At 45.0% G+C, this 140,924-nt stretch overlaps 3 protein-coding genes across 3 annotated transcripts; 2 read left to right on the top strand and 1 right to left on the bottom strand.

Annotated features, from left to right (window-relative positions):
- The first annotated feature begins 688 nt into the window (after positions 1 to 688).
- OXSR1 (oxidative stress responsive kinase 1) lies at positions 689 to 105,812 on the top strand. Its single transcript, XM_069859245.1, has 18 exons — positions 689 to 977; positions 23,425 to 23,537; positions 36,112 to 36,220; positions 47,930 to 48,071; positions 67,404 to 67,459; positions 78,959 to 79,068; positions 82,919 to 83,020; positions 85,538 to 85,671; positions 88,243 to 88,291; positions 90,598 to 90,663; positions 90,911 to 91,033; positions 94,975 to 95,010; positions 97,044 to 97,199; positions 99,739 to 99,812; positions 100,718 to 100,770; positions 101,198 to 101,266; positions 102,180 to 102,244; positions 103,136 to 105,812. The coding sequence occupies exons 1-18, from the start codon at positions 908 to 910 to the stop codon at positions 103,208 to 103,210; spliced, it is 1,602 nt and encodes a 533-aa protein (XP_069715346.1). The 5' UTR covers positions 689 to 907; the 3' UTR covers positions 103,211 to 105,812.
- Positions 105,813 to 108,420: 2,608 nt separating this feature from the next.
- On the top strand, positions 108,421 to 116,394 carry LOC138722356 (solute carrier family 22 member 13-like). Its single transcript, XM_069860421.1, has 10 exons — positions 108,421 to 108,827; positions 109,883 to 109,986; positions 110,331 to 110,485; positions 111,770 to 111,938; positions 112,278 to 112,398; positions 112,899 to 112,993; positions 113,309 to 113,523; positions 114,758 to 114,866; positions 115,022 to 115,232; positions 116,169 to 116,394. Exons 1-10 carry the CDS (start codon positions 108,444 to 108,446, stop codon positions 116,262 to 116,264), a joined length of 1,659 nt encoding a protein of 552 aa, XP_069716522.1. The 5' UTR covers positions 108,421 to 108,443; the 3' UTR covers positions 116,265 to 116,394.
- Positions 116,395 to 119,936: 3,542 nt separating this feature from the next.
- Positions 119,937 to 126,915, bottom strand: LOC138722358 (solute carrier family 22 member 13-like). Its single transcript, XM_069860422.1, has 10 exons — positions 126,529 to 126,915; positions 125,230 to 125,333; positions 124,348 to 124,502; positions 124,085 to 124,253; positions 123,619 to 123,739; positions 122,904 to 122,998; positions 122,192 to 122,406; positions 121,208 to 121,316; positions 120,842 to 121,051; positions 119,937 to 120,714 (listed from the first exon to the last, which is right to left on the bottom strand). The coding sequence occupies exons 1-10, from the start codon at positions 126,898 to 126,900 to the stop codon at positions 120,621 to 120,623; spliced, it is 1,644 nt and encodes a 547-aa protein (XP_069716523.1). The 5' UTR covers positions 126,901 to 126,915; the 3' UTR covers positions 119,937 to 120,620.
- Positions 126,916 to 140,924: the final 14,009 nt, after the last annotated feature.

Below are 140,924 nucleotides of genomic sequence, written 5' to 3' on the forward strand. Positions count from 1 at the left end.
GAGGCTTTGAGCCCTTGATCCAGCGGGAGGCGTCTCTGCCCATGGCAGCAGGATTGGAACTGTTTCAAACTCCCTTCAAACATCATTGCAGGATTCTATGAAACAGAGGCTTGGTCTTCCTTCCCTCGGGTCCCTTCTGGACCAAATGCGAGCAACAATTCTGTGATTCTCTGGCTGTAAGGCTGCCCCTTCCCATCGCGCTATCTCCACACGCCCAGCGTAGCAAGGACTCCCCCGCCGCTCCCAGTCCGGCGGGCGGTAGGACCCTGTAGCTGGACATGGAGTGATTGGCAGCCCTTCCCGCCAATGGGCATGCGGCCGGCAGCCAATCGCAGCCCGCGGTTCGCCCCGAGCCGGCGGCGCCTCCCGCCTCCTCCTTAGCGCAGAGGGCGACGCGTCCCGCCGCCATCTTGTGCGTGGCATCCGCGCCCTTCCTACCTCTTAATTAACCCTCCCCTCTGCCGCTGACTTTCGAAAACCACCCTAACTGCCGTCCCCTGAGCGCGATGGCGGCATCCGAGTGCTGCGTGGCGAGCGGCGGTGAGGTGTTTGGGGGTGGTTTTTTTTTTTTTTTTTTGTGTGCCACTCTCAAGATGGCGGCGGGACGCGCCCGCCCACCCTTTCCCTTCCCGCCGCGGGTGGGCGTGGCGCGCGCGCGGGCGACGTCGCCGCCGCCGCCGCGCGCGTGACGTCACCGCGCTCCGGGCATGGGCAGGTGGAGGGCGCAGGCAAAGTTTGCCCGGCGGTAGCGGCGGCGGCAGCGGCGGCAGCGGGGCGGCCTCTCCGCTCCTTCTCTCTCGCTCCCTGCGTGCCTGCTCCCCCTCGCGGCGCGGAGGGAGGACAGGGCAGGGCAGGACGGGTGGTGCGTGGTGGTGGCGGCGGTGGCGGCGGAGGCGGCGGCGCGGCCATGGCCGAGGAGCCCAGCGCGCTGCCCTGGTCCATCAACAAGGATGACTACGAGCTGCAGGAGGTCATCGGTGAGCCGGGCCCGCCTGGCGGCCGAGCAGGCGCGGGGGGACCCCTCGGCTGTGAATGGGAGGGTGTATGGCTGTCTGTCGTCCCCTTCCGCACTGATGGAGGGGGTGTCTGTCCCACTTCAGATTGGAGCTGTGAGTGTGTCCACTGAGGATTTCGGGGGTGTCTGCCCGTCCCTCAGCTTGAGGAGGGGGTTTCTGTGTCCCCCGAGCTTGGTGTGTGCGTGTAGTGTCTGTCTATCTGTCTCCCCTGAGCTTGGGGGGGGTCTCTGTTCCTCCTCAGATTTGAGGTGTGTCCCCGTTGAGGAATTTGGGGGTGTCCGTCCCTCGGCTTGGGGACGGGGGTGTCTGTCCGTCCCTCGGCTTGGGGACGGGGGTGTCTGTCCGTCCCTCGGCTCGGGGCGGGGGGTGTCTGTGTCCACTGAGCTTGGGGAGAGGTGTCTGTGTTCCCTCAGCTGTCGGGGTGGGTGTGTGTGTAGCGTGTGTCTGTCTGTCTCCCCTCAGACCGGGGTCTGTGTGTGGTGTCTGCTCACCCTCATCTGAGAGATCTGAGGGTTTCTGTGTCCCCCATGGTTGAAGGAGGGGATGTCTGTCAAACGCTCAGCTTAAGGGAAGGGATGTCTGTCTGTCCGGTGGGAGAGATTGTCTGTCCGTCCCTTCCTCGGTTTGGGTATGGGGGTGTCTTTGTCCCCTGGGTTTAGGTGGAGGGGAGTCTGTCTCCCCTCAGGATCGGAGGTGTGTGTGTGGTGTCTGTATTCCCTCAGATAAAGAGATGTGGGTGTCTCCACTGAGGGGTTTGGGGATGTCTGTCTGTCCCTCAGCTGAGGGATTTGGGAGTGTCTGTGCCCCTCGCAGTTTTGTATGTATGTCTTTTCTGTCTCCCCTTCATCTTTTCTCATGGGGTGTGTGTAGTTTCTGTTCCATCCCCTCAGTTTTATGTGTGTGGTGTTTGTCCCCCCAGCTTTGAAGGGGGGGTGTGTGTGGTGTCTATCCCCTCCTAAGCTCTGAGGTGCATGTATGTGCTGTCTGTCACACTCTCAGCTTTAGGGGGCATGTGGGGTGTCTCCACTGAGTGAATTGGGGTTTCTTTCCCCCCTCAGCTGATGAGTGGGGGTGTCTATTTCTCCACGTCAAGGAGTGCCCCCCCCAGCAATGTCTTTGAGGGGAGGGTCTGTGTGGGCTCCTTCCCCCTGCCCAGAGGGATGTGGGGGTCTAGGAGCCCCATTAGTGAGGGAATTGCATGGTGTGGGGGTCCCCCCCTAACTTCAAGGGCTGTATGTCTGTGGATCTGCTCCCCTGTGCTGTGGGGTGTGTCTGTTCAGGGAGGGCTTGGGGGTCCCCTTGTGGCTTCTCTGTAGGGGCTGCTGCCCCCCAACATACGTGTGGGACCTATGGGGGGGCGTGGGCTGCTCCCCCTGCCCCAGCAGAGACTTGGGGTGGTCTTTGGGGGCTCCCTCCTAGTGAGGGAGGTGCTCCCCTCTGCCTCAGCTTTGCGCTTGGCGCTGGGTTGCGTGTCCCTCTGGCAGACCGAGCGGATATAGAGCAGAACTAGGTTTTCTCCCCCATCACCATGCTAGTTTGCCTGTGGGAGCAAACTCCACCACTCACGTGGGGTCTCTTGTTCCAGGGCACCCCTGATAGTTTTGGGGGGATGATTTCTGGATCCCTGCTTTGCCTCAGTCCATGCAGGGGATAGACGGTTAGTAGTGCCTCCGAACAAGCCTTTTATCCTGTTTTTTTTTTGCCGCTGCTATGAATTTTCATTCATTGTCGTCAGAGCTTGAGGCCCCAGCCCTTGCTCTCTCCATTAAATGATTTCCCACTCCCCCCTCACTCTCTTGGCTTTAAACTGCACAGCTACACAGGCCTCCTGCTGTACTGATTTATTGGCTGTCTCAACCGTTTTGTTGGGGTGTGTGTTCCAGGGATATATCTCTAGGGCGAGTATGTGACACATCTGAGGTGGTGCCACAGGTGACTCTAAGGTCAGTGCCTCCAGTCTCGCTCTCTGGAGGCATGGAATAATGCGGGAAGTGGCAGGACAGGCTCCTGGCCAAAGGCTTTTAGGAAGGAGGTTGATTTTTAAAGTCATCTTTGTGGAGTGCTTTTATTTGAAGTTTATAAATGATGTAGTACTGTCGTATCCGGGCCTTCCATCTCTGCCTCATGGGGAGACTTGGTTTCTGTTAAGGAGGGTGGGAGAGTTTGTGAAAATACTGTTTTAAGAGATTAAATTCTTGGCATTGTTTAAAAGTAGGAAGGAACTAAAGCTGTGGAATGGGGGGAAATCCTTCTGGAAATCCCTCTTGCTCTTGTGGGATCAGGCTTTGTCCTCTCCCTTTGCTCAGTGGGAGCAGCAGTGCTTTAGGAAAGAGGCGAACTCCCTGTGTATGTGAGGAAGATGTCATTTTACAGATCAACCCTTTAAACCTTTGGAAAACGTGCTTTGGGGAGGATGACGTTTAGCCTTTTTGAGGAGCAGGAGGTAAAGTTGCAGGGAGGAAGGGGGATAACATACCATCCATTTTCCAGGGAAAGGGATCCATGTCTGTGTGTAGGGAATGTTTTTTTTTTTTTCTCTTGGGAGCCAGCAAAGGGTAGCACAAAGCAAGGATTTAAGCTTGAGTATCAAACAACAGGAGCGAAGGGACAATCTGCCTCTTTGTAGCTGTGGAGCAGAGTGGGATGGGAACAAAAGGGAATGTAAATGCACTCCAGCTCTTAGGAGAACTTGCTGCTGGAGACACAGATCCTACAGTCTCAAAGTATTAGAAGGAGCACAGAGATGTGTCGTGTCTCACATTAACTGACAGATTTTGGGCAGAAATCATGAAAGAAGTGTTTGATTTCTTCCATATCTTTTCCCTGTCCCTCTGTAAACTGAATTTCTTGATGTCACCCGCTCACTGAAAGATTGTGTTTGCATTCCAGCACATGATGGAGCGTACACTGAAACGTGTATATTGCAAACATATGATTCCTCTTTTTAGCTTTTCCATCCCCCACGCCCCCCCGCCTCATTTCAAACATCGGTTCTCCTGCCAGCGCCCTGGATGGAGATGTGACGCAAGTTTCCCCGCACGTGTATGACTTGTGGGACAAAATGTCACTGTGTTAACTGAGCTGGACTGCATTGCCTGTTCTGTGTGTTCTGTAAACCTCAATGGTGGGGTGTTTGTTTGTTTTTTTTAATTTATTTAAGCTCTCTTTACTTCTCTAGAGCTGTAAAAGTCTTTCAGTGGGGAACAAAGAGATATCCTGGTGTGGGAAGAGATGAACCTGGCACCGGTGCTTTTAAAGGATTTAACTTGTTTCCTGATGAAAAAACCTTCCTCTTTACATTTGCCTCACATTCAGTAGATTAACAGCTCAGCTGTTTTTCCACATCAGAATAAGGGAAATCCTTGTGTAGTCTAATTCCTTCATTTGCTACGTGTGGCTTTCATTTGAGGTGAATGGAATCTGTTTCAGTGCAGGAATCAAAGAGCAAGTTTTTTTACCTGCAAAGAGAACTTCTGTAAAACTGCCCTACTGATTCTGACTAGCACTAAAAAAAAGATTACTCAGCACTGGGGATGACTCATGCCATTATAAAGGTATGGATTAATGCCAGAGTTGATTATGCTAGGTTAATGTTAGTAGCTGCTGAGTAGCCTCCCTAGGCTTAAATAACTTCTCTTCCGCTGCATCAAGAACCTTGCTGATAATCAGAACCCAACTTCCATTTAAAAAAATGGATAAAGCGGAGGTGGGGGTAGAGGAGGCAATTTATAAAGCATTTCTATGGAATGTACCCCCAGAGTTGTGATAAGCTTTGCAGGTGAATGCTGCCTCTGGAGACATCTAGATGTTCATCCAAAAAGAAAAATGCAGTCTGTGCTGGTGGTTGTGAAGGTGGTTTTCTCAGCACGGATTGCATATAAATCACGGCGGATGCCTTTTTGAAGTCTGAAAAAAAAAAAGAAAAATTGACCTCATGCTGCTTGTGCTGATCAGATACTCACACATGTGGGCCCCCTTGGATCTCACAGCTCCTGCTGGAAATGCTGGTAGCGGTAGTGGAGTTGCTTGGAACTGGGTCATTCTCATTTTGCTACTTTTTTGGAAAGATGAGAGCTGCGCTGGCTGTGGCTGTTTGATTTAGGAGCATCCTCTTTGCTGTGAACAGTCTGTGCCAGAAAAGGAAGATAAATTAGTGGTGGGAGTGCTCCGTTGCTCGATTCCTGTGCCCTTTCCCCTCTGATGGATTCCTTCGTAGCGATGAAGACAGTGCAGGCTGCATGAACAGATGTGGTGGGAGTTGCTTTTCCCCTCAGAAATCAAGCTTAAATTGAAAATTGAAGTCACCATTTACTGAATGATGAGTTTTTTTAATGACTGTGGTTTGTGGTGCTTTTGAATTGGGCGTTGCCTGTGAGCACGTTGATCTTTGAGTTGACTATTCAGATTTCTAGCCACGTTCTTCCCAAGCTGTACAAGTGAGTGTGCAGGAGGAATTTTCTTTTGTAGATATAGAAAGATTTCCTAAAATTAAGATTTCTGCTTCCCTATTTATCAAAATGTCTGTGGCTGCCTATCTTGTTCTTGTGTAGTTATCTCATGTGCTGAAAAAGCACTGCCACTGAGAAAGAGTGGCCTGTATGTAATCACCAGGTATGATTGAAGTCCTTGAATGGAAAAATCTGGGTGGAGTGGGAGGCTCTTGGCCAGGGCTAATTTTTTAGCTTTCTGTTTTGAAGCGTGGGGTTTTACCTGCTAGCCTTATGTGGCTAGCAGGCGGTTTCATATGCCTAACTATTTAAAACTCATTCAAGAAAAATGTTACACTTTATAAAATATAACTGCTTGTGAACTAAATTGAGTGTTTAAACTTCAGTCTTCTTGCCATATGTTTTGTTTTAACATTTCCTTACGGATTCCCACTCCTCCCCCCAAGCCTGACTAAATGAATTTGATTCCTATGCTGTATTCCCAGTATTCAGGCTGGTTAATTCATTTGAAGACTTGCTTTGTGTGCTCATTTGTAAACTTTTTCCACTTAAAGTCGGTAGGGAAGCCTTTTAGTTGTTTCATATTATATTAAAGCTTATGTAAAAATAACTTCAGTGAGGTGAGTGCTGGTCTCTTCTCCCAAGTAACAAGTGATAGGGCAAGAGGAAATGGCCTCAGTTTGCCCAGGGAAGCGATGGAGTCTCCATCCCTGGAGGTGTTCAGAAAGCATATAGATGTGGCACTTAGGGACATGGTTTAGTAGGCATGGCGGTGTTGGGCTGACAGTTGGACTGGATCATCTTAATGATCTTTTCCAACCTTAATGATTCCTTGGTTCTATCATAACTTTGGGCAAATGTAGATCTGTTAAAAAATAAGTGTTAGTCATGATTCATAGTACTTGGTCTGCCGGGACATTGAGGTGGGTGATGTTCAGTACTGTAATGTCTCAGCTGCTTGGACAGAGGAAGTGTATCTTCTTGGGTATTCCCAAGTGAGATGGAATAGCCGCGTAACTCCTGGATGCAGGCTACCTTTCCTGTGAACATTTGGCACACATCATGTCTTTACGACCTTTGATACCGTTGCTCTGCTAGAATAGGGCTAAATTGAGTCCATCTTCGCCTCTTGGGAAGGGAAAGCAAAAGGCGTTCAGATATACGTGTGCCTTTGTTTAGCGATTCTGTTTGTTTTCTGGTAGGAAGGAGGATAAAATGCACAAGGAAGCAGACTGAGGGCGTACAGAGCCAAGCAGTGGTGAAAGCTGGCTGGGAAGAATGCATCGTTGTTACCGAAGCTGTGTGGCTGCTTTTCCTTCTGGTTTGAGGGGAGGGCAGAGATAGATCCTGCTGCTTTCAGCTATTCTTGGGTATTAAGAAAAAAATACATATGGGGTGTTTCCATGTGGAAGTAGTTCATGCTTTCCTGTAGTTGGTTTCTATATGGTGTATGCATCCAGTGCCACAAGGTTCCTGGACTGATTAATGTTTAACACTTTCACTTCTTAAGGAAATACCATTTAAATAGTACAGTTGAATTCAGATATCTTGGCTCTGGCTGGGAAATTTGGATCTGCTGTGCTCCTGAGCACACCTGAGGGGTATATGTGCTGACTGTGTATGTATGCCTGGGAGTCTTGTTCCTTCTGCAGCTGACGGAATCTTGGAGAAAATCAGCTCTTCCCTAGAACATTTGCCTATTTAAACTTGGCAGTGTCTGTCTAGTTTCTGAGTGTTAGCAGCTTGCCCACTAAGTCAGTGTCTAGAGATGTAATCTTTTAATAAAAGTTGGAGCTATTTAAAGTGATAGGCAATAACACTGATTCTTACTGCTAATTGTGTTAGTGAGTTGTGGGAAAAAATGCATTTTGGTCAAATTTTCTTGGAATTTTTCCCCTAAAATGGATGATATCCACTGTAAATCTTTGTTGCAGTAAATTTAGCTGTGGACGTGCTAATGGAGCTCTTGTAAACTCCAGTGTTATTAAACATTCTTAATAGGGAGAGACAGACTTGAGAGCTTTGTGGATGTAGAAGAATAGCTGTGGAGCAGTGGAATTTGGCATTGCAAAATCTCTGGAATATCAAGATCCTGGGACTTTCCAGATGAATTTAGCCTATTACCCAGCACTCCCTTTAGAATCAAACAGCTAAGATGTAGATATGAAGAACTTGGCTCTCAAAGTTACTGCAGTTTCCTGTGACTTCACCTAAGGGAGTTTAGCCTTGACATTTCTGAAAAAACATTAAGCTCCATCTAGCTTCCGGCAGTCAAGCAGGAAAGTCTCAGGGACAGGGTTAGGTCCCTGGTTGTCCAGGCCCTTCACTAGAAGGTCATCGCTTCTGGTGTGTGAGGGAAAATGTGATACTTCTGATGTGCAAAACAGTGCATATGCTGATGAAGTGAGCTATACTAGGAACAAAATAAAACTCATCTGACTCGAGTAAGACAAGATCGCTGTAGCACATGGTGTAAATACAGCTACGTGACAGCAGGGGTACATGATACTGCTTCAGTATTTCCCATGTTCCTCTCGTGTGTGAATATGAACAAAGGGGCTCACCTTAGTTCGGGATTCTGTCAGCCCCAAGTTTGAGGCCTTAGATTGTCTGAGTACGTTGGCCTTGAAACGCTGCTTATGAGTGGGGTTCTCCTGTTAAACATCACAGCCTGCACGTTCCTTGTTTTCAACCAGATTTTGAAGGCTCCAGGGAGACCTTGTAGCAGCCTTCTAGTACTTGAAGGGGGCCTCCAGGAAAGCTGAGGAGGGGCTCTTTACCAGGGAGTGCAGGGATAGGATGAGGGGTAATGCTTTTAAGCTGGAAGAGGGGAGATTAAGCTTAGGTATTGGGAAGAAATTTTTCTGTGAGGGTGGTGAGGCACTGGCACAGGTTGTTCAGAGCAGTGTGGCTGCCCCATCCCTGTAGGTGTTCAAGGCCAGGTTGGATGAGGCTATGAACAACTTTTTCCCAATTCAAACCATTCTATGATTATGTGGTCCCGTCACATAGTACAAGCAGGCAGGGATTTGTGGTGATCCAAGTGTGCAAAGGAAAAATCCAGTATTTCTTCCCCCCAACATCCAGAAGCTTTTTTTTTTTATTATTTTTCCAGGTTCTTTCTTTCACTACTCCCTAAGGTTCTTAAACATCATTGTTTCCTGATGTGCATCACTGCACGCAGAGTTTTCATGTAACACAGATTTTCTTGCAATTAAGAGAAATCCCATCCTGGAAAAAGATATTTGGCTTTGTATCAACTTCCACTAAGCTAGTGTCTAACATGCCTTGCAAGGAACTGCTTTGGTTTTGCATGCTGGGAAGTCTGCAGGAACAGCTGTCTTTGAGCCTTAAAAGCTTCACAAGTCCCATCTGTGAATGAAGTGCAGAGTAAATTCAGAGCACTCATTCACTTTCTCAGCAAATCACCAAATTAGCTGAATCTTCCTTCTACCTCCCATACATTGAAGTTTTATACAGCTTGTACTGCATGCTTGTGAAACAACACTTTTGGACTCACTTGAATTAAAACTCATTTGTGAGGGAATAGGGAAAAGCTCTTCTGAAAGAGATTGTAGTTTCTTGCCCAATTTCAGTTTTCTGCCCTGTCGTTTTTACCTGTAGAACTACTGAGCTGGGGGCAGAGGAGAAAAGAATGTTCTTGGTTTATTTAATTCCATTGTTTTGTGCTAAAGTGACTTTGTAGCATTCTCCCAAATGGATATTTCCTTCAGGCAGGCAGTGAGCCTGTGTAAATTCATCCTGGGGAGAAAAGATGTGAACAGCTGTTAAAGGGTAGTGGGCTGAAATACTTCAGTGATCACCTCTTGCTGTAGTAAATTCTCCTTGGGTTTTGCCAAAACTTTACTGCTTTACAGTCATGAATGGTAATTTAAGCACAAACTTTACTCCTTTTTATTGCTAGCACCTTGCTGTTAGTAAAGTGGTGTGGGAGGATGCTGTTTCCTTTTCATCCCTCCACAGAATTGATAATTAGATTAAAGCTGCAGAGTGAAATTTTGGCCTCGAGCACCCCATCTCACTTCTGGTGAGAGCTGAGCAAGCACATGGCTTGCCCTGTGGTATTCTCTGCTACTTTATTGTGTGGAAGATCTTGAGTTACCTTCTGTCTTAGGGCACAGTTAATTGACAGATTTTGCAGTTTCTTAGAGGGGAGAGTTTTGTCAAGTAGGGAAATGTTCTAAAAACCTGGTTTTAAAACATGGAATTCCACTGACATGCTTGAGGTCAGGGTGTGAGATTATTGCATCTTCTGGCAATTCAACATCTGTTTTTTAAAGGTGAGGGTTTTCTAGACATTGGATGGAAGCTCCGTAGTCACTGTTGGATAGATTATGTTTTTTTCATTTTCAATTTGATCTAAATTAGGCTCTTGCTGATTTTTGGTCTTCAGAGGATTTTAAAACTATTTTCTTGGATTCCAGAGTTTGTTCCACCTCTCTGAAAATGGTGCTGAGAGTAGTGGAAAAGGATAGCATTTGGAAAGTCAGGGAGCAAAATAATGGCTGTGGGATGAGAGCACTTACAGAATATGAAGGAAATTGCCTGGCTGTGCTCGGAGCTGGTACCTGTTGGGTAAGTGGCATGGCTGAAACACTAGTCAGGCATTTTGGGCCATCTCCAGCTGCAGGCAGGCAATGCAATATTAGGTTATCTTGATGGCTTAAAAACTCATAAAGAAGATGCTTCTTGTCACAGACTAAACACCTTTCCTGCAAAATCCCCAGAGATGGATTTCATTATGTCAATTTTCAGAGCACAAATGGAAAGCTACTATGGCTGATTCTGCTGAGATGCAAAGCTAGAAAGGACTGCTGAGGTCATGGAGTCCAGTTCTCTGCTATAGCTGATGCCAAATTGTATAATCCCCGTACTGAATTAATGAATGCTTGTGTTTGAAGTGGCACAGGGGGGAATTACAGGCACACGTTCTATTAAACACTGAACCCTCCGTGTGACCCTGTTGCTGCTGTGGGAAACAGCTGCTTAATGGATTCCCTACGGTAGTGGGAAATAACAATGCCTTCTCTTTTATAGTATGTCTATAGCGTGGTGTTTTTCTTATGCTACTTGCTTTACGTCCAGGCTGTATCTGCAAGGAGTCTTCCCAGTGAAGATGTGGAAGAGCTGCAGATTGACTGTACAGTCTCCAAACCTTAAATGCGTTGGTTACAAATGTCTCTGATTTGCATTTCCTTAAGACCTACCACTGGAAATTGAGTTCTTTGGAAACTTGATGTGTTCTGAGTCCTCACCTGTAAGAACTTTACCTCCTATACCACTTTGGGAACTGCTTTCTGTTTCTCACCTTGCAAAGCAACTTGCCAAGCAGGTTGAAAGCTGAGGCTGTAAGTTCTGTCCCTTCACTAAAGTAAAAATTGTAATTGAGGATGCCGAGTGCCATCTAAAAAATAACATGGTATTAACAGCTAAGAAGCATCTGGTTATTGACTTCCCATTAAAGTGCTTGACTGGAAAAAGCGTCTTGAGCATGAACTCTTCCTGTGGAACGACTCACCCATGCAAATCTTTATTTGAGCAGCTGATGGGCTGGCAGGCTGAGCATAGTTATTTGTCCAGATCCTGAGACTCAGAATGGTTCTCGTTACTCTTGGTTAAAGAATGTAATTTTTGACCAGTGGGCTAAGCTTGTGTGCTGAACACACTAATAGACATAGAAGAGACTTATTAGATCAAGCTATTCCCTGAAAAGAAAGGATAATAGCCTTCAAGAGAGGACGTATCAGATACTTAAAAGCTTATGTACCTAAAATAACCACTGCACTATCAAACATCTGCACTTCATGCAGATAGATTGTTCCATTTAGTGGAATCTCGTCCAAATAAAATATCCTCTACAGTTGACAATTACAGTTGAGACAGAGTTCAGAGATAAAGGTTGAGAGGGAGGAAGGGAGAATGCTGGCTTGGCTGCTGTACCAGGGATGTATTTTGAGCCTTAGTAATACCTGATGACAGCCAGCATGATATTTACATTGCTGCATATACATAAAGATAACTGACAGTGATTAAAAGGGAAGGATAAACCTTCTCCAGTAATATTGCTGTGTTTGGGAATGAGATGTTTGAGCCTACTTTCCATCGGATAGACTTAACACTGCATAGCTGCAGTGCCCTTTAAATTCGCCAGAGATTCTGGCATGAAATCAAATAAATATAATTGGTTTCAAACTGAAAATCTAATTTAGGCATGCTAATAACATCTTAAGTAAACGTAGCAGGTCACGCCGGACTTGTGTAACTGGCCCTTGGAGCTTACTTACATGGGGAAAATGGTCCCCAAGGCATTCCCCAAATCACCTGGGGACCTTGTGCAACCAGTGGGTGTTTGTGTTTTCTACTGAGCTTCTGGTCAGACAGTCATTGATGTTTCTGCCTTTTGCAAGGTGGGCTTTAGGTTAAATCATACTGGCTTAAAGGTGTGATGGGGAGGTGTGCTGGTGTGACCTGATTGGGGGTGCTTTGGGGGCTGCAGGAGGTCATGCAGACAGTCAGCAGCAGCATCCTCTGGCTCCATCTCTCTGCTGCATTTGCAAGGAAGAGGCTGGGAGGAATACCAGATGAGCTGATACTCACCCCTGTTAATTCTTCTCTTGGCTGATACCATCTGTGACTGGTGGCTTTCTCTCTTGTCTGTTTTTCTTGCGTCTCTTGTTCCGTCATGGAGCCCGATGGCTGGGTGGCTGTGGCTCTTTGCTCTATTTGGCACCGCTTGGTGATGGGGAGGCAGCTGGAAGCCTGGCTCAGCCTGTGAGCTGGTGGGTGTAGATGGAGCGGGTCAGTGGTGAAACCAAACAGCGAAGGGACCTACTGACAGTTTTGTGAGAGTACTTAAAGGGGGTCTACAGCAAAGCTAGGGAGGGGTGGCTCTTCAGGGAGTGCAATGATAGAACAGAAGGGAGAGGTTTTAAGCTGAAAGTGGGGAGATTTAGGTTAGATATCGGGAAGAATTCTTTTCCTGTGAGGGTCGTCAGGCACTGGCACATGTTGCCCAGAGAAGTTGTGGATACTTCATCCCTGGAATTGTTCAAGGCTGGGTTCGATGAGGCTTTGAGGAATCTGATCCAGTGGAAGGTGTCACTGCCCATGGGAGGGGGGGTGGAACTGGATGATCTTTAAGTTCTCTTCTGACTCACCCAAACGATTCTGTGATTCTAGGATATCTTGCTGACATCCTTTGCATGACCAACCCTATTCTTTGCCCTCTGTTCCAGTCCTGGCCTGTCTTACATTGACAGGCTGACCTCTCCAAAGCTGTCACTTCTGTTCCTAGTCTGTAGGGATTCCTGACCTGAATGTTTGCTGAAGGTGGGAAAACAGATGACATTTTTCTGTGTTCAGGGCCTAAGAGATATCGAAAGAGTTTTGAAAGAACAAGGCAGCGTAGGGGTGGGGTGAAAATTTACACAACTCTCCTTCCTTTCTACAGAAACCTTGTCATTGAGTTCTGCAGTTTTCAGTAGCTAAATGTCTCTAGAACTTATAAATCATTCATTTATTTATAACATGGAGCTTGATGGAGCCTGTACCCAGACACAGCTCCTTGCCCTTCAGTTGCGACTAGCTCCAGAAAGGATATTGGACCTCTTAAAAGAAGCTGGATATGGGTTTATATTCCTCCTTTCGTGTTTAAGAACTGAACTAAAGATTTGGGCAGTAGGTCCGCAATGTTGAGTGTTTCTGTATGGCTGGAGGGGAAACGTGTTTAAAGAAGTGCTTGTGATTATTCTCTACTGTACATGGAGCATTAGGAGTCCTGAGAAGGACCTTGTCTTACATGGGCAGAAACCTCTGAGCTCTGAACACAATACGTAGTTTTCAGTGGTGGTGTCAACTGTGAGAGCTCTTGTCATGATGGTAAATATTTCACTGCCAGCAAGCTCATGTGCAGTTCAAATATTTTGGCTGTGTTTCTGATTTGATAGCTGAATTTCAAAAATCTGCTTGTTCTTATTTTCTGACATCCTTTGAACATGCTGGATTAATGTTGGAATATTGTCTGTTGGACACTGCAGGTGGTAACACAAAATGATTGGGCAAAGATTCTCAGGCTTTGGGGAAAATGTATAATTGAGTCTTAGCACCATAAATCCCTCTTGGGTGAGAACAGTTTGAAATAGACGGCCTTGCAGCTTGCACAGAATCACAAACTATTTGAGCTCTGGGGATACTGCAGTAAATGGCCAAAGGTCATTACAAAGAGATGCACCTGCAATTTAAATACCAACCATAGAATTTAACAAGTAATAGCTGTGCTTTGTCCTGTTCTTCCTTCCTGTCCTTTCATTAACAGGTCTAGGCTGTAGTCATCAGATGCGCTGGTGCGAAACAGGACTCTCTTGTATTTAAGTCTTAATTCTGTACCTGGATACATTACCTTCCAAGTATTGCCTTCTCTGTGTTGTCCAGCACATGACCTGTGTTTTAATGCACGTGCAGTCACCTTTGGCTGGGACTGAGCTACGTGTTCACAGGGCTTGGCAGTGCTCAAGGTGAGCCTGAAAGAGGAATTGTGCTGTGTTGAAGCAGGGGGTGACGCTTTGGCATTGACCGCATGGAAATGAGAAGTTTTAGAATAATTTCTTTAAACTAGGCTTGAACTATTCTTTTTAAAGCCTTTTCCTTAGCAATATGAGGGTAGCTCCTCTTGTAAATATGAGAATTCAGCTACTGCGCCTGCCTGTAGGACCACTGCTCACGTGTAGTGCGAGTGCCTTCATGTATAGGATGTGCTTATGCTATAATATACAGGCAGTGGGGATTGTGGGTTTTCTTCCTTACCCCCCCCAAAGACTTTAAAATTGGCTTCCTCACAACTATGCAGATCTGGCTTTGCTTATGCTTGTTTGTTATAATGATTTATTTCTTCCCTGTGCTGTATTAGCAAGTACTCATTTCCCTCTTCTTTACTCAAGGTTTCTCTGCCTCACTGTAGATCAAATCCTGTATGACTGGAGTTGAGAGAGGGTGCACAGAATTAAACCCAGCCTCTTACTACCTCTACCAGGGTTTGAAATAGGGTATTGCCTATTTAATAAGGTATTTTATATGGTATTGCCCTATTTAAATAAGGTATTGTCACCCTGCAGCTTGCAGGGAAATTAGTTTAATACCCCAGTTCTTCTCTCTGTGGGAACTGCTGTTCATAGTAAATCCATATCAGGAACAAGTGGTGGAAGGGTATCTGGGAGTGAGAGTGGCTGTGTTGGTGCAGCTGTGGGAGTGTTTCCACTCCCTGGGTTACTGTGGAGGGGAGATCTGCTCACTCCTGTGAGTTTGTACCTTTTTTTGTCACCTTGGCCATGGATTGCTCTGCTGCTTTGGTTTCCCACAGGTTTCCCAACCAGGTATGGAACAAAACAGACTGAATTCTCCTGGACTGGTTTTGCTGTTGCTTATGGTGTTTCTAACAGCAGCATATGGGGTTGGCTTGCTGCTTGGGTTTGCTCAGAGCAGTGCTAGAAGCACCCAGGTAATCTTCCTACTGATTCAGGGCTGTAACTTCACTTCTAACATTGTTAACATTTATGGTGCTCTTCCTACAGTATTGGGGTGAGTAGATAATGCTCTTCTGTCAAAGCTTTCTCCTCCATGAGCGAGCAGATTTTTTTGTCCCCGCTGTGGCAGTTCTAGAAATATGTCCAAGTTCCGTTGCAAATTCCCTTTGGTTTTATTGATGCCACTTGTAACTGTCAGTGTAGATTGCATCTTCCGTTTTGTAGTAGGAATTTGATGTGTGGTGGGGAGGTGCCTTAAAAAACTATGGTTGGGTTCAGTATTACTTCTCTCTTCCTGAATCTTCCACTCTTCTTACTGAATCCTACTTGGGGAAAGGAGTATTCTTACCCCATACTGTGCTGGCTATAAATTTGAGTAGGCTTTTTTGCTAGCTTGTTTTTAGAAGAGGCTCATTCTTTGCAAGAGAACCCTTCTCACCAGAAACCTCAAATGAGCCGAAGCAAGTAGAGGTGTAACTTTCCCCAAGAGACCGTGTGTGTGTGTGTGCGCGCGTGCATGTAAGATTCTATGGCTGGGTCTTCATTGCTCATTTATGGGGTGTGTAATCCCATAAAAAGATGTGGAGTGAAGCAAACTGTCTACTTCTGTTCCTAGTTCTGCAGCTGATCACCATGGGTGATTTCTGTTCTGGATGCAAGATAAACCCTTTCAGAGATTGTGCCAGAGCCCACAGGACATGGTTCTGCGGTTTTAGCTTTTTATACTGGAAACTGCCAGAAAGCAGTTGCTTGGTCCAGAGGAGCCTTGCAGGGAAGTGTTTTGTGTGCATTGTTCATAAGAGGAAAACCCAGGGGCACAATTATAAACAGAGCCTGTGTCACAAGCGGCTTTCTGGCACTGCACTCCAGATAGTGGAGATGGATTCCAGATCTTGCTTAAAAATAGAGAGCTCGTGTGTGTGTGCTGGGGGATGAGGAAAGGAGAGGGCAGGGTTGTGTTCATCTGAGCATGGTCTAATGCTGGAGGAGAATTGGTTACATGACTTATGCGGCAGGCTGGGAGAGCTGGGTTTGGTGGGGATGGTGTTGCTGTCCTCAGGTATCCAGTGGGAAGTTATAGATGAAACTGGACTCTACGGAGCTGTGTGGTGAAAGACCATACTTGTGACCAGTGTTGAGGGATCTGGTTAGATAGTGAGGTGAAAAAAAAGCTTTAGCGTGTGGGTGGTCAAACAGCCAAAAAGGCTGTAGAAAGAGGAGGTCTACGAAGGTGATCAGAAGGCTAGAGCACCTCACATATAAGGACAGGCTGAAAGAGTTTGGGTTGTTCAGGCTGGAGAAGGCTCCAGGGAGACCTTTAAGCAGCCTTGCAGTACTTAAAGGGGGCCTACAGGAAAGTTGAAGAGGTGCTCTTTACCAGGGAGTCCAGTGATAGGATGAGGGGGAACGGTTTTAAGCTGAAAGAGGGGAGATTTAGATTAGCTGTTAGGAAGAAATGCTCTCCTGGGAGGGTAGTGAGGCACTGGCACAAGTTTCTCAGAAAAGTCACAGATGCCCCATCCCTGTAGGTGTTCAAGGCCAAATTGGATGAAGCTTTGAATGACCTGATCCAGTGCAAGGTGTCGCTGTTCATGGCTGGGTGGTTGGAACCAGATGATCTTTAAGGTTCTTTCCAACCCAAACCATTCTACAAGTATCTGTTGTTAAATATATTTAAATATAGACTGATATTGATGCTGAAAAAAACAGGTCTGACTTGGGATTTGGCCCTGCTTTCAGCAGGAGAGTGGGCTGCAGCCCTCAGAAGGTTCCTTCCTCTCTAAATTGCTTGTAACATTCATTTGACCCCTAGAAAAGTGTTTTTCCTCTATGGAGAGGATTTGATACCGCATTAAGAGAACTGTCTTGGAGCACCAGTCTTTATGGAAGATGTCCCCTGTGGTTGAAACAGCTGTGTGAACAAATGGATTACCTCAAAGGAAATTTTCAGATCTCCCAGGGTACCTGAAATTTGTATTCCAGTAATGAGGTGGATTCAAAGCTTGGAGAACTCTTTTGTGAGCACTCTTCCTCTGTAGATACTTCGAATAGCTGTTGCACATGGTGGGTGAACACTGTTCTAGAGCCAGGATTTGATGTTTGTCTTGTGACCATTTGGCACAGTTGTTCCCATTGCTGAAGCAAGTATCTCTGCCAAAAGGACCTCTGGCTTCAGCTGTGTTTTCTGAGGAGGGAGGCATCAATGCAATTCACCCCACTCATACTGGGAGAGTTGCAATGTCCTTATGTGGCTGCAGAGGTTCAGTTATCTTTGGAAACAAAGTGTATTTGAATGTGCTGTGTCCTTAGGTCAGTCCCTTGTCTTTCCACTCCTCCAAATGGCCTTGAAATCATTGCTTTCCATCAACTTTTACAGAGATCCCAGAGGGTTTTTTCTTCTTTTTTTTAAAAAGCTTCATTTGAGTTATGTGAGAGCAAGTGACTGCAGAAGAGATGGTGCCCGGCCTCCCTTGAAGGCTGGTGGTGGGTTTCTATACGGAGTTTGTCTCAGCTTAAGGAGGAATTCAGGCTGGATCCCTGGCAGCTGTGAAAGTACAGGAAGCATGGATCCAGAGGAGATACCTAGGGAAATTGGGCTTCAGTAACTGAGTACCTGGGGAGTTTTTGGGTTGGATTGTTTTTATCCTTTCAGAGGTAGGTTTTATTTCATAGAATCATAGAATAACCAGGTTGGAAGAGACCCACCGGATCATCGAGTCCAACCATTCCTATCAAACACTAAACCATGCCCCTTAGCATCTCATCCACCCGTGCCTTAAACACCTCCAGGGAAGGTGAATCAACCACCTCCCGGGGCAGCCTGTTCCAGTGCCCAATGACCCTTTCTGTGAAGAATTTTTTCCTAATGTCCAGCCTAAACCTCCCCTGGTGGCGCTTGAGGCCATTCCCTCTTGTCCCGTCCCCTGTCTCTTGGGAGAAGAGGCCAGCACCCTCCTCTCTACAACCTCCTTTCAGGTAGTTGTAGAGAGCAATGAGGCCTCTCCTCAGCCTCCTCTTCTCCAGGCTAATCAACCCCAGCTCTCTCAGCCGCTCCTCATAAGACTTGTTCATAAAGAACCATTTAATCATAGGAACACAAAAGAAGCAAGGGTTAGAAAGGGTACATTTTCCTCCTTAGGCAGTGTTTCCTAAAGCAGGTCATGACCTTCTTAGGCAGGAATTTTGCAGCTGCTATCCTGAGGGTTGGAATTGTATCAGAGGCAAAAGCAGGGGGTATCAAACAGATCCTAATACTCACTCAGGGGTCTCTTTCCTCCCTGTTCAGCCCTCAACAAAACAATATCCTGCTTTTTAGGAAAAAAGCAGCAAGCATTTGGCTGTGCCCAGTTTTCATTGTTTTGCTAAGCTGTTACGCTGGAAGAGATTAACTAGGGAGCGAATTTTCTCCGAAAGCTGATCTTGAGGGAGAGAGGGAGGTGGAAGGAAGAGCCTCTGCACTGACCTTGATCAGAGTATCTTGAAGTAGGAGCAAGCATGAACTGAGGACAGGAACATTAACCCAATGCTGCCCACAGCATTGCAGCCGAGCAGTGCACGGGACTGCAGCTGCCTCCAGTCACAGCCGATATGTGTCTGCTGGGAGGGTTGGTTTGTTTGAGTTGTGCCACCCTAGCCCAAACTGCTCTTGTGGTGTTTTTTCCTACTAAAGGTTGTTCATAGCAGCCAGGGAAATCGCTTCTCTCCCCACCTATTTGGTGCTTGCTCTTAAACTTAAAAAACCCAACCAAAAACGAACAAAACCCTTCCTTGCCAGGCTTTTTATTTTTCCCTCTGTTGATGTTGTCTCTATCCGTGCTTGCTTTCACTTAACAACGCGCTTAGCATCCTTGCTGCAGCTTCTCTCCTTTCCTTCTCTTCCCACCTTGGAATTTCATAAAAAACCGGTATGGCTGCAAAGTGTGAAGTGGCCGTGTTGCTATGTTTTCTCTACTCTTCAAAGAAGCATGGAAACCTGTCTTTGTTTGGTCTCCGAAGCATGGCACGCCGCCGTTGCTACCAAAGAGCAGCTTGCTTGTGGCGCATCATGCTGCAGCTTGGCTTAATCCTTTGCTTGATACGCTTTTGAGATTTCATTGTTTCTCTATAATTAAGTGCTACAGAGGAGCTGAAAGAAATGACGAATTAGCAGGAGAAGGGGGAGCGGGGAGAGCAGGTGGTGATCGAACTGAAGAGAGCTGCCAGAGAAGTAGAACCAGCAGGGAATTGAATGGGAGGAGTCTTGAGTTTGGATGATTCCCTGCCATGTGCCCAGAAGGATTTAGTTTGGGTTTTCATTACTGTTCAAATAATGCCGTACATCCTAACAGATCAGGTCCCTGTAGGCTGGGGCATTGTCCAAACACGTAGTGAAAAGCAGTTTTTGCCCTGAAGTCCTAGTGAGCATCCATAAGGCAGGCTGGAGGAGTGGAAAGGAGCTCTAGCATGCATGCTTCTGCTTTTAATTAGTCTGCATCTTTTGTTTCTGGTAGTAACATCTTAAAATAATAAAATGCAAAGCCATTCTTTGTGTAGTCACTTCTATAAACCTCTGGACCTCAATGCTGTCTTGTGAAAGATTTGGTCTACAGTAGTGGTATCCTGTCTGGATTGTAAGACTCGGTTCTGCCAGTCATGCTTACACCAGCTAGGTTTAACTGACACAGAAATCCCGGTACATCATGTTGCAGAGGGAAACAGCATATGCAGAAGCTATGGACTGTCTCGAGGTATCCAGAGTCTTGGAGCAGAGATCCTCTTGTGTTCATGATGACTGTACAGGTAACTTTAGAGACGTAGATATGCTGTGCAAACCTAGCTGAGGAGTGAAAATGATTGTGTGACAAGCTAGTCCTCTGAGGTGCACCATCCTATATTGGAGGACTCCTGTTGGAGTCCTCAGCACAGGGACAACAAGAATCTTGTGGAACGAGTACAGAGGAGGGACACAAAGGTGGTCAGAGGGTTGGAGTGCCTCCCCTATGAGGATAGGCTGAGAGAGTTGGAGTTGTTCAGTCTGGAGAAGAGAAGGTTCCAGGGAGACCTTCTAGCAGCCTTCCAGTACTTCAAGGGAGCCTACAGGAAAGGTGGGGAGGGATTCCTTGTCAGGGAGTGCAAGGACAGGACGAGGGGTAATGGTTTTAAGATGAAAGAGGTGAGATTTAGATTAGGTATTAGGAGGAAATGTTTTCCTGTGAGGCTGCCCAGCGAAATTGTGGATGCTCCATCCCTGGAGGTGTTCAAGGCCAGGTTGGATGAAGCTTTGAGCTACCCGATCAGGTGGGATGTATCCCTGCCCATGTCAGAAGATTTGGAACTGGATGATCTTTAAGGTCCCTTCCAACCCAAACCATTCTGTGTACTGCAAACCTGACTGCAGAGTGAAAAGATTTGTGACAAGCAAGTCCTATGAGGTGCACCGTCCTATATTCTTGCAGCATCTGGCTTATGTTTTCACCCTCCAGCTATTACTATGCACCAAGACATCCAAAGAAACAAATCATAATATTGGTGCTTTGAATGTGTCAGCAGCAGTGTTTCTTCTGGGATCAGACTCTTTCCAAAGGAATGATACAGGCACACGTGTTTTGGAAGTCAGAACAAAAACCAAAGGCTATTGCTGTAGGGAGACCAGCAACACTAGGAAATGCAGACTTGCTTCTCTTGCCTTTTGTCACCACTTCTGTGTGCTCTGCTGTCTTTATCTTGAGCCACTTTGTGTGTTTTCACTTTTTTTTTTTCTAACCCTCAAAGAAGCAGCAGAAAAATTTAGAGTAGCAGGTGCTGGATGGGGAAGAATGGGGTCAGCACAACCCAGGATTCCTGGTGGGTGGGAGTACGGCTGTGCTAGGTTGCTGCTTTCCTGTTGGAGTTCTGCACCTGCTGCCTGCAAGGCAAAGCAACCACAGGGAGAGTATGTGGAGTGTCTGGTTTGCTTTTTGGATGTTTGTCCAGTACTTAATGTTGTGTATTTCAGCCCTGCTTCTGGCAGTCTGGCCAGACTCGGATGTCACAACCTCCACCCTTTGCTTTTTCTGAGTGTGTTTTGTTAAATATTGAAATGACAAAGTGGTTTGGGTTAGAAGGGACCTTAAAGATCATCCAGTTCCAACCCCTCTGCCACGAGCAGGGATACATCCCACCTGATCGGGTTGCTCAAAGCCTCATCCAACCTGGCCTTGAACACCTCCAGAGATGGGGCATCCATGACTTCTCTGGACAGCCCATTCCATGTCTGCTTAGGTTCTTCCATCATCTCCGTCCTTACTAAAGACACTGCTTATGGCACTCAAACGTCATCTTCAAAGTCCCTTGTAAATATCCTTGCCCCACGTGCTGTCATCTTCTTCCACTTAAGCTTTTCATAGCTTTGTTTTGCCCTGTGCTATGGATAGTGTCTAAAAAAGAATATGCGTCCCAGTAATAAATGGCCTCTGTCTTGAACTTCTTCAAAACCCATTTGCTTTATCAAATAGTACAGCTTTAGCAACCTTGCCATCTTGTGTTCTGTGCGTCATAATTTGTTCGGTGTAACTTCAGATGGAACACTTTCCTGTGTCTTTGAGGGCTGGATTTCATACTCCTCTCCCCGGCCTGGCACTTTATTTGAGTGTGACATCGAATGGCACAACTTGCTGTGAGAAGACTGTTGATGGGGGTCATAGGGAGCGTTGGTAGCCGTTGTTTGAAGCTGGGGTTGAAAGCTTTTCCTCTCTGTTATCTCAATGTACTAAAAAAAAAATGTTTGCAAAAATGTGCTTAACCTGTATTGCAGAATCTGGAAGTAGTTTTTTGTAGCATCAAGAGTAGGATAATGTGGTAAAAGGTGTGTCATTCCAAAATGCACAATAGCTGTTCTCATCAGTGCAAATGTACGCAAGAGTTATTCCTGGGGTAGTGAACAAGACAGCTGTGGATTTGTTTTTAATAGCATTTTTTAAGTATTTATATAGGTAATTATTTCCCCTCTGCTCTTGTGAGACCTCACCTGCAGTATTGTCCAGCTCTGAAGCCCTCAGCACAGGAAGGACGTGGATCTGTCAGAGTGAGTCCAGAGGAGGGATGCAAAGATGGTCAGAGGCCTGGAGCACCTCCCATACAAGGACAGGCTGAGAGAGTTGGGCATGTTTACCCCGGAGAAGAGAAGGCTCCAGGGAGACCTTCTAGCAGCCTTCCAGTACTTACAGGGGGCTACAGGAAAGCTGGTGAGGGGCTGTTGACCAGGGAGTGCAGGGGTAGGATAAGGGGTAAGCGTTTTAAGCTATAAAAGGGGAGATTTACACGAGAGATAAGGAACCCATTTTTTTCGTGTGAGTGTTGTGAGGCACTGGCACAGATTCCCCAGAGAACTTGCGGCTGTTCCATCCCTGTAGGTGTTCAAGGCCAGGCTGGTTGAAGTTTTGAGGCTTTGGTCAACCTGATCCAGTGGGAGGTGTCCCTGCCCGTGGCAGGGGATGTGGAACTGGCTGACCTTTAAGGTCTTTTCCAACCCAACCCATTCTATGATTCCATGATTGGCAATAAGAAGCTCTTGAGATATTTTCCACCTATCCTACCCACTTAAAAAAAAAAAATTCTTAATTTGAATGTATTACTTTCCTGTGAAGTATGTAAATGCAAGGAACCAAAATTAGAAAGGAAAGTTACAAGGTGTCCTGTTGATGTGATGTCAAGCTTGCAACTATTTCTGGAGCCCAACAAAGTATGGGCTTAACGTCAACCAGATTAGGTCTCACTGTTGCACACTCCTTTGGATATCAAAGGATATGATATTACTGAGTGGTTTAAATCCAGAACTCTTATCCCTACTTCTAGCAGTTTGAACAGTTGTACATTAAAACATGATATTTTATTCCCTGTTGGAATGTAAATGTTCTTTGGCTGTGGTTTTCAACCCAGAAGCCGAGGCGGTGTAGTACTACATGAGATCTGGAGCTGATTAGGCTAGAATGAAGCATACCTTGTGTCTTTGCATAACGTGAGGAGAGACAAGAACAGCAATTAGTGCATGAAAATATATGAAAACTCTCATTAGTGTTGTTAGTAGAGTGTGGCTTGTTTGGATACTTTGGGTGAACAAATAAGGTTAAAGGTCTTGGTGACCTTGATGGCCTTGCACAGGAGAAGAATCACTCCTCTGTTAGAAATAAGCTGGAGTCTGGGTTGGAGTTTTTTTCTGTCTGTGGAGCTATGAGGATTCCTGGGAGGGATCATAACGATCCACTTCCTTTTATTTGGCTGTCCCAGTACCGTGGTGTTGCATCTGAGCTGAAGCGGGGAATGCTGTGGGGTTGCCTCCACTTGGTTTTCACCTGGCTCTGCTGTGTTTTCCAGCTGGCACTTGTAATTTTGTTGTCTGACCTCCCTTCCTTTCTGCCGGAGTCCTGTAAGATGTTGCTAATTGTTGCTCTTTTTCACCCACAGGGAGTGGAGCGACTGCGGTGGTGCAGGCAGCTTTCTGCATCCCAAAGAAGGAGAAGGTGGCAATTAAACGGATCAATCTTGAGAAGTGTCAGACAAGCATGGATGAACTCCTGGTATGCAATCAAGATTGTCTGGGGAGTTTTATTTCAGTTACCATAATGTCTGTTTGCTGAGTGCCTTAAACAGCCCTTCTGAAGGTGATGTGAGGGTGAGGGGACCTGACTGACTTCACGAGAGGCAGTTATGATGTCCTGGTTACGGGACACAGTACTGGAGAACTCAGGCTGTTTGTTTAGAGCTAAGTACTTTGTATAATCCCTTTGTTTTGAACAGAGTTAATGTGCAAGTGTGAAGCTCAGCTGTACCCACAAAAGCAGCGGTAGTTTGAGGGGAATCCAGAGCTACCTGCTTCCAGAATCTTTAAGGGAATGGTTGTGTTTTTTCCCTTTCTTGCAGATCTTCAATTTTTTTTTTTCTTTCCCCCCCACCCCCCTCACCTCCTTCACTTGTTAGGAGAAAAACTGAATAGACTGATTTTGTTGCTAATCTCTTTCTGGTACTGATGTCAGCTAAGGGTTCATTCTGACACATTGCAGGCTGCTGTGTGGGAACCCCCACTAATTCTGAGTTCAGGACAGGAGCTGGAGCTCTCATTTTCTTCTGCTATGTCTCTTTTTCCTTGAAGTTCTCTCAGTTGAAAACAGCTTCTGGCAGGCAACAATTTCCTTTGTCTCATCTGGCTTGTATGTTGATGGGCTTTGCCTTTCCCATCCTGTGTATGTGAGCTGGTGCTTCTGTAGTGCAGCAGCTGTGACATTCACCTCTCATGTGGAAGGTCCCTGGTTTTAAGCTGGACAGAATTAGTCTTTCCTGTGCACATTGAGACGTCTTCACTAAAGGTGAGAAAGCTCTCTTGGGTAAATCTTTCCATAGTAAGTATTAGCTGGCAGGCATTGAGGACAGATGGGAAGATGCGGCTTTGTACCATCTTGCTTTTTAAAGCAGCTCTCTAACGTTATTTTAATCTTACCTGTCTGTCTTTCCACTTGTATCTTGACAGTGTCTGTAGTGTTAACTCAGGCACTTAATTTTGGTGATTGCAGTTAGAAAGTAGAACACAGTTCAGGAGTCCTGGCTAGCTCTACACTTGTATGATCTTCAATGAGTCACTTGAACCATGGTTCCAGTTTCGATCTAGTGACTAATTCTATTTTTACCATTATAGGTATCTGCAAATCTGCTCTTGTGAGGAGGAAAGGCTCCATCCAAGCTGTCACATTTTAGTGCACCTGTGAAGGGTTGCGTGTAGGACTCCTTAAGGTGACCTGCATTCAAATCCTCTTATGGCTCCTGCTGGTGTAGGAGTTTGAGAACTCTTTCCTTTTCACAGTCAGTCTTTTTGTCCTGATACCATCCCTTGGTACTCTTTCAAGTCTTTTATTGTCTCATGAAGATGATCTGAGGGATGGAGTACCTCCTGTATGAGGACAGGCTGAGAGACTTGGGCTTCTTTTAGCCTAGAGAAGAGGAGGCTCTGGGGAGACCTTATAGCAGCCTTGCAGTACTTCAGGGGGCCTGTAGGAAAGCTGGAGAGGGTCTTTTTATCAGGGAGTGCAGGGATAGGATGAGAGATAATGGTTTTAAGCCGAAAGTCAGGAGATTTAGGTGAGATATTAGGAAAACATGTTTTCCTGTGAGGGTGGTGAGGCACTGACACAAGTTGCCGAGAGAAGTCGTGGATGCCCCATCCCTGAAGTTGTTCAAGGCCAGGGTGGATAAGATTTTGAGCAATCTGATCCAGTGGAAGGTGTCACTGCCTATGGCAGATGTGTTGAATTTGGCTGATCTTTAAGATCCCTTCCAACCTAACCCATTCTGTGATTCTGTGTCTTGTCCTTGCTACTCAGCCTCAGTTGTGTTGTAACGTGATCATTGAGATGGTTCATCTTTGAGTAATTGCCCATTCCAGGGTTAGGTTCAGAAAGAATTGCTGTGGAGACTTGGCATGTAATTTTAGATAAGTACTTCTAATTGCATATTTTGAATCTCTGGCTGACCTGTTCCTCACAATGGTTTTTCTTGTCGTGGGTATGAGTGCAGTGAATTGCTTTTGTCAGCAATCCTGAGTTTCCACTTTTGTGACCAGATCTGGTGCAGATCCTTCTGTAGGCTTGTGTAGAGATCTGTTGTGAAGCTAAAGGCTTATGTCTTGATACCATGTAGCAAATACTGTTCCCTAAAGTCTGTGAGGAAGACAGGAGTTTGAAGTTTGTCAGTAAACAGGGTTTTCTTGAGTTGCTTTGTAGCATTTTATAAACAGGGTAGGCATTAAATGGCTCCAACTGGCAAATTTAGACATGTCCTATAAAAATAACTGCCTTAATAGTGAGATCTTAGACCAGGAGGCTGTGCAAAAATGGAGAGGGAACCTAATGAGAAACTGTGCTCCAGCCAATTTGATTGGCTCCTCCAGTTGATTCCTCATTTTCCTAGTTTAAGGTATTCCTTTTTAGGTATTTGGTGAGTGATTCTCCATTTCTGCATACCCTGGAAAGCAGATTCTTAGCTTGATCTTTGAAGTAAGCTTCTGTACCATGTCTTTAGTTGTGCTCCCAGAGTTTGTAGCACCTCTAGAGAACTTGCACGTGATTTAAGGAGCACGGGTAAGCGATTAGTGTCCAATATTAAGAGGAAAATGGAAGAATTGAGCTCTGAGCGATTTTGGGATAATCTCTCCCTAAACAAGTTCTTGCCTGGCCCTGTAACAGCTGAGCTTTACTTATCCAGATTTAAGCCGATCTCTTAATTATTTTTGAGAGCTCTTTAAAATTATAGGTATTCATGGACTTATAATGATGGAGAGGTGGAGGGGAGAAGAGGATAGTTCTGAGCTGCAGCAGTTTCCTTGGGCAGTGGTCACCACAGTAGATGCATTGTATGAAAAAGTGTTTTCCCTTGAGTTTCTTCTAAATTTATTGGTTTATTGGATGTCACCTTGAGAGCTGAAACAATGGAAGCTCCCTGCTCTGTGCTCTCACCTTCTCTACTTCTTATCTTGTCTTCATATTTGTTTCTTCCCCAAAATAAATATTCTCAGGCTTTTCAGTCTTTAATCTCCCATCATGGCAATTCACCCAATCAGTCTAATTCCATTTTTTGCGCAACTAATTGTCATTGTAGGATTGTTGTTTTTTTTTTTTCTTCCAACAAACATAAATGTAAGTCCTTGCGGACTGCAGTGTTTTTAAGGAGCAAGTGCAAAAGGAAATATGTCAAGTGGATTGAGACGTGATTGAGAGCAGCTCTGTGGAGAAGGGCTTGGTGGTGCTGGTTGATGAAAAGCTCAATATGAGCTGGCAGTGTGTGCTCACAGCCCAGAAAGTCAACCTGTTTGAACAGGTCCAGAGAAGGCCATGAAGGTGATCCAAGGGCTGAAGCGCCTCCCATATGTGGACAGGCTGAGAGAGTTAGGGTTGCTCAGGCTGGAGAAGAGCAGGCTTTGGGGAGACCTTATAGTAGCCTTCCAGTACCTGAAGGGGGCCTGCAGGAAAGCTGGGGAGGTTCTTTTTACAGGGGCATGTGGTAATGGGAACGGCTTTAAATTGGAAGAGGGAAGATTTAGACTAGATGTTAGGAAGAAATTCTTCATTATGAGGGGGGTGAGTCACTGGCACAGGTTGTCCAGGGAAGTTGTAGATGCCTTCTCCCTGGAGGTGTTCAAGGCCAGGTTGGATGGGGCCTTGAGCAGCCTGGTCCAATGGAAGGTGTCCCTGCCCGTGGCAGGGGCGTTGGAATTGGATGATCTTTGAGGTCCCTTCTGGCTCAAACTATTCTATGATTCTATGACTTGTTTCTTCTGCCACTTCTAACATGTGCATGCTGCTTGCTGGCTGGTGTTTCTGTTTCTTAGGATGGGTGAAGAGGAGGGTTAGTTTGGAGGGGGGTTAGGAAGTGCATGATAAGTGTCTTTCTCACTGGCTGAAAGGATGAGTGGCCTTGAGCTTCCTTTAAGCTTCTATAGCAGCAGGTGCCAGGGGATCTGGGAGCATCTCCGAGCTTGTGGAGGTGCCTTGCTTAGGGTGATTAAGTGGTGTGTCTTGGCTTGTTAAAAGTATTGGTCTTGATCCTTGCATCTTGGTGTTCACCTGAGCTGTGTGGTGGTCAGGGGTAACTTGCACACTTTGTAAATGCTGCGTGACATTCTTGGTTAATGCAGTGGATTAATTTATTGCTGCTGCAGGGTACGAGAATGGAGGGACAACCAATTTTGTCACATCATAGGCAAACCAAGTTAAGGACATTCAGCTCTTCAGCAGAAGTGTTAATTGCCATTGATTGGCAAGAGTGATGCAGTTCAGAGATGAGGCTTTTTCTAGCCCAGCCCCTGAGTCAGGTGATGTTAGTCAGGAATTTAGTTAGGTGGTGTTAGTCAGACTGCTGTTTCGTTTTGGGCTCCTCACTACCAGAAGGACATTGAGGTGCTGGAGCCTGTCCAGGGCAGGGTAGCAAAGCTGGTGGAGCGGCTGGCGAACAAGACTTATGAGAAGTGGTTCAGGGAACTGAGGTTGTTGAGCCTGGAGAAAAGTAGGCTGAGGTGGGGGGAGACCTTATTGTTGTCTACAACTACCTGAGAGGAGGTTGTAGCAAGATGGGTGTTGGTCTGTTCTCCTCAGTAACAAGTGAAATCCTTGAAATGCAGCGGTGTGACATCTACCTTGAAATAACCATGCCTCAAGCTTTGTTCTTCTATAAATGTTTCCTTGTTTTAAAGAATTATTAGTATTAATGGCCTTAAATCTTCCCTCTGTCTTCATTTTCAAGCAATTAATGCTGAGTTAGCTATCTTTCATTCAGATATTTTTTCCTCCATGCTTTGAAAGTAGTGGGTGATGGGGGTTGTTTGCTTAGCAGTTAGTAGGAATGGTGTATGGCAGAAAAGGGAACGTAAGCTGTGGGTTATTTCACATCGAGCTTTCCCAGCTGGAAGAACTGCTGCTGGTTCAGTTCCTGATTTAATAGGAGACAGGTTCAGGAAGGAGCACCGGAGATGGTGTTGCTGCTCCTGGGAAGAGATTCCAGACTCTTCCTAGTCCAGAGACGGATAGGACTGAGCCTGATGGATCTACACATAAGAGGAATGAAGTGAAGGTTCTACTCTTCCACTGTTGTGGTCAAAGGGCAGTTGAGGAAGCCAAGGGAAAAACTTGAACTGCAGTGAAAAAGAAATGTCCTTTTGAATTTCATGGAATTAACCTGGGAAACTTGCTGCCAATAATACAGAGATCAAACATTGTGTGAGATGAAATAAATCAACCTATAGTTGAGAAGGTTAAATTAGATAGGATTTGAAAAAAGGATTATGAACTCCCGTGGTTTAGAGCATGAGCCAACTGTTAACTGTCCAGGCTTAGTCAGAAGTCTTCCCTCTGGGCAGATAATTGTGTAACTGCTTGTTTATAGGGTTTTGCACCTTCTTTTGAAGACTTGCGCAGGATATTGAACTGGCTTTGATCTGACAGAGTAGTTCCTACAAGTGGATTAACCAGGCTATAAGGATGTTGGGAACAAAGCACCATAAAAACTGCTGGTGTTGAAGCAGTACAGGCATTTCATTCATGCCTGTCATCTTATGGGAATTGCCGTTATAATTCCATTTCCAGTCCTGAGGACCTTTACTCTTGCTCCAGGGGGAAAAAAGTCACCAAGTGTCAGTGCCAGAGAGTCTGATAATAGGTGGCTTCTGCGTGGTTATTGGATATACTGTGTCATGTGTTCCTTGCATGATGGGATTGCAACTTTACAGACTTCAACCTAAACTGAGTACAGCTTGTTCCATTGTTTCGCAAAGCAGCAACAACAGAAATCTTAATTACTATGGTTGAAGTTTTGTTTTTTTTTATTTGGTGAAGTTTAGTGTAAAAGTCATGATTAATGATGGGTGAAATCCTGAATGTAGAATTGGACTGGATGTGCATGAGATGGTGCATATAAATAACTTTGTAGAGTTTGCAATTGACTGTGTGGACTAATCATGAACTTAAGGCATTGTTGAGCTCCAAACACTGGGTATTGATCTGAACAACTGTAAGGGTCAGTGATGTGTTAGTTTGCAGAGTGGGTAAAGCTGGCTTCCCTTGTATCTGATGAGTCAGTCACTTGCCTGTTTGTTTTGTGGCTGAAACCAAGAAAATATGCAGATGTAGGAATTGTTCTGCTATAACAATTTCAACATTGTCATACTTTGGTATCTTGTCACTGATATTCAATATGCAACTAGCGTGACAGTTGGGATTGTTAGCCTAGAGAAGAGAAGGCTCCAGAGAGATCTTATAGCAGCCTTCCAGTACTTCAAGGGGGCCTCCAGGAAAGCTGAGGAGGGGCTCGTTATCAGGGAGTGCAGGGATAGGACTGGGGGAATGGTTTTAAGCTGAAAGACGGAAGATTTAGATTAAACATGAAGAAGAAATTTTCTGCTGAGAGGGTGGTGAGGCACTGGCATGGGTTGCCCAGAGAAGTCGTGGATGCGCCATCCCTGGAGGTGTTTGAGGCTGGGTTGGTGTCCCAGCCCATGGCAGGGGGTGTTGGGTGGAACTGGATGATCTTTAAATTCCCTTCAACCCAAAGCATTTTGTGATTCTGTGAAATATCTCCTGTAGCTACATCTTCAAGTAAGGAACTGAACTGGATAATCTGTACATGGAAGCTGGATCATAATGCCTGATTTTTGAGCTCTGTGCTCTTTCCCCATCTCCTTCAGAAAATGCTTCTCAAGCTGGTTGTGGTAGAGTGGATTTTTTTTTTTTTATGCTGAAGTTTAGAAAGGGGAATAAATATTCTCAATTTTACAGTCTTTTAGTTAAACCACTAGAATTTCACTTGGAGCAAAATGTGAGCAGTTATGGGTGCCTGTAGGACCAGAGCAATAAATCCTGCTTTTAAAGGATGAAGAGGAGCTTTAATGCTTTGTGCCTTGAGATTTCAGCAGAGCTCTTTGCCAACTGTAGTTGGAGCATTGGTATTCAAGGGGGAAGATACCATCTGACCTGCTTTGATTTCCCCCCTAAGCGTGCTTTGCCTCTCCAGTTCTCTTTTGGTCATGACTGTCTTCGAATAGGGTAGCCAGGCTGACAGCTTTCTGGATTCCTTTCAAGTTGTGGGTAGCCACATAAAAGCTGACTGCTGCTGTGTTGTATCTCTTAAGTTCATGTCAACATGTAGGAAGTAGCACTAAATAAAGCATGATTTTTCACTCCTGTATTCAAGAGCAAGAGTCTTTGAAACGTGCCTTAGGGAGAGATAAACACAGAGAGAAGAAGGTGATGATGTGAGCAGAAAATACCGGTAAAAAAGTTCAGCTAGCGGCTTAAATACATAGCAGGTAAGGCTGCATCTCTGCTCTTAACTCAAACTTCAGTTGTGTGTCAGTGGGAAATATATCCCCTTCTAAACCATTAGATCTCCAGAAGTCTGTCTGATATACAGGAGACTAAGAGGCTTCTTAGGATTCAAAATCATACTTCACAGCAGTTTTATTAGTGTTTCAGAAACCTCAAAATGCTGTTTTTGTTGGCTGCAGAAGTACTGAAAACATTCATCAGAACCCATAATAGAAGGCATGGAGGCCTTTATAGCTGATCCCAGTCTGTGCTTGTGGTGTTTGACAGAGCAGATATTGTTAATACCTAGCCCAGGGTGAGCACATAACCATCTCTAAACCATCACCTGCATCTAGGCATGTTTTTATCCGTAGTTTGTTTTCCATAGCTGTGCGGAAGGCAGTGTGGTGTAGGGATGCTGAAAAGGGGAATTGGCAGCAAGGCTGTGTCTTGTAACTTCAGCCGTATGGCATGAGGAGTGTCTGTGTAAGCAACTGGATGGAAGAGCTGTCTGCCCTCCACAGGATCTGTGAGTGGTTAGAAGGGTCTGTGTCAAGTCACCCATGACTGTTGGCAGAGGGAGAATAAAAAAACATTTCTAGCTTAAAAGTTATATATAGCAGCCTGAATAAATTCTAATGTTTAACACTAACATTATTAGAGAGGTGTAGAAATTGATCGATTTTTTTTATTGAGTCTTCTAATACAGGGCAACAGAGCTGCACAGGTGTTTTGAGGAGTGGCTGAGGGAACTGGGATTGTTCATCCTGGAGAAGAGGAAGCTGAAGGGAAACCTTATTCTGCCTGAAAGGAGAGTGTAGCAAGAGGCTGCCCTGGGTGGTGCTGATATCTCCATCCCTGGATGTGTTCAAAACTCAAGTAGAGGTGGCACTTGGAACATGGTTTAGTAGGCACAGTGGTGGTGTCTTGACGATTGGACTAGATAATCGTAGTGGTCTTCCAACTGTAATGATTCTATAGTTTTCTTGCTGGTAAAAGTGAGGAGAGCACAGTTTTAACTTGATTATTTTTCATGTGTGCAGTTTGGGGATAGCAGTCTTGTTAGGGAGGAAGTAGGGAAAGGAAATCTTTGCCTGCTGTGACTTTGTGGTATTTGAAGAGCAATGAACTCTCTGAAAAACTCTGGGAGTAGCATTAAAGCTGCACTTCCAACACACAGAAGGGCCATTGCTGCATTTTATCCCCTCCTGCCTCCCACTTTCTGTAAGTATGTCATTGATCAGAGCTCCCTGATGATCCCTGACTGGGATCCTTGCCTTAGCTACAACCTTTCAGCCCTTGCCCCTTACATTTGTGCTGCTGCAGCACAGGCTGTTGCATGTATGACAGAATTGGCTTGGTTTCAATTACGCGAGGAAGCGTTTTAACTGCAAAGCCTGCTGTGATTTGCCATGATCAGTTAAAACAATTGTATGTGTTGAGCCTCCAGGATGTTGGCACCCTCTGGGGGGGGGTGAAGAGGAGCAAAGCTTTGATGTAGCCGGTGTCAGATGAGCCTAGAAAACTATTTAAAATGGGATGAATGTCTGTGGGTAAGAGGGCAACTGCCTGACTGCTGCTCTTTCTTACTGGAACTAAGACTGGAAATTATGGGCTGTGGTGCAATTAATTATTCAGAGCTGTGCTACACTATGAGAAATGGTTTCATCTGCCCGTGTTACACATCCAGTAGCTGATGGAGGTGTTTGCATAAATCAGGTCTGTGATTATTTATTTTCCCATGGTGCACGAAAGCATATGACAGACTGTGCTTCCTGGCCCAGGGAGCAGAACTGTGATAAAGGACAGTGGAAAATAGTGAAAAAAGTTACTAAGTGTCACAAAATGCCTGCAAAATGCTGTGGTACAGAGCGGCTCAGATGGCAAAGATCTGATGCAAGTCTAGGCTCTTAAGTAAACTTGGTCCAGGCTTTGTCTCTCTGTCTCCTCAATTCCAGTGGGATACACTAATATGTCTAAAACATGCAGTGTTTGTGTGTATTTCTTGTACTACTCTCTTTATCTCTCAGGGAACTGGTTGAAAATATTTTGAGTGCACTAGCTAAGAAGATAAAGCCAGCTCCTCTAGATCATTTCTGAGAATGGTGGATTTGGGGCAGGTCTGGCTGATGGGATGATAAACCAGTCAGTCTCCTGCTTGCTTCTTTCCACCTCTGCTTCCTCTGATGCTGCTTGTGTGTGTATGGGGGTTTTAATTGTCAGAGAGAAGGTAGACAAGTGGATTTGCTTGCACGTCTGAAAGGAAAAAAGAATTGTGTAAAATGAATTTGAAATCTTAGGCTGGATGCTGATTTAAGGCTCAAGGACCAAGATAGTGTCAGGTTTTCAGTCCTTTAACCAGGGGATCAGCCCAGTGCTCTGCGGAAGTCCAGAAAGACTTTTGCTTACCCAGGATAAGCAAATGAGTTTAAGACTTGAGCTCAAGGAGCTTAGTTTTGGAAAGGTTGTGTAAATGAACCTCACGATGTTCAACAAGACCAGGTGCAAGTTCCTGCACCTGGAGTGGGGCAATCCCAAGCACAATTCCAGGCTGAGTGAAGAATGAATTGAGAGCAGCCCTGAAGAGAAGGATTTGTGGGTGCTGGTGAATGAGAAGATCAGCATGAGCCGGCAATATGCGCTTGCAGCCCAGAAAGCCAACTGCATCCTGGGCTACATCAGAAGAAGTGTGACCAGCAGGGTGAAGGAGAGGATTCTTCTCCTCTACTCAGCTTTTGTGAGACCTCATCTGCAGCCTGGAGTAGTGTTCAGTTCTGGACTCCTCAGCACAGAAGGAACATGAATCTGTCAGAGTGAGTTCAGAGAAGGCCATGAATGCGATCTGAGGACTGGAGCACCTCTCATATGAGAACAGGCTGGGAGAGTTGGTGTTGTTCAGCCTTGAGAAGAGAAGAGTCCAGGGAAACTTTCTAGCATTTTCCCATACTTAAAGGGAGCCTCCAGGAAAGCTTTTTTTAAGGGAGTGGGGTGGTAGGACTATGGATAACAATTTTATGGTGAAAGAGGGGAGGTTTGGGTTAGATATTAGGATGAAATCTTTCATGTTGTGAGTGGTGAGGCACTGGCACAGATTGCCTAGAGAAGTCATGGATGCTCCATCCCTGGAGGTGTTCAAGGGCAGGATGGGTGAGGCTTTGAGTAGCCTGATCCAGTGGAAGGTGTCCCTGCCTGTTGTGGGGGGAATGGAACTGGATGATCTTTAAGGTCCCTTAAGGCCCAAACTGTTCTACAATTCCATGATTCTATGAATCTTGTGTTGCATGTGGATTTACTGACAGCAGCCCAGAGCTTCCCAACCAGCTGGATTTTGCACAGGGAGTATGAGAGGTCGCAAAGTAGGCACTGAGTCTGACCTGTGTTATCCAGGGCTTTGGTATCCATCCATCCATCCATCCATCCATCCATCCATCCATCCATCCATCCATCCATCCATCCATCCACCCACCCCCGCCCTGGGAGAAATGTGAAGCAGGGGAGTAAAGACATTTTTTTTGTTTCCAGCTTTGTCTGTTGAGAGTGTTTCTGCATTGCAAAGAAACCTTGCTTAAAGGCATTAGGCAACTCCAAAGGTGCTGATTTATTTCCTTTTTGAAAAGTAGCTTGACACAAGCGAGTGTTTGCGAGGAAGGGAGTTGGAGCTGTCAGAGTAAGCAAGAGGATATTGTTTCAGGCTGTATTTATTTTCATGGAGTGGTTTTTAGTCAATGAGTAGGCTATACTGAGATGAATGGCCTGCTCCCCTCTCTTCAAATACCTTTTCCTGTTTAGCAGGATTGTTCTTTACTCTGCTTATTGCAGTTTCCTGGAAAGTTGGTGCCTCTTCTGGGGAAGCAGAAAGAGGAACCGGTTGTGTTTGATTCCTCAAATGCACCTTCTCCCTGAAAAGCGGTATTGAAGTGGGTAAATCAACATTAGCGTGTTTCTTTGTAGCTAGGATTGCCAGCTAAACTCTTGCCAAGGGAAAACAGTGTGCTTTTACACTGTGCTCAGTCACAAGCAGAGCTTTGTGCATGAGCAGAAGAATGTGCTGCGTCTGTGGGGTTCTCTGGACGTGGCTGAGTCTTTCTCAGAGCTTCCTTTTGAATCTTAGTACCAAGGAGGTCTTGTGCTTAGAGGGAGGAAAGGATCAGGGTGTGAAGAGCCCTTGCTCTCCTCTTCCGTTGCGTGTTTAGGCTTAGGGGCTTGGCTGAGTTAGTGTTTTGAGGAGGAGGCTGACATTGGGCAGCGATTAAACCTTTGAAAAGTAAGCAGCATCCCCATGTTCAGTGAAGGAATATCTTAGTTCAGAGCAGAAGTTCAGGATATCAGAGATGAGTGTCTGTCGTGGGTGATACTGGAGGGTACAGCTTGACAGGTTGAGGGGCTTGGCTGAGGCTACCAGCTTGGCTGAAGCACAAAGGCCCAGCTGGGTGTAGTGCTGGGTGCCAGGCTTGGCTTAATGGATGGCTTTTGTCTACAGACAATCAAGAAACTATGAGGCTTTCTGTCCAAATTGCTGATTTGTGCTTGCATAATGAAAAAAATCGGTCCATGTTTTCTGAGGTGGTGTTGGCCCCATAACCTGGAAAACCTCAACCCTTAACCCATAACCAAATCTAAGAACAAGCATGTTCAAAACTCGAACAATTTAATATCTGAATGTATTTCATGTTCTCCGTCTGTAGTAGCTGGTCACTTTCTAACCTCAAACTGGTTTCCCTCTTCTTCCAGTATGACAAAAGATGTAGCTGTCTACAAAATGACAAAAGATGTATGATTTTATCTTCTGACAAAAGATGTATGTCTTCAACCTGACTGGGCTAAGCCATCTGCTTTCCTGCTGAGAAGAAACATTAGGGATAAGTGGCCTTTCTTTTCCTAGAGGCAAATATTTCCCTTTCTCATCCAAATAATAGTCTTCTACTGATTAAGCATCTGCTGTGTAATGTCTCACCAAAAGAAATGAATCATCAGTGCTGAAAAGTCTTAAGTAACAAACTGGTGTGGATCTACAGGAATATTCTGTTGTAGCTTCATGCAGTTTTTTTGGTTTCAACCACTTTCTTGCCCTTACCGAGGTTTTTGTTTTGGCCAGCTTTTTCTTTTAGACAGACAGGAAGAGCACCCTAAAATAGTTTTTGGCCCTAGTATGATTTAGGCTGAGCATTAAGAGTGTTTCTGGATTTTCTACATTTAGCTTCTAGGTATTCTTTTTCTTTGCTCACTCTTTGTGTCTTGAGGAAAATAACTTCTGTGCCACAGGAATAAGAATCATTGGATCCAACTGCTAATGCTTTGTTTTTCTCTACAGAAAGAAATTCAAGCCATGAGTCAGTGCCATCACCCCAACATTGTATCTTACTACACATCCTTTGTGGTGAAAGATGAGCTTTGGCTGGTGATGAAGTTACTTAGTGGAGGTGAGTGGTTCAATTTCTTTACCCTAAAAGGCAACGGAAAAAGTTGTCTTCCTATAATACCCTTTCCTCCAAAGCTTCCCACTTGTCAAGTGTGACATTTGAATAACAATATTTAACTTCAACCCATTCAGCTCAGAAATAGCTTCTCGAATTATGTACATCAGTAGTAACACCAAACTACATGACTGTGCTTTTTTCCCCTCTTGTTTTGTATGCTTGACAGTATTTCATAGAACTATTTTGCATGTGTTCGCCAAGTGACTCACTTTTGAGTATTTGAAAACTGCAGCATATGACTTAAGGCATTGACAAGAGAAGCTTAAGTGCAAGTGTAATAGTGGAAACCATTCTAAATTTCCAGGAAATAAATCTCACTGTCATCTTCTCAAATGGATCTTAAAAAAGGCTTCTTAGGTCATATTAACAGAAGTTACATCTTGCTCTGCAACGCTAGGGTGAGCTTTTGAACTCAAAGTGTGCAGCAAACTCCACTGGGCTCAAGTATTTCCACCGGCTTTATCATGAGAATTGCAACACCTCTTGCAAAGTTGGTTCCTTGACCTTTTTCTCGCTTGCAGCTTGAAGGCCTGCATGGTGCTGATGACTTGCCTGTAGCCAGCCATTCTATTGCTATTTTAACTTACGTTTCGGCTGCCCTTTTGAGAAACTTCAAATCACCTCTATTCTGGGCAAAGATACTCATTTAATGTCAATGTTTGGCCTTGTAAAGGGAGGAAAATATCAATGTGGGGGCAGCTTGATTTGTATAGTGTTATTGTTCAGAGCTGGATCACTTTGTCCACTTGTTCTAGTTGACAAAATAAATGGGAATACTTGGGGAAAATTGAAATTTCCACCTGCTTAACACAGAGACAGGGCAACTTCCCCCTTTGGATTTATTCTCTCAGACACTGGAGAAACAGCCTTTTTTTTTTTTTTTTTTCCTGAGAGAGAGAGAGTTTGAAAACTTCTTATCAGTAATACATAATTCGATGTCATAAAATTTTCCAGGATTCTTGTTTCAGTTACAGTTGAGACAAGAAAGGGAATCAAGTTCTAGGTGACAGCGTGGAGAACTGTTTTCAAGTTTTAGGCATGTCTTTAGGAGGACTTGATTTTCCTGGCATCTTAGTGAAGAGCAAATGAAAGCTGAAAAAAGCCGAACTATTTTCTTGCTTTTAATATAAAATGTCTTGGCTTCTCTGTTATTGGCTTAATACTGAGGACTGTAAAATGCCAGAAGATGATGTGGAAAAATCTGGCTAAACCTGTTGGCGTTTTCCCCAAGAGCTCGAGAATAACCATAAAACGTGTGTCTTTGAAGATCTTCTTTAGAGAACTTAGCAGCTCTCTTGAGGACGATCAAATTTCACGCCAACTTAAGTCTGTCTTAAAGGGTTTTTAATGTCTCATGTGTCATTAAGCAATACCCTCCCTCTTCTTGGAGGGACACCTAACAGGTCATTAAAGACACAATTGCTGTTTGTGAGTAGAAAAAAATCTCCTGCCAGTTTAGCAAGTAGCTTTTTTGTGTATATAGAAGTGTATCTATGGGAAGGTTTCCCCAATATGAGGAAATGGCATTTCAGGGGTTCAGGAGAGGCAGCAGGAATGTTCTTGGCATTTGACAGGGGAGTACGCAACCTCTTAGAAGAAAATGTACAGCTGTATTAGCTAGTATTTTCACAGCGGTTTTCTGTCAGTACTAAATCAGGATTAGGATCCTCCTTGAATTCCAAATGTTACTTCTGTTTGTCCTCATTTTTGTGTAAAGCTGGAAGAAAATCACACTCTTTGTGGATTAGGGTTGTGGACCCTAATCCATACAAATGGGTCGAGGCAATCCCAAGCAAAATTACAGACTGGGCAGAGAATGGATTGAGAGCAGCCTTGAAGAGGAGGATTTAGGGGTGTTGGTTGATGAGAAACTCAATGTGCATGTGCTTGCTTCAGAGGTATTTTTCAGCTGTTTTCACTTTTTTTTCATGACTGTGCTTCTGAAATCTTGTTTTAGATCTTGTAGGCAAATTCTACAGGACAGTCTTGAGAATGGGTGAAGAAACTTGTGTATTGGAGCCTTCTGACTGAAGAGCTTTCTTATTCACTTCTAATGAGACTATTTCCAGTTGTTTTTAGGCTGAGTGATTTACGTAAGGAGACACTTCAAAAATTGCATCTTATTCCTTTCAGCTTACTTCTTATCAGTAACAAATTGGCTACTTTAGTAGTCATCTCTTATCCAGTGGGAAAAATAACGATCAGAGTTTCTCAACAGGAAAAACCTTTGAGCTGTTTTTATAAACCAGAAAGGAGAAAAACCCGAAACAAACAGGGTGCAGGCAAGCTCTTTTATTCCACCTAACTCTTCAGAGAGCAAGCATGGACTGACGTTTGTATATCCCAGTAAACATTTATCAAATCTGTTTTGACGTCCATTCTCTGTCTTGATCGTGGCTTTTGTACTTAAGAATTTCTTCTGGGTAGAAGTTCAGGATCTTATTGCTTCTCTTCCATCAGTGTCAGTGTTTGTGGACATGCGTTTTGAGGTTGAAACTAGTTTTAATTTCAGCCTGCCTGCCCTGACCTTATTACTTTGCTGAACAGCCCAGAAGACAGACTGATCTGTAATGCAAGCCTTTTTGTTGTTGTAAATGAAATTTAATTTTCTGGTTGTAGTCATTTTGTTGCAGTCTTAGCCCAGTCATACATGCAAGTGTTTTAGCAGTGTCTTGGAGGGAAAATCTGTAAAGCATTATTGTCTGACAACAGTGCCTTGTTCGTCTGAGCAGCCAGCCAGTGCACTCAAAGGTTGCTTCATTGTCTGACTGCCTTTATTGCTGAACCTGAGCTATTTGTCTCTGCTTTGCAAGTCCGGTGTTGGTGGAAGATACTGTTTTCCATCTTTGAAAGTTGTCAGCGGTGGGGAGAAGAGGTACTGGGGAGGTGATGGGGAGTAACAGATAAAACTGCTGATCGGCATAAAGTGAAGTCAGAGAAGCTGGATGAAGTCACTGCTGAAAAAGGTTTGAACCAGCATGTTTGACACTGCAGTAGATGTAGAGTGTAGTTGTTGCTGATGGCAGAATTGTGGCTGTGATGATACCCAGCTGGTAATGACAAGAGGTGCTGGTGTGTCCAGTTCCTCTGACACCCTCTCTCAGATCTGGACTCAGGTTTGTGAAGTATCTGCTGTTCCTTTCAGCAGGGATTTCAGACCCTTTCCTCCAATGACGAAACTGTTTTGTAGGGATCTGAGCTTAGTAACGTCAACTTGGCACCCCGGCCTTTTGATCCAATGTTACTCCAAACTAGACTCCAATGGCTATTTCTAGACAGCTGCTGACCTCTGCTTGGCCTCACTGGCATTCCCCGGTCATGAATTTTCCTCATGCCTTTTTAAAGCCATCTGAAGTCCAGGCCTGCTCTCTTAACTCCTGCAGCTTTTTAGTAGGAAGAGGAGCAGCTGTCCTTTTGTTCTTGTGCTTTTTCCAGTCGTGACCTGTTTGCTTCTCTGAGTTCTTGCTGGTTTTAACAAGAGCTCTCATTTCACAGGTGACCCAAGGCCATAGCTAACTCTTACAGAACAGTTGCTTATATGAAACAGCTGTCTGTGGTGGCTTGCTGCATCACACAGTTCTTACTGTCCTAGCCTACAGCAGCTAAAACCTCCCAAATATTTTTAAACTGTGTAAATCCTTTAAATATTGAAACATTTCCAGATGGGGCTGTCAGGTCTTCTGCCTTCTTGAAGGCTCCTAATGAAATCTGCTAAGGAGATTACAGTATTGAAATAGTTAAACCCTTTATTTTCCAGAAGTTTTTATCTACTCAACCTCTTACTTCAACCTCTTATCTTCATTATCTCATGAAGTGTTTGGCCAGCAGTTCAGTAAGCCAGACCAGAAGGGAGGTGTGGCAAGTCCTGGGTCTCCACCAGGGCTGCTGCTAATTCCAGCAGTGAGTTATGAAAACGTAAGCCACAGGTTCTTATAAGTCCTCGTGTTTATGCTGCGTTATTTTCTTAAGAGAGACCTATGCTATTTTTGAGTCCATCTGGAGGGGTTTTAGTTTTATTTGTAGAGAGAACTTAATTTCAGCCAATTAAGCAGGAGATGGAAGGGACTATACCTGACTGCAGAACGCACAGTGTGGGGATACATTGCCACTGCTAAGTGTAATAGGAAAGGACCTTTGTGCTTTTCCTACCTGAAAAGAGGTTGTAGCAAGGTGGATGTTGGTCTCTTCTCCCAGGTAACAAGTGATAGGAGGAGAGGAAATGGCCTCAAGTCTTGCCAGGAGAGGTTTAGATTGGATACTAGGAAAAATTTCTTTGTTGAAAGAGTGATGAAGCATTGGAAGAGGAAGAGAAGTGGTGGAGTCTCCATCCCTGGAGTGGTTCAGTAAGCATGTAGATGTGGCACTTGGCCATGGTTTAATAGACATGGTGAGGTTGGGCTGACAGTTGGATTTGATGATCTTGGAGGTCTTTTCCAATCTTAATGATTCTATGAAAGAAAGAAGTAGTTTGTCTTCAGGTTTTCTCTCATAAATGTCTCAGTCTTAACTGCAATGCCTGTCTTGCCCCTTTTATTGTGTTATCGTGCACTCTATCTTAATCTTGTATTTCTTACACATCCATGCAAGTGTTCTAGAGGGAAGGAAGTAAAAATGGAAGTTCTCTTAACTCTGTGCTGAGCTGGCTTATCCAGTGTTAAGAAGAAACTTCAAACCCGGGAACCTCAGCATTTTACTTGGATGTCTTTTCCTTTGTTTTGTATAACTTGTTCTTTTCTTTACTTTGGTGCTCTTCTGATTCTGTATTCCTCAGCCCCAGAAGTACCAAATGCAAGCAGCTGCTCCTTCTTTTGTGTTTTCTTCCTCTGTTTGTTGGAGACTGACAAGATGCAGATTAATTCTTGGCTCTGCTGACAGTCAGACTTACTGCAACCGTTGGCTTCTACTGACATGTCTTAAAAGAAGCACCAACGAGTCCTACCAACTTTGGTTCACAAAGATCCTGCACATTCAGCATCAGCGTCCATCAAGTTTGGGACATACCTTAATTGTCAAAAATTAAGTAGTGATCCCCTACACTGTTTACCAGCCTATTTATGCCAAGCCTTTAAGTGGCGAATCAGTGCAGGTATTATTTTCCGCTTTTTTTTTTTTTTTGTTGGTAATTAAGTTGAAGTATTGCATCCTCTTGTTCTACTTGTCCGACAGATTTGAAGGAGAAGCTTTCTTTGCGTTTAACTTACCCTTTATCTCTGTCCTGTCACTTAAGTTATAGTGTAGCATGCAAGATGTGGTTCCCACAGCAACTAACACCGCTGTATGTTCCTTTAGCCTCTGGGGGCATGTAGAATTCCAGCCATAATACTCCTGTGTTTATCTGTGATCTTGTTCTAAACAATCTTTGCTTTCTGCTCAGGTTTTACTACGCTTCTCTACTTCAACCCTATACATTGAAGCATTAAAGTAGCATGGCTGATGACTGGCACATGAATCATAAAATGATTTGAGTTGGAAGGGACCTTAAAGATCATTTAGTTCCAACCCCCCTGCCATGGGCAGGGACACCTCCCACTAGATAAGGCTGCTCAAGGCTCCAACCAACCTGGCCTTGATGCCCCTCCAGGGATGGGGCATCCACAAGTTCCCTGGGCAACCTGTGTCTCAACCACATTCCTTGTGAAGAATTTCCTCCTTATGTCTAGTCTAAATATTCCCCTCTCCAATTTAAAGCCATTCCCCCTAGTCCTATTGCCCCATGCCTTTGTAAAAAGTCCCTTCCCAGCTTTCTTGTAGACCCTCTTCAGGTACTGGAAGGCTGCTATAAGGTCTCCTTGGAGCCTTCTCTTATCCAGGCTGAACAAGCCCAAGTCTCTCAGCCTGTCCTCATATGGGAGGTTCTCCAGCCCTCTGATCATGGATGCTTTCCTTGTCTCCTGAGGAGGAATTTAGGAGGCAGGCTTCTTAAATGCCATTACGCATTGTTGTTGCTGTAGGTAGGGTCGAAGAAACATTCTCTGAATTTGGAATGGGAGATGTTTGTGGTGGTTTACTGTTGAGAGTGAAGCAGTGGAACGATTAGAACTTCTTGCCCCAGGGGTGCGATTACCCAGAAGTTTTCTCTAGCAGTGAAGCCAGTTTAAGAAGTTCCTGGCTGCTTGGTCTCTACCCTGCTTGGAAATCTGGATTGCCAGTTACTGCAGTGATCTCATGTACAGTATAGCTTTGTAAGCACATGCTCAGGCACAACAGGGAGGTGGTGAAGCATTGAACTCTTTAATCTTGTTTGGCTGCTGAAGAAAACACTGGAGTAGCACATGGTACCAGGGTGTGGAAGGTGAGAATTTTACTGGGTACGCACATGGGGTGCAAAACAGGACTGAGTTTACTGGGTTTTAAGACTGTCCATTGCAAATGGGTTGCCTGATATCAACATACAAAACCTGAATGTCCTGCTCTTACAAATCCAAGATATTGGTCTGCTCATGGGTTTCTTGTGTCTTCATTGCTCAGATACTTCTGTAATGGGTGGAAATCAACTACTTGCTTCTGGGAAGTTGGAACTGACTTCTGTGGATCGAGTCAGGCCTAGGTAGATATGGTTTAGCCATGACAAAGTGGGAAAGGTTAACTGAGGGGCTTCCTGCTCTTCACTCCTGGGGGGCAGTGGAGGGAGCACTGGGATCATAGAATGATTTGGGTTGAAAGGAACCTTAAAGATCATCCAGTTCCAACCCCCCTGCCATGGGCAGGGACGCCTCCCACTGCATCACGCTGCCCAAGTCCATATCCAAGCTGGCCTTGAACGCTTCCAGGAATGGGTCATCCATGACTTCCCTGGGCAACCTGTGCCAGTATCTCACCACTTTATTGTGAAGAATTTCTTCCTAATATCTAGCCTAAGGAAGGCTGCTCTAAGGTCTCCCTTGAGCTTTCTCTTCTCCAGGCTGAACAGCCCCAGCTATCAGCCTGTCCTCAAAAGGCAGGTGCTCCAGCCCTCGGATCATCTTTGTGGCCCTCCTCTGGACACATTCTGTTTGTGCAACTAGACAGACATTTGTCTGCTGCAGAACTGGTGTGAGCAATAGAGACTCCAGAAAGAGTTGCTCACTGCATGTTTGTCTTTGACCTGTGATAGTTAAGGGCTGGGTTTTATCATGTGAGGGTTGGTGTGTCCCCCGTGACTTCTGCTGTCAACAGAAGCTGTTGCATTAGCAATAGATGAGGAAGCTTGTGATCTTGAGCAGAAACCCACATACCTTTTCATTGCTGTACAATTTGCGTGGAGAGATTATGCTTTAGTAGTAAGGAGACATAATACAGTTTGGCATCAGAATATAGACACACTTGAACGATGAATGATGAATAACATTAACTGCTTTATCAGATTGCACAATGCCTTCTAGGCTTCCTGCTGCTGTGCTGCTCTGTCTGTATTTGATGGGCAGGAATTTTTTTATAGCCATTTTTTCCACATCAATCTCCTTTCTTTTGCTTTCTGTTGGGCTTTGAGATCAGTTGCTCATCACCAAACTTCTTTAAACATCCTTATTAAATGACAGCATTATTTATATTGATATTAGGGCTCCAGTTCTGGCTCTTTCTAATGTCTTGTTTTGTCTTTTCCTGATCTGCTTCCCCTTCTGGGCTTGGAAGAGCTTTCCAGTTAGCCTCAGCCAAACTTCATTTCTTTCTCTCTCAGCTTAAGGCTGATCCCCTTGTACTGTCAATCTGTAGCTTCTACAGGAAACCCAGGATGGAACGGTTGTAACCAAACCTAGTACTACGTGTAATACACACCAGAGCGCTTCACGGCGTTATCAGAAATAAATTTTTCCCTGCACAAACCAAGTGAGGCTGATCCAAATAATGCTTTCTGCAACGGGAAGGTGGCTCTTGAATTGGTTTTCTGATCTTGCCTGAACTAAGGGTTTTGTTGATACCCTTTCTGCTGTTCTCCTTTCTGTAGAAGACTGGCAGATCCCTTCACTTCTTCGAACATCTCAATGTGAAAGTGGATTTAAAGCAATCATAGAAAGGATTGGGTTGGAAGGGGCCTTAAAGATCATCCAGTTCCAACTGCCATGCCATGGGCAGAGACACCTCCCACTGGATCAGGTTGCTCAAGGCCCCATCAAACCTGGCTTTGAACATCTCCAGGAAGGGGGCATCCACCACTTCTCTAGGCAACCTGTGCCAGTGTCTCACTACCTTCACTGTGAAGAATTTCTTCCTAATGTCTAGTCTAAATCTTCCCTCTCCAATTTATAGCCATTCGCCCTCCTCTTATCACCACATGCCCTTGTGAAAAATCCCTCCCCAGCTTTCCTGGAGGGCCCCCTTCAGATACTGGAAGGCCGCTCTAAGGTCTCCTTGGAGCCTTCTCTTCTCCAGGCTGAACAACCCCAACTCTCTCAGCCCGTCCTGGTAGCAGAGGTGCTCCAGCCCTCAGACCATCTTCATAGCCCTCCTCTGTACTTCAAGTCTCAGGCCGGACTGGGAGTAGATATAATATGGGTGTGAATTGGGCCTTTCACAATGAAGGCTGGCTCTGTGTGTCCCCTCGTGTCTGTCTAACCCCCACCTCTTTTCTGGTTTAAATACAACCTCTAACTTGGCTAAATACAGGATTTTTTTTGACTGAAGGAATTTGAGCTCCATATGATCTGCCTCCTCGTGTTCTCTGAGCCCTTTGCAGGGGAAGGGAAATGTTTTTGAACAAAGTCTGCTAACAGAGTTGTGGGTGGAAAGAGGACAAAACGAGTACGCAAAGAACCACACTGGACTTCTAAAACAAATGACAGTTTGTTCTCCAGAAAGAAATGCATTTCAGAGCAAAAACCTGAACCGTGAACGTGGAGAGTTTTTTTTGGTTGGTTTTATCTTAGGTGTCACAAAAAGTCTTGTCCAAAATAAGGAGCATTGAAGCTTGTAAGCATGTACTTTTAAAATATGAATGTGTGGCAGGCTGAATCCCTGGTGAGTCAAACAACAGAGTATCTTTTCTTTAGACAGTAGAACCTCAAAATGAGATTTCAGGGAAGTGTACTCTTACATCTGGGGTTTTACAATTTCCTTCAGTAAAGATAATCTTAGCCCCATACAGGAAGTCCAACGCATGTCAAAACAACCTGAGTTACGGTGAAACCTTTGGCTATCTAAGACTCATGTCAAAACTCATTAAAGACGAGTGTGTTTCCATGCTCTGGCAGGGTGAAGGAAGGATGAACACTAAGAATATTCTTGCATAAAATGTTGGGGGGATGTTGTCCAACTTCTTTTCTATATTGTTTTCATTTTCCTTCATTTTTTTCCTATTTTGTTAGTGTCTGCTATGTTACGATTTTATCTTCTGCAAATACCTTGAATCAAGCAAAGGTTGAAACTCATCTGTTGTGAGGTTACCAACCAAACACAGCTCCCCCCTCAATTTAGTTCTTAGAATCATAGAATCATTAGGTGGGAAAAGATGTTAGAGATCATCAACTCTTTGGCAGATTCAGTGGGTGGCTTGGGGTACACCTTAAGCACCGGTGCTGTCAGACCGGGGACGATGGAAAGTGTGAGAGGGGTGGTGTGGGGAATAATGACTCTCCTGACTACAGCAAATTTTTAGGAGAACTCAGCACACGCAGTCACCCACAAACTAAGGGACACCGTCCACCCACGTAATTGTTTCCTGTGCAGTTTGAATTGTGCAAAACAAGCCCTTCCATGTGATGTAATGATTCAAACCTTGCAGTGTTTTTGCATTGATGTGAGAATCCAAAAGTAAAATACTTTGTGAAGCAAACATCTATCTGCATGATTGGTTTAGCAAAGAAATTCAAATAGCATTGTTAATAAAGTAAATTTTAAAGGGAGAGAAGTTTTTTGTCAACCTGAATCTTGAAAAAAAAGCCCCAAAATCTGCATTGTATTTTTATGCTTGCTTCAAGAACTATCAAGTTGGAACTGGTAATTTTGCTATTGAACAAATTCATGAGAGTCAATTTCTCAACTTCTACAGTTCTTCAGATACAAAGATGTTTCGATTATCTTACGGTGTTTTTCATTCCAACTTAGGAATAGTGAATTTTCAGCTTTTCTAAACTCACTGAATTAGTACTGCAGTGCTCTTCTCCTGGAAGCTTGCTGTCCAAAGACAAGGCTAGAAGTCATGCCTGCTTTTCTCACTTTGTAAGAATTTATAGAATTATAGAATGGTTTGGGCTGGAAGGGACCTTGAAGATCATCCAGTTCCACCCTCCCTGTTATGGGCACAGACACCTCCTACTGCATCAGGCTGCTCAAAGCCCTATCTAGCCTGGCCTTGAACACCTCTAGATGGGACACTCGTGACTTCTCTGGACAACCTGTGCCAATGCCTCACCACCCTCACAGGAAAAGTTTATGTCCTAATATGTCATGTAAAACTCCCCTCTTTCAGCTTAAAACCATTACTCCTTGTCCTATTCCTGCACTCCCTTATAAAGAGCCCCTCTCCAGCTTTCCTGTAGCCCCCTTGAAGTCCTGGAAGGCTGTTCGAAGGTCTCCTCAGAGCTTTCTCTTCTCTAGGCTAAACAAGCCCAGCTATCTCAGCCTGTCTACATGTGGGAGGTGCTCCAGCCCTCTGATCCTCTTTGTGGCCTCCATTGGACTTGCTCTAAGAGATCCACGTCCTTCCTGTGCTGAGAACTCCAGAACTGAATGCAGGACTCCAGCTTCCCAGTACTGCTGACATTAGTTTGTATCCATAGGTGTTACAACACTAGTAGCTAAATATCCTGTTATTAAAATGTCGAAACCCAAGTCTGAAGAGCTAAATAGCACAGGCCCAGAAAACAGGCTTAGGCATCCCATACTGGAGCAGTAAAAATCCAGTTTTGAGAAGACTATACTCATTCCAGATGCAAATACAAAGAGTACAGTACCCAATGTATCATGAAAACAGGACCTTGCACAAGAGGCATGTCAGTGATTCCGTTTTTTCCTGGGTGCTATTCAAAGAGGTAGTTTACTCTACAAAGTGTGGCTTGTAATGCCGAATGATGTAATTCATGCTGGGAGTGGGAGAGAGACTAAGTGTGACATTCTAGGGAAGGATTTAAGCTATTCCAGTTTTGTATGCAGTGAAGAAGTGACTTACTGTCAGAATTCAGCCTCGTTTGTTCCCTGTTAATTTGCATTTCTTTCTTTTAGGGTGGTGTTGTCCTTTAATGTATTAGATTTTTCTTGCTCTTTTTCTGCATCGAGTGTATAAGGGCTGAAAAAGAGATTCTAATTTTATCAAGCTTGTTGCTTTCAGCTTGTGAGTCCTGGCAGCTCCTTGCTTTTTCCATTTTCCCTGCTGCTTCTCTGGGACTTGGTAGTAAAACAGCTGTAGCGTTGGTATCTACATAAAAATGTTCCATGAGTCCGGTGTGTTGAACATGTTACATTTTGGGTTGTTTGAATAACTTCTCAGTTACTTGTGACCACAGGAATTTTACAGCCGCCTTGAGGAGCTGCACCCCTGTAAGGCTCGTGCATGTGAGACGTGCGTCGTTGCCTCTGCTTTCCTGAAGCAAAGGCTTCAGCTACTGACTCTCATCCTGATCATTGTTGCTTCCCCTCCCAGTAAATTCCTTAAACTTATATATTAAGTGATTCTGAAGTACACTTACCTGTGAATCAGTTCTTCTACTGTAACCTGATGTGTTTAACTCTTTTTTCTAGGCTCTGTTCTGGATATTATAAAGCATATCGTGGCCAAAGGAGAACACAAGACTGGTGTCCTGGATGAACCATGTATAGCCACAATCCTTAAGGAGGTGCTGGAGGGACTGGACTACCTCCATAAAAATGGACAAATCCACAGGTATTTTTCATTTTTCTCATCTTTGTCCCCAAAATGTGTCACTGAAACAGAGCACCTGAGCACACACAGTCTCATTCTCCAGTCAGCTGTGAGGGCATGCAAAGAGGAAAACAAAGACAGAATTTTATTCAAAACTTCAAATTCAAACGTCTGTAGGGTAGCTGCTGCTCTGGAAAATCATAGAACGGTTTGGGTTGGAAGGAAATTTAAAGATCATCTAGTTCCAACCTTTCTGCCATGGGCAGGGGCGTCTTCCACTGCATCAGGTTGCTCAAAACCTTGTCCAACCTGGCCTTGAACACCTCCAGGGACTGGGCATCTATTTCTTCTCTGGGCAACCTGTGCCAGTGCCTTACTACCCTCACAGGAAAAGAATGTGTCCTAATATGTCATGTAGAACTCCCCTCTCTCAGCTTAAACTTGTCCCCTTTCACCTTATCTCTGCGCTTCCTGATAAAGAGCCCTCCCCCAGCTTTCCTGTAGGCTCCCTTTAGGCTTCCTTTACACACTGGAAGGCTCTATAAAGTCTCCCTGGAGCCTTCTGCAGGCTAAAAAAGCCCAAGTCTCTCAGCCTGTCCTCTTACGAGAGGTGCTCCAGCCTTCTGATCATCTTTGTGGCCTCCTTTGTCCTAACAAATATTGTGACTGGGCCAAGTTTGGGTAAACTTCAGGTTATCAAAAGTTCTGATATAACACAACTTTGCAAGTGTTAACATCCATCTGCAAAGTGTAGTTGTTGGAGCTTGAAAACTTCAGCTGGTTTTGTTTCTTGCAGAGCTATGAATCACCAAGAATGCAGTGTATAAGAAGTGTTGAACAATTTAATAAGGTGCCCTTGAACCCCTCTTCCTTATTTATTTTGGTTTTAAGGCCAGCTGCAAGATCAACCTCATAAAATTTGAATTTGAGTAATTTCATTAAAAAAAAAGATGGAAGCAAAATTAGTGGAAAAACTTCTTCTGTAGGCAAAACCCGGTTAACTTATGGCCTGTGATTTGATGGATCACTGAAATGTGTGGGTTTCTGTGCTGCTGTGTCGGTCAGGATCTATTTTTAAATCATGTTTTCCTCTCCTCTGGTGTCAAGGTGTGGTGTAGCTCAGGAAGAGAGAGCACTAAGTCACTATGTGCTACTGTTAAAAAGAACGAGATTTGCAGTCCTAAATATGTGCTGAAAATAGAATATACCATTTGTGGGTAATATACATCATCCCAGCCCCAAACTGCTGCTGTGAACAACAGCCTCTTCTTTCTTGGGAATTCTTTGAGCTTGGCTGTCTTCTGGTACAATGCCATTATAAGCATTGCTGCTGCTGTGCTGGTGGAAGTTTGTGTCCTCTTATAGCTGTGTAAGAAGAGGTAACTGTTTGCCAAAATGTTATTTTAATTAGAAAATCCAAGAAGTATTATTTCATTTTTTCAGTCAAACTGACTGGCTTTTGTAGATTGTTTTGGGTTAAAAAGAAAGAAATGGTTGGAAACAACTTAGAGGGGGGTTCTTTTCCCTAAAAGAAGTCTCAAGTTTCACTTTCCAGTCTCTATTAAAATTCTGATTTAACAGGAATGGCTGTTTTTGTGGAAGATGGTTTTGATTTCACAGCTGGTTGCTTAACTTTGTTTTTTAGAGATAAGACTTCAAGCAGCTCTGGGAAGGTAAAATAGAGCAGCAGACCAATTTACTGTATACATAGAATTAGAAAACCATTCAAGTTGGAAAAAAACCCTGAGATCACCAGGTCCAACCATCAGCCCAACACCACCATACCTGTAAAATAACGTCCTGAAGTGCCATGTCTATATGCTTTTTGAACACCTCCAGGGATGGTGACTCCACCACTTCCCTGGGCAGCCTGTTCCAATGCTTTACCACTCATATGGCAATTTGTCACCCTTGCCATATCTAATTTACAAACCCATGCGCATCTGTGACTTGCAGTTCATTTGCTCGACTAATTCAGTTCATCTTCTGGTCTAATGAAATCAGAATCTACGTGTTAAAGCAGCAGTAATCTGTTAAATTTCAGTTTTTCTGATGAAGTCACATAGTGATTTCTGTATTTCAGGAGAGGTGATTCTCTGTTTTATCTGATGGAGCGAAACAGCAAAACTAGTAATTATGGTGAAGGTTCTAGAGGATGTATTGATGTGGTTTTTGTTACTGAACTCAGCAAAAAGATGATGTTCACAGAAAGTTTGAACTGTTTGGTCTGAAAAAGATGTGATTCATATTGAATTATTTCGAAGCAGACTGAAGCAAACCTGCTTCAGCCATGCTTGTCCTACTCATTTGATTTTGCCTTTGTTTTGGTAACTTCAGCAAAGAAATCAAAGCTGTGTCATTGTTGCAGCTTAAGATTGTGGTTGTGAGTCAGCTACTTTGTGTTGCATCCCTGCATTTTAGGGCTGCTCCGACAATTGTGTAATGTTTTATCACAAAAAAGAAGCATTTAATTATCCCATTGTGTTGGGGCACTGTGGTCTGGGAAGTTTGGAGAAGTGGTAACAGTCACAATACTAAAAGAAAGTTGTGTAGTTCACTACCTGTGATGCAAAGGACGGGTTTTCAGCTGTTGGCAGAAAGGAAGCTTACCTGCCTTGGAGGGATGAAGTGTGCTTCCTTAACGTAGTTAATCATGCTGCCTCGTGTTTTACCCAGATGTTTTGCACACCACTGAGAAAAACACAGTTGAAAGTTGAAGTGCAGATGGCATCTTTCCTCATACATAGGAATATCTGCAAGGTTTTTCTCATTTTACTTAACACTTTACTTAACATTATGAGGGGTCATAATGCTAGTCATGCCTGATGGGAAATGCAGGTGGAAATCTTGCAGTCATGCCAGAGATGCTCTGTGAGGAAGTGTTTAAAGTAACTAAACTTTGGTCCCCTGGGTCAGCTTAAAGGATTTGGCTCTAAAAGAAGCTGCATTGAGGGATGGCTGAGCCACTGAATATCGTGTCTGGGATGTGGGGCAGCTGCAGGTGGGGTGAGCTTCAGGCCAAAACAAGGTCTGCCTTGAAGGGTCAGCATTTCATAGAATCTCTGATGTTGGAAAAGACCTCTAAGATCATCCAGACCTACCATCAGCCCGACATCACTGTGCCTACTTGAGGACTTTGGTTAGACCTAGAACAACCAACCCACAGCAAGCAGCCATCCAGCAAAGAGATCCAGCAAGACAGGCTAAAATGTCCCGACTCCCATTTGTATGGCACCTAGGAGAAAATGACTTGATGAAGTTAAGAGACACAGTGTTGACGAGATTAATGCCATTAGCACATCTGAAGTTGGACAGTCAGGCTGGTGGCAAAGCCTGAAGGATGCCTGCCTGGACCCGAATGTAATTTTGTGGATGCTGTTGACCTGCAGCAGGGACAGCTTGTTACCGCTGTAAATCATCAGCGAGATCAGAGGATACACGTCTGACTGTGGGGCTGCTTGGTAATTTTAAATTATGCATCAGCTTAAATGGGTAAATTAAGTTAACACGTGGGAGACTGGTTTAATGAAATTCTGCTGCTGCTCTGCAAAGCCTGCCTTGAACTTAATGCCACTTTCAATTAAGGTTTGGGGAGCTGCCTTTGCAGGGAAGTGTAAATCCCCTGCCTTGGACAGGAGGGTAGCTTTACAGTATTCTCCAGAGGAGATTAGAAAGCCAAATATCTACTGAAGGCATAAATTATGATTTTTATTTTGTTTACTTCCCTTTTTGACAGCCAGAGTGAGGCTGAGAACAGGGCAGCCTGGTCTAGTGGGATGTCCCTGCCCATGGCAGGGGGATTGGAACTAGATGACCTTTAAGGTCCCTTCCAACCCAAACTATTCTATGATTCTGTGATTCTGTGAGACTTGAATAGAGGCCATTGTTCAGCAACAAATGCTTCAGTCTCCTGTATTGTCCAAAGTGGTATTTTTTTGCATCAATCTTGCAAGGGCAGTTGGGAACAGAGTCTAAGGTCTTATTGAAAAGACAAAGGAGAAGGTGGAATCAGTTTTATTTTCATGTAACACTCCATACCAAGGTAACGATTACAAACAATCCCTGCCTTCCTCCAAAATCACCTCCTGTATCTTGGACTTGGTTCTGCCTTCATTGCTGTGTGCCTGTCCCTGCCATCCCTCCCGTGCCAGCTGCTGCCCCTCCCCACTGTGGTTGTCTGTGTAGCACAGTGATCCCAATGGCAATCTGAAATCCTAGTGATCCGGCTCATGTCAAGCAAGTTAAATATCTGGGTGCCAGCCAGGGTGCTGAGGAGGGAGGGCCAGACTCGGAAACCTTCGGATGAAGCTGTCCTGAAGGAATCTGCTCGGACACATTTTGTTATGGAAGTCCAGCAAGACTGACCTGCTGCAAGGAGGTCGCTCCCAGGCTAATCTTGTCTGGGTGACACACAGGGTATGTTACACCTCTTCCCTGCTAGGACTCTGATTCCTCGATGTGTTTATGGATTAGTAGGAGTTTGATGAATGACGTGGAAATAAAACTAAGCAAAACTAACCTAAGATGTTTTATTGCTTAAAAAGACTTGTTTAGAGGGAGATTCCAGGTTTATTCAGGTGCTGCTCCATATGGCAGTCTGACAAATGAATCGTGCTGATTAACTGTTACAAGGTCTCTCTGTCTTTCTACCTATTTTTATCTCTAAGCTTATCTTCTGTTCGTGATTAGCTGTTGTGTAACTGAATATTTCATTTAGTCCATGTGAAATGATACACTGCTCAAATATAATCAGATTCTCTTATTGCGGCATAATAAATATGATACTTCTTTGTAAAAACAAAAAAGCTTAGGAAGTGGTTTAGGGTTCCGTGCACTTGAAATACTGGTATGGCAATGAACCAGCTATTAATCTGTTTGGTTCTCTGTTTCTTAGGGGCTGGGAGATGCAACAGCACATTTGCTGTGCTGAGTTAGATCGTGTGCCCCTATAGAGAATGTTTGGAGGGGGCTTGGTGTCTTTTCAAACAGTTTTCTGATTGTGGGGCATCAGGGTGCCATGACAGCTGTTTGAATGAAGCTTTGAAGAGACCATATGCTTAGAATGGTTTGGGTTGGAAAGGACCTTAAAGGTCATCCGGTTCTAACCCCTCTGCCATGGGCAGGGACACCTCCCACTTGATCAGGTTGCTCAAAACCCCACCCAACCTTGACTTGAACTCCTCCAGAGTGTTTTTATGTGTGTTTTTATGCCAAATATATTAGTTTTTTTTTTTGACCTTTAGGGTGGCATTGGCACAGGATCAAAGTTTAATTTTCTTCCTCTTCTACTGATATAAAGGGAAAATATCTTCAGGGAAAAGTGTGTCTGGGTGTGAGCACAAGCACAGCACCAGCAGTTGTGTGTGGGGTTTTCAGGAGCGCTCCTCCAGTAGCGAGTGTCAGATTTAAGATGAAAGAGGTAATGGATATATTTTGGCAGAACTCAGCTGTCCTACAGGATTCAAGCTTAATTTTCATGTAGCCGATTAATGCATTGATAGCCGTGCTGGCAGGCATTGTGGTTAAACTGGATTCTAGTATGCCTCTGATTATTTTGACGACTGAAATACTGTGCTTCTTGCTTCTGTAGCAAAACTTTAGGATCACTTCACAGCCTTCCTCTCCCTACTGCTATAGTCTTGTTTTGGGGTGTGTGTTTTGGAGCTGAAGTTTGGTAAGGGATGATTAAGAGATGGATAACAGGATGTGGAGCCTTTCACCTCTAATTGCTGGTTTGATTTCAAGTCAGGACACCAGTAATTGAAAACTGGCTGTTGCTCAGCCTTGGGAAGTGGAGTTTTATATTCAGAGAAATGTACTTTGGTCTCTTCGCCCTTCTAGTGCAGGATGGGCAGAAGTAACCTTTAAAAGTAGTTTTAATATAAATTTTAAAGCTTTAATTTGTAAACAGTTCAGCAGTGAGACCAATAGAAATGTTACTTTTGGGTGTCTTGGTGGGAAGAAAGAGAAGATGCTTCTCTGGATTGTATTGGATGATTCGTTGCCTCAAATAAATACCTTACTGTGCAGCATCAAGGGTACAAGGACCACCAAATGTCCGCGATGTGCACATGGCAGTCAGTCTTGGGCATGTTGTGGTTTGGTGAAGCAGCATGTTCTCCTGGTGGCTGTTTCTTCCACTACATCATCCAAAAATTCATTGGTTTTTTTTAAGAAAAAAAATTTTCCCTGTGGTTGCGGAGAGAAAATGAGAATCAGATGTAAATCCCAAATCTGCAGACAGCCAGAAACAATAGCTCCCGTGGAGACAGTTTTCCTCAAAGTGGATAAAGAGACTCTACTCTGAAGCCTAAAAACCTGGCAATCCAAACTCTGCTGGTGAACTCTGCTGATGAAAGCCCAGGAGGGCTGGAGCTCTGCAGTGGCTCCAGGCTAATGTCAGTGCCCCAGTCCGTGGGGGCTCTGTGCATTCTGAGGCCCCCCCCAGTGGCTCTCAGGGTGGTGCCTGATGCCAGGTGCTTCCCATGTGACTGTTGCGTTCAGATCTCTGCCCCTGTGTCATTCTCCTCAGATCCGAGTGCTGCCTCTGGACTTGTCGCTGGCTGTCCTGCAGCTACTCAGAGTAACTGCGATTTAGTCCAGGGGAACATAGAGGTTTTGGTATAACTACTCTGCATCACATTGACAGGGATGTTTTTATGCTTTTCTCCTCCCTTTGTTACATGAAGGTGAGAAGCAGGAAGAATGTTGTCAGGGATATTGGGACTTAATGTGTTCCCAGGGGGAATAATCTTCATTCACTGTCTGCAGCATTAATTTTATCAGGTGAAAATATTACAGACTTTTTTGGCTTTCAGCTTTGAAGAAACAAAGTGCTATTCACACGAATGTACAACCACTCTGTTCGCGACATCCTTCTTTCGTCACTGCTTTTATCTGGTGTATATTACTGGGGCTCCCATCAGCCCATATGGGCTCTTGCAGCACCTTCCCAGGTGTGTAGAAATGTGCAGACTTTAAAACTCACAACTCCAGCTCTGAGTAAGTATTTAACACATTGGGGTTCATCCTGTTCGTCCTTCCTACCGCGATGTATTAAGTGAAGAACCTACTTCAAAAAGATGACTTTGAATATTGTCCCCTGTTGTAATGCAGGGGTTTTCTGGCCTTCATAGATCATGAAAACTTCGTTTGTGGAGATGCCTTAAGCATTTATTCAGACCACTGCAGTCTTTTCATTCATGTCTTACACTAAAATGTGAGGAGAAAGGTCACTCACTAAATTTGTCTGGTAACATATTAAGCACACATGAAAATTTTCATAGAATCATAGAATAGTTTGGGTTGGAAGTGACCTTAAAGATCATACAGTTCCAACCCACTTGCTATGGGCAAGGACACCTCCCACTGCATCAGGTTGTTTCAATCTGGCCATGAACACCTCCAGGGAGAAGGCATTTTGCAAGGCTGCATCAGAAATTATATTTGCATGTTCACTAAATTAAATTAATATCCTGCCTTGCAGTATTTTTATAGAACCTATAGAATGTCAGAAAGTAAAGTTTAATACTTTGTTTAAACACAAGTGAGACAAAACCCACATACATTTAGGACAAGACATCAGGAACTGCCACAGAGAAGTCTGTCATTTCATGGCAGCCTGGACTGCATCACCAAGTTAGCCTGAGAGTGCCAACAGGGACATTCCTGTTGTACAGGTATCCAATTTTACAATTGCTTTCTCTGTTTCATAGGAATAGCTGAACAAAATCAGGAGATCTTTCCTTTTCCTATGTTGGCCGTGCTTAAAACTGTTCTAGATTCTAGATTTTGAAGAAGCTGGCAAGTCTCACACGAGCCCTGCTACCCTTGAATTTCTCTTCCTGTGTCACGTTGCCAGAACTGGTGAGCCAGGGCCGTGGGTGGCTTTGTAGATACAGGTGGCTCTTGGCTGCCTGTATACGCCTTGCGTGTGTATAGATATACATACTGCTTCTCCCGAGCAGGGGTGCTTATTGCCTTTTGGAAAAAAATGATCTTTTTGAGCTGACCTGCATTAAAATTGTGGTGCATTATGTGAACCAATTGGATTGTGTATTTATTGGAATGAACTTCCATCTCTTCATCATAGAATCATAGAATAACCAGGTTGGAAGAGACCCACCGGATCATCAAGTGCAACCATTCCTATCAAACACTAAACCATGCCCCTTAGCACCTCGTCCACCCATGGCAGGGTCAAGGCAGGGAGACACATGAATCACCAGCTTTCCCCTTTCTTCTGCTACCTGATTCATCTATACTCAAACTGGGGTGAGGTGCATGTGGTAGTTTTGGGGAAATTCCTGTTTCTGAGCACACTAGGAACACGTTTGAGCGTGCAGGAGATACAGAAGTGTGGTGGTGTGCATCACTAGTACAGCCACATGAAGCGTGCCCACACATTAAATATTGCCTTGCACATTGAATAGTTTGACATGAAACATTGAAATAAGGCGAGGTTATAACTTGGCTTTTTTTCTCTGTTACCATTGGTAGGGCAGGGCGTCCCAAAAATATCTGGGCCTCCAGGGGTAGGAGGCAGACCTTGTGACTCCACAACTTGCTCTGCATGTTGCTTTTCATGCAGCAGCTGTTAAAGGAGCTTTGTACCTCATCCCCACTGCAGTCCATAGGAAGCTGGATCAGGAAATGAAAGGGCTGAATAGATGAATTTGTGAAAGAAATCCTGGTACATTTTTAGCTGCTGTTCAATAGTATGAAAAGTTGATTTTCAAGCCTACTGGGCAGGGTCCTTCCCTTGTGGGAGGTACAAGAGAAAAAAATGGAGTTCTGAATGAATAGGGAAAACTTTTTAAAGTGGTGTATGAGGTTAGAGAAGTAGCTTCCCTCTTGCTTTGACTGTCGCAGGGCTGAAGCTTGTCAGAAGCCCTGGCTTCTTGGCAAACCCTCCTTGCCATAAGCTGATATTACAGCAGTGACATGTGTTGGGGTGAATATGTGAAGCCTCTTTTGTAGGAGGAAGAAGTGGGGCTGTGAGGGTTGGAATGATTAAATTGTCTCCATGTTGGGGGTCAGGGCTCGGTCTAGTGTTTGAAGCACGTTATCTGGCTGAAGGAGCTGATCTGTCTCAAGACTGTTTTTTGAGGTTTTGGTTTTAGCTGGAGCAGCTTCCCCGACACTGCTGTTCAGCTGATGCTACCTGAACAATCTCAAGCCCAATTACAGCCAGGGCAGAGAATGGATTGAGAGCAGCTCTGAAGACAAGGACTTGGGGATGCTGGTGGATGAGAAGCTCAATGTGAGCCAGCAGTATGCACTTGCAGTCCGGAAAACCAGCTGTGTCCTGGGCTACATCCAAAGAAGTGTGACCAGCAGGACAAGGGAGGTGATTTTGCCTCCCTACTCTGCTCTCATGAGATCTCATCTGGAGTCCTGCATTCAGTTCTGGAGCCCTCAGCGCAAGAAGGACATGAACCTGTTAGAGCAAGTCCAGAGGAGGCCACGAAGGTGATTAGAGGGCTGGAGCACCTCCCATATGAGGACAGCCTGTGAGAGTTGCAGTTGTTCAGCCTAGGGAAGAAAAGGCTCTGAGGAGACGTTGTAGCAGCCGTCCAGTACTTTAAGGAAGCCAACAGGAAAGCTGGAGAGGGGCTCTTTATCATGGAGTACAGGGATAGGATGAGAAGTAATGTTTTTATGCTGAAAGAGGGGAGATTTAGATGAGATATTAGGACATGATTTTTTCCTTTAAGGATGGTGATGCACTGGCGCAGGTTGTTTAGAGAAATCATGGATGCCCCGTTTCTGGAGGTGTTCAAGGCCAGGCTGGATGAGGCTTTGAGCAACCTGATGCAGTGGGAGGTGTCCCTGCCCATGGCAGGGGTTTGGAACTGGGTGACCTTTAAGGTCTCTTCTGACCCAAACCAATCTATGATTCTGTGCTGGGCTGGAGGCGTGGTGATAAATTGGAGGTAAAGCTCAAGGCAGACAGGATCTGTCCTTGAACCTCACCTCTCTTTAACCGCTGTTATGCAAACACATGGGAAGAGAAGGAATTAACGAGAGTGTGAAACCATCAAAGGCAAAGTTGGCACAGGAACAAAAAGTGTAAGCTGGACATAATTTGCTGAGATAAAGGAAAATTGCAGGCGTTGTGATAACAGTGACTATGTGACAGACAGGAACACAGTAAGTGATGTGACACACTGCTTGCTGTCAAGCTTCATGTCAGAGGCTCACACTGAGTTAGCCAACAGTCTACAACTCTTTCTTCACTGCCTCAGCATCTTACCAGCCCCTGGAGCTATTCCGATAACTAAGATGACAGAGTTAATTTTGGGAAAATCTCCTGCAGCTTCCTTTGGTGAGCCTCCACTTGTCTGAGCTGACATAGCAACTTATCCTAAAATGAAACAGATTTCTGAGTCATGGTTTCTTGGACCCCAAACCCTCTACTTAAAGCGGCAGTCAACTTCTGCAGCATTGGAGGGTGAAAATTCAGGAGGAACTGTACTTAGTAAGAAGTGCATCATGGGTCCTCCAAAAGGTGTTTTATGCTTTAGATAGAGTGCAATGGGAGATTAATTTCTCATTCAGCTCTTATTGGCATTTCTGTTTGCCTGTGCCAGGAGACTGGATGCAGTTCTTTCTCCCAAGAGATCTCTTCGCTGAGCTGTGATGTGCCTGGATGTTATGGACAGGGCCTGGAGAGAGCAAGTACTCGATGTACTTGTGTAGCTCATCTGGTTGGAAGCTGACGGTCCTTTCCAGTAGGCTTGTGCTACACCCCCCCTGCAAAGCCACAGCCTGTCAGTCACTTCTGCTTTGCTTTACACTGCTTAAAAGAACCAAAAGGAGCTTTTTAAATTTCTGATAACACTGGATTATTCATCTAACTTTTGCCAGATATTAAAGTGACAGTTAAAAAGCCTTTACATTTTCCTACCTACCCAGCTCCCATGAATCTGGGGCTTTAAAAATGCCTCTGCCATTTGAAACTTGGAGTAAATTGTGAGTTGCCATGTGCTTCTGGCATTTAGCTCCTGTGTTGCGGCCCTGATCTTTCACCACAGCCCAGCAGCCCGCAGAGCAGCTCGGAGAAGAGAGTGGAAGCAGTTGCTGTGCCTCCCTGATCCTGGGCTATAAAGCGTGTCGCTGGGCTGATCTCCTGCTGTAATTTATAGCAGCCTGGCTGCTGCCTCTGGTCCCAGTTCCCAGTGGCCACAAGGGCCTGCTGAGAGGGCTGTGGGTGAGCAGGGATGAAGCAAGCTGTGGACTTGGCCTTCTCTTCCCTGTGCTTATGCCTGCCTCAGCAGGGAGGCTGGAGAGAGGAGCATGGGAGCTGCTTTGCCAGCTCTCTACTGTTGGAAGGCCTTCAAGCTCTGGGAGATGTTCTTCAATCTAGTTCTGCAGAGTTAAGTGCAGCGCTGTAACAGGCAGTAATTGTCTCTCACCGAGAGTTTTGGACATAAGGCTCAGCTCTCTGACATGAAAATGTCCATGCATGGGGCTTTTCTGAACAGGAACAAGGAGTGTGCTAACATACAGCATTTCTAATAGAGTTGTCTTCAGTGCCTTCTCCCACGTGGTACTGAACACACCGATATTGGAGCGCGGAAAAATACTACTCTGCTTGCTTGCTTTAAGCCTAGTTTCCGTTTGGCAGCTCTACCTCTCTCAAATGGTAAACCTCTTGTGTATAGCCAGCTGTACCTGGGGGTGTTGGTCGACAGCAACTGAACATGAGCCAGTAGTCTGCTCAGGTGGCCAAGAAGGCCAACAGCATCCCGCCTTCTATCAGAAATGGTGTGGCCAGCAGGAGCAGGGAGGTGATCGTTCCCCTGTATTTGGCACTGGTGACGCCGCAACTTGAATCCTGGACCCCTCATTACAAGAAAGACATTGAGGTGCTGGAGCTGGAGAAGGGTCTGGAGCTCAGGGCTTATGGGAGTGGCTGAGGGAACTGGGGTTGTTTAGTTTGGAGAAGAGGAGGCTGAGGGGGGACTTCATTGCCCTCTACAACTACCTGAAGGTGGATATTGGTCTCTTCTCCCAAGTAACAAGTGATAGGAGGAGAGTTAATGGCCTCAAGTTTTGCCGGAAGAGGTTTAGATGGGATATTAGGAAAAATTTTTTTACTGAAAGAGTGGTGAAGCCTTGAAAGAGGCTGTGCAGGGAAGTGGTGGAGTCTTCATCCCTGGAAGTGTTAGAAGAGTACATAGACACGGCACTTCAGGGCATGGTTTAATAGACCTGGTGATGTAGGTCTGACAGTTGGACTTGAAGATCTTAGCGGTCTTTTCCAACTCCTGTGGCTGTATGATTCTATTCTACAATTCTATACACAAAACAAAAGGAAGAGGTGACATGTGTAGCAGCATATCATTGAGAGTGATGTTTGACAGGAGAGATAGAACAGTGCTCATTTGGTGCATAATATCACAGATTGCTTCCTATTTAACTGTAAGTTGAGATATTGGTCTGTGAGTATTTTGCAAATTGCTCAGAACAATGTCAGCTCCAGCAATTGGTTGCAGTCAGTGTAAATGTTTTGAGTTATTCGTTACCATTAACAGAAAATAGTAATTCTGATATCTTGCACCTTCCTTTTTTAAATGAAACTTGGCAGCACCAACCACTCGTTCCTCGTGACAAATTATGCACTGTAGAGTTCAGTCCATGAAAATTTATTGCTACAGTTGATGTAAATTGCATCTAATGGGCAGATGACTCATGGCTGTGCCGACAGCCAGCGTTGCATCCTAAAGGCACATACAAGCAGGTTGGAAGCAAAGGAATAGTAAACAAGGCTTATCTCCATTTCCCCCTTCATGAGACCGTTTTTTCCTCAATGCTACGCTGCAGAGGTCCTGGGGTGTCACTCTTTCTTCAGGTCACTAGTATTGCAGTTGTGGTGGCTTTAAATTATCTGAGCTATTGCTCCCAGTGTAGGCTTTTGAACACAAGCCAAGTGGATCCTTTTTGATTTCCAAGCAATATTAAGAAACTTATTTAAAGTGCAATAACTTACCATGCTTCCTTGCTTTTATTGCAAACACCAGTTCTTTTAAGTCTGTAATACAAAGTTTTATAGCATGTGCTGGGATTGCAGGGTTGCAGCTGGTTATTAACAATGCTGCTCTCTCCATAATAGACTTTCCATTACAGACCTTTCCATTAAGGAAAGTCTTGCTTTTTCCCTCAGTGTTGTCACTGCCATAACAACCATTATATGACGGTGTCAAGGTCTGAGGGCTATGGATGAAGGCAGATCTGATAATTTAGCAGGATTTTGGATGTAGGGGTGCTGGTTGATGAGAAGCTTAATATGAACTGGCAATGTGCGCTCACAGACCAGAAAACCAACTGTATCCTGGGCTGCATCAAAAGAAGCATGGCCAGCAGGTTGAAGGAGGGTATTCTCTCCCTCTGCTCCACTCTCATGAGACCTCACCTGGAGTTCTGTGTCCCCTTGTGGAATCCCCAACAAAAGGAGGATATGGAACTGTTGGAACAGGCCCAGTGGAGGCCACGAAGGTGATCCGAGGGCTGGAGCGCCTCCCATATGTGGACAGGCTGAGACAGTTAGGGTTGTTCAGCCTGGAGAAGAGCAGGCTTTGGGGAGACCTTATAGTGGCCTTCCAGTACCTGAAGGGTGCCTGCAAGAAAGCTGGGGAGGCTCTTTTTACAGGACATATAGTGATGGGACGAGGGGAATGGCTTTAAACTGGAAGAGAGAATATTTGCCTTAGACATTAGGAAGAAATTCTTCATTATGAGGGTGGTGAGTCACTGGCACAGGTTGCCCAGGGAAGTTGTAGATGCCTTCTCCCTGGAGGTGTTCAAGGCCAGGTTGGATGAGCAGCCTGATCTAGTGGGAGGTGTCCCTGCCCATGGCAGGGGGCTTGGAACTGGATGATCTTTGAAGTCCCTTCCAACCTAAACCACTGTACGATTCTATAATTTTAAGGACCTGTGTAGGACTTTTATAGTAGGAACAAGCCATTAGGATACAGTTCCTGTAATTACTCCCTGCTCCATTGAGAAATTAATTGTACAAGCTGGGGGAATGCTGTACTGGAATCTGTAGAGCATCATCTCATTGCCTTCCTGTGCTCCCAGGTCTCCTGTAGATGAATACTTGGTTGTAATTTTGTTGGATCAGGGATCAGTTTTGTTTATATTGCATCTAGTGTGGATGGCCCAGCCCAGGCCTGGAGGCGTTAATGTGATCTAACTGGTGCGTTAGTGTTTGGTTGCACTGGAAAGCTCAACCAGTTTGAAAGGCAGATGAGGAAGGATTTCTGCCCTGCTGCAAAACCTTTCAAAGGTGATGTGGAGAATCCAGCTTTGCACTATAGCGAGCCCAAGCCCTTCTTCCCATTCCGGTTGTGGAGTATGAGGCAGATAAAAGTATGGTTGTTATTTTGTGGAAAGGCTCTTGGAGGCTTTAGAAGAGAGGAAGATAACAGCTACAGAGCAGGAATGTCCAGGACTACAGTAGTGTTTGTTAAGCTATTGGCAAGAAAGAGTTTACTCCAGCATTCTGTAACTTCGTTTAAAATGTGATATAATTACTATTTATGCTACAGCCTAAACCTCTTCCCGTTTCCAGTGTAGTAATTAAGCCAGTAATTAAATGCATACCATTTATTCCAGGTGTATCAGCCCAGGATATGGTCATAACCACAATAATAGGAAGTGCCTTCAAATTGTTATCTTTGGCAGTAACTGTATCCTGGAGTAACAAACTTCTCACCATTCAGCTTGGGAGTTTATACTCATCTCCTGACAAGAATAAACAGGAATCACAGAATCACAGAATAACCAGGTTGGAAGAGACCCACCGGATCATCGAGTCCAACCGTTCCCATCAAACACTAAACCATATCCCTCAGCACCTCATCCACACCATTCCTCTCTCCCTTGACCCATGGCTTTAAATGCAATTAATTAATCTTAATTAATTTTGCAGTAAGTGCGAAAGAAAGGCATCCGTGTTCACATAGTGTTATTGCTGCTTGTTGTTCGCCCGGTGCTTTTGCAGTGGGTGACGTGATGCTGATGCACAGGGGTGAGGAATGGGAAAGCTGGAAGTTGTCTCTGTGGTACAGTAACTCCCAAAGGGAGCTGGTGTGCCCAAACAGTCTGCTGTCCCTGCGCTTGTGGCTCTGGGGTGGAGGGTACCACACTGGGGTGAGTAATGGCCTTGCAGAGGGTTGGTCGCTGAGAGTAAATGCCACATCAAGTGGTGATTTAATTCCAGAGCCTGGCTTGGATATTTGGCAATGACTGTCATTTGCCTACTGGATTTCTTATTGTAGCAATGACTTGTTTTAATTTCTTGAACCAGCTTGAAGCACCGTATTTACTGACTTTTAGTTTCTAGCAAGTAAATATGTAAATTTTATTTAATCCCAGCTGAAGTTAAAAAGAAATCAAGTCTCTGCTTTGGAGGGGGTTAAGGGACCGGATTCCTTTGGCTATTCTTTCCTGTAGGATTCCTTTGAGTGCTTGTTTCATGACTTGCTGCACTCCAAGCCTGTCCAGCTTGCTCTGTTACGGTAGGGTGGTCTGGTGGTATGGAATGTCTGCTGCTTTCTGGCTGGTGTTGCTACGTCACTGAAACCTGCCTGAGGTTTTGTCGACTCTGAAACATGCGATGGTTGAGTCTTCATCCTTAGTTTTGCCCAAAAACTTCCCTGGCACTTTCCTCACTGCGGTGTGTACTCTACCTCGAGGGCTTGGAGAGCTGCACATGCTGTTGTGCCGGCTGGGGAGGTTTGGAAAAGCTGTACAATACCACATGGCCCAGCCTACTGGGGAAACACTTCAGCATCCTGCGTGGCTTTGGAGTAGATGGAAGAGGAAATGACTGTTTCTTGTGTCCATCTTCAGCAAGAGGAAAAATAACTTCAGCAGGAAACCTCGGTGCATGCTATTCATTTCCCCATAACGTGGAACCGGCAAGCAGCTTTCATGTGTCTGGGCTGTCACAGGAAAACTGATTGTCTGGATAAACATTTCCAGGAGGGTTGGAGAGTTTACTGAATGCCTCGTGTTCCTTCTGAATTAGTGCTGGTGCAAGTGGGGGATTCCTGGAGATGGCTGCGCCTGTGCCAAGCACATTTTGCACCATGCGAGCCAGCTCCTTCCCTAGGATGCAGCAGACTTGGGTGCTGCACTCTCATGGCTCTGCATGCTCATGGGATGGGATGCCAAAGGCATCTTCTGCCTCAGTACTGGCAGAGAGTTTTCTCATGGACCAAGAATGCTTTGCAAGAGTGAAGGGATTAGTAGGAATCTTTCATGGCAATTAACAACTCAATTGTATTGGATTTGGCCAATGGATGGTAAGGCAGAGTAGTGTAGCTACATGCATAGTGTAGTATTTCATAGAATCATAGAATAACCAGGTTGAAAGAGACCCACCAGATCATCGAGTCCAACCATTTAATCGCTTCAGGTGCCTCAGTTTACTTAGAAGTCTCCATCTACCACAGTGCTGATGCTTTCTTGTTTGCAACAGCTGCAGTTGTTAATACAGGAAGAAAACAGAATAACACTGCCTGGAGGGAAAGCTGACTTGTCCTGAAACACGTGTTCACCTATTTGGCCAATGTAAACATGAGCCAGCGTTGTGCTCAGGTGGCCAAGAAGGCCAACGGCATCCACACCATCAGAAATGGTGTGGCCAGCAGGAGTAGGGAAGGGAACTTCCCTTATACTCAGCCCTGGTGAGGCTGCATTTCAAATCCTGTGTTCGGTTTTGGGCCCCTCATTACAAGAAAGATATTGAGTTGCTGGAGCGTGTCCAGAGAAGGGCAACGGAGCTGGAGAAGGGTCTGGAGTGCAGGGCTTATGGCAGTGGCTGAGGAAACTGGAACTGTTTAGTCTGGAGAAGAGGAGGCTGAGGGGAGACCTTATTGCCCTCTACAACTGCTTGAAAGGAGGTTTTTGGGAGGTGGATGTTGGTCTCTTTGCCCAAGGTAGGAGGAGAGGAAATGGCCTCAAGTTGTGCGAGGAGAGGTTTAGATGGGATATTAGGAAAAATTTTTTTACTGAAAGAGTGGTGGAGCATTGGAAGAGGCTGTGCAGGGAAGTGATGGAGTCTCTCTGGAGGGGTTCAGAAAGCTTGTAGACCTGGCTCTGTGGGACATGGTTTAGTAGGCACGGTGATGTTGGCCTGATGGTTGAACTTGATGATCCTAGAGGTCTTTTCCAATCTTTATGATTCTAAAAGTAGCAGGACTGGAGCTGACTGGCAGCGACTGTTTCACATTTGGCTACTTACTCCAGCATCATTGCCACAGTATCCTGTTGCTTTGAATCCCACTCTGCTTTTAAGTCGGCTTCTCAAGGCTGTCTCACCATACAACTTCAGTGTTTCCATGTGGATCTATCTAAGTGTTCTTGCTCATTAAAGCAAAGCAGTGTTTTCCTGTACTTGTCCTTACACTTCTGCTTCAAACAGGGATTAGGCTCGAAGGTGGTCACTGCTAGCAAGAGGTGTAGTTTTGGCAGGACTTGAAATGCTTGTTTGAAGGCTCAAGGCTGCAGTTGGCTGCAGTTTGCTGTGAAAATAATCTTTAGTGGGGCTGTCTTATGGACAGTCTCTGTTCACTTTTGTTCCACTGGAGGAAAGCCTTGCCATGCGGATGTCCTGGTCTGGGTATTGGGAAGAATCTAACAAATCTTAATGCCAGAGAGGATGAGTTTAAATATATCCTGGCCTGGAACTGGCAGCAGCCCAGGCTCTTCTTCAGAAGAGCAAAGCCCGGAAGAGAGAGATTTCCAGGGCTCGACTGGGGCTCTTTGGACAGGCCATCACCCCAGTTCTGTTCTCATAATGTGTGAAGGAGGAGAGAAAAAATAGCTTTTGACTTTTTGTTTGTGTGAAAGGATTTGGAATATTTGTGGAAGGCAGTGGAGAGAGAATCACAGAATCAACTTGGTTTGATGTTTTATGGGTTTTTGCCCCCCTCTTATTTCTCTTCTCCTCCATGCAGGTCGTTGCCATTAAGGTGAGGTGTGTCATGAATTGCTCACTGACATCTGTTGCCCAGGTAGTTGCCTTTCTTGAGAGAGCACCTGCATGGGCTCTGTGTCTGCAGGTTTCCCAGCCAGTGCACACTTGGCAGCCTTGCTGATCAACTATAAAGGTGCTTCTCTTGGCTTTGTGTGGGAAGCACCCTGGGAAAATAAGCTGTTGAACTTCAAAGCATATTTGGAGTGGAAGTCGTGTACCCCTTGAGGACAGAGAACTGCTGCTGTTAACCTAAAAAACTTGAGATGATTTGAGTGGAAAGGGGATAATGCAGTAACTTCCACAGCACCTGCTGGATGTTCTTACGTTTGGGCAAAAAAAATTCAGGGAGGCTTTGTCACTGATGTTTTGACTTCACAGGACAGTTTAGTGGCCCTGCCTTCCCATCCTTACCTGCTCTGTTGTACCAGCTCTGCTCACCAGAGCCCTAGTAATGTGGTTCAGCTCATTAAGCCAAGAGCAAATTTTTTTCTTCTGTCTGAATTTTTACCAGTGTACAGGGCTAAACTGCCTTCCTGAGGAAGGATGTGAGCTCCTCCAGGGCTGGAGAGCATTAGGGTTGGTCAGCCTGGAGCAGAGAAGGTTTATAGCAGCCTTCCAATACCTGAAAGGTGCCTACAAGAAAGCTGGGGAGGGACTTTTTACAAGGGCGTGTAGTGGTAGGACAAGGGAGAATGGCTTTAAATTGGAGGGGGAAGAAGTAGACCAGACATTAGGAAGAAATTCTTCATAGTGAGGGTGGTGAGGTACTGGCACAGGTTGCCCAGGGAAGCTGTGTCTGCCCCCTCCTTGGAGGTGTTCAAGGCCAGGTAGGATGGGGCTTTGAGCAGCCTGGTCTGGTGGGAGGTCTCCCTGCTCATGGCAGGGTGTGTGTGTGTGTTGGGACTGGCTGATCTTTAAAGTCCCTTCCAACCCAAACCGTTCTGTGATTCTGATTCTGTAACTTGGGGCTTGGGAAGAAAAGGATGCGTTCAGCCTTAGTGTGACTAGATCAGCTCGCCATCTCTTGAAGTTAAGACTGGTGCTCAGTTTGGTTTTCACATTTTTAGCTAACTTAACAACTTGGGAGGAATAATTTTCCTTGTGTTTTTAAGGATGTCTCAACTTTGTTTTTTTCTGTGCATAGTATTTAAAATGTGGCTGGCTATAAATCATACAAATTACCACTTTGCTGTAACTGAAGTTACAATTGGTGTTAACTTCCTACTGCTTCTGCATGATTGGAAGCAGGAGGTGCTAATGCAAGAAACAAAATACAAGAAATAATAACCTTTTGTTGTATTTTTGTTGGCTAATGGAAAGATTTAATGACTTCCACTTATTGTTGCATTATCTTTCTGCAGGGATGTGAAAGCAGGAAATATTCTTCTTGGAGAAGATGGCTCAGTGCAAATTGCAGGTAACTTTCCTGGCACCTTTGAATAAACTTTGGGCCTAACTGTATATCCAAAGAGATGGTTTAATGATCAGGAATCACAGAATAGTTTAGGTTGCCAAGGGGCTTTGAAGATCATCCAGTTCCCACCTACCACTTGGACATCTTCCACTTGGTCAGTTTTCTTAAAGCCTCATCCAACCTGGCCTTGAACACTTACATAAAATGTTAGCTTCAAAAAGCCCCACGGTTCTTAAACAAATGAACAAAACAATGCCAACAACACCAAAAAACCCAACAATAAACAAACCACAAACCAAACCAAACAAGCCCCAGCCCAGAGTTTATTGCATCTTCTTACCTTAAAATACCATTCTTTGGAATAATTACAAACAGCACAAATAAATCCTTTGCCTGTTGAGTCCTCAGAATCAATAGATTAGATAAAATTCTTGGCATAAACTCATCAGATTTGTAAAATGGCAAGTTCAAAAGCTTGGAAGTGGACTGCACAGACCTCACTGATTTTATTATATATAGCATGGTTTTCCAAAGGACTGGAGTGAACAGCAAATAGATTAATCAGAAGGAAATGGATATGTCTGATGGGAAAGGTCACTTGCAACTTTGTCTTAACCAAAGATCTGCCGGTCAAACTGCTTATGCGAATGCTCCCTAGTCTGCTTCAGTTGAACCGAGTGTCAGAGTCTGCGTTTCACTGACTGCCCTAACGCAGCCCAAACTGGGGTGAACTGGAAGTGTTGGAAGCAGTCGTGCAAGCTGAGGGACAGGGTAGGGAAGGCTGCTGAGGCAGTTGCTTTAGCTAATACAGATGTACCTGGAAGAGGTGTCTGTTGCAGTCGCTGTTGTCACCAGCTGCATCAACACAGGTATGTTGGAAATAGTCCTTAATGTGGATGGATCATAGGTCTGGTAGAAAAAGGTCCCTTCCCTACTGCTCTTCTGGTCTCATACATGTTCCTACAGACTTCACTCTTCTTCGCAGAAATAATGAATTATTATTATATTATTGTAGGCTACTAAGACAAGATTTCTGGAGATTGCATTTAGAACCTGTAAGGTTGTTTTTCCTGTTCTTCCCAGTGTGCTCTTTTCCTATCCTGAATACACAAGATGCTCTAATCAACAGGCAGGTTCCTCTCTGGCCTGCCCCTTGGGACTGTTCTCTTCCCCATAAATCTTGTGGTGTCTTTTGAGTCCTTGTGCCACTTCTACGTAGAAGGCAGAGATCACATCTGGTCCTGCTGTCTTAGCAAGCATCCTTGTCCATGTTTAACTTTTTCAGTGCTGTGTTTAATTGGAAAGCTGTTAGAGCGACTCCAGAGGAGGCCATGAAGATCATCAGAGGGCTTGAGCAACTCCCATATGAGAAAAGGTTGAGAGAGTTGGGCTTGTTCAGCTTATGGAATAGAAGGAAGAGACCTTATAGAGCCTTCTATTACTTCAAGGGGGCCTACAGAAAAGCTGGGGAGGGGCTTCTTATCAGCGAGTGCAGGGATAGGATGAGAGGGAAAGGTTTTAAGCTGCAAGAGGGGAGATGTAGATTAGATATTAGGAAGAAGTTCTTCACGATGAGTGTGGTGAGGCACTGGCACAGGTTGCCCAGAGAAGTTGTAGATGCCCTCTCCCTGGAGATGTTCAAAGCCGGGTTGGATGAGGTTTTGAGCAGCCTGGTCCAGTGGGAGGTGTCCTTGCCTGTGGCAGGAGGTTTGGAACTGGATGATCTTTAAGTCCGCTTCCAGCCCAACCCATTCTATGATTCTATGATATCTGTCTGGGATAAGGTCTCTTTTTTAGCATCCTGTCCTGTTGATGGAGGTGCAGCAGTGGGTCAAGCAGGTGTGCTGGGGTGTGGCAGGGATAGACGGGGCTTTGCAGCTGTGTGGCAGTGGCCATCCTGTCAGGCAGAAGCACATGTCACATTGTGCAGTGCTTAGGGGTATGGACTCCTTTGGTTTATTTCTGCCTGGATATGATTCTTGGAAGGAAAGGTGTAGATTTTCCTCCAAGACGCAGAATGCATTGCAATGCCCAGTTTTTTATAGGAAGCTCTTCTCCCTCTGTGCAAGGCAGCGAGCCCTTGTACAAAAGGGCATAACACCTAAAATAGGACTTTTGTTTAAAACTTGAAGTTGCTTTGTTCTCCCTTTCGTATCTCCCAGTGCTATTAATGCTGCCTGCTGTTATATTTCTAATGGATAAATAATTCATCCCAGGTGGCAGCTGATGGAAAGTAAGGTGTGGCTCCTAAAATGCTCAAAGGAGCCAACTTTACACAGCAAAAGCTTACATTTTTTTCCATAATGGTGCCAAGATGTAGCAATTTGGATTTGTAATTGTATGGAGCTTTAGATTATTTTCTGGGAGAGGCTGCAAATGGCTGTTCCATTAGAGCAATGTGCTATTACTCCAAGTCTTTTGGCCAGCCTAGCAGAAAGCTGCTTGCATTTCTCTTCCACAGGGTGCAAGGTCGTGGCTTTTTTAAATTAACACTCACTGGTAATAGATAGATGTTCGCTTATATTTTCTGCTGAATAATTTTCAGTTGGTAAGTAGTTTTAAGGTTGACTCGTCTTAGTTGTAAGAGTTTTAGATGGTTTATTTGGTCTTGTCACTTGTACACATTCCCCTGGACCGAGCTGTCTGCGAGTGGTTTCTGTGTGTAACATTTAAATGATGAAATCCATCCCTCTGCGTATCCTGTGAAAGTGACATTGCGAGATGTGCAAAGTTCCTTCTTTACAAATTCCTACTTTGAACGTGCAAAAAGACTAATGCTATAACCTTTGAGACACAGCAGGGCGACTAAACTCAACCAAGGTCAGCAAGTTCACCACAGTGGCAGGAAGCATTTTTCTTTTCTGCAAAAGCAGCTCATGACTTGAAAGAAACAAAAATAAATGAATGACCAAATGCTAGCAAAGAGTCTGACCTGATCATAACATTGGATTTTGTTTCTGTGGGAATTTCTGACACTTAAGCTTCCTTTCCTCCTGACCTGGGATGAAATAGCAAAATTTCTTGTGAATTTTTTGAGGAGGAAAAAATGCTGGAAGCAAACCAATCCAAGTAAAGTGAATTTTGTTTCAACGAGATCAAAGCATTTGCTTATATGTGACAATAACATTAATGCATATTATGGATAATCTTGTTGTTAGTTGAGTGCTGGATGACATCACTGTGTTCCCATGAAACAACCTGTTCAAGTTTCACTGGAAAGTTACACCAGGATGAAAAAAAAGATTGATTGGGTGTGGAATGAAGCCTGAGGGTTAGAGTGAATGGGGCACCTCCCTTGAAGGAGCTGGTTTGGTGTACGTAAAAATGCAAATAATGTAGCAGGAAAGAATGATTTCAATTCTTTTACAATGATTCCTTTCCCTTGTGCCATCCTTCTGTCAAGACTGCCTGTGAACACTTGTTCAGAAGGTCTTTTTCAGCGTTTGGCCTTTGCACCCTCATGTTCCTGTGTTTCCTGCTGCTTGACACAGTTTGTGTGTCTTGTCTCAGCAGAACTGTGAATCCTAAATGTAAATGGAAGGAATGTAAATCTCAAACTGGAAATCCTTTGGGAAAAAAAGAAGGCTTCTTTCAAGTTTATAAAAAACCCAAAACCTACTCAACCCTGTGGTGGAGGAAACCCCGCTGCTGGGCTATACCCCCACAGCGTGTCGGTGAGTTTAGTTACTTGGGAGATTTTCACTGTATAGAATACATGGCAGTAATTCTGCTGCAGATTACACAGCATTAACCAGAGAAAACTAAAAGCATATTTCATTATTTTGGCCTGTGCAGTTCTGTTAAGGAGGAAAAGAAAATACAACTTAGAGAATCATGGAATGGTTCGGGTCGGAAGAGAACTTAAAGATCATCCAGTTCCAAGCCCCCTGCCGTGGACAGGGACACCTTCCACTGGATCAGGTTACTCAAAGCCTCATCCAGCCTGGTCTGAGACATCCCCAGGGATAAGACATCCATGACTTCTCTGGGCAACCTTTGCCAGTGCCTCATCACCCTCGTTGTGAAGCATTTCTTCCGCATGTCTAGTCTAAATGTCCCCTGTTTCAGCTTAAAACCATTCTCCCTCATCCTATCCCTGCACTCCTTTATAAAGAGCCCCTCCCAGCTTTCCTGTTGGGACATCCAGGACTTCTCTGGACAACTGATATTTCTCAGGTTCTGTTTGTAACTCCAGATTGATGGCTGTGTGTTGGACATGAAAGCTGCTGTTAGGAGCACTGCCAGCTGAGGGGGGCACAGGTAAAGCACTGGAAGAGGAATCTGTGAGCTCAGGGGCAAATACTGGAAGTAAGAATTCTAAACATCCCTCTAATGTGCTGCACAAATGCCCAGCTTCAGACTCCTTCCCGAGTCCTGAGACTTGGTATTTTTACTTATGACTCTATTTTTAACTGTGTAACTCCTTTTGCTTTCAAAATGTGTATGCACTGAACTAAGGCATAAAATTGCCTTTAGCGGATCCATCTGACCAATGAGACCTAGACTCAAGCTCTTTGCTTCTATCGTAACATCTGTTTGGTTTTTTTTCCCTCAAGGGCACTGGTTTGGGCTTGTGGCTTGGCACCAAGTTTTTGGAGCCTGTTACAAAGAGTATCGCTTTCTCAGTTTAAAGTGTTTTCCTGCACATTGAATTAATCTGTCTTCTGGAGAGAACAGGGCTCTTTCCCAGATACCATTGTTCTGGGACGTGCTGATGGTGGTTGCAATGTAAATAGAGATAGCCACGGCCTTTTGTGTTCCAGCCTTTCCATGGCAATAGTTGTATATATATTTTTTTTTAATCAGAGGGTAAAACCTCTTTCCCCTGGTATTTACTGGTTCCCAGAGCTTAAAAGCTGCATGGGTAAAACCACTTTTTGTTAGCATAAGCTCTGTCAGCGTCAGTATTTCTATACAAACCAGGGGTCAACTTCTCACAGTAAGCATGGGTTAATGTCCTTCAGTTTATATAACTGTGCAGGCCCTATAAATTATTGTGAAATGAAGTGAGAGTCCTGTTAGACTGGGAAGGGACAGGAGAGGTTGGAATGCTGTTGTGGGCAACTTCCCCAGGGCTGGGACTTAGAGTCGTAGAGTCATAGAATGGGTTGGGTTGGAAGGGACCTTCAAGATTATCCAGTTCCAACCCTCATGCCATGGGCACGGACACCTTTCTCTGGATAAGCTTGCTCAAAGCCTCATCCAACCTGGCCTTGAACACTTTCAAGGATGGGACATACACGACTTCTCTGGGCAACCTTTGCCAGTGCCTCATCACCCTCACAGGAAAACATTTCTTCCTAATATCTCATCTAAATCTCCCCTCATCCAGAGTAAAACTATTAGCCCTCATCCTATCCCTGCACTCCCTGATAAAGAGCCCCTCTGTAGCTTTCCTGGAGGCCCCTTTAAGTACTGAAAGGCTGCTCTAGGGTCTCCCTGGAGCCTTCACTTCTCTAGGCTAAACAAGCCAACTTGCTCAATATGAACAATGCTCCAACCATGGCATGATATCCACATCCCACTGAGACTGGGTGCAGGCTAAATCTTTTTTCCCCTGATCATATCCAGTTGGATATTAAATGATGCTGTCACCTACCTCTCCGTGATTGAATGTGAAGAAGCAAGGGTCTGCTGAAGGCTGAGGCACATGTCCCTCCACGTGTGGGATTTTTCTGCTGCAGGAACAATGCCACACTATCTGCAGGTTTTAAAAGCAGTCAGGATTATTAACGCGTTCTCCAAGGGGTGCTCAGTGTGGCTGCTGTGTCCCGGGCAAACCATGGTGCCAAGTGGTTGAAGTAGATTGAGATTTCACCAAGTTGTTCAGGACTTGCTAATTGATACTGGGCAGATTGCCTAACCTCTCTCTCTTTATCTATTTATAAAACGGGGATAGTTAAGGCCAGGCAAAACTTGTGTAACTGAATTTGTGTAACTTTCCACAAATCCATGCCAGCTTGTCACTGGTTCACTGTGTTCCTGACTGCTCTTAATGCATTGCACTAAAATAGCGCTCTACATAAACACCGAGCTGTGATGCAGGCAGTGTCAGTCCCCCAATTTCCCTTAGGAAACTCTAACTTGAGGAGATTAAATAGCTTTAACAAGGGGCAAGTCATTAATTTAACTTGAGGAGAGCAGTGCCGATATCAGGGCTGACTGGAGCAGCCGGAGCTGTATCATGGACACTTCTTGAGCCTCTTCTCAAATGCAAAAATGCAAAAACATTATTCTCCATGGTTAGTGGAGAATTCTGGTGCCTCCCTGCAGCAGCATGGTGTGAAGTAACTTACTGTTTGTGTCCCCTGTGATATCTGCATTTCCTGAAGAGATGTTGCGTTATTTGGTTGTTGAAACCACCCCTAAACTTCTCCAGGGGTGGTGGTTTCACCCAGCCTGAGCTTTGTCATCCTGCCATTCTGTGTCTGAATTGATAAGAAATATATGTGACTGTGGCAATTTACCTTTCCAAATGAGAATTTGGGAGAACAAGGTATTTGTAGGTCCAATACCCCTGTATAGCCATATAGTCTTTGAAGAAAAGAAATTTTTGATTCTTCTTCACTAATCTTCCTTCTCTCTGGTGTCTTATTACCCCACTGCATTTGCAGCATAAAATTGCTGTTTAGCACTGCTGTCCTCTTTTTCTTGCCAGACCTTATTCATCTTCAGTGCTCTGAAAGCCATGAGGATGGCAGAACAACACTTAAGTACAACTGCAGATATTTTTTGATGGTGAACAACTGAAAAAGAAGGAAGGTGACCAGTGAAAAAGGCACTTAGTGCTGTCTTCTGAAATATGTTTATTTTTGCTTGTGGGGGAATAGTATCTCAGCTATGCAAGTTTAAAAAGAGCTCTGAGTAGTTTGAAGTCAAGATTGGTTTATTCTGTTGTTCTACCCCCCACTGAAGTTGGGAGCTGCTGCTTTAGGGTCTGATCCAAACCCATCAAACTCTGTAGGCGCCTTTCTGATGTCAGTAGGCTTTGATTGAGGCTTATAGAATCAATCATTAAGGCTGGAAAAGACCTCTAAGATCATCGAGTCCAACTTGTCAACCTTGCACCACTGTGCCTACTAAGCCAAGTCTCGAAGTAGTTACTGCACAGTCTTCTTTCCTTTGTGGCAGCTTCCTACAGTAGCAGGACTTTAGCTTTGTAGGGTGGAGGTAATGTTACAATATGAGATGGCCAAGAAGAGGTGATTTTTGGTGGCTGACTTCTAGATTTGGATAAACCAGTCTGACTTTGGATACCGTAGAAATCTGCCTTCTCAAGATACACAGCAGTAATGGTGTCTGTTGTGATGTGGTCCCACCACAGCATTCTTGCATTGGAGAGTTGTTTAGAGTGGGTCTTTATTTTTGCAACCCAGTACATTAAGAGGAGATTTTCCTTTCAAGTTTTGCGTTTCCTCAGAGGCCATAGTAGTTTTCAAATTTGAGAACTTGGATATCATAGCAGAAATTGTTGCCTAATACCATGCTTTTTCAAACCCTAGCCTGCAGCTTCATCACAACTGGTAGAGTGTTTTTTTATCACTGTGGTTTGTAACACATGAAGTTTCCACTGAAAAAGACTAGGTTGGCCATATTTTCCTCAGAGCTTGCATCAGCAGAATTGTCATTTCCAATTTTTTTTTGCTGTGATACAAGAGTCTGGAGGTACATATTTTAGTTTTGTTTAAGTTTTTTTTGATTTATTTCACTGAAACAGGTCCAACAAATGAATCTTTTCTAAATTGATTCAGAAAATGATTTTTAAAAAATGATCCTACCACTTGCATCCAGACATTCTGGAGACTATTATTTGCTAGCCCACAGCTGGAAGTCTGCAGGTTTTGGGCTCTTTTGGAATATCTGACAGTGATACGATTCCCAGTGGTGGTGGTTACCAGTATTGCAAGACAGGCTGAAACATTTCCAAGTCCTCCCTATTTCTGGTGATGCAGCCCTTGCCAATTATAACCATACATACCACTATAAAGTACAAGCTGCCACAGGAGAGTACAGATGGAAATACTTCAGAGTTAGTGTACCTCTCACCTTTCATGACATTCCCTATTCTGTAGAATCATAGAATGGTTTGAGTTGGAAGGGACCTTAAATATCATCCAGTTCCAACCTCCCTGCCATGGGCAGGGACACCTCCCACTGTATCAGGTTAGTCAAAGCCTCATCCAGCCTGTCCTTGAACACTTCCAGGGTTGGGGCATCCACGACTTCTCTGGGCAACCTGTGCTGGTGCCTCACCACCCTCGTAATGAAGAATTTCTTCTTAATGCCTTATCTAAATCTTCCCCCGTCCAATTTAAAGCCATTCCTCCTCCTCCTATCACCACATACCCTTGTAAAAAGTCCCTCTCTGGGTTTCTTGTAGGCACCCTTCAGGTACTGGAAAGCTGCTATAAGATCTCCTCCAAGCTTTTTCTTCTTCAGGCTGAACAACTCCAACTCTCTCAGCCTGTCCTCATATGGGAGGTGTTCTAGCCCTCGGATCATCTTTGTGGCCTCCTCTGGACCCTTTCCAACAGTTCCATATTCTTCTTATGTTGAGGATTCCAGAAGTGGACACTGTACTCCAGGTGGGGTCTTATAAGAGTGAAGCAGAGGGGGAGAATCCCCTCCCTTGACCTGCTGGCCATGCTTCTTTTGATGCAGCCCAGGATACAGTTGGTTTTCTGGTCTGTGAGCGCACATTGTTGACTCATATTGAGCTTCTCATCAATCAGCACCACAAGTCCTTCTCTGCAGGCTGCTCTCAATCACATTGTCCCCCATCCTGCATTGAAACTGCAGAATGCCCTGACCTAAGTGCAGGGCCTTGCACTTGGCCCTGTTGAACATCCAGACCCACTTCCCCAGTTTGTCCAGGTCCCTGTGGATTATATCCCGTCATTTCTTGACTTAAATTCATTTGCAAAAATCTGGTTCTGGTTTAGCCTTTCTGAGGGTTAACAGTGGCATAGAGATGTAGATTGTACCAGCTGCTCAGAAATAAGACTCAAACCTGAACTTGTGGTTAGGTTTTTATTTTATTGCTTTACAGATATTTCTTGAGAACAGGCACATTCTTAATAGCTTGGACTTGAATAAAGTTAGTAAGATGGCATTTGAGAAGGCTGTTTCAAAGTCATTCCTTACAGCAGAGCAGCACAGGCTGGTTGTGCCTGTTTCAGCTCACTGGAAATGAGGGAAATTGATTGGGAAAGCATTGAATAAATCAACCATGTAACGGAATACAATTTATTCTGTTTAAGCTTTCTGCTGACCTCAGATGGCAGATGTAGGGGCACAATCCAACTGGGATTTATAAATCCATGTTTGATGTGAAATGCGGTGGATTCTGTGTGTGCCGTGTAAAGGAATTGTGTTTTTACTGCTGGAATGCTTTTGCTTTGAATGGCATTTCCTTTACCCTCAAAATGACTGCATGGAAACTTGAGGTAAGATAATACACACAAGTTCAAATCCAGCACATCACAATACTATGCTGATGGCACTCGGACAAGTTTCTATTAGTATTATCTGATCTGAAAGAACTTCTAATTGCTCTTTTATATAGAACAATAGATCTTGCGAGACTTCCCGCAATTAGCAGTAAATTTTACTCTGAACTTTTTAGGAAGCTCATTCTGTTTTCTGGGAAAAGCGAGGATGGTGGATACACATATAGAAGATCTCAAAGCAAAATCATTGTTGTAAAAAGCGGGTTTCCAGAAAAACACAGATTGCAGTGCTGACAGGGATAGTGATCCATCTGGATGCGCTAAAGCTTCAAGGCCAGTGGGAAGACAAAATGCATCTGGCAACAGGGAAAAGAACAGGACAGTGCCTCTGGAAGAAGCTGACCCCTAATGATCAGCATTTGCTAAGTGCTTGTTTTAACCCTGTGATTTCTTTGCAACTTTGATGTCAACTTTCAGGTATCCATTTCTAGTATTTTAGTGAGCACTAAGATCTTGGCCTTGGATGCCTCTAACCTAAGCGAGCTGGAAGCTTTCAGCAGCTTATTCTTCCGAGTGATGGTTTCGATGATGCTTCTCAAATACTACGTGGTGAGAAGGAGCTCACGGCATTGCTGGTGTGATGGAGAGAGGAGCTTGGACTGTCCTCACATAGGTGCTATTGCTTGAAATTGTAAAGATGGGTCTTTGTTACAGCTGACTTCTTGATCAGGATAACATCCTTAAGCCATGGAGTGGTGATTCTATGACTCTGTGGCTCCTCTGAATAAGATCTTTGCATTTGTAGTTAAATCTGTCAGCTGAGTTTCACGAATCTTCAAATCAGCCTTGGTGAATCATGTTCTGTTTTGATGTGAAATAGCCCTTGATTTTCAGACTTATCCTCCAAGCCTGCCATCAGTCTCAAAAATGCTTTCAAGATTTCAGTTGCTAGTTCTGTGTTTAGAAAAGAGGTTGTGCTTGTATAAAATTGAGTTATGGAGAGTGACCCACCAAAGATCTATAATTCTGCAACACATAAGCAATATGGAGCAAATTGGGAAGAAATACTGACACAATTTACAGTTTTCCTGTCACCTGATTTCATTTATTATTTTTCTCCAAAGAAAGTCTGCCTTCCTCTCTTGAATGACTCGATTGCCAAATCTTTTGTAATGCACTTCTCTGAACAAACATCCTGTATCTCACTGCTGTCCCTGTACACTACTGCTGCTGTTCATGATTCTGTTTTCTGTGTCATTCTTAATTGTGTGAAACATCAATGTTATCTTTGAAAACATAGTTTTTGTGTAAAAGAATGATTTACTTTAAGTAGTACAATTATGAGAGAGTACATAGGGCATCCTTGAGCATCCTTCAGCTTAGGAAAGGTGTTTTGAGTGGGCATAGTGCTGTGCAGGGTGTCAATACCTGCCTGCAAGGCTCCCTCTGGGATGGCAGCGCTGCTTAGCAGCACATGCTGCTCGCTGCTGAACTGGTCCAAGTGCCTGTTCAAGCACTGAGCATCTCAGTGATGGAAGATTACCAATCGAAAGATGTTCTGGTGATAAAACATCCAGAATAGGGGGTTGGTACATCCAGTCTGCAGGATGCAGTTATAAAATCTACTGACTTCTGATTAATCAGACTTCATTGCTGCAGATATTAACAGGGTGCGAATTGAAGTTCAGTTATCACTTGTTACATATGAATAAAACTGTAAATAAATCTGATTGCAAGTTTGTACAGTAGCAGGGCTGCTGGAGGTGCACGGGCGGGCTGTAATGTGACCAGTGGGCTGTGATGGAAAGTGGAATTTTCCTCTCTGCCGGCCAGTGCTGAAAGCTCTGCTCTCCCCAGTAATTGAAGGGTGGACTACAGACCATTCATGTACCAGCACTCTTAGCTAACTGTTGATCATTCTTCATTCATTAGGAAACTCCTCATGCGTAACTGTTCTTAATAGATGGCTGGGAATATGAGGGGAAAGAGGGGACAACCCTTCAGTTTGCTTAGGATGCGTTCTGAATAAAATCTGGTTTTGTTTTCTTTTCAGACTTTGGTGTTAGTGCATTTCTGGCCACCGGCGGTGACATCACCAGAAATAAAGTCAGGAAAACTTTTGTGGGCACACCTTGCTGGATGGCACCAGAAGTTATGGAACAGGTGAACTGTTTTTCCTAATATCTACTTATGTGATCTGCACCCAGAATTTCCAGTTGTCAGCAATGGCCATATATATTTAAAACTAAGATGATAATTTGGCATCCCATAAAGCTTTCTTAAACCCATAGATTGTCTTTGATTTGCCAATTTCAGCTGGGCTGGAGAACATTCAAGTGTTAAGTAGGTTTTTGCCCTGTTGCTTCTCTTAAGGCTCATACCAAAGGTAAGGATGAAACAGCTCAGCTGTTGCATAAAGAAGATTAAGCTGCCTCTCACTCGTGCCTAAATGTGAGGTAGAATCTGAATAGTTTTAACATGTGGTAAATGTGCACATGTACAGCTCAGTAACATGTTCTGCATTTGCAGATACAAAAATTTGGGTGCAATGTGCCGGATCGAGGAGTTATTACAGTAAAATAATGTGTAGTTGACTTTATTCAGCTGCTTAGATTCTCTTGGCTTGTGAATATCCAGACAGTAAATACTGAGGAATGCTTGCCTGCCCTACTTCCTTCTCTGCTCTCTTGGCTGGCTGAAGGATGTCAAACTTCTTTCCACCGGGTAGAGATATGTCACTTTTTGTCCTCCGTTACTTGTAGACTAAACTACAGGCATAAGCTTTGTCTGTGTGACTGCTGCTGAAGGCCACTTGGAAGCTTTCTTTTAAGTAAAATTTATTAGCAAGATCCATAAGCAGAATTATGCTGCAGTCCGAACAAGGCATTTTGCAGTACCTGTCTGTTTCATTGATGTTCAGTGCCATAAGCCTTTTGAAAATTGACCCTTGTCACCTCAAAAGGTTTTGCAGAGGGCTAGGCTTAGGGTTTGATTCTTGACACATGCACCAAGCTGAAATACAACTGACTATAAATGTTCTTCCTTTTTCCTTCCAAAAATGAAGGAAAAAGCCCCTGCCCCTCCTATAACTTACACATATTGAAAGTGAAGTGCAGTTAAAACAGTGGTAAAACTTGAAACGCATTTTCATTTCCAATTTCTAAAACTTTTTGAGAAAATGAGATCATCTTGGAATACTTAAATATATTGATGGAAAGACTTTTCCACTAATTGATATTTTTAGTGGCTCCCCATGGTGGCATTGTGGAGCCAGTGCATCACACTGCTCCTGCAGCCTCCTCGTACAAGTCTAACACTGCAGAGTACAGGGCACGTTCCTCAAGGCAGGAGCAGTCTTTGTGAACTTGCTTCTGAACAGCTTCACAGTCATATCCACCTGTTTTTTTAATGTTGATTTAAAAATCAGTAAAAATAGAGTATTCAGTCGTTACAAAACCAGCTCAGAGATGTCCCTTGTGTTTCTGTTGTCTCTGTCCTGTCCTGTCCTGGTGCACAGGGCACAGCAAGGTGGCCAGGACCTAACAGTTCTGCTCCAGGCTCATTGTGGTTAGGGTGGCTGCAATCCAGAGGACAACAGGGGAAAAAGAGCTTAAAGGAGGGTGTTAAAAAGGGGAAACAAAGATTTTTGTGCCAAAGGGGTGGTTACTGATGATGTGTTTCCTCAAGAGGCAGATTTTCTAGGGAGTCCAACACTTTCACAAAGGTTGCACACATCTAACTTGTTGCAAATATTAGATGGTAAAGAGGTGTTTTGGATGGTGATACGAAATCCTTCCGTGCCCATTTATGTCCTCTTGCTGCCTTCCAGCAGATGTCACTCTGAGCTGCTACATCCAGCCCGGGGAGAGGAAGAAAGGGTTGCTGGAGGTTCGCTTAAGATGTAGATATTATCGACCTAGTGCCATCTGGTTTACTTAACATGCTAAAGGAACTTAATGATGCTGAATGCTTGATAGTCTGGCATCGTCTTTTAATGCACGTGCCCTTGACAGATTTATGATAGAAAAGCAAGTGGATGAGAAAAATAAATGATGTTGATGGGAAACTAACTGCAGGGTGGTGACTATTGTGTATTGGACAGATGTCAAGAGGTACTTGCTCTAGACAGTTGTGAACTTTGTAGCTTTCATTTGCAAGCAGGATAATATAATATAATATAATTATAAAAAAAACCTTCCCTAAATAGTTAAAACCATGGTGGGGAATGGGGAGCCGCACGGTTTATGGATGTACTGCCCGACCGACTGAAAGATAAAGCTCAAAAATGTCCCAAAGTTATTCTCACAACCTAAAAATATTGTGAGGGGGAGGCAAAACCCAAACCCTAACGCGTATTTCTTTGTGCACTGTATTCTTTTAAATCATACTAGGTATTTGCTCAGGGAAGTTGTGGATGCCCCATCCCTGGAAATGTTCAAGACTAGGTTGCATGGTGCCTTCAGCAGCCTGATCCAGTGGGAGCTGTCCCTGCCCATGACAGGGGGGGGTTGGACCTGGATTATCTTTAAGGTCCCTTCCAGCCCAGACCATTCTATGATTCTGTGATCTGTGCTCATTTAGGTAAATTACTTGAAATCTGTTCAGGCTCACGGCATCCATAAACTGTGGCACTCCAGAACCTTTTCACACCTTTAAGGCTTATGAAAATGCCTACAGAGCTGAAGTTAATCATAGAATCATAGGATACTGTGGGTTGGAAGGGACCTTTATGGGTCACGTAATCTAACCCTCCCTGCAGGAGAAGGGACACCTTCAACTTGATCAGGTTGCTCAGAGCCCATCCAACCTGACCTTGAATGTTTCCAGGGATGAGGCTTCCACTGCCTCCCTGGGCAACCTGTGCCAGTATTTCACCACCCTCATTGTAAAAGATTTCTTCCTTATATCCAGTCTAAATCTCCCCTCCCTTAGTTTAAAACCATTACTCCTTGTCCTGTCACGACAGGCCTTGCTAAAAGTCTGTTCCCATCTTTCCTGTAGGCATTAATGCAAAATATAAACTCCTCTTGCTATCGTAAACTCCAGTTCAGCTGTAGCATTACATGACAAATAGTGCATGAGGGTTTTTTGTTTGTTTGCCAGAACGCAAGATCATCCTAAAGGTAGTTTGGGGAACTTTTTTTTGTCTTCATCACCACCAGTGTCTTTCTAAAGCTTGTTAGGTTGGCTGAACACAATATTCCTATTAGCTTTGCTCTGATTCTATATTCATTTTTTCCCTAGTCTAGCAAGAAGAAATACAAACCAGTCTAAGCAGCGAGAACGCTTTGATTTTTGTAGCTGCTCTTGAAGTTAGTACACAATGTCTCTCCCCTGCAGCAGTGAAAGCAAGTGCCAAAATATTACCTAATGATAATGAGGAAGTAACCGCTTTGGCGTATGCAATATTTTTTCCTCTGTGTGTGGGGAAGTAAACACTATAAATATTCCTAAACAAGCCTGTGTTTAATGTCAAGTGTAGAGGCCACTGTTAATTAGTGGAGGGAAATATTAGTCTTCAGACAGGAACGAGGGGCTTTTAACTGAGCTGATGTGTGCTGATGTTTCAGGATTGAGCATGCTTGTCGTCAGATTGATTAAGCGGTTGACTAAAAGCGTAGTGAGGCATATGTCCCAAGGGGAAAACAGATCATATATTAACTATGAGGGTTTCATTTCACTGTGTAATGACTCTCTGTGTCTTTGTGTAGAAGTTGGAGCCTGGGTTAACCAGTGCCCCTTTATGTTTTATGCAGGGAGAGGTTTATTGCAGAGTTGCACAGTCCAGCACCATCATTTTCACCAGACTGTGACTTCTAAAACACCTCCTCAAAGGTATAAGGACCTGGAGGGAGAGGAGTGAGAAAGTGTTCTTTCCATCTCTTTAACACCGTAGCACTGGTCTTTCCAAAATTTGAAGGGAAGAGGAGAAAGGATATATAATAGGCTAAAGAAAGAGATTGTAGTATAGGATAGCAAGAGATACATGCTAACGTCCTCTAATATTTTTCAGGTCAGAGGATATGATTTCAAGGCAGACATCTGGAGCTTTGGGATCACTGCTATCGAACTGGCTACAGGGGCAGCTCCTTACCATAAATACCCGCCGATGAAGGTGAGCAGGTCTCCAGATACTTGTGCAAGATAAAGGATCCGTGTATTCTGTGGAGCTGTTATAAAGAATTTGGCCAGCATGCTTTGTTGAAGAGTTTGTCCTCACAGTTTGCACTTGTGGATCACAATGTTCTTGAATTTGTCTGAAGTCACCTTTTAAAAATACGCCACTTAATCAGCATTGTCTGAAACTGAACGCAGTTCCTATTTAGATCCCAAGTCTCACCAGGGTCACTGTTCTTGAGGAAAGTGCTGTCTGTTTTAATCCTAGGGCCACTGAAGGCAGCAGATGTTTTTAGGGCCGTAAGTAATGATTCAGGACATGTTGTCTGATATCCAGTGACATGGAGATGGTGAGCCATTCCTTCTCCTGCACTGATAATCCTTCTTGATACCTCTCAGAAATCCCGTTACCAGTTATCCAAAAGAGTGTCTTTGTTTAATGCCACCACATTCCTGTCAATCACTGACTTAGTGGAAAGTACCACACTGGTACAAAATGTTGTGTTATGGCAATAATGATATTTTATTGAAGCTGAGGTGGAGGAAATTTTCTTGTTTAAACGCTGACACTTCAAAACCCTTTTTTAAAAAATACTTTGTACTTTAGATTGCCGTATAATTGGGTTAAGTTTCCCTATTTCCTCACCCTTGAACGAGGAGCTGTTTCCAACAGGCTACTTCTTCAGGGAGGTTTGAAGTTAATAGTTGACACCCATCATTTGAGGTCTGAAGCATCCTGTCCTCCTACTGAACTTTGAGATCTTCTTCAGCTCCTTTGTGAGTCCTGATGGGACCCTCTCATTAAATCTTGAGCCCCTTTGGCCCATCCTCTTAAAGGCCACTTCACTTCTACTCCTGGAATGCATGGTCCCTCAAATCAAAGAGGAGGGAGTGGAGAGCCTTTCTAGTAACCCCATAGCTTATGATTAGGCTAGTTTGCTGGGATATGAGGTCTGTGGCTGCCAGGTCGCTCAATTTTAGCCATATCTTGGGGCAAGCTTTCTGTTTCTGAGTCTTTTAACTGCTGGAGTGATACAAGTTGAGTGTTACCTCTTTAGGACTTGAGTGCATCCCTTGCCACCCCACAATTACAACAGTATTTGGGAGTCCATTGGTTCCTAACTTGTTAGAATGCGCATGCCCATGTGTTCCTTTAAATGCTAGGGCTTTGCCCTGTTTAACTCTTGTGGAACAGAATTGATTTTAAGATTTGTGTCACCTCTGTGGCAGAGCAGTGAGGAGCTGGAGGAGAAGCGTTACTGGTTTAGCTGTTCTTGCTTTCACCAATACCTCCTTCTGTGCTGTGATTATTGGTAGTGTTCTGCAGTAGCTTCTTCAAGCCTTACTTCTTCTCGTTGTGTTTTGAATGCATGGGTTGCAGCTTTGAATACAAAGATCACGCATTTAGTATCGTGTGTTGTCATGTGTTCCAAATCTCCAGTTCTGTTAGGTGTGGGTTCCTCAGGTTGTGCAGCCTGTGAGAGGACTTCTGTGTTTTATTTATTGAATGTAATTCACTGCAGATTAATTAATGCAGCAAAATGGACCCATGCATTAAGTGACCCTCCAAGGAGAGGGGGGAAGAAAGCGTGGTATTTTGTCATGAGCTGTATAATTTCAGCTGGATTGATGGGCTCTTGCTGCCTTAAGCAATATAGCTGTTGAAAGGTATTTAAATGTGCTATATGCTGCTTGCTTTTCTAAAAATAGATATTCATCTGTGTGTAGGTGACAAGTGAAAATGGAAATGAGTGATTTTCTTCCTTTCCTACAGAATATCTGAGTGATGTGAAGGAAATAATCAGTTTGGCTTGATGGGTGGTTGTGTGAGAAATGTCTTCACCTGCTTGGTACATGGAAGTGAACCCTTGTATTTTTTTATTTTGCCCTTCTGCTTTTACATTAATGTCATTTCTAGCAAGAAATACTTGCAGGGAGATCTAAGCAGAGACTTTGAATCAAATGCCTTGCACAACTGCTCATCTCAAATGGGAGAAGTTCTGGTATGCTTACACCTCTAATCACAATAAACAGGCCTGAAAGCACATCCTGATCTTGTGTTTTCCCAGTGCAGGCCAGGAGATGTGATGGAAAACAGTAGCATTACTTACTGGGTATAAATTAGCCTAACTTCCCAAGTAAACAAGGTGGAGGTAACTCTCTCTGGGTCTTGTCCGAGTCTTGAATCACTCAGCTGACACAATTTGCAGAGGTATAAAGGTTTTGAAAATAATTGTTTCTACAAAGTTATTGAATATGGGAAGCAGAGGGAAGTGGAGAAACTGTAACTGCCTTGAGGAAAAGGTAGTTCCTTCTTCTGTTGAATGTGAGGAGACAACTCTGCATTGTAAGAAACCTCACTGAATTTAGGCTACCCTCAGAGAGCCATTGTAATGAAACAGTTCGTGTTGACTCAGAATGTTGGTGAAAATGCTTGATAAAAATAGTGTCCCCAAGATCTTTCTCTAACAATGGCCAAGATAAATCTCATTGCCAATAGACATAATTCTTCCAGGTTTTAATGCTGACGCTACAAAACGATCCTCCGTCTTTGGAAACTGGTGTGCAAGATAAGGAGATGCTGAAGAAATACGGGAAATCATTTAGGAAGATGATTTCATTGTGCCTACAGAAAGACCCTGAAAAAAGGTAAGAACCAGTAACAGCAAATTAAATCAAAAAACACACACACCCCCAAAACCATGAAGCTCATTGTACACCATGTTTTTGAAGTGGGTATGCACTCTTCACCTCCAGTATTTCAGTCACAGTGAACACAACAATCTTGCTATGGGGCAGCAAATTCTCTTGGCTCTCTTATTTTTAAGGATAAATGTCTGGCATTGGGCCTGGCCAGGGCACGCATCTTCTATTTGCGTTAATGAGAGTGCTTCCCAGTCCACTGCATCTGTAGTGCCATTCTCCCCTTTGCCATCTCCAGCAGGACTGCAGTTCGTGTTTTCTTCCTGGTCGAAACTGCCCTGTGTTTATAAATCACAAATTACACATTGGGCAATACCTGTTTGCTTGTGAAGCTTCATAAATAAACTTTTTAAAATTGGCCAGTGCAAAGAAAGGCTTTCAGTCTAGTTTTGACTTGCTTAGTTATAAGTGGTATTTTCTTTGGGGTGAAAGCAAAAAATCAGGAAAAACACTGGCAGATTTTACTAACATGTTTTCATCAATACAGATTGCTTAAGTGACCTGAAGACACCTTCAGTCTTCCTTGTAACAGCAGCTTGACTACTCAGTGATGTTAGAAATACTGCTGAGGGAGTGATGCGTGTGTTGTGGTTTTCGGGATAGTATTGTATCATTATGTTATGGCATCATTCAAAGCTGCACAAGGGTCTGGCTGTCTCCAGTGCTATTTAAACCCCTCTTCCTGTCACACAGGAGAGCTCAGAGGTATTTTTGTGGAGGACAGTCAGAGCATTTGCCAGTCTCTGTGAAGCTATTTAAAGGAAATTTCATCGTGCAGTAAAAATAGTGGTCCTTAAAATGTGACGGTAAAGAAGCAAGCATTCCTACAGATCAAGTTTTATACCCTTTAGTTTTCTTTTTTTTCCTCAATAAGGAAACTAATTATGGAAAGGGAAAAGTCCCTTCATAAAATAATGATAATGAGGACATTTTTCAGTTCCCGTTTGTGATGGATCCAGTAACAAAGGCTTCTCACATATCATAAGATGAAATCTCTCTCTTCTAACAAGCTGTACACTTGAATTCAATGCTTAATGAATCCAGTGGAGTGCTTGATAAATGCTGATAGCAGGTGTTTTTTCCCAGCATGATGTTTTTTCTCCTTTCTGCGGCATATCCTAGCCCTGCAGGTTAGAACGTGTGCTGATCAGAATTAAACATCATCACTGTGAATCATGGCATGCCCCTTCTTTCTTTTCAAGCACCACTAGCAGCCACTGTCATCATCCTGACTCTGGGAGCAGGAGATAGGCCCCTAAAGAGCGACTAGCACAATCAAATATGTTTATGCATATTATATGGGTTCTCAGGGAGGAGAATTTAGTGCGATTGCTTTTTAATTATTTCTGGGGCTTGCTTGCTATGAAGGGGATGCTTTTTGTTAGCATAGTCTGAGGAGAAGTAAATGCTGTGATGAATGGCCTGTGCAAGTCCTTAATTCTGCTGCTACTTAAGCACAGTTTGCATCGTGGGAAGTGCTGTGAGCTGCTACTTTCTTGTATAGGCCTGAGTCTTTAGAAAGCTTCTAAACTAAGGATTGTCTTTTACTTTCCAGTATTTATCCTGAAGTATAAGTTCAAGGGGAAAATAGTTTGTACTAGCCCTTTTTCCATTAGATGAAGGCTGATCATAGAATCATAGAATACTTTGAGGTGGAAGGGGTCTTAAAGATCATCCAGTTCCAACCCCCACTGCCACGGACAGGGACACCTCCCACTGGATCTGTTCAAGGCATCATCCAACCTGTCTTGAACACCTCCAGGGATGGGGCATCCATAACTTCTCTGGTCAACTTGTTGATGTTTTCCTAATATCTAACCAAAATCTCCCCGCTTTCAGCTTTAAACTGTTCCCCCTCATCCTGCCCCTGCACTCCCTGATAAGAAGTCCCTCCTCAGCTTTCCTGTTGGCCGCCTTTAAGTACTGGAAGGCCGTTAGAAGGCCTTCTCTTTGCCAGGCTGAAGAAGCCCAACTCTCTCAGCCTGTCCTCATATGAGAGGTGCTCCTGCCCTGTGATCATCCTCATGGTTCTTCTCTGGACTCACTCCAACAGATCCATGTCTTTTCCATGCTTAGGACTTCAGAACCTGAAGTCTTATCTATGTGTAATAGAAATGATTACACATGTAGAATCCAGTATTACTGAACTAGCTCTGTTATTTGGACATGGAAGGTACTGCAGTGCAGTAGGTGATGATCCTTTGTTTCAATTTTGAGTGAATTGTTTCTGTGATCCTGTCAAACTGGCTCAAAAAGACTCAAGGCCAGCATGAAAATGGGAGCAACTTTCCCACCCTGAATTATTTGCTGCTTTTGAACAGAATAGGCTTTGATTGGAATACATTGAGTGTTTTAAAAACTGCTGGTATAAAATTATTTGAAATACATGGAATTTTAGGGGAATCTGGCAGGAGAAACCAATGCCCTTATGAGATGCCACGTTACAACAACCTGGAAGACCATTGTGTTGAAATGAAGCATTTATAATCATTTTTGTACATCTGTTTCTATTGACAGACCGACAGCAGCAGAACTCTTAAGACACAAATTTTTCACGAAAGCAAAGGTAAGAAAACACTTCCTAAACCAATCTGTGCAGAGGCTGTGGAGAAAGCTTTTCAGAAGTATGATAGGTATGGTGACAGCTTTATTGGCATGAGTGTGGGCTGTTTCACTTGGGGCCAGCATAGCTGAGTGAGTTGAATGGGTCATTGTGAATGAACAGAATGAAACCTCTCTTCTGTACCTCCCTGTGTATGCTGCTATTAAGAGAAATTATCTAGAAATGCTTGAGCATTTAAATGTCTTTTAGTGGCTTTGGGGTTTTTTTCTTCTCTTGTAATGGTGCCATTCTGGCTGCTTCTCCAACCGTAAAGGGGTCTCTGGCAGTAAGCGTAACTTTATATTTTAGTAAACTCTATAATCAGCCTGTATGTAAAGAGTGAATGAGGCCCTCTGTGCAAAGGGCTACCTAAAACTATTTCACCCTGTGTTGTCCTGTGGAAAGTGAAGATCCTGTGATACAAAACAGTAGGAAACTCCCATTTCTAGCCTTGAAGTGAGCTGCCAGTGAGCATTTCTGTAATTACTGCCTGCAGATTAGTGCATATGCAATGTGCAAGGTCCTACTGGGGGAGACAGAAATAATATAGGGGAGAATTTATATTTCCATGGGAATAAGGAAACGTTTTCTGTTTGCTAATTTCTTCTGTGGCACATTTGTGATCAAAATACATGGGTTTCATAGCAGAACACAGATTAAACTGTCAAAAAGATATCTGATACCTGGGATAGCACAGCGGCATCACCAATCAATCAAAGTAGTTTTCAGCTCCCAAATTAAGATGCTTAAATGGAAGTGGCCACATTGAGGGACGTGTACAGGAGCTAGATATCCTACTAAAGGCGACAGAAGTCTAACAAATGCAACCAAGGAAGTTCAGAGAGTGATTCAGTTTATGAAACATAGGAGTTTGCTTTAGGACAGTTTTAACTGATGCTTGGGCTCTTGACAACGTTAACTAGGTTATGATTGTCCATAACGGAACTTCAGGCAGCTGAATAGTCTGCATCTGCACACTGGATACACACTTGGTGTCCAAAGTGTCAGGATGGTTTACACATTGCTGACCTTTCTCCATTTGGTTATGGGACTTCTGGTTCATGTGATACTTCATTATATGTAAAATCTCCTTCATGCTTTCATTAGGCTGCTGAAGAGTAACATATTAGCATATGTGGTGATAGAAAATTAACATTATTGTAAATGAGGCAATACTTAAACTGGCACCTGAAGTGAAAATGTTGCCACTTAACACTTGGCATTAAATTGCTTTCATACATCAGCCACTGCCAGGCTGACAGCTGTAATTTGAGGACAGAGGAGTCCAACTTCTGTATGTCTGTGTTGAACCATATATATATATATAAATACAGTCTATGTTATGTAAAAGTATGTTTTGATGATGCTGAGACCCACTTAGCAAGAAATGACAGCGTGTGTCTTCAGGCTTTCTGTCTTACGAGCAAGAAACCATCACAGGGGAGCTCTGGGAGCACTTCACAGGGAGAGACGTCAGGGCTCTCCGACCTCACTCGTGTGGTGTGGAATATCCAGCTAGATCCCAGCGCCAGGGCGGTTTCCTAGCCCACTTCCCCTGCAGCCAGCAGTTTGGCTCTGTAGTCGGGTGGTTGGAAAATTGTACGTGCAGGAGCCCACATGTTTGACCAGTCCGGAGTAGCTTGCTGAAGAGGAAACTTAGTATACAGTAAAACATTGCAGTAGTTTCCTAATACTTCATCTGTTGCGATCACTGAGTTTACTTCCTCTCTAAATATCACATCCTGTATGCTTTTATTCAGCCACTCTAACCCCTGTTGTCTCAATTCCTGGGTCTCGTTACTCCAGTATGTAGAGGTTCCTGCATCTCAGCCTGCCTGACATCTGAGATTTGCTTTTGACAGTTGACAGGCATAAATTTAGGGGCAAGATAAAGCAAAGTGGCTGCATCCAGGTGATGATGGAAATGGAAGAATGCCAAATGTCTCAGCAGGGTGTGAGGTGCTGTGATATAATAAGCATAAAAGCATGTTCCCTAGTAAATCAGACAGACCAGTATACAGCTCCTCAGTTGTTAATTTTCTGTCACTTTGCACAGGGGGAGAGCAACCATGGATGTAGGAGGTATTTAGGATGAAACACCTTATACTGTAGTCCAGAGGAAGAAGGGGTTAATATATTTGGGGGAATGAGGATTAAACATGTAAACCACTTTCTGCTAGAAATAGCTTAACAATTTCTTTATCAGAGACTCTGAAGAAACCAAAAGGCATTTCCAGCAATGCAAATGTTTGATATTTTCGTCTTTGCAGAATAAAGAATTTTTACAAGAGAAGATGTTGCAGAGAGCACCAACAATCACTGAAAGATCCAAAAAGGTACTGAACCTCCTGGGCTTTTGCTCTTACAGGCAGTATGGGCTTTTATTATGTTTGTGTTCACATTTTTAATGACTGTTGCTGTAGTACATAATTTCTAGATACAGCACTGGACAGTTCAATAAAATACTTCGGTGCCCTGAGAGACAGTGCAAGCTGAGGATGCTCTTGTGCTGTTTCTCCTTAGAGAGATCAACTGTAGAAACTATCTGCTTAACACATCGGTCCCTGTCTTTGTGCTGAGCAGGTCCGGAGAGTCCCAGGTTCCAGTGGACGTCTTCATAAGACTGAAGATGGTGGCTGGGAGTGGAGTGATGATGAATTAGATGAAGAAAGTGAGGAAGGCAGAGCAGCAATTTCACAGCTCAGGGTGGGTCCTCAAACTCCAATAGCTTCTCTGTCTATTGTTTCCTAACTATGGTATGTCTTAAGTATTGCCAGGAGGCGTGTGGCCTTGTTTTAAATATGGTGCACAGTAAGTTATAATCCCTCCCTTCAAATCTGTAGGTGAACCAGAGAAGGCAGACTAAGGGCTGAAGAACTGGTATCAATCTCTTTTCTGTCATCATTCTGGGGCACGGCTGGTCTCACACAGGGATATGGAGCATGATTTGGAACATGAATTCAGAGGATCTGCTCCCAGTTCAACATACTAATTCACTTGAGCTAGGATGTTCTTTTTGTTTTTAAGGGTGCTGACAGTTGGAGATGCTTTCTTCTGGAAGTGTTAGCAGAGATTTTGTCCTGCTGCCCTCTCCAGGATGGAGCTGAAATCGATTAGGGCCTGTGAATATGGCTGATACCTGAAATGCACACGACCTTATTCTGTCCCCTCAGTTACTCTGAAATGGATTAGTCAAAGTAGAAAATGAAGATGCAAGGAGTGATTGGTCTGGCACTTGAAAACCCTCCAAAAGACACCACCTCCCCCTCTCACAACTCATACACAAACCACCCCCAAACCCAGAGTAAGCCACAGAAACATGGAGGAGTAATGAATAGGGATCAGCTAGAATATTACAATAAGTCTCCAGATCATCTTCCTCCCAGCAGTCAGCCATGTGGATTTTGACTGTTGTGACTTGCCTTTTCTTTTTTCACAACAGCAGGTAGCTTGACATGGACAATGCATTTCAGTCACTTAGTAATCGAATTGTTGAGGCAGTGAAGGGTTTTTATGAAAGGAAAAAAAGAGCAGTATTGGTTTGAGGCACTTATCCCTTTACAACTTCAACTTTTCTAATTTCTCTTTCGTTACTTTTCCTTCTGCTGGTGTTCTGTATAGACACTTACATATCAAATGCAATATTTTGCGTCTTTTTAGAATCCTTTGAAATACTTCAGTTTTTAAAGGTGCTATTGACATCGTAATTCCATACTGTGTGGCAACGATTATTGTGACTTTTTTGTTTCAGCTCACTTTACAAGCTGAAATCTTCTAAATTTCTTTTGTTGATTCAAATATAAGAAAATTTTAGGAGGCATTATTATAAAATACCCAAAGTGTATTTCAAAGGTTACTTAGAACTGGTTTTATCTTGTCTCTGAGCTCAGGATACTATGACTTAGCACTGTTTACTCTGTTTTGAACAGTACTTATTTGTTTCATTCCTCATATGCAGAGAAGAGCAGATTGACATATGTGTTTACTAACTCCTTTTCAAGTCAGTTTTTTCCTCAGACCTTTGGCATATTTGCTTGTACTGCTGTCTGTTCTGATCTCTCTAATGTGGGTTGTGCTTGGCCTTTATTTCTAAGTCTCCCATCCAAGAAACCTTTAGCCCTTTAACAAAGAATGTGTATTGGAGCAGTAGTTCTCAGTTCAGTTACCTAAATGTAGATGTATATTGCCATTTTGGAGGCACCCTGTGTAGATATAATGCAGAACTTTGGGGCACCTGTATGTTCCTGAAGGACAGGAAAGGTACCATGGCATCTTGGAGCTCACTACGTGCCTGCTTAGGTACTTGACTCCTGCCCTGGGTGTCTTTCCTTTGCATGGCTTTTGAGTCATTTTCTTCAGGCTGAAGATGAAAGGGTAAGAATGCCTGTAGACCTCTGCATTTGATCCCTTTTTGAGCAGTCTTAAAGCTTGTATTTAATTGCTAATGTTTGCCACAAATATTATGGTGATGTTGAGGACTAATGTTCATCCTGTGTTTTGGCCCTATTTCAAATGTGGGGTGTAAATTCCACCTGCCTGTAATCCCTCTGCAGTTTTAACTAAGTTATAAGACAGAATAACTTATATTAACTGAGTGTCAACGTTTATTCCTGCCCAGAAGGGTTGGACAAGATGGATCTTTAAAAGTCCAACCCAGACCATTCTGCGATTCCAGCTGTACCTGCATTTTGTTGCTGTCAACCTTCAAGTGAAATAATGGCTTGCAGATTGACTTAATTTGCTAAAATACGTGCATAAAAGCTTCTACATAAATGTCAAGTGTCTGTATTTTTCACTTGTCTCCACTTTACAGAAAAAAAAGGGTGAGTTTAATATGTACAGATGTGTGTTTTACAAGTCTCTTGCTAGGATTGCACCTGAAAGCAGACAAATAGTTATTACAAACAACCAGCAATATCTGCCCAGTTCATCAAATAAGATGACTTGCTGACTCAATGTTACCTTTTGGCTATAAAGACTTATTGAACTCCTTTGCTTCTGGTATTTAAAACCTTGAATTCAAATTACAGCAATTATGCTATATGGGCTTTTAAATCATTCATCCACCGTTACTCGGTAAATCTGTGCAGTGGCACGTGGTGTGGTCACACTTTACTGGTTACTCACATCATCTCTGGTTACAGACCCAACAGCAAGTTAGAACTAATCTATTTCAGCACATCCCCAGTCATCCTATTTGTACCTTAATTAGGTAAACATGTTTCAGTGTTTGTGCTTTTGACTTTCGGTCCATCTTTTTCCTCAGTTTACTCCTGCTGGCCATTCACCTGGGTTAGTTGTTGGCTGTGGGGCAGGCTAGTGTTTCCATACTTGTCTTTATAGTGTCTAGCATATAGTGTCTCTTGGATATGAGCTTTGTGCCTAAAGAACAGCACTGCAGATGTGGAGCATGGCTGTTTATTTCTAGGAGCAGTGCCACTTTTTCATCTTGCCTGGTAACTGTCAAGTGAAGGTTCAACATACTGAGATGGATTTGAGGCTTTACCTTTCCAGCTGTCTGCCTTTTCACCTGGCACTGTCTGTGCATAGTCACCATGAAGCATCTGTTCCTTCTCCTCCTGTCCAGAAGGCTTTTTGCAATTTGCTGTTCTGAGAATAAGAACTTTTACAACTTTTACTTTCTCTCATGAGACGCCTTTGGGTCATATGTCACAAATTGCTCTGACCTGCATTGGTTAAGTTGGTGGCATTGGTTAGTGCATAAACTGGCTCAGGGTAAGGTAATGGCATGATGAGACTTACATTCCTCTGTCAAACTTGTACTGTCCTAATTGCAGCCTGTCTTTTAGACCATTGTGTGGAGGAAGAACATCTATTTTATTAATCCCAGCGTGGACCAAGTTGTCCCACCTGTCTGTCTCCACATGGTAATTGGACATGTCAGAAGACAAAGCTGCAGGCACTTTTAATTGCAGGGCTTTCCAGGAGTCCCTGCAAATTCCCTCCTGCTCATGTGAAATAGCTAGTGTGTGTTATCTTTATTTTACTGATAAGGAAAGATCGATCACATTGCTTTGACTGCACTTTCCCCTCCATTCGACTGTCAGTTTTCTGCTTTCTCTTACTGAGAGCATAGCATAATGCAGAGTCCAAGGGCAAGGGGAGCAGGCAAGAGATTTCTTTCTATGAAGCAACACATGTTAATGCTGATTTTTTTTTTCCTTTTACATTTTTCCAAGGTTTTGTGTAGTTTAAGCGAGTTGGTTTGCAAACTTACTCTCTTTGTATAAAATGGGGATTTGTTTTTTAGCAGAATTCAGCAAGGCAGATTTCTGTGACTTACCTTTTTCTGCAAGACTTGTGTGGCTTAAAATGGATTTTGCCATCCTGGTGCGCAAGTAATTTGATCCAGTCTGAGTGATCTTCAGGAGTACTGGATTTTGCTAGTGGTTAACCATGACAACAGCTTAGGTTATTGTGTGCCAGTGTAAATAGCTACTGCAAGTTCTGAAACAGGACTGTATATTTCTGGGTGATATGATGCAATTAGGTTGCCAACAGATTGTGTGGTGTCCCTTTTATTATGCATATTAAAACCTTTATGTACCTTGAAAGCAATTTCATATGTTCAGAATGATAAGTTTCACTGTTGTCCAGGCAATGACAACTTTTTCTTTGTTTTTCAGTCTCCCAGAGTGAAAGAACCTGTACAGAATTCTGAGGTAAGTTATAATTGCAAATGGCTTCACAAAATGATGACTCCTAGTTCTTGCTGTTGTTTCAAGGAACATATCTTTAGGCGAAGTAAAAGCTCGTATGTAGCTGAGCTCTGCTTGAAAACCTCCCTATAAAAGGAATCATGGTCTGTGTAATGCCAAGAGGTCTTTCTGAGGTAAATTCAGCGTATATCTTTTCAAGTTTACTTTACTTTCAAAAGTCTTTGTGGTAAGATAATGAATTGGTCATAAGAATACTCTAAGCAAAACAAGTGTTCCAATTTTATCTTTGAATAAAACAAAAACCCCCACACCTTTAATATGAATGTTTTGCATGGTTTCATTAATTGGTTTGGAACATTTGCTCGGAACTGTGAAATAAATTAGTATTGTATAGCAAACAAAGCTTAATTGCAATTTATAATCTACCTTCAGTTCTGTCCTGTGTTTCTTATATTAGGAGTATTAGTGTTCCTTATCTTTCAGTGATACAGACTGCCTATCTTCTAGAGACTGTGTGATGTCTTTCATTTCCCTACTTGTGTGGAAAGACAAACAGTGATGTCTCCTAGAAATCAGTCTTGGGTTAGGCTGTCCTGTTCTTCATCTGTTTCCAAGGTTTGATTATAAAGGGAGAACATAAGAAAGGCTACAGTTGTGCCACTGTAATTTGACATCAACTCTCAATTCAAAGAAAAAGCTGAAACCCAGAATCCCTTTGGGTGGAATTTTCTCATTGTGATACATGCCTTAATGCATATTGTGGTTTGGAGGTCTGCTGCCACATTTTCAGTATTCAAGGTGATTTATATTTCCTGCCATGTAGCAGAGTAAGTTGGAGGGAACACTGAAGAAATGCCATCAAGCTTACAGTTTTCTGGCTACCACGATGAGCAGAGGGCTGGAGCATGCCCTGTATGAGGACAGGCTGAGAGCGTTGGGCTTGTTCAACCTAGAGGATGGAAGGCTGTGGGGAGACCTTCTAGCACCCTTCCAGTACTTCAAGGAGTTCAGCAGGAAAGCTGGGGAAGGGCTCTTTATCAGGGAGCGCAGGGATAGGATGAGGGAGAATGATTTTAAGCTGAAAGAGAGGAGATTCAGATTAGATGTTAGGAAGAAATGCTTCCCTGTGAGGGTGGTGAGGCCCTGGGCCAGGTTGCCCAGGGAAGGCCTGGCTGCCCCATCCCTGGAGGTGTTCAAGGCCAGGCTGGATGAGGCTTTGAGCAACCTTATCCAGTGGGAGGTGTCCCTGCCCATGGCAAGGGGGTTGGAACTGGATGATCTTGAAGATCCCTTCCGATCCACAGCATTCTATGATTCTATACCACGCCAAAAGCAGTTTCTCTGTTCTGAATAACACAAGAGGTTAGAATACTAAACTTTGATTTAGCTCTTACCCCACACCCAATTAATGGCCTGTGAGGTTTTTTTCAAGGGACTTACTTCACTAAGTCCAATTCTAAACAATGGTCTTGTGTGTTTTGCAGACTTAAACTCTGAATTCATTTTTCATTGAATACCTGGATTGCTCTGACTCTGACGTTTGTTTTAAGAGTGGATAAATTGTTGATAGTTATCTTAATGCTTTGTTAGGCCGTGTTCTCTGAAAGGAACTATAGGTAAAAGCTGAGTTGCTCTCCTCTGACCGTGTGGATTCTTGGAAATATAAGTGGACTTGGATTCTGTGAAAAGGGAAACTAAAGGATAGGATGCTGTCATGCAAGGTAGTCTTGCTAACTGCAGAGTGTAATTTTTGTCCAAGATCCACAGTTGTGCTGCTATCTTGGTTTCTTATCCTTCCTTACTGATGAGTAAAAGTTGAAAATACCAGACCAGAAGGGGTCCCTGAATATAAGGAAACATCAAACCCCTTGAACGAGAACTTAGGATAGGTGTTAGTGTTCTTGAGTCCTGGGAATGTCCTTGGCATTGAACTTTTCCAAGTGACTGATGCAGCAAGCAAGCACATTTTGGAAAGCTGATGATTGAGTCAGAGTGATTGAGTTCCTTTTCTTATTAAAACACATTTTTGCTTGCAGCTATTCCCATCAGCTGAACCTCCAGGTCCTTCACTCAATGCTCCAGCACAGGCACCTACTCAACTACCTCAGGCTGCAGGACAAGTGCCTGCACAACCTCAAACTGCTGTACCTCCACCTAGTCAGGCTCCTCCAGCAGCCCCAGCAGCAGCCCAGGTAAGATCAGAAACTCTGTACCAGATTTCAACTTTATGCTTGGTCATGCTTTTCAAGACATGCTAAAATCATCTCAAGCCATGAATGTTGGTTTTATGGGGTTGCGTTAGTGCTGCTTTACACGGAAGTGACAGCTGGCCTAGTGGCTTGCAAAAGGAAGACCGTCAGTGCTGGCTCAGCAAGTCTTTGTTCTTATTCTGTGGGTGGGCAGTGACTTTTTATGGTGTTCAGGGAGTGGAGTCTGTTTGGCTTGAGGCAAGGTTAAAGGTAAGAAGAAAGTCTCATGTAAGTGGCAACTGCTTGTTCTTGATGTTTATGGTGCAGGCTTTGATTGTGTCTCTCAGTGCTGGCATCCAAGGGAGGAATAGAGAGTAAAGTGAAAGGAAAAAATTAAAATATGCAAGTTCTCTAGACTTCAGAAGACAGACAGGAGATTAAAACAGTCCTTTTAGCAATCAAAAATTGTGGAGAAACTCCATCTTTGGGAAGCTCTGGACCTTGTGATGCTTTGAAACACTACCATGTCCAGCAGGGAGGGGAGAACGCACCGTTGAGAGGAAATACAAGGAACGTGAAAGCTTGTTGGGTTTGTGTTTAATTTTGAGCTACATCACCCCAAAGTGTAGGGTATAGGTCAGATAGGTAGATGTAGTGGAGTTGGGCAAGAGCTCTGACTTGTATTAAAAAGATAAAAATGGTCAACCCTAATCATTACTGAGATGCTTGGAACATGCCTTATGGTTTGCTGGAGCAAAGCGCTACAGAGTTTGCCAGCCTTCTGAATGATGGCACCTCTTCCGTAAAAGAGGGCAATGTTCGTATTTGTTGGTGAGGAGAAGCTGTCATTGTCGGATGGGGCCAAGCTCTGCTCTTTGGCAGACCCATCAGGAAGAGACTTGTCAGTGTTGGTCAGAAAAATAACTCTTTAGACTTACTCCTTCCTAGAAATGTTTCATTATTTTTATTTTAAAGAATGTAGAAGGGTACGTGTATCTCTTCACTGCAGTCCGTTTGAGTTCCTGTTTACAAAATCATTAAAGACAGTGCATTAGTCATTAACAGAAAATAGTGGAGTTGAGATATGACATCTTCTTGGCTACATTAAAAGCAGTTTTAATGCTGAAATCAAACCCCTTCAAAACTTTTGAAAAAGGACCAGTGTTTAATCCCTGAATTTTATGCAGCAGTTAAAACACCAGCAGCAGTGAAGGCCAGGACTCTGAGTTTGGTAAATTGAAGTAGCAGTGTTGGCCTCAGTGAGCGTGTTTTGATTTGCACTAGCAGAACACCTTGCTCCCTGCCACTAGTGCCCAATAGCTTATTTGTTGGTAACTTGTCCTGAGGTGAACTTCATACCTTTGTGTCAGTATGTTCTTCTTTATTGCTCCTTTTTGTCAATATGTGCTCTTTAGAGCTCCTTTATGTCAACATGCTCTTCTTTATAGCTCTTTTTTGTCAATATGCTCTTCTTTACAGCTCTTTGTATATCAGTGTGTTATTCTTTATAGCTCTCCTCCAGTTCTTGTAGCTGGTTACTGTTTTGCAGACCTCTGGGCTTCTCTGTGGGCTCTTGTTAGTTTTCACTGACCTGGTAAAGCTTTTGGCTTCAACAGAAACAAGGTTGTGATCAGAACTCTGAGCTGCATTGCTGGCACAAGAGCACCAACAGATGGAGTAAAATACTCATCTTAAGTGCACAGGGTTTTTCTTTCTTCTCTCATGAAAAAGCAAATGATCTAGATGAAAAAACTTGATTGAGACTTATAGGCTTAATTATCAGCCTACCATTATCTGTCTGGTTACAGCATATTTAAAACCCCTGCCTTGGCCTCAGTGAATGAGTGACTGACCCTTCTCTGTTTTGTTTAGGTTTTTTTTGGTGGGGATTGATTAACAATTCACCCTTTACTGAAAGTATCCTGAATGCTATAAAAATGGACACCTCCTGGGTCTTTCCTACTGGGAATCTGGTGCTGAGCGATATAAAATGCTTTGATTACAGGTTCCAATAATTACTCAGAAGAAATTTAGATGTGAAAATAGGCAGCTATGAAATTGCTGCTAGATGCCCTTAAAGCCTTTGATTTTATAAAAAAAGTAATCAAGAATATACACCAATTTGCTGATTAAATGATTTCCTAGGCACTTTTCACAATTGTATCAAATTTTTAAACCAGCTGTTTGGGGCAGGGATTAAAACGCAGGAGGTCTTGAAGCTGTCACGCATGCTCAAAACCATTAAGTTTTGAAGCAAAGCAAGCAGTTTTTTTACCTTTAGCGCATCAGAAGTCTCTTGCCGTTTTGCCATTTCTCAAAGTTGTGTTGCTTTTAGTCTTTTTCAAGACAGTTGCAGAGAGAACCTCCTGGGTCGCTATTGAAGTTCCTTGTTTCATTAGTCTGTCTTTTTCACAGCAGTGTCATGATTCTAATGATGAGTTAAACTTTTATTTGTATTTATAGTTGATAAAGGTTATCTGTACTTTTAAAACCAAAGAAAGGAATCATTAATCTGTTTTAAAATGATGTAATCCTGTTGCAGGCCCCACCTGCCCCTGCTGCAGCTCCGGTACAGGAAGATACAAAAGTCCCTATCAGCCTTGTATTAAGGTTAAGGTAAGGACACAAAAGTGACCTGTTCTGTCAGAGCGAGCCTTGTAGAAAGGGACAGTGGGAGACTTCTGTAGTGCATCTTGCCAACTACCTTTTAATTAAAAGGGTGATGGTTATATGTCATTTGTCAGCTTGAATTTCATCTGCTTTTCCAAAACTGGGCCTCAGAACTGCGGATTGCAAGAGGTTTTGATATTTGTATAAATATTCCTAAACTCTAATGGGGTGGGAAGGAGGAATTGGCTGAGTTCCCTAAAAGGGGATCTGGGATGCAGGGGTTCTGACCTTGTGCTGGACCGTCATACTATTCAGGCATAACTTCAGACTTCAGCCAGTTCTGAGAGTGAAGAGCTTTTACCCAATGCAAGGTGTGGATTCTGGTCGTGTCCCTAGAAATAGGCAGGAAAAGGTTCGTAAGCACCTTCTGCTGTCATTACCCATAATGATGTTTCTCATTAGGGCCACCTGCCTCCCATCTCTCTAGGCATCTTGATATATTTTGATATACATTGGACTGGGACTTCTGAGCATCACCTCCCAGTCATTCCTGGACATTTTTGTAATGTGTGTGCATCTGCAATCACTGAGTCCTTTCCTCGGAAGGATGTGCTCCAAGGATATACTCACTGACAGATATGAGTTACTGAGACAGTGGAACGATGTGGCCTTACACCAGAGAGGTGGCACTCATCGTGGGCATCAGCCCACTCAAGTTCTGTCAGGCTGAGAAGCAGAGTGTACCGAGAGCTGTGCTTCCAGACACACACAAGTGTTTACTTTCTGCCTTTTAAAGGGGAAGGGTATAGTGAAATCAGTCCATGGGCTGATTATTGAGTGACAGAAGTTTCTTTTGAGCACCTGTCAGAACAATGAAATGTTCTCTTATAAAACTTCTTTTCTTTCCACAGGAATTCGAAAAAAGAGCTCAATGATATTCGATTTGAATTTACCCCAGGGAGAGGTGAGCTGGTGGAAAACTACAGTCTGTGAAGGTGGTTTGGATGACAGGGAGCTTTTGCGTTTGCTGTTGTGTTTATGGAGAATCCTGCTTGAGTGTCCACAGTGCCACCTTAAAGGGGTTTCTAGGGCTTGCCTTGTGGTCAGGCTGATCGCTAGTGCTTAGAGCACTACCCTTGAGAAGTTCTTTCTTGTAAAACTGTTCACGGATGTGAGCAAAGTGCAGCCCTTTGATGAATTCCAACTCAGAGTGTGACGACATAGCTCAGAGCTGTCTGACTGCACCCATTGTACACCCTAATACCCATCTTGCGTGAACAACACGCTTGCATTATGGTTTGTACAAGCTCCCTTAGGTTTCTATGTGATGTCTTCATCAGCTGGACAGTTTCTGTTGTGTGGTGACTGGCTCTTGGGTTTCTCCTCAACAGATACCGCTGATGGTGTGTCTCAAGAACTCATTTCAGCAGGTCTTGTTGATGGCAGAGATCTGGTAATAGGTAATTATGTGTTATTTTTTCTTCTCTATCTATTTCAGTCATTTTTTGCATGTTTAAAATGGCCAGATTAGTGGATACTAGGAGAGTTCGCTGCAGCCTTGTTTTTTTACCCCAGTGGCTCTACAAAACTGCTGTTACTTCTGGTGACAGTTCTGTACCGGTACATTTAGGCAACCCCTAGTCCACAAGAATATGATCTAGTTGGAAACATTATGAAGCGAATGTTCCTTGCAGTGCACAATGAAGGCTAATTGATGCATTAGCCAAATCATTATCATCTGACATCTGCATTGCCAAATTACTGCACAAGCCTATGCTGCTTGCAGATCCTGTGCAAGAGAGGTCTGGGACTGGAATCAGCCAGGCTTTTTTGTTTTAAGTAGGGCTGGGGGAGGAAGAAAGAAGTGCACACGTGCTAGGGCAGCTGCTCATGTTGCTTGGCATGAGCAGTGCCAAGGGAATATGAACAGATAGATGAACAGCTACCTCTAGCAACAGTTTGCTAAATAAATGCAGCAGATGAGACATCTAAACTGTGCAGGTGAGATATTTAAACTGTCAGCACTGCCTGTAGAGTTCCACTACAACAAGCAAAGCCAATCTTTGGGCTGGAACATCTGGAAAGGCTGCTAGTGTAAAACTAACTGGATTTCCAGGTGCAGTTGAGCAGTTTATTACTACAATCTCACCACTTCCAGGAAAAAAATAACTACCTCCAAAAGAGAAGTACAGTAACAAATGGCAGTGTTTTCACAGTTTAAAGCTTTAGATTTAAGTAGAATCTAATTGAAACCTAAGCTCTTTTTATCATGAGTTTGCTGAGTAATAAAAAGAGGCCTAATGAGTTTGGGATGTTTTTCTCTAGCTTGTCCTAATATTTGCCCGTTTTCTTTGTGTGTGTGTGTAATTTCAGTTGCAGCTAATTTGCAGAAAATTGTGGAAGAGCCCCAAGCAAACAGATCCGTCACTTTCAAACTGGTATTTATTCCTGTTCCCTAACTGAACAAGTTGTCACTTGCAAAGAGAAGGCTTTGCATATAGATGCCTGTGATGTCTACTGTAGGCATTTACTGTATGCACTCTAAATCCTCCATTTCCCAAAGCTTCCTGCTGGTTGTCTAACAGTAGGCAATGCAGGCTCCCTGTTTTTCTCCCCTAAGCAGCACCTGGGTTAAATAACTGTGTGGGACAATCTGCCAACACAGACATTCCCTTAGCCTGGCTGATAAGCAAATAAAAATGTTACAAAAGGGTATTTTCTGGGCTTGGAACATAGACTTGCCCAGAAAGAGCAGAAATAATTCATGGCAGGTAAGTGGGCTAAGGAATGCCATGGACTGCTTTCTTGGAGGAGCAAGATGGGGAGGGTGCAGACACATCATCACTGAGAAGGATATGAAGGAAGAAAAAGAGCAGGGGGCAAAAGAAGAGAGTTAAAAGTAAAAGAAGATAGGCTAGGAGAGGAGAAAGACATGCAGATGAATCCTTCAGAGGTAGTTATAGTGGCAAAGTGAAGATGTAATCAGTTTATTGGTAGTGAAGCAGTAAGTGCCGTTAGTTTTGACTCTTTCTGTATGGAATTTTCACCTGTTTTGCCTCAGTTAGTGCATGTAGCCCTAGTCAGAGTAGACATTGACAAAACTTCAGTCCCAGCCCTTCCTAGCTTCAAAAAAAAGGCAAAAAGCAACAAAAAAGCGCTCAATTTTAACTTTGCATAGTGTGAGCTGCTGAAATACAGTGCAAAGCTGTCCTGTGGCTGCTCTGTCCCCAGACTGTGTCTGATATACCTTGTTGTGATAGGTAGCATGGTATCTCCCGGAGGGTAGAGCTTGGGTGTTACTATTAGGATCTCTGTTTCTTGTGTTTCAGGCATCTGGCGTCGAAGGATCAGATATTCCTGATGATGGCAAACTTATAGGATTTGCACAGCTCAGCATCAGCTAAACAATGGTCCCAGGAGATGTTTCCCAACTGAGAACCCACATGTGCATATTCGTAATGCTTCTGTTAGCCTAAAAAAAACCACTACTGCCAAAGAATTGAACTACAGCCCCCTTCCTAGAAGCTTTAACATTTTCCTTAATAGGATCACAAACCTTCCTGAAATTACCGTTGGCGTTTACACCTTTTGTAAACAACTCTCATGTTTTTGTATCTGTCATCTCAGACATGCAGACCCAACACGTCATTGCCTGCATGTTCGTTTTATTATTGCCTTACTTTAAAGAAAAATACTACTGAGTACGAAGCAGGGGGTTCCACTGCTCTGATGATCTTGCCTAAATGTTTGCTTACATGTGGTTTCATTTTTTTTTTCACTTGCTATTTTTGCACAAGTTTTAATACCGAACGGATCTTTTTGGTTCTTTACCTGCTTCTCCTTCCATCTGAAGCACCAATGTACATGTTGTTTGGGTCACCTGGAGTGCTGAGAAATCTGCTTCTCTTTGGCTGTGTTTTTTAAAACTGCTTATTTGAATGCTTGCACCTGAGAAGGCAAGCCAAGTCTTAACCCACGGGAGGGAGAGCTGCCTTCCCTTGTGTTTGTGTTTTTGAGAAGTTCCTTGACTTTGAGGTGTTAGAAGTCAGCTTCCCTTTGTGAACTGCCTTAATTTTATTTTTTATTTTTATTATTTTGGTTCTCTCCACATGAGTGCCAGGTGTGGCATGAGGGCTGAACCTTTTAATTTACATTAAGCAGTCCTTCCTCAAACGTCTTTCTGCGTCATAGATGTAGTCTGTTCTTGAAGCAGACCAATGAGGCATTGCTGGCTGGAAACTGATCTTTCAGATCATCAACAAAACATTCGTGCTCAGAGGGAAAGGAGATCTGTATCACTCTGCCTTTGGCAAAGATGCACTTCGAACTCTTCCTGACACCCAGTCTGTTTATGCCTGGCTGTGCAAGTCCTCCCAGTGTGTTTTCCCAGTTCTCTGCAAACTGGTACCCGTGGAACCATCCCTCTTGTGTTTTACAGCAATAAAGAATCACCAGTAGCGTGGCAGTACTGGGCAAGCGGGCGCTGGGCTGTGTCCCTCCTGCACCAATCGCTTGGGTCGTCAGTTTTCTCCTTGGTCCAAGCCTCAGCGTTTGATTGGGATGTCACTGAAACCCTGTCACACACGTATTCAGCTTTCATTTCTATGTGGTGTGGAATTTTGAGTTTCTACATGAATAATATAAATTATACTCTGAGTTTGATAAGAGACACTTGTAATGCAATATGTGAATAATAAATGGTGTTGGTTTTTTTTTCCTACTGTTTCACAGTTGGCCTTTGTAACTGCTATTGGCTCTGGAGTGTTTTCTACACAGAAATTGCAAGTCTGTAATTTAACACGCAGATGGAAACGTGTTTGGTTTCCATCAGCCACAAACAATGCAGGAAGAGAGTGTTAAAGCGGAATGACTGAGTTCAATTAGGACTTTTTTTTCATTTTCAAGTCTTTCAATGAACAATCTGTATTTAAATATTGTTCTCTATGAGCAGCTGTGGAATCTTCCTGAATTGTGCATGTTCTTTTTCTACCACCCTTGTTGCTTTTAGCTTCTAGGTGGGTATTGGGTTGTGTCCCCATGAGCTATTTGCAGCCTTGTGGCTGATGAGTGTGAAGGGCAGAGAAATGAGAAAGAGGGTTTGGGAGTGATAGCATCCCAGGGTGCTGAGCAGATGCTCTTAGGAGCCCAGGAAGCGGGTGCCCAATACCAGGGAGTTGGTGGTGGCTGAGTTTGGCGAAGTGAGTTGCGTGCACGTCTGTGTGGCACCTCTGGCACTTTCTCCTGTTGTCTAATACAAAGCACTCCGTATGGCTTCCCCTGTTGAACTTCTTGGCCTGGGAAGAGCAGGTTGGCTTCTTGGTTTTCATGTCACCCTGTGATTGATATGGTGGTATTGAAAACCCTTAGAATACGGAGACACACTAGTCTTGGTACAGTATTATTTTTCCCTTCTGCCTGCATGCCATGGGGACTTCCCTGTTCATTTGTGTACTGGTGCTGAGAAAGGTAGGACTCGAACTGCTCAAATGGAACAATGCAATATCTATTTATTAAGTTATTCCCCACCTTCCCAAAGCCAGGGCTGAAAGAGCTTGAGCTCACGTTAATGGGAGGCTCCTTAGTTCTTTAATGGAGGAAATAAGTAAGGAAGAAACTAGAGGGTTTTTTTTGCTCTGTAGACCTCCAGATGTTTTGGGTAGGGATCCAGAATATTTACTTGGGCTATTACAGTGCTAGACAACTGTCTTCTCTCATGTTGTTCCAGTAAGTGCCAATGCTGTTCACAATTGTTCTCCAGTGTCATTAAGAATTTGGTTTTTGTGCAAATTTCTGATCTGAACCTGGAAGCAGGTGGTTATTTTAAGTCAGTTCCTACTTTTAAGGACAATGCTCTGTTAATGAGAATGGATCATCTTCACAGTTTTGGTGTATTGTAGATTACAATGAAAGATGTAAAATATTCAGGCTTTTTTTTTTTCCTTTTTTGGACTTTGTATTTTACTGCATGTCTCTAATTTTTAATCAATAAAGAACAAATTGTCCATTGCCGCGTGTTTGGTGTGTGGTTTATGTGTTGTTGGGTTGGATGGTGTATCTTGAGGAAGGGGTTTGCCCAGGTATTGTCTGCAACCCCTGAGGGATTTCTGACTGGAGCAGTGGGAGGTTTGCCATCACCTGAGAAAACTTGGTGAGGATGGGATGGGGTTGTTTGCAGCAGCTGTCTACAGAAATGGAGCCAGGAATACACTTCACAGAATCACTAGGTTGGAAAAGACCTCCAGGATGATCAAGTCCAACCATTCCTATCAACCACTCAATCATGTCCCTGAGCACCTTGTCCACCCGTGCCTTAAACACCTCCAGGGAAGGCGACTCAACCAACTCCCTGGGCAGCCTGTTCCAGTGCCCAATGACCCTTTCTGTGATATTTTTTTTTCCTGATGTCCAGCCTGAAGCTCCCCTGGTGGAGCTTGAGGCCATTCCCTCTCATCCTGTCCCCTGTCACTTGGGAGAAGAGGCCAGCTCCCTCCTCTCCACAACCTCCTTTCAGGTAATTGTAGAGAGCAATGAGGTCTCCCCTTGGCCTCTTCTTCTCCAGGCTAAACAACCCCAGTTCCCTCAGCCGCTCCTCATAAGACTTGGAGTGTACCCTGGGGCCTTGTCTCCAGCTGAAAAGTTTGCTCCGGGCTCTTTATGCTTGGCAGCTGAGGATGAACTTCCCCTGTCCAGGGACACCTCAGGGTGACACAGGCTAGTATTGAACTGGATGATCTATACCCTGAGAAGTGTTTGGAGGGTGAATTGCACTCCCTTCTCTCCACCTCCACAATTTGCACCTCAAATCCTTTGTTCAGACTTGGGCACCTCAGTACAAGAAGGACATTGAGGTGCTGGAGCCCATTCAGAGAAGGGAAACAAAGTTGGAGAAGGGTCTGGAGCACAAATGTTATGAGGAACAGCTGAGGGAACTGGAGTTGTTGAGTCTGGTGAAGAGGAGGCTGAAGGGAGACCTTATCACTCTCTACAACTACCTGAAAGGAGGTTGTAATGAGGTAAATGCTGGTCTCTTCTCCCGAGTAACGAGTGACGGGATGAGAGGAAATGGCCTCAAGTTTTGCCAGGAGAGATTTAGATTGGATATTAGGAAAAATTACTGGAAGAGTATGAAGGATTGGACCAGGCCACCTGGGGAAGTGGTAGAATCTCCATCCCTGGAGGTGTTCAAAAAGCATGTAGATGTGGCACTTTGGGACATGGATTAGTAGGCACAGTGGAGTCGGGCTGATGGTTGGACTTGAAAATCTTAGAGTTCTTGTCCAACCTTTATGATTCTATGAATACTTGTTCTTTCTGAATTTGAAGCTTCAGGGCAGATCTGATCCAGAGGTTTGCAGTAGAGCCAGGACTTCAAGAAAATGCACTGGTGGGGGGTGAGAGGTGGAGCTCAGGCATGACCCCATCTCTCATCATCCCAAGGGCGCTTAGCTCAAGCTGGGCCATTCCTCTCTGTGAGCACGAACGTCCCCCGCTGCAGCACCCCAGTGAGCTTTGGGCTGTGAGAGCAAGGAGGTGCCTGAAGTGAAAGGTCTTGTCCAAGTGTGCAGGTGACAAGACTATCAGTGAACCTCTTGCCACGAGGTCGAAAACACTTCCGTGACCTGGCACTGAGCCACTGCCATGGCTGTGGGAGTTGATTTGTGATATTGAACGCTACAATTAGGTATCAGTGAAACTGAGTGGGCATCTAGGCAGCTTTCCCCAGTCGTAGTCATCCTTTAACAGTGACCTTGGCCACAGCTTTTTAGTGTAAAGTAACGTCAGGCAGAAGAGAAGTGCCTGGTTGCAAGCAGAGACTGCCTGACTCCCTTGTGGAAAGTCAACTCTGAAGCACTGCACTGGAGAAACCCTAGAGTTTTCCTTTACATCCTTTAATATTTCTTGCCTATCTTCTGTGAAGCAAGGACATTTCTGGAAATGAAGACAAACATTACCCGAGAAGTAAAAATCCCTAATGATTCTCACTGGAGATCCTTGGAAGCTTTCCTTTATGCATGACTCCTGTTCCCAAGGTGTTCTGTTTGTTCAGACTCTGACAGCTTGTTCTGGTTTGAGCTAAAGCAGAATCAATTTTCTTGCTCGTGGTTGCACCGTGAAGCTACAAAAGATGAAAGAAACTGAGTCTCCCATTGACTGGGAACGCAGCCAACTGGTCATCCTTCCTCGTCTCTGGCTCTGCTCATCCATTAGCATCACTCGTTTATTGCCCTGGACTTCAACCAGCTCTGTGTCACACTGGGCTTTCTTGGCTCCTCTGAACCTTGCTTTCAGGAGTGGAACCACTGGGGACCATCTCGGTGGCTCAGCAAACGCAGCACTTGCTGTTGCTTTGGAGAAGAGTCTTTTCCTCTGCCGATGCCACCGGGCTCTGGCACAGGGGGTGACCTAGGTTTCCTGAATCAGGGGTCCTCCTGTTCCAGCCAGCATCGTAGGTTTGTGGGTGGCACAGAGATGATTAATATATTACATGGTGTACTTAGGACAGGTAGAACATCAGGCATTAAGTCTACTCTGACTTTACATATTTGTGGTGTCTGCCTACGAATCCAGAGCTTATCTCAGGTTTAAACATTAATTCCAGCCCTCTGGAAAGTCTGTCTCAGCACTGTCCTGTTTCAGATGCAGCTGCCAATGTCAGGTGTTGGGGAAATACTGAAAGCTGTTGGTGACTTCGGGCCATTTCAGAAATGGCTGGTGGTGCTGACCGTGATTCCGTGCCTCAGCGTGGCTTTCCACCAGTTTTGCCAACTTTTTATGGTCACACATGTGCCTCATCACTGCGACACCAGCTGGATCCTTGCCATCAGCCCCAACCTGACGGAGGAAGAGCAGCTGAACCTCACCCTGCCCCGGGACACGGATGGGGCGTACGAGCAGTGCTCCATGTACTCACCGGTGGACTGGGACCTCGACTCCATCATGGCATATGGTCTGAATGACACGGAGAAGTGCAGCAGTGGCTGGGTGTACCCCTCAGCACAACCGCCGTCCCTCCTGACCGAGGTCTGTAATCACCTTTTGACGCGCCAGGGATGTGGAAGGGACAGGACACCCCAAGAGCAGCCCTGTGCTGCAGACCAGCTGAAGCTGGTGCTGGCCATGGGGCAGCTGGGATTTAGATCAGGTGTATTTTGGGGACCATGGCTCCACCACCCAGCCCTCGGGTGAGGTCCTGGAGGGGTTGCGTGCAAGCAGGCTGCAATATAGATGCCACGGACAGAGCCAGTGAAGAGATTAATCCCTCCTGGTGGGACCTTTAGAGTCTCCTTGTCCCAGCTGTGCCTCTAGACTGGGGGTAACCTTCCAACTTGTCCCTGTGCACAGCTCTGTGCTGTGGGTTACCCCTGCCTGGGGAAGGAGGCAGAGCTCAGTGCTCGGTCCCTGCTCCTACACGTGCTGGGGAATTGTCAGGGTGAGCAGATGTGGGGTGTCTGCCTCGGGGACTTGGTGTCATGACACCAGCTCAGGGTTGTTGCAAGCAGACCGAGTCCCTCACTGCTCCTTGCTCTGTGCAGAGGCACCAGGTTTAACAAGGAAAGGAAAGCTTGCAAAGCCACACATCTAACAGTCAACAGGATATTCAGCAGCACCAACAGTGCTCCAGCGAGTGGTTCTGACCTTCTTGCAGGGCTTTCTGACCTCTCTGTATTTTCTATACGTGATCTTCCCCCTTACTATAGATGCCCTCTGGGTGCTGGCAGTTGTGGAACATCTCTTTAAACAGAAACTGCTTGGCCTAGGAATTGGTGTTGCACTCAGCCTTTTTCCTCTGGGAGAGCAGGCTGTCTAAGAGGAAGCAAGCTGCTGGGACTTCCCTCCCAACTCCCACTTTCAGCAACATTTGCCAACCAGGAGGCTTCCCTGGGGGCAGCTGTGCAGAGGGAACCCCTGCAGGTTTCAGTGCTTCAGAGAGAAGCACCACTGACTGCCCCATGGTCTCATCCCCACTCTGGCTTGTGTGCTGTATGCACGCCATGGAGACTCATATCCTTAGAGGTAAGATCAGAAAGCATTTGGAGCTTGTTGACAACAAACGCATCTGTGTTTCTTTCCTCCAGTTTGACCTGGTGTGTGACAGGAAGGACCTGAACGACATCTCCCAATCCATCTACATGCTGGGGCTGTTCCTAGGATCCATGATCTTTGGGCCACTAAGTGACAGGTGAAGAGACAGAGCCACGCATCCAGGGTCTGTTCAAAGCCAGCAGTGAGCAGAGCATCACACTGCTCCGAGCCTGGCTGGACACCACACTCTGTGTTTTGTCACCGCTCCTCACTAAGAGAGAACCTGACCAAAGTCCTCAGGTCCTGTGAGGGCACGGCCACACAGGGTGGGAAAAGAACACAGTGAGTGTGCAAGACGCTTCATATGTCAACCCAGAGCCTAGTCTGAGCCTTATCACCCTCAAGAGAGGATGATAAAATCCCTGTGTAACCCACAGGGCTCTTCTCTATCTCCACAGGTTCTCTCCAGATGCCAACTGTGTCTTCCATTTTCCTCCACAGGATCGGCCGTCGGCCAGTCATTCTGATGTCTGTCTTCCTCCAGGGCTTGTTTGGTGTAGGAATTGCCTTTGTGCCCCATTTGTATGTGTACATGGCCTTCAGATGTGTCGTGGGGGCTTCTGTGTCAGGGATCACTATAACAATACTCGCCTTAGGTGAGTAGGATGCCCATGCCCTGAGGCAGACTGATGCGGCCTCTCAAGATGCAGCAGGGAAGATCTTCAAAGAAGTAGACTAGGAGAAGTCAGGCTGGAGAGCTGCCTGGAGGAGAGGGACCTGGGGGTGCTGGTTGACAGTGACTGAACATGAGCCAGCAGTGGCCCAGGTGGCCAAGAAGGCCAATGGCATCTTGGCTTGGATCAGAAACGGCGTGACCAGCAGGTCCAGGGAGGTTATTCTCCCTCTGTACTTTGCACTGGTGAGACCGCTCCTCGAATCCTGTGTTCAGTTCTGGGCCCCTCACCACAAGAAGGATGTTGAGGCTCTGGAGCGAGTCCAGAGAAGAGCAACAAAGCTGGTGAAGGGGCTGGAGAGCAGGTCTTACGAGGAGCGGCTGAGAGAGCTGGAGTTGTTTAGCCTGGAGAAGAGGAGGCTGAGGGGAGACCTCATTGCTCTCTACAACTACCTGAAAGGAGGTTGTAGAGAGGAGGGTGCTGGGCTCTTCTCCCAAGTGACAGGGGACAGGACAAGAGGGAATGGCCTCAAGCTCTGCCAGGGGAGGTTTAGGCTGGACATTACGAAAAAACACTTCACGGAAAGGGTCACTGGGCGCTGGAACAGGCTGCCCAGGGAGGTTGAGTCACCTTCCCTGGAGAGGTTTAAAGGATGGGTGGACGAGGTGCTGAGGGGCATGGTTTTGTATTTGATAGGAATGGTTGGACTTGATGATCTGGTGGGTCTTTTCCAACCTGGTGATTCTATCATTCTATGATTCTATGATTCTAAGTAAGATGTCATCATGTATACTTTGAAGAACACCGGGGTGATGAGAGGTCTTGCTCGGCGCTGCCTCTTGACACTTTGGCATCTCCTCAGCCCTGAGTGAGAGAGCCAGAGGGAACATCTGTCCCATGTCAGTGCTCAGAGGAGAGTAAGGGGGCAGCTCCCCCACTCAGGAGGTTAGTGCTGGGAAGGAGCCCAGTGGCTCTGGGACATAATTGATTTGGGCTCCAGCTCTGTCCCAGTGAGGAGCTGGAGGAGAGGACAGTTAGTATACCTGAACTGCACGTCCATTTACAGAGGACAAGGACATCCTGACTATGAGGAGAGGTGATGCATCTCATAAAACACTCGTGATTCGCATATGTGACTGATGCCAGAGCACTGACTCCGGGCTTTCTCTTCCAACCTCCTTAAAATATCTTTCCTGGGGAAACACTTTATTTGTACCGGGGGAATAACTTGCGTGTATGACCCTGATGCTTCGTTCCTCTTCTCAGCTACAGAATGGATTGGCGTCTCCTCCCGGCCAAAGGCAGTGCTTACTTCTCACTGCTGTTTCGCCATCGGACAGATGATTTTGGCTGGCTTGAGTTATGGTATTCGCAGCTGGAGGCTGCTGGAGATTGCAGGTTCTGCTCCCATATTTGCCTTCTTCATCTTCATCCGGTAAGTGGGATGTGGGCAGAGCTACTTGCAGACATGACAGCAGTGGGTATGAGCGGGGGCGGTAGCTCAGGAGCAGGCTGGGTCTTTCCCATTATAGTGCAGATGCTGGAGGGACATCTACAGGGCTCAGCACATCCTCTCGGAGAACCAGACCTCTGAGAACAGCAGCTTCTTTTCTTCACATCCTCCAATGTGGCCTTCAAGGGCTAAATGTAGGGTATTTAGACCTTCTCCATCACATATGACGCGCACTGCTTGCTGGATGTGGCTGCAGAGAAATGGGCTGTGGGGAAACTCAAAAGGTCACAGCCACATCTCCTGATTTTGTCTCCTCGGCAGGGTGCTACCAGAATCACCTCGGTGGCTGGTGACAAAAGGCAGAATAGAAGAAGCAAAGAAAGTCCTTCAGAAGGCAGCATCTGTCAACAAGTGCACCATCCCACCAGGACTCCTTGAGCAGGTACCTATAATGACATGGAGAACTGTGCGTTCTCTTCAGACACTTTCCTCTGGGCTTGGGTTTGTAGCAGTCACTGGAGCTGAAGTCATCCAATAAACAGCTTTCCATGTCCACCAGGGATGATTTGGGGGTGGACTGTGTGTTCTCTTCATAGACATTTCCTCAGCACTTGGGTTAGAGGACAGAGGACGAGCACAAGGTCCTTCCGTCGTCTGTGGTTTTCCATGCATTAATGCCTGAAGTGGGGGGCAGCTGCCTCCTTGCCCACCTCAATTCCCTGCACCGGGGAACTATTATTCCCTAGGATCCTCTTAGCCACCAAACTCATGCATTGGGTGCCCAGAGCACAGGTGTCCAGCCCCACTGGGCTGCCCTCTGTCCCAGAGCAGTTTGGGGTCACAAGTCTGTCCTGCTGAGGCTTTCCTTTGACTCCAGCTGGAAAAGGATCTAGCTGTGTGTCCCCTTAGCCTGGTTTGACTCTGGCTTTCTGCATTTTGAAGTTGAAGCCTGAGAAACAGACCAACTCTGGAAGTGCTCTGGATCTCTTTCGGAAGAAGCACCTCCGGAAGGTGACTTTAATCATGTCGTGCGCTTGGTAAGACATCTCCTGGCCCCCTGTTTCCAAAATTTGTGTTGAAGAAAGGAATGTGTTGATGGTTGGTCATAACTGTAAATACACCTTGTGATTTCGTGTTCTTATTGATGAATGTTTCTGATTCTGGCTGCTGAAGATGCTGTGCAGTTTGTGGTTAAGGTTAGAGCCATTCAGCTTTGGCAGTCCTGTAGTATCCATCTGGTTTTATATCTCCTTGTAAATGCCGTGACTTGGTCAAAATGTTGTCTTTGGAGATCATGCTGTATTTGCTCATGACCAATAGATTTGCTCAGTGCTAACCTGTCTGGCTTTCAGGTTTGTGAACAGCCTTGTCTACTACGGGCTGAGTCTGAATGTGACAAATTTTGGTTTGGACATCTACCTGACACAGCTCGCCTTTGGAGCAGTGGAAATCCCAGCCCGTGGTGGTTGTATCTTCCTGCTGCAGTGGTTCGGGAGGAGGAAAACCCAGACTGCTCTCCTGCTGCTGAGTGGCCTGGTGTGTCTGATCATCACTGGCATTCCTGAAGGTGAATGACCTCTTCCCATCCTGAGAGGACAACCCCTGGGACAGGGTTGTGCAGAGCCACAGTCCTTCCCTTGCTGCTCCAGGTTCTGTCCTCCAAACCAGGCTGGCTTACGTGTCTCAGGGCTTGAGCTGACCCTGGTGCCATGGCTCCAAGTCACTTGGTTAACTCCCCAAGGTCCATTCTGATCAGCAAACATTTGCTTACTGATTGTGATAGGAGAAGGTAGAACTGAGGCTGGTGGATCACCCATTAGCAGAGTTGTCCTCTGGGGAAATTAATATGTGGGGAGATGAGATGAGATGAGATGAGATGAGATGAGATGAGATGAGATGAGATGAGATGAGATGAGATGAAGATGAAGCTTTGAGCAACCTGCTGTAGTGGAAAATGTCCCTGCCTATGGCATGGAGGTTGGAACTGGACAATCTTTAAAGTTCTTTGCAATCCAAATTATTCCGTAATTCTATGATTCTATGAAGATGGGTGCAAAGTCACCCACCAGGTGAGGTTCAGGGAGGTTATTCTCCCTCTGTACTTGGCACTGGTGAGACTGCACCTCGAATTCTGTGTTCAGTTCTGGGTCCCTCACCACAAGAAGGATGTTGAGGCTCTGGAGTGAGTCCAGAGAAGAGCAACAAAGCTGGTGAAGGGGCTGGAGAACAGGTCTTATGAGGAGCAGCTGAGAGAGCTGGGGTTGTTTAGCCTGGAGAAGAGGAGGCTGAGGGGAGACCTCATTGCTCTCTACAACTGCCTGAAAGGAGGTTGTGGAGAGGAGGGAGTTGGCCTCTTCTCCCAATTGACAGGGGCCAGGACAAGAGGGAATGGCCTCAAGCTCCACCAGGGGAGGTTTAGGCTGGACATTAGGAAAAGATTTTTCACGGAAAGGGTCATTGGGCGCTGGAACAGGCTGCCCAGGGAGGTGGTTGAGTCACCTTCACTGGAGGTGTTTAAAGGACGGGTGGACGAGGTGCTGAGGGGCATGGTTTAGTGATTGATAGGGATGGTTGAACTCATAATCCTGTGGGTCTTCTCCAAGCTGGTGATTCAATGATTCTATGAAAGCGTGCTGAAGGTGACCCCCAGGACAGAGCTTCTCCTCAGTCCACATTCAGGCTCTGCTCAGAGGCAACGTCTCCCTGCAAGTGACACAGATGTCACGGTGCATCCCCAGCCTCCATCCCTGAGCAATGCTGGGCCCTGGTCCCACAGCGCTGGTCTCTCCTCCTCCCTTCAGACCAGCCTGTGGTGACAACCGTCCTGGCCATCATCGGCAAGTTTGCAGCCTCGGCCTCCTTCTCTACCTCCTACGTCTACTCCGCAGAGCTCTTCCCCACGGTTGTCAGGTGAGGTCTCCCCATCCATCAGAGCTTCCCTCTGCCGTGGCCGGTGGCAGTGGTGGGGCAAGACACAACTGACCCCACGGCCACACTCAGTCCTGCGGCAGCTCAGGAGATGCTGAGCCCTTGCCCGCACCTCCCAGTGTCCCTCTCTCTCCCAGGCAGACCGGCGTGGGGCTGTGTTCGATGCTGGGGCGGGTGGCAGGGATCATGGCCCCGCTGATCCGCCTTCTGGAGCAGTACCACCGGGCCATCCCCATGGCCATCTTCGGGAGCACCCCAGTGCTGGGGGGGCTGCTCTGCCTCCTGCTGCCTGAGACCAGCAGCATGGAGCTGGCGGATGACACGGGGGACGGCCAGCGCCCGGCTGAGGTGGGTACACGGTGGTGCCTGTGGTGCCTCATGAGGTGTCAGTGCTGAAGGAGGACATTGACATTGCACGGGATGGGGGTTTCTTTGAGGGCTTACGCTGGTGGGAGGACAGAGCATGGGGCTGCCCCACTGTGGAGGAAGGGGAGGAGTCCCCATAACCTTGCTCATGGCAGTTGTCCTTTCATTCCTGTCCATGGGATAAAAGGACTCCAGGAACAGTCAATGCTTCACCCTCTCCAGGGAAAGGCTGATGCCTCATAGCCGTGTCCTTCAGCTTTCGGTCTCACACAGTGTCCAGAGAAGAGCAACGAAGCTGGTGAAGGGGCTGCAGAGCAAGTCTTATGAGGAGCGGCTGAGAGAGCTGGGGTTGATTAGCCTGGAGAAGAGGAGGCTGAGGGGAGACCTCATTGCTCTCTACAACTACCTGAAAGGAGGTTGTGGAGAGGAGGGTGCTGGCCTCTTCTCCCAAGTGACAGGGGACAGGACAAGAGGGAATGGCATCAAGCTCCACCAGGGGAGCTTCAGGCTCAACGTAAGATAAAAATTCTTCACTGAAAGGGTCATTGGGCACTGGAACAGGCTGCCCAGGGAGGTGGTTGATTCACCTTCCCTGGAGGTGTTTAAGGCACGGGTGGACGAGGTGCTGAGGGGCATGGTTTAGTGTTTGATAGGAATGGTTGGACTCGATGATCCAGTGGGTCCTTTCCAACCTGGTTATTCTACGATTCTGTAACATAGCTCCCAGCACCCCGTTGCTCACGGGAGTGGGTGGAATCGTACCATAACACTTTCATTGTCTTATTGGGAGGAGGGTGTCCATGGGGGCCCAGAGAGTAAGTGGTGGATGCTGAAGGTTGCTGAAGGCTGTCTTGCAGAAGGCTGCCATCGGCTCATAATGGGTCTTTTGCACTTTTAAACTATTTTCCTTTTCATTAGGTCTGTACAAATGCCAACAACAGCTCTGAAAATGAACACGTGAAAGGAAAAAATGGTGACCAAGACAAGGAGTACTCACAGAGCACTTACTTCTAGCTTGGCCTGCAAGGAGCTGTAACTAAAGACAACCTAGTGCTGTGCAGACAGTGAGGATGGGCAGGGCCTCCATTTGCAGGACACCACCAACTCTCAAGCAGTCACTACCAGCTCTTGTGTTTCCTTTTCTTTTTTTGTCTTCCTGTATCTCCCTCTATAGCTTGTCCTCAGGCACTGCATGTTGTCACTGGTGCCCAACAGTGCTCTGAATGGAGAAAATCTGATGTTTTTCGTTTAAGGAAACAGAGAAACATATCAGAAACCTGGACGGATGCAATATTCTCTCTTCCTCTTCTCTGTCACATCTCCATGAATGTGAGACTCTAAACTTTGTCCCAGTGAGACACCTGCTAGAGCAATGAACAGACTTGCAAAGGAGCACAGTGCTCACTGAAGAGAAAGCCAGAGCAGATGCAGCACTGAAAACAATCTCACACTTGCAAGAAAGAGTGATTTCTCTTGACTGTCTAGCATGGTCTTCTCACTTTTTCTTAGAAACACTCATTTTAATATTTTATTTTTTTAAGATTTGAGACACTTGGCTGAGAAAAAAAAATGCGATGGAAGAAAAAGCAAGCAGTGAGCAAAGCTGTCTAACAGGCAGTAGAATTTTTGCTTTAGTTCTGGTGGCTTTGAATGAAAATATGTCATGATGCTTTTTGCCCATAAAATAGTGCTGTCAGCCTGTGATATAGGGTCACATTCATTTGTCTGTTCCAGAAAGCTGGTAGACATTGTGGCACTTGGTCTCGTAGAAGAAAGAGCAAACCTTTCTAGGAACAATCAGGTCTATTCTAGTCTGATCTATTCTATTGCTGTATCCATCTGTCTTTAATGGTTTATGATGACTTTTCTCTTCTGTTATGAAAAAAAAGTTGTTCTTTTCCTGTGCTTGCCCTCCGCTTGTCTCCTGTCCCTCAAGATGACTTTCTTCTCCCAGAACTTACACAGTGGTGCTCCAGCTTCAGCTGTTTGCAGTGCAAAAGCTGTTTTCTGGCAGTGTCCAGGAGTTTTTAAAGGAGTCTTTAAAGAAAGAAAAGAAATATTCTCCCCATAGTCCTGCCTGCATGTTTTGCAAGGATTAAAGTGTCTCTGCAATATGTAGTTCGGTGAAGACAGAGTTTTGTGTAAAATCAGTGACAGATGACAATGACCCACCGGGAGGGGCTGCCTGTGGTATCACCTTCTCTCTGGCACTGCTTTCCAAGGGATATGGTGTAGTGCTCCTGTTCAATGCCCCTGGGTATAGAGGAACACACTATTTTGCCTAAGACCACACTTTCCTTTGTAAAAGCTATGGGCTATCTCCCTTGGGCTTTTATGGAAAACAAGGTGTTGAGGGTAAAGACTGATGGAAGACCTTGGAGCAAAATGCACGGTTATTGAGTGACTCACGGCTGCTTTTAGATCTGCTCTGAGACTCTCTGTTTCAGCTCACTTCACAAATAAAGGTGTCCAGGCACATCTGATGTACTTCTGCTTCTATCTCATACATGCTTCCAGCAGGCTGAAGATACATTTCACCTGCTCTTCTCTCTTCTCTCACTGCACCTGCTAGTTTGAAGACCACTGGATGGTGCACTTGTCGTTGAGGAGCACCTGAAGAGTTTGACTCCTGCTGTTCTGCCCAGCTCATCAGGAATGGCAGGATGTCTGATGGTATTGCCGTGCCTTAATGTCTACACACCTGGTCTACGCACAGCCTTGTACAGTAATAAACAAAACTTACAGTACAGAGTTGAAATAGGTGTGGTGGAACAGCACGTATATATGCAAACACAGTTTAGCGTGCAGATAATGGGATGTTATAGGCTGTCTTCATAACCAGGTTCTAGGCAAAGGGTAAAAAGTATCACAGGTGACCTGCAGAGAAAACTAAGGGAAAGAGGATGACCCCATAGCCAAGGGAAGGGAGTCAAAAGGCTGAAGAGAAGGTGAGGACAAAATGACGCAGCAAGGTTTAGCTGGGAAGAGCAGGTACAAGACCTTAACAGAGTGGTTTGCCAAGACAAAGATGGGAGGGCCAGTTGTGGGAAGGTGCTGGATATGACAGTAATGGGAAAATGCCAGGGACACTGTAAAAGATTTGCTTAAGCATATCAAATAATGTCCAAGCCTTCTTCAGGTCTTCTACATCAGCCATCAGAGCAAGGCTCTGCTCCTGTGCTTACACCCTCAGTTACGCTTGTCTATGTTTAGATCAGAACTGCTTGACCTCTGTTTCCCCCTTGGAGGACACTCAGGTTCATGTACCAGCACCTTCCCAATCTTTCCACTGTCAAGGAAGCTGGTCAGGGAGGTCCACAAGTATCTAAGGTGTGGAGAGGGGCCCCAAAGCCTGGCCTGGCCTTGTTGTCCAAGTTGAGATGAGAAGCTATGGGACGAGCAGCTCCTGTTGCTAAAGGAGCCCCATGGATACCACTGAGACAATCAGTGTATCCTTGGTGTCAGTGACACCAAGAAACTGTGCAAGCTGAAATCCTGACTATGGGGCAGAGGTGTCAGGATTCCAGACCTTGCCCTTTGATTAGAGGACTTCATCCTCTCCTTTCTCCTGACCTCATGCTAGGAAGACTCCAGGTCCATGAGCAGAGCACAGCTTGCAGCAAGGTGCCCAATAGGGAATGGCTGAGGAGATGAAGAGAAACAGCAGTAATGCTGCTCTCATGACTCTAGTGCCCAGATCCTGCAAATGCTCTCCCTCATCTCTACCCATGGCAAGGTCCCATGTGACACTGGGGAGATACTGAGTACTAAAGCCAAAGCATAAAATAAATATCACCTCCAGGCATGTCTGGCCTGGACTTGAGACACTCCAGCCTTCAAAACATCATCTACTATGGCACAAAGCAATCAGAAACAAAAGGACACTACAAATCCGAGTGACTAGCCACCTCCTTTGACCAAGAGCAGTGCTGTAGTTTGAGGACACGGGGCCTGGAGCACAAGTCTTATGAGGAACAGCTGAGGGAACTGGGGTGGTTTGATCTGGAGAAGAGGAGGCAAAGAGGAGACCTTATTGTTCTCTACAGCTCCCTGAAAGGAGGTTGTAGTGAGGTGGGTCTCTTCTACCAAGTAACAAGTGATAGGATGAGAAGAAATGACCTCAAGTTGCAGCAGGGGAAGTTTAGATTGGATATTAGGAAAAATATCTGTACTGAAAGGGTGGTGAAGCATTGGACCAGGCTGCCCAGGAAAATGGTGGGGGTCACCATCCTTGGAGGTGTTCCAAATTGTGGGGATATGGCACTTTGGGACACAGTTTAGTGGGCACAGTGCAGCTGGGCTGACGGTTGGCCTTGGTGACCTTAGAGGACATTTCCAACCTTAATAGTTCTATGACTCATGAAAGGGTGCCAAACACATTTTCTGCTTGCAAACAAGTTGCTCAGGGGAGGAGGCTACCCTTCTCTTTCTTTTCCATGATGCTCGATGACACCAAAATGTTGTGGCTGAGCTGGCAGCCTCTGATCAAGATCACTGTTAAAGGCTGGCTGTGACTGGAGGAAGTTGTCCAGATGCCCACTTAGTCTAACTGACATTGAGTTTCAGTGTAGACCACATAATTCAGGAAACTTCCACAGCTGCTAGTAGAGAAAATAAATACAGATTGTTCATTGAAAGACTTGAAAATGAAAAAAAAATCTTAATTGAACTCAGTCATTCTGCTTTAACACTCTCTTCCTGCATTGTTTGTGGCTGATGGAAACCAAACACGTTTCCATCTGCGTGTTAAATTACAGACTTGCAATTTCTGTGTAGAAAACACTCCAGAGCCAATAGCAGTTACAAAGGCCAACTGTGAAACAGTAGGAAAAAACCCAACACCATTTATTATTCACATATTGCATTACAAGTGTCTCTTATCAAACTCAGAGTATAATTTATATTATTCATGTAGAAACTCAAAATTCCACACCACATAGAAATGAAAGCTGAATACGTGTGTGACAGGGTTTCAGTGACATCCCAATCAAACGCTGAGGCTTGGACCATGGAGAAAGCTGACGACCCAAGCGATTGGTGCAGCAGGGACACAGCCCAGCGCCTGCTTGCCCAGTACTGCCACGCTACTGGTGATTCTTTATTGCTGTAAAACACAAGAGGGATGGTTCCACAGGTACCAGTTTGCAGAGAACTGGGAAACACGGTTGCACAGCCAGGCATAAACAGACTGGGTTTCAGGAAGAGTTCGAAGTGCATCTTTGCCAAAGGCAGAGTGATACAGATCTCCTTTCCCTCTGAGCACGAATGTTTTGTTGATGATCTGAAAGATCAGTTTCCAGCCAGCAATGCCTCATTGGTCTGCTTCAAGAAAGATTGGATCAGACTAGACCTCTAGTAGATGCCTGTCTGTCACTTGCTCTCTGAGCATCTGTAGACATCTTTCTCCAAGTGTACTCCATCCTCTGTGGTCTCCTTCTCAGACAAACTATCCAGTCTCCTGCTACTGAAGACAAGAAGGAAAGAGGAAGAGGTGATACTGTTTCCACCATGGTTTCTGACATGTTTCTACTTCCCTTAAATTTGCACTTTTGATATTTTTTTGTCTTAAATTTAGAGCTCCAGGTGCCTACCTCACCTCAGGGGTGGTTGCCCCTGTGTCATCTGCCAGATCGACACCGCAGGTCTCGGGCAGCAGGAAGCAGAGCAGCCCCACCACGACAGGAGGGCTCCCGAAGATGGCCATGGGGATGGCCCGGTGGTACTGTTCCAGGAGGCGGATCAGCGGGGCCATGATCCCTGCAATCCGTGCTGACGTCGAACACAGCCCCACGCCGGTCTGCCTGAGAGAGAGGAGGGCAGTGGGAGGTGCGGGCAAGGGCTCAGCATCTCCTGGGCCACTGTAGGACTGAGCATGGCCATGGGGTCAGCTGGGCTTTTGCCCCATCACTGCCACCGGCCACGGCAGAGGGAAGCTCTGATGGATGGGGAGACCTCACCTGACAACCGTGGGGAAGAGCTCTGCGGAGTAGACGTAGGAGGTGGAGAAGGAGGCAGTGGCAGTAAACTTGCCAATGATGCCCAAGACAGTTGTCACTATAGGTTGGTCTGAGGGGAGGAGAAGAGACCATCGCTGTGACCTCCATGGAAAAGGTTCAGTTGGGACCAAAGTGCTTTGTAGTGGGATTTCTTGGGACAGCCCTTTTTACTTGACTTCCTAAGCAAATCTACCACTTAATACATAGGAAGTCATTCCTAGCACCACCTTTCCTGGAAGATACCCACTAGATAATAGGCAAAGAGAATCCATATTTCTCCTGAGGCCTCGGATATTTCCTAAACCTGCAGCTGGAGTGAGCCACTGAGCCACCACTGGTCTCCAGGGAATCCTTGGTTGGAAATATCACATCCATGAGCTTGAAAGCTGTGTGCAGACCCTCACTTTCCTTTGCCCTTACTCACAGCAGCAGCAGAGCAGCAGGAGTGAGGGCATGGACTGCAGCAATGTGTAGATGGAAACAGATGGGGGGAACATATCCTGTTCATCTAAAGAAGGGATAGATGGTGGCTTTTCATAGAATCATAGAATCATAGAATAACCAGGTTGGAAGAGACCCACCGGATCATCGAGCCCAACCATTTTAAAATGCCTCCTGCTACACCTTTCTGAAAGGAGGTGGTGTTGTATAGTAGGTGGAGGTGGTGGTGTCTAGGGGCTGGTGGTGTATAATGGACACTGTCTGCCATGGGCCAGGAGCTGGTGGAAGGACCTGATACAGCTCTGAAGAAGAAGAACGCCATGCAGAGAGGAAGCCAGCACAGTAGAAGCTCATCATCTAGGGCTGCAGCTCTCGAGGCAGCCCAGCTGCTGGGAGGGAGTGTGGGTCTACAGCCAGCTGGGCTGGGAGATTGGGTCTGAACCAGCATAGAACTGGCTGGGGCTCTGCTGGGCTGTGATCTCAGGTTAGGAAGAGATCCTTCACCTTCAGGGATGCCAGTGATGATGAGACACATCAGGCCAGACAGCAGCAGGAGAATAGCCTGAGTTTTCTTCCTCCCAAGCCACTGCAGCAGGAACATGCAAGCAAATCGAGCTGGTAACTCCACCACCCCAAAGATAAGCTGCATCAGGTAGATATTCAGACCAAAATTCGTCACGCTAAGGCTCAGCCCATAGTAGACAATGCTGTCTGCAAACCTGAAATTCAAATAAAGTGGAATAGAACATGTGACCAGATGGGATTTCCAGGATTTTATCCTCAAAAATAAGGGTGGTTAGACCACTCACAATTCATTTAAACTCCCAGAAATCTGTTTTGCTTCTAGTCACCACCTGTGGCTGTTCTGTGGGACATCATAGTTACATGAGATAAAGCAGTGTGGATCCCCATATGGTCAGCAAGTTTTAGGCTGCACCCAGAACTTCTAGGGGCACAAAACTACCTCCAGGTTTAGGGATTGCCAAAAGGTGGAATTCCTCCAGCTTTTCTCACAAAACCCAAAGCATCTTGAATCACCAGGTTCATGCTCAAACAAGGTTGATCTGGTCCAGTATGGGGTGGCAATAAGATAGCAGATGAACATATAGACATAAACAGGACTCAAAAAAATCACATGAAGTGAATTTACATTTCTTGCCAACCCTCAGTCTCTTCTTCCCTTCACCCAGGTGTTTGGAAAGAGGGAATGTCTTACCAGGTGCATGACATGATTAAAGTCACCTTCCAGAGAGGCTTCTTCCGAAAGAGATCCAGAAAGCTTCCAGACTTGGTCTTTTTCTCAGGCTTCAACTTCAAAATGCAGAAAGCCAGAGTCAAACCAGGCTAAGGAAACCCATAGCTAGATCCTTTTCCAGCTGGAGTCAAAGGAAAGCCTAAGCAGGACAGACTTGTGACCCCAAGCTGCTCTGGGAGGGAAGATAGCCCAGAGGGACTGGGCTTCTGTGGCTTTACTCTGGGTGCCCAACGCATGAGTTTTGTGACTAAGAGGATCCTAGGGAAGAATAGTTCCCCAGTGCAGGGAATTGAGATGGGCAAGGAGGTAACCCCCCCTTCAGGAAAACACAGAAATGTATGGAAAACCATAGATTAAAGGGGGACCTTGTCCCCATCCTCTACACTCCTGAAATCCTAAAAAAGAAGAAAAGCCAGGGAAGTATTTAAGTCTTTTCCATATCCTAAGGTGGACTCCAGAAAGCTCCAGACTGAGCCTCAGCAGAAGCTGTGCCTTTTCCCTTGACCTTGCCTCCACACAAGACAGTTGGAATCACACCCAGTCCACCCCCAAATCATCCCCGGTGGACATGGAAAGCTGTTTATTGGATGACCTCAGCTCCAGTGACTGCTACAAACCCAAGCCCAGAGGAAAGTGTCTGAAGAGAACGCACAGCTCTCCATGTCATTACAGGTACCTGCTCAAGGAGTCCTGGTGGGATGGTGCACTTGTTGACAGATGCTGCCTTCTGAAGGACTTTCTTTGCTTCTTCTATTTTGCCTTTTGTCACCAGCCACCGAGGTGATTCTGGTAGCACCCTGCCGAGGAGACAAAATCAGGAGATGTGGCTGTGACCTTTTGAGTTTCCCCACAGCGCATTTCTCTGTAGCCACATCCAGCAAGCAGTGTGCACCATATGTGATGGAGAAGGTCTAAATACCCTACATTTAGCCCTCAAAGGCCACATTGGAGGATGTGAAGAAAAGAAGCTGCTGTTCTCGGAGGTCTGGTTCTCCGAGAGGATGTGCTGAGCCCTGTAGATGTCCCTCCAGCATCTGCACTATAAAGATCCAGCCTGCTCCTCAGTTGGTGCCTTCTCACTGTCCCCCCCTCATACCCACTGCTGTCATGTCTGCAAGGAGCTCTGCCCACATCCCACTTACCAGATGTAGAAGAAAAGAGCAAGCATTGGAGCAGAACCTGCAATCTCCAGCAGCCTCCAGTTGCGAATACCATAACTCAAGCCAGCCAAAATCATCTGTCCGATGGCGAGACAGCAGTGAGAGATAAGCACTGCCTTCGATCGGGAGTTGACACCAACCCATTCTGTAGCTGAGAAGAACAAAGTTTCCAGGTCACTCTTTTCAAAGGACTGTCTTTTGTTATTGCACCTTGCGAGGCCTCAGGGCAAGGGCATCCTACTCACCCAAGGCCAACTCAGTAATCTGTATTCCTGACACTGCAGCCCCCACAACACATCTGAACGCCATGAACATGTAGAAATGAGGCACGAAGGCAGTTGCTAAACCAAACAAACCCTGAAGGATGATGGTCATCAAAAAGACTGGCCGACGGCCGATCCTGTGGAGAAAGAAGAAAGACATGGTTGCTGTCTGGAGAGACCCTGTGGGGACAAGGAAGAGCCCAGGTGGAATGCAAAATGATTTGATAACTATTCAAACCATAGGAGATTTGACATCCATGTCAACAAAGCTCCCCTGTATGCCCCGGGAAGTAATGCAGCATCTCCACCCCTCCTGGTGTTAACAAAGGCAAAAGGAGATGCTTCTAAAGGAACCAGCCACTCAAGGGCCCCATGTCCCCTCTCTTGAGAGCAGTTAGTATCAGACTGAAATGGACTGTAGTGCCGGTTCCCCCTTCTCCCTTCCATGTCCCCTGTGTGGTTGTGTCCCCTAGAGAGCTGAGGGCTTTGGTCTGTGTCACCATAAGCCAAGTGGAGCCACAGGAAGGAAGCACACATGGTCTGGTTAATGCAGTTAAAGTGGGTCCAACTGTGTGCCCAAATGTGAGTTTCTGGGGTTCCTGAAGACACCCTTGGGTAGCTGAGACACCAGCGGTGGCCAGACCTGTGATTCCTAAAGGATCCCACATAAGGCTGTATCTGACTCCCTCTCTTTTCAACCCTCAGGCACCTACAGACGTGTCAGGTGGCCCCAGATGCCCTTGCTCAGGAAACAGGATCGAGTCCTGTGGAGGGAGTATTTCACGCTCAGTTGGATGCACATCCTGAACTCTCAGCTGTCCCTGGGTGCTGGGCAATAACTCCAGGAAGGTGGCTGTCACTCACCTGTCACTTAGTGGCCCAAAGAAAATGGCTCCTAGGAGAAGCCCCACCATGTAGACAGACTGGGAGATGTCATTCAGGTCCTTCCTGTCGCACACCAGGTCAAACTGGAGGAAAGAAGCACAGATGCTTTTACTCTCAACAAACTCCAGCTCCTTTCTGAGGGTGCACAGTCCTTCTGGTCCATGGTGGACCCAGGAGTTGGGAGCCCAAGCTGTTGGTTCAGACCGTGGGAACAGAGGACCCACCGCAAGGACATGAGTTTCCATAGTGTGTGCATAGGACACAAGTCAGAGGTGGGACAGGAGTATGAAGTGCTGAGTCTGTCTCTTCATAATGGTGCAAATCTCCTGAGCACTGTGGCCTGCAGGACTCTTTTCCAGCCCAGGCATCCCTGTAGGAGCTTCCTGGTTGGCAAATCTTGCTTAAAGTGGGTCCTTGGCATAAGAGTCCTAGCAGCTTGCTTCTCTGTCTGCAAAGGAGGACAGGGTGGAAGGAGGAGGAGTGCAGGAGAGCCGTGTTATCTCTGGTAAAGGAGGACTGGCACAGGAGTGGGAAGGGACCAGCAGCTGCTGAGCAACCTCTAGAGAAGCTGGCTGTGAGATGGACACAGTGCTTCGGGGACTCTAAGGAGCCTTTGCAAATGCCACAGGCTGTACTCTTTCCTCTGGTTTCAGCTCAGAGGAAGGCATTCACAAGTAAGTGCTAAAGTTGGCAGAGAGGAAAAGAGGGTGGGAGGAGGAGGGGAGGAATGAGGAAAAGTGAGAGAGGAATAGAGGTCCAGAGAGGGACAAGTTGGAGGTGCTGACAGAGCCTTTGCTTAACTGCATGGCCCATGGGATGTTTCGTTGCAGCCTTGATGTTCTCTGGAGGTCCCAGAAATATCAATGACAAGCCCTTGGAAGGTAAATGTCTTTTATAGAGAAGGTGATGTGAAGAGAACCAGGCAGAAGCATAAGGGAAACAGGCACAGAGACCTAAAAGGTTCCTCCAGGCTAGATACCTCATGGGTTCAAGGACTTGGATAGTGGAAAGGGAAGGGGTGCTGCACAGAGCATGTGCTGGACTTACCCCCTCTGTCTCTACCTGTGGCTCCCCAGAGCATCTGCATCATGGTCTTCCTGCAACAACCTCCCAGGAATTACATCTGTGATCTTTATGGTGGAGCCAAGTTTCATCCGTGGTTGGTATAAATCTCAGCCTAACTGCACCACAACTGGCACTGGCTTGCCAAACTACAGGATGTGATATGCCCGTCCCTTCCCTTCCACATCCCTGGCACATCAAAAGGTGATTACAGACCTCAGTCAGAAGGGATGGTGGTTGTGCTGAGGGGTACACCCAACCACTGCTGCACTTCTCCGTGTCATTCAGACCATATGCCATGATGGAGTCGAGGTCCCAGTCCACCGGTGAGTACATGGAGCACTGCTCGTACGCCCCATCCTCGTCCCGGGGCAGGGTGAGGTTCAGCTGCTCTTCCTCCGTCAGGTTGGGGCCGATGGCAAGGATCCAGCTGGTGTTGCAGTGATGAGGCTCATCCACCACCATGAACACTTGGCCAATCATTTGGAAAGGATTAAGAAGCAGCGGGAGGGAGAGTAGCAGTACCAGCAGTTTCTGATAGGGCCCAAACTCCCCCAGAGCACTTATAAAATCTCCAAACTCAGTCATGCTGACTACCTCTATGGCCAGGCAGCACTAGGGTACATTGCTTAAATAGGTAAGTATTAATGTTTAAACTACGTGAGCACTAAACCCATAATCAGGTGTGATAAAACAAGCACTTATATCAACATGTTCATCCATTATGATGATATACTGCAGTCCTCCAGCATGTACTTTGTCACCAGCCATTCCCTCCCTATTCTTGGGGCTAGAACAAAGGTGCTAGAGCTTTGCCACTCTTGGAGACAGCACGGGGGAAAGCTTTTCCTGTCCCAGTTCGACGTGTTTCCTCAGGCCTCCTGAAGACAACTGTGCTGCAGTGCAAGGTTTTTACATGAGACATGAACCAGTGGTTCTGCAAATGAGAGCTGATTTTCCTAAGTGTACTGAAGCAAACAGTAAATTTGCTGCTCTCATTCATGGCTTAATGGATATATATAGCCCATCGTGGAGACTACAGGAAAGAGAAGAAGAAAAGCACTTCTCTCCTGGACCAGGAAGCATGGCTGGCACTCAGGTAGACTTGGTCTTGACAGCTGTGTCCCAAGATGTCAATTTTCATTTGCCCCATGTAGAAACCCTGATTAATCATGGTTGAACTCAATGATCCGGTGGGTCTTTTCCAACCTGGTGATTCTGATTCTATGAAAACTATGTTGTCTCGGTGTCTTTGGCTTAGAAAGTACACTTAATAAAAACATAGCATGCTATGCACATGGACATAGAGAACACACAGGAATTGAGGATAAGAAATGACACCAGTTCAATTTTGCCCGAGTTTTCATTGTCACTTGAAAAACAGATTGACCTGATTTCTGCTCTATGTCTGAGCTGCTTCCTGGACAAACTCGCTGAATGGTTTTTATCTTTATCCCTGGAAACTAAAAGCTGGGTTGCCTCAGTATATGAAATTTGGTGTGTAATTTGGCAAAGGTCATCTGGCTGCTTTCACCAGACTGATAAGAACAGACCACTGGACACTGACCTGCTCACTTCATGTCTTCTCTCAAATTCTTTGTCCTTCATACTCAACCCAGATGATGCATTTGAGCCTCCAGGAAAGATACTGAAAGATCACACAAACCTGGGTTGCTGTTTCACCAGTATGGCACTAGTGTGATTATCGAAGTGTGAAGAAGAGTCGAGGACAGGATCTTAAAATACTACCCATCTAAGCTGGGGTGGGAGAGAGAGGTCATGTTGAGTGATGCTATTGGGAGTAAAGGAAGAGAAGTGTAAACAGAGTTGTGTAAATTTGCACCAGCAATGTGAATGTATTGTGTTCATCCACCACACAGCCAAACATATCATTGGTCTCTGGATCCATGTCCTTGGACAAGAGGACATGCCTTGAGCAAGCAATTGAGCTAAGCAACCTCCAGAGGTTCCTTTTACCCTAAATCTATCTCTGCTTATTTTGTGGGATGTCTTGGCCAAGAGATCTGCTGTGGCAGAAGCATTTTGACCCTGCACTACTGGACAGGGAGTAGATGCCTTTTACAACAGCCTGAGGTCTTCAAGCTTACCCTGTTGTGTGTGGCTCATGGTCTTCCCTGCCCATCACCTGTGGCAAAGAGGTCAGATTTTTTACTATGAAAACACCTTGAGGATGACCCAAACACGATTGCAGTCTCACGCGCTAACACAGATATGATTTCTGGACTCTGTTCTTCCTAACATCACCAGACAGGTTCTTCTGAAGCTCTGAAAAAGCTTCAGTCCCTCGTAAATACTGTCACCCTAAGATGACATTTCTCATAGAAAGACATTGTTCTTATGATTGCCTTCATCATCTGGGACTGAGTGGGTCAATCCTGCATGATGGAAATCTCTGAGGGGCAAAGACTGGGTCAGCCCTGCAAAACTCTTTTCCCTGGAGTCCCACTGCTAAAGTTTCTGTGCTTATTTGTCTCTCAACAGTTTTACACAGGTGGATTACTAACACTTGCAAAGCCTCCTGAAAACAGAAAGCCTGTGTAGAGGGCATGAGAAAGCAGCAGGTCTCAGGGAAGACCTGAAATGGACAGCTGGAAAGCCTGTGCATCCATGGACAAAGGTTAAGGACTAGTGGGTGGGAGAGGGAACGTCCAGGAGACTACTTCAGAAAGAGAAACCATTCTGTGGAGATGAAGGCTCATATAGGCAGTAGGGGTTTGATGCACTTGGATTTTCTCTTACGTAGTTCTGAACATCAGGACTGACTGTTGTTGGAGACCCATTTGAACACTTATATGTTGGAGCGAATTGCAACCAGAATGGATTTGTACCCACTGGCTGTGGTGCTCCTGCATTTTCCCTTCTTCCTTTTAGTGCTGGGAGGGAGTGGTCACGTTTATGTGTGTCACGTGAAAGTGACAACTTGGTCTGAAGTGTCACTCAGAGCATCTTTGACACAGATAACAGGACCTCCCCACTGCTTCAGTGAAAGATGCTTAATCTTACACAAAGGTGCTTGATGCTACACAAGAAAAGTGGGACCAGCAGATTGAGGGAGGTGATCCACCCCCCTGCTTTGAGAACCCATCTAGAGCACCGTGGTCAGTTCTGCTGTTACCAATATAAGAAGGTTATCCGTGAAGATGATCAGAGGGCTGGAGCACCTCCCAGATGATGACAGGCTTAAGAGAGTTGGAGTTGTTCAGCCTAAAAAGGAAAAGGCTCTGGGGAGACCTTATAGCAGCCTTCTAGTACTTAAAGGCTGCCTACAGGAAAGTTAAGGGACTCTATCAGGGAGTGCAGGGATAGGATGGGGGGGGATGGTTTTATGCTGAAAGAAGGTTGATTTAGATATTAGGAAGAAATTACTTCCTGTGAGGGTGGTGAGGCACAGGCTACCCGGGGTAGCTGTGAATGCCCCATCCCTGGAGGTGTTCAAGGCCAGACTGTCTGATGCTCTGAGCAACCTGATCCAGTGGCAGGTGTCCCTGCCCATGGCAGGAGGGTTGGAACTGGATGATCTTGAAAGTCCCTTCCAACCCAAATCATTCTATGATTCTATCCCTGCAAGCCTTTAGGTCTCTTTTCTCCACATGTAAACATAATGTGACCAGGTTTCAGGCACGGCTGTGAGACGGCAGCACCTTGGTCACAAGCCTCTTGTCGCATCCCAAGGTGAGACCAACTTCAGCATCTAATGAGTCAAGTAACTTTAAAGGACATCTCCGTGATTCGTGGTGATGGAATGGTCATCCTGCACAGAGAACTGACACACTTCTTTGCATCACATGCAGTCATTAAGCACCTTTATTCCTCCAGTAGCTCTGACAGCGTCAGGGTTATTTCAGGTTACTGGTGAGGCAGGGAGGCTAAGGGGTTTCTGTTTATTTTTAAAATTAATTATTTTAACATTTTCATCTTTTTATTTTTTACAGACAGTCAATTAAAACAGTTGCAGTGTTATGCTCCATGAACTTTTTATAACACAGGTGTTCTTGCTTTGACCCTCAGAGGTTCCTGGGAAGCTTGTTTACCATTAGTATAATTGTTAACTCCTGTAACATTTATGTTATGGCAGCAAAGGGCAGTCAAGGAAGATCAGAGTGCAACTGCATGGGGAAAGTGGATGTAGCAATGTCCTTATGCCACAAGACTTCAAGAGATCTGGATTCCCTTTCCTCTTCTGCCCTTCTGACTGCGTGACCTTGGCGTGGGCATTTCACTTATCTTTGGTCATCATCATACAATGAGCCTAACGACGATGACCTCCTATGTGAAACAATTTTGCAGTCTACTGAAGGAAAAATACAATGAGGGGAATGAGATATCATCATTATTATTAAGTGTAAGCAAGCCATGTGGTGGGAAGTTGGATGACGTTTTGGGTTGGATTCACCTCTGGATGTCTAAATATGATTGTCTCTATGTGAAATAGATGCCTAAGGTTGCACTGTAGCTAGAGGAGATGGATTGACACTGTTAATAGATTTCAGAGAGCTGTTAGCTTTCCAAAAGCAGTTGTCTGGTTTAGAGTGTGCTGGATCACTCCCAGACAGCACAAACTGCACGTACTAATGCCCCATTGACTGATGTGGGCTTAACCATCTGGTTTACATTGGGATGCTAATATTGTAGATATCTGAACATAATCTGGTGACAAATCGTCACCCTGCCCCATCCCTCAGTTTTGCCTTTCCCATTGCATTTTGCTTGTGCACATATGGCCAAGGATTTGATGATTCCTTCCTCATAACAGCATTCTCTTCTCATTTAAGGTTTTAGATCTTGGTTAGCTTGTTGTTCATGGCTGCTTGCTGGCTGGACCTCTTTGGAGGTCTGTCTCCCCTCTTCCATGAAGACAGTGGCCATGTAGACATCCTCCAAGGGACCTTGGCAGTAGATAGTGCAGAAGATCCCCTCTGCAGAAGTCTGGGGTACTGATTGGTCTTCCCTTGGAGGTTCCCCACAGTGAAGCTGTTTCTTGCAGTGCTCTTTTTTGGGAAGAGAACAGCGCACTGACCCACTATGACCAGGATAGAGATCTTAAATTTAGCTCCTTAAGCCATCAATAAATCAGCATATGCACAAGTGAATTCATCTTGTGCCAGAGGAGTGGGGGATTTCTAAATGGATAATGAATCATTTTTTTTGTACCATGTCAGCTAACTTGTGCTGTAGGGGTGGGTGCTTCTCTTAATCTTCCCCTCACCCCCAACTATATAAAGAACTCTTGTTCTGCAAGGTCATCATTTAACACATTTGGATCTGCAGAAGATGCACTTCGGTGATCTTCTTCAATGCTTGATGATTTTCTGCTCCTGTTCATGTTTTCAGGAGACTTCTGGTCTACTTTGGCTGCATCAACATTGAAAAGATCAAAGACATCCTGTTTAGAGGCAGAAGCATGCGGAGTGAACATGTGCATTGGTGGAGAATTGTCTTCTTGTGTAGATAGATGTTTGTTTGTTGACTCTTCAGCACCACATCCAAATGTATCTCCCACAGGCTTTGGAGCCTGGCACTGTGGCTCCAACTGCTGCAGCAGGGCACAGCTCTGAATCCCTTCTGGGTCTTGAAGAGTAATCCCATCCTGTCCAGCAAGAAACAAGAGGCTGGAGGTGTCCCACTGCATTAGCGGCACATCTGTTTCTGCTAGAATTTCCTGGCATAATTCAGAAAGATTTGGACCAAAGCAAGGTGTAATTCCTGCCTCTGAATTTTGCAAATCTGAATTTGAGGTTTTACTTGCTATGCTGAGATAATCCTGTCCTCTGGAAAAGAACAAGTTATTATCCTCCAGAAAATCCACATTGTGTAACTGAATCTCAGTTTCCTCGGGTAACTTTTCTGGATTGCCTGGTGAAAAAAATACCCCATCCTCTCCTGTGTCCTGGACATCCAAACTCAATAGGTTCTGTCCTTCTAGTAGATGAGCATCATGATGATTTCCTCCCCTGGTGAGATTTTTACTGTTATCAGCTGCAGGCATAAGTTCTGGAGGAGGATGCAGAGGGTTTGTTCCACCTTCTGTGGTTACTGTAGCTTCTTTCTGATTTTCCTGTGCTGGCATGAGAGAGGGACAACAGCTATCCTCCCATTGCTGCTGAGCCTGACTATTTAAAGCTGGTTGGTCATGAATGTCAAGTTCAGTTCTCTTATGTTGATCACCACACGAAATGCTTGCACGAGGACCTAAGAACAGGACATCCTTGCCCTCAGTAGAGTCTGAGCAGCTTCCAGAACTCTCATGCATATGTTCAGGGGTGACCTCCGTCTTCCCTGCTTGTGGCAGCTGATTGTTCTTGGAGGTCTTTTGTTTTGCTTGACTGGAGGAACTGAGGAGGCCCTGGGGCTTTTCCTGCCCTTCTTCAGTCTTTCTTTGTTCTGATGATGCTACTGGATTTTCTCGGTGACCCTGCTTCTTCTTTGAGGAGTAACCAAACAAAGTGATGAGGGCTGACTGAGGCCTGGTGAGTTTCCTTTGAGTGTGTGTTTCCTTCTTTACAGTGCTGACTTTGTCTTCAGAACCAAAAAGTGTAGTGAAGGAGTTTTTCCCAAGCCTGAAACTTTTACCCGGCATCTCTCTGCAGGCTTGGCTGCTTCTGGTCTCCTTGCTCTGACCACTAGGCTTTGATGTGTGTAGAGCTCTTTCCCCTGGGATCTTCAGATCCACTTTTTCTTTGCTCACTGGGAGACATCCAGATTCGTCTGGTATAGAAGATTCTAATTCCTTGTCTGGTTGTTCAGAAGTGTGAAGGATGTTTCCGCTGAGAATTTCTCTGGGATTCTTTGACTTGTAGTTGTTGACTTCATCATGTGAGGGCCAAGTGGTGCTGGTTCCTTTCATAGATGTGTCAGCTGATACTGGAAAATCCTTGGCAGGTGATTCTACATCATGTTTCAAAATATCCTCATGAGTGTTAGTTAGCAGTGGGACACACCTGGACTGACATTCTGTTTCTTGTAGGTAGGGCACACCATGATTACCTGTCAACTCTGGTGAAACAGGTGAAGATACTCCATTCTTTTCTGCTTTGTTTTCCTGAGAAGCATGCTCAGGACTGGGTTCTTCCAAAAGCCCTGACAAACTTACTGGTTTCAATTCTTCTGTCTTCTCAAATTCTGCCCCTTTGCTCTCAGTCCCAGGCAAATAACTTGTGCTGGGTGGCTGTATACTTTCCCCTGAAGCTGCTGATATCTCTTTCTCATGGTCATCAGTGTTTGCTTTTGATTTCTCATTCTCCGGCTCAGCGATCCCAGGTGATACACTCAGCCATTCTGGCTCCAGGGATCCAGAAGTTACATAAAGATTCCCTGACACACCAGAGAGGCAGCGGGCTTCTTCAGCTTCATATTCAGAGGGATCAACACCCTCAGTTGCACATTTTAGCTCTTTACTTCTGCTGTTGCTGGCTTCACGCTCCTCTGGAGCACAGACAGGCTGTGGGCTGTTTGTTCTTCTTCCAGCATGATGCTTGTGTCTGACAGTAGCTGAGGTGCGTATGGTCATTTCAGGTTTGTCATCTGTCATTGTTGGTGTTGTGCCTCCATTATTGTGTGTGGTTAGAGACCCATAGACCTTATTTTCCTTCACTGAGAGCTCTGCAGCAGAGAGGACGCGTCTTTCTGTGGTGCTCAGGTACGTCCAGTTCGTAGGTTTTGTACTTTGATGTGTGGTGTGGTGGACAACAAGTGAGCCACGAGGCAAGGACTTCACAGGCTCCAGGACCAAAGGGGAGGAGGCTGAGGCAGATCTTTTCTTTGATGGGGCTTTGCCCTGCTGGATTGCAGCCACTTGCTGGGACACCCTGCCCCCTCGCTTGCCTTCAGGCACATCCCTACTCCCAGTCTTTCCACTGTCTCTCTGTTCTACTGTCTTAAGCCAGGAACACACTTGATCTTTTTCCTTGGTATAGGTGACACCAGGTAAGAAGCTTCCCTTCTCCATTACTGCCTCCATGACTGATTTTCCCTGCTGTCCCCCGAGAACCGTCCTGCCTACCCTGCTGCCTTCTGCCTGGTAGGTTTGCAGGCTTAGTCCTGGCTTTTTCCAGGAATATGCTCCCTTTCCAGCTTTTCCATCTACAGCCAACAAGGCTGTGTCTGAAGGTGGCCAGCCCATTCTGTGCTTGTTCCCTAAGAGGACAGACCTACTGTTCAGCTCTTGTTTGTGCTTAGACAGCTGCAAGCTGCAACGTGCATCAAAGGACGTGAGTTTCTCACTTGTTTCAGTCTTCTTTTTGACCCTGTTGTACCAGTCCTGGGGCTGTGGTCCTCTGCCTACTGTTGCCGCTTGCTGAACTTGATGGTCTCCTAGCCGGTGCTCCAGCCCTTCTATCTCACTTCTGCTTTTAGCTCCAGCCATCTGCTTGTAGTGGACTTGGCAGTAAAACACCCCATGGAGGTCAGCATAGTTGTGCAAGCTGGAAAACACACATTGGCAGAGCTGTTAGTGGCTGTGTGGGAGGGAAGGAGTAATGGTAGCACTGAGGGACAGGTTTTCAGCAAAATTGTTTTTCAGTGGAAACCGTTGGGGAAGGGAGGGGAATGGAAGAATGGAGCCTTTCAAAAGTAGTGTCTGTTTTCTAAGGATATGTTTGATTTTTCTTTCAAAAACCAAAACCCTTGAAAAATTAAACATTTCCTTGAAATACCACTGGGAGATGTAGTCCAGGTTATGTGCAATTCCTTTCTCATTTAGAGGCCAGACTTCAAACCAATGCTTCATCGTTCCTCCTGTACGCACAGCATGGACTATAGAGGTGAAACTGTGCAGGGCTCCTGTGATACAATAACTGTGTGATGGGAGAATGTGTCTGCACAGCTGGGGGGCAAAAGGGAATGGCAAGCAGCCTTGTATAAAAGGACAGGGGTTTCTTGGTGATCGACAGGCTGAAAACAAGCCAGCAGTGTGCCCTTGTGACAGAGAAGCCAGCTGCATCGTAGGCTGCTGGTCAAGTGCAGTGACTGTTCCTCCCCATTCAGCACTTGGGGTACCATATGTGGAGAAATCTGTCCAGTTTTGGGCTCCCCAGTGCAAGAAAGCTATTGGCATACTGGAAAGAGTCCAGCAAAGGTTCATCAGGGTGGTCAGGGACTCAGAACGTGAGAGGCTGAGAGTTGGGTGAGCTGAGTCTTATAAGGGCAAGGCTAAGAGGAAGGAACTCATAGCTGCGTGTCTGTTTTATGGGAAGGTATAGTGAACACAGGGCTGGACTGTTTTCGGAGATGGACAGTGACAGGATGATAAGCAATGGGAAGAAGTGGAAATGACAGAAATTGTGATGAGATATAAGAAAAAACCTTTTACCGGTTGTCAGATCTTGAAAGAGGGACCCAGACTGAGAGGCTGTGGAGTCACCATCTGTGAAGTAATTCACACCTCTCCGGGACATCATCCTGAGCAATGTGCTTTACTACTTAGATCACCAGAAGACTGGGCAATACTTCCAGAGGTCCCTTCAAACCTACCTGATGCCATGAGTATACGAGTCAACCAAAAAAACTCCCTAATTAAATTCTGTATCAACATTCCCAAATTGCAAATATATCCTCTATTTTCAGCTCTCCCTTTTACCACCATGCAGATTCCTGATCCACAGGTGTCTACAAGCTTGAGGTGAGCAGCCTTCAGACTATTGATGGAAAGGCAGATTTTATCAGGGAAACTGCCTGCCCCCTCCCATTTCCTGAAGCCTGCCCTGCTGGAGTTAGTCCCGGGCCTTTATGATAGAAATGACTTGGACATCCCTTAAAGATAAAAGCACCTGTGGTCCTACCACTCACCTCAGCTTCTTCCTGCAGACCTGGCAGCAGAAACATGAGCGGTGCACACAGACTTTGTCAGTGGCTACTAGCTCCGTGGAGTAGACAGGCTGCAGGCATGAGGCACACACCTCTTTCAACATAGGCTGAAGAAGAAGGAGAAACTGAAGTTAAATAACTCTGAATCATTACCACTTGGAAAGGCATCTGCAAGTTAACTCGATGGATCTGCTGCTTGTGTTGGGTTCTCATGTTGGTGGTTTTTTGCAGGTCTGTTGTGAGATGTCAGTCAGTCAGAATGACATTGCTATGGATTTACTTGCTATCTTGGATAGGTCAGCTTGATGTTTAGTCAGGGTAGAAAGACAAGACGCTCTTGGAGCCCCGATGACAGAAATGATTCATCTGATTGAAAGTAAACAATTCACTCTCTTGAATAATTTAAAAAACTTGAGTGAGGTAAGAAACATTGTCCAGAGATTCTGACTGAAATACTCTGGCTGAGCAATGCCCAGAATCATTGATATCATATGACTGCTCACATAGATGACAGTCCAAACCCTAAAAAAGCAGCACATCTCTGTGTTAAAGCTCCCACTGCTCCATAAAACTGATGGTTTACTCCAATATATTTACTCTGTGGACTGTAATTTATCCCATGATATGATCCCTCCACTTCGTGTGAAGAGCCCAGGGAATCTCTTTGGAAAGCACTGCCAACACCAGATACTTTGTTATCGAAGAGAGAAAGGGAATAAAGTAGCTTGGACACCAATCTAGCTGCAGAAATAAGTCCAGGTTGCCCGTATGGTCAAGTAATCGAGAAGATGCTGGTAGCAAAGTGGAAATCTCTGTGCATCCCTTTTTACTGTGGTGAGAAGCAGCAGTTCAGCTTACCTAGTGAGTCCTTCTGCAAGTCAAGTCTGCCCAAAGTCAAGTCTGTGTCCAAAAGGAGCCGAGCTAAGCCTAACCTAGCCTGGAGAAGAGGAGGCTGAGGGGAGACCTCATTGCTCTCTACAACTACCTGAAAGGAAGTTGTGGAGAGGAGGGTGCTGGCCTCTTCTCCCAAGTGGCAGGGGATAGGACAAGAGGGAATGGCCTCAGGCTCTGCCAGGGGAGGTTTAGGCTGGACATTAGAAAAAAATTTTTCATGGAAAGGGTCATTGGGCGCTGGAACAGGCTGCCCAGGGAGGTGGTTGATTCACCTTCCCTGGAGGTGTTTAAGGCACGGGTGGACGAGGTGCTACGAGGCATGGTTTAGTGTTTGATAGGAATGGTTAGACTCGATGATCCAGTGGGTCTCTTCCAACCTGGTTATTCTATGATTCTATGATTCTAACCTAACTCTGATAAACCAGGTCAGTGCTCAGAGGACTGATATTTCCTCATGTGAGGGCATCTCTGCCTCTTTGTTTGGGCTTATTTTACCACAGTTTGGTTTAATAGGGTTTTACTGGTGTTCTCTGATCCCTCCCGCTTTTTGTTCAACATGTGCTTACCCTGGTTTGCAGTACTGTCAGCTCGATAAAAGGGCAAGTTTGCTTTCTGCTCTTACGTGGAGTGGGCTGAGTCAGATTTTAGCCTTAACCAGAGGTAAAAGGAAAGGTGTTTCTTCATCAGAAATGTGCACTGTGTCTCCAGAGATGAGTTGACAAGGAAAAAAAAGAGCCTAAGGAGTTGTGGTAAATGGAGTTAACTCCAGCTGGAGGCCAGTTATAAGTGGTGTCCCCAGGGCTCAGTGCTGGGTCCAGCCCTGTTCAATGTCTTTATCAATGACCTGGGTGAAGGCATTGAGTGCACCCTAAGTAAGTCTGCAGATGACACTAAGCTGGGTGGAAGTGTTGATCTGCTGGAGGGTAGGGAGGCTCTGCAAAGGGATCTGAACAGGCTGGACCACTGGGCTGAGTCCAGTGATATGAGGTTTAACAAGGCCAAATGCCGGGTCCTGCACTTGGGGCACAACAACCCTATGCAGCTACAGACTAGGAGAAGTCTGTCTAGAAAGCTGCCTGGAGGAGAGGGACCTGGGGGTGTTGGTTGACAGCTGACTGAACATGAGCCAGCAGTGGCCCAGGTGGCCAAGAAAGCCAATGGCATCTTGGCTTGTATCAGAAACGGCGTGACCAGCAGGTCCAGGGAGGTTATTCTCCCTCTGTACTTTGCACTGGTGAGACCGCTCCTCGAATCCTGTGTTCAGTTCTGGGCCCCTCACCACAAGAAGGATGTTGAGGCTCTGGAGAGAGTCCAGAGAAGAGCAACGAAGCTGGTGAAGGGGCTGGAGAACAGGCCTTATGAGGAGCGGCTGAGAGAGCTGGGGTTATTCAGCCTGGAGAAGAGGAGGCTGAGGGGAGACCTCATTGCTCTCTACAACTGCCTGAAAGGAGGTTGTAGAGAGGAGGGAGCTGGCCTCTTCTCCCAAGTGACAGGGGACAGAACGAGAGGCAATGGCCCCAAGCTCCGCCAGGGGAGGTTCAGGCTGGATATCAGGAAAAAAATTTCAGAGAAAGGGTTCTCAGGCACTGGCAGAGGCTACCCAGGGAGGTGGTTGAGTCCCCATCCCTGGAGGTATTTAAAAGACGGATAGACGAGGTGCTGAGGGACATGGTTTAGTGGTTGATAGGAATGGTTGGACTCAATGATCCAAGAGGTCTTTTCTGGCCTGGGGATTCTATGATTCTATGATTCTATGATTCTATGACCAGTTCTTTTAGAATCACCTTCATACTTCAGCTGAACATATCAGCTGAACATTTTCAAGCAGAAAAGATTAATGTCTTCGATTTTCTTTCCCTCCTCTCTAGAGGGAAGTATGTGAACAAACCCCCGCCTTTCCTTCAGTCTGCAGTGATCTCAACATACCTCTACTTTTCCAGTCCTCTACAGAGAGGAGACCATAGTCCGAAAAGTGTCTACATATGTAATGGGTGTTTAAACTTCCAGTGTACTCAGTGGTGATCCAATTAAGCGAATCTACAAAGTGATGTATCTACCCTAAAACAGGCCCACGTATTTGGACACAATTAGTCAGTAGGCAGGATGAATTTCACGAATGTGACTGAAGAACCGTTCTGGTGCTAATGGGAGGGGAGTGCTGGTGAAGGTGAAGCAGAAATATGTGTTCATAACAATATAATAGATCCTCCAAGTGGAAAAAGAAACCAGATAGGAATTGATACCATGTTAGTGAGTCTCTCCAATAGAAATTGAAGGTCTGCACCTTTGCCATGGATGTCATTTCACTGGAGGAAATGTGCAGGCTATTTGGCAAAGAACAGTGAGTGATGCTGAGCAGCTGCACGAAGACTGCATCATCTGTGATGATTGAACAAAGTGCCAGTTCTGTAGATAATAAATCTCAGTCAACTGATCAATGTTACTGTATTTGGCAGTACAGATCACAGTTATGACTAGGTACTCTGGCAGGCATTTCTTCTGACAGTGGCGAGCTCACGTGTCCTGGCAAAGAGAGTAACTGTTGATGTGTCTCTGTTGTATAAGAAAAAAAATGCTTTCCTTTAGTGACAACCAAGGAAGTTTGTTTAGCAAACAAACAAAATCTCTCTACTCTTAGCTGGGGACGATTGCATGTACTCCTGGAGTGTGTTTCCAAAGAGATTATCTTTTATAGGGGATGCAGGTCTCTTTCACCAGGAGATTTATTCTAAGTGCTCCCTGTCTGATGCATGGCAAATGCTCTTGCTCTTCAGAAGTACTTTTATCTGCCCCAGGAATAAGCCTTCCTAATGGTTCGGAAGATAGAGAGGCAATTAGCAGAATGTCATAGTGGGCAAGGAAATTATCTTAAGACTTCTGTGAAAAATAGTTACAGAGTGTTCCTGGAAGGCTTTTAGTACACTGCTGACTACTGCCATGCTCAAAACTACAGCTGGCTTATGGCTTACCAGTTGTGGGCTTTTTTTTTTTTTTTTGACTAGGTAAATAAAAAACTTCATAGTAGGAAGGTTCAGCCTGAAAATGCCTGTGTTATTGATAGGTATAGAAGATGGTGAGCACAAACCTGTCTGACCTAAGACTGAGTATCAATAGGGAGAGCAGTGGCTGAAATGAAGCTGGAAATTATAGTACTTGATGTAGGCACTACAAACGTGGCATATTTCATGTCTACTACTGCAGAGGAACTAGATCTGTACCTGAATTTGTCCTTTGACCACTCAAGGAGGTACGGTTAAGACAAGACCAACTGTCTTCTGTCCACTTGTGCTGGTAATTCTCCCAGCCAGTTTACTCTTGAAAATATCTTCCTAGCACTGTCTGAGAATGTAGCGACCCACTAGGGAAAAGAATGGTGAACAGTGTCATGTCTTGTACCCAAAGATTGCAGGAAAACTATGACAACTCATTTGGGCTTTGAAGGTTTGTATGTGCTCTGTTGGTTTATTATTGCAAAGTCTGAAGCACAGTGAATGTAAGGTGATCCTTCAGCTTGTATTTGTGTTTCAAATCTTTGCATTTGTTTTTTTTCTCCAGTTCTTTCAGTGCTCCAAGGAGCCGTGTACGTCCTGGAATAATGTAGCATCTGTCCCCTCATGATATTTCAGTTCCTGGCTGATGGAAATACCATGAAAGAAACACATCTTAAATGATCTTATCCTCATAAATGGCTCATTGAGACATTTAGAAATTCTATAAATGCTGAAATACAAACAATAAAATCAGTATTTTTAAGCACTGGCAGTGCAGGATATTTGGATTTATTTGAGTTCCTGTAGAATCGTTTCCATTGCCCAAGCTAGCTATTTGCAGTTTACTAAAACTGCTCTGTAGCTACCCTTAAAAAATAAATGAAACAAAGGTGTGTTATGGGTATT

This window comes from Phaenicophaeus curvirostris, chromosome 6 (assembly GCF_032191515.1).
Source record: "Phaenicophaeus curvirostris isolate KB17595 chromosome 6, BPBGC_Pcur_1.0, whole genome shotgun sequence".
Taxonomy (NCBI): domain Eukaryota; kingdom Metazoa; phylum Chordata; class Aves; order Cuculiformes; family Cuculidae; genus Phaenicophaeus; species Phaenicophaeus curvirostris.

Excerpts from the sequence above, each read along its gene's own strand:
- LOC138722358 (XM_069860422.1), bottom strand. The coding sequence starts at position 126,900 with ATGACTGAGTTTGGAGATTTTATAAGTGCTCTGGGGGAGTTTGGGCCC. Across the intron at positions 125,334-126,528 it reads CACCATCCCTTCTGACTGAG|TTTGACCTGGTGTGCGACAG; the intron begins GTCTGTAATCAC and ends TCTTTCCTCCAG. Across the intron at positions 120,715-120,841 it reads GCAACCACCCCTGAGGTGAG|TAGCAGGAGACTGGATAGTT; the intron begins GTAGGCACCTGG and ends TCTTGTCTTCAG.
- OXSR1 (XM_069859245.1), top strand. The coding sequence starts at position 908 with ATGGCCGAGGAGCCCAGCGCGCTGCCCTGGTCCATCAACAAGGATGAC. Across the intron at positions 48,072-67,403 it reads AAAAATGGACAAATCCACAG|GGATGTGAAAGCAGGAAATA; the intron begins GTATTTTTCATT and ends ATCTTTCTGCAG. Across the intron at positions 95,011-97,043 it reads AACCTGTACAGAATTCTGAG|CTATTCCCATCAGCTGAACC; the intron begins GTAAGTTATAAT and ends TTTTGCTTGCAG.
- LOC138722356 (XM_069860421.1), top strand. The coding sequence starts at position 108,444 with ATGCAGCTGCCAATGTCAGGTGTTGGGGAAATACTGAAAGCTGTTGGT. Across the intron at positions 109,987-110,330 it reads TTTGGGCCACTAAGTGACAG|GATCGGCCGTCGGCCAGTCA; the intron begins GTGAAGAGACAG and ends TTTCCTCCACAG. Across the intron at positions 111,939-112,277 it reads GCCTTCTTCATCTTCATCCG|GGTGCTACCAGAATCACCTC; the intron begins GTAAGTGGGATG and ends TCTCCTCGGCAG.